We start from the raw sequence: 144,179 nt of genomic DNA, 5'->3' as shown, positions 1-144,179 counted from the left end.
GCTAACACTAGCTAGCTACTTCTAGATTTAAAAAAAAGGGAAATGTAAATCAGAAAAATCGAAAAGTGGTTCGCAATTTGCTTTTATAATTTCTATTTTTATAATAAGGTACTATATCTATCACTATCTATCGCTTTACCACCAGTTCGTCACACTCACGTACAATATAGTGGTAGAGAATTGAAGATGACCCAAACACTTCACACAGCCTGCACTTCCCCTCTGCCTGCAGGTGTCGCTGTTGAAGCATTTGAATCAGAATTTCAATGTGGATTAAAATGTACAAAACACATTACATATAAGTTATTTGTCTCTCACCACACTATAGTTTAATTCAAGGAGACGCTAGTTTAATTGAGCATGTGTGTTTCTCTTCTCAGAACGCGGGGCTCGTGACCGTGACCTCCACTCCTCTGAACTGTGGGCCCAAATTGCGGGTGCTGCTGCAGCGGCCAGGGAATGAGAAGCTGCTGCTGCTGCTGCCTGTCGGCTATGCGACAGAAGATGCGATGGTACCTGACCTGCAACGCAAGAGCCTGGAAGACATCATGGTGTTTATTTGACCTGTCTGGGTGAATCTTCCACAGGTTCATATTCCAGATCCAACAACATTAGTTAAAGTCTTGTCACGGAATGACATTGTTCCTTTGCGGTAATACACTTTTTATTTGTTTTAATTCTGAATATAACAACAGTTCACACCACCTCCTCACACATACACATACTGAATATTTGAGTCTAAGGCCTCCGAAGCTCATCCACAGGAATCTCTGAAGATACCTTGTGCTAAATACTGCCATGCAACTCTGCTTTGAGTTTAATCCCACCACCCCCACTCTCAATCCTGTCAATAGAGGTTCTGAAAACCAGCTCCCCTTGGGAAGTAATGAGCCTAGAGTTATTGTTTTTTAAGTAGGTTAAGTAAATCCAACACATTCGTTCAACCTTAAACCTAAGGCAGGGTATCTGTGCTTCAGTGTATGTTAATGGAACGTGACAGGAAATAAGATAGCTGTTGCATTTCCATCAAGTTCAATTGAATCAAAGGACTCTTCTTGGGAGATTGAAACAAAGTCACTTGAAAAAAAAAAAAAAACTTTGTATTTTATAGTTACTTCAGTTTTATGTCCCAGCGTTGATGTGAGTTTTCTGGAGTATTCAAGTTCTGATTACCTGCTGTAGTACATTTTCATTTTTCATATTAGTTATAATATATACTATAAGAATAACTATTATTATTGTATCATGCATTTATATTTGGATAGAGTATAACTGTTTAATAATAATAATAATAATAATAATAATAATATGAATAATATGAATAATATGAATAATATGAATAATGTATTTCACACTGCAGACTTTTTGAATTGATCTGTACAATGAATGTTTTACCACTAGATGGTGATTTTATTCTTCATCAAAAGGTTGTTGTTGCTTCTGTTTAATAAATAAATGACTATGAGAGTTTAATGTCTAATTTTCTTTGTTAAACAAAGTATCTACAACACTCTATAAATCAATAGATTTCTCAATAAATTAGTAATTAAATTAGTCATAGTTTTTCATCATAATGTTCATAATAGTCACATCGGCCTCCCAGAAAAATACATAAATAAATAACCAATAAAGCAATGAGAGTGGCTTATGCTACTCTTAAAGACTGTATGCTCCAAGACCTGTAGAGGGCACTGCCCTTCAGTATTTTTCTTCTAATAAACCAAGGGCATATCTATCCATCCATGTCGTTTTCAGAAAATACAGGAAAGCTATCCACATCTCCCTGGCTACAGTCTACTCCAATGACTGTTACATACCAGCCAACTTTCTGAAACTCATTGTGTGCATTTCTGTTTAGACCTACCTTCTTCAATGTTTAAAATATTTGTCACCTCTTTTTTGGTTGTGGGAGACATATAGGGGCATGTTAAAATGTATAATAAAACACCTGCAAGTATACAGAAGTATCTGTATAATTGGGAGAAGGTGCAGCATGTGAAAACATTTATTTTAACCTTGAAACTGATCATTTTCTCTATTTGAGATTTTTACCTGCTGATGACATCAGTAATGTAGGTCACCCTGGCTTTGTCAGTGTAATAAAAATACTAACTCATATTATACCTGCAGGGTAAAGTTCAGAACAGAGGATTCCAATAAGACACGGTAATCGTCAGGGAAAAAGTTGAGAAGGACATGTCTTTCCTGAGGTGAATCCAGAGATTTTTTTTTGAGGCCTTGCAAAATTTACAGAACACTGTTCCCCAAAGATATTGGTGACATAACACAGCAGTACAAAAGACAAACACTAAACCTGTTTTTTCCTCCAGAGCCGCTCCTTCTCATCCCTGGCCCCTAAATGGTGGAACGACCTGCCCACCGAAGTCAAAACAGCAGAGTCCTTGACCTCATTGCGGCGCTTACTCAAGACACATCTCTTCTGACAGCACTTGTAATATTAGTCTTCTATCCCTGCTAGATAGCACTTCACAGTTCTTATTATGCTCCTCGCTTCTTGATTGATTTCCTCCTTGCTCTCTTTCCCGTAGCCCTTGACTGTGACCCTACATCTTGACAGCACTTAGCTTTCACCATCCAGGATGTAGGACCTCACTTACTGTACTTGTGTAAATTGTACATTGGAATTTGTAAAATGTATTATTTTGAATTGCTGTTTTAGCTAAATTGAATTTGTAATGATTGATGCCTTGTACTTCACTGTATTTTTGCACTTTGTTTGCACTTATGTTGTAATAAGGGCATCTGCCAAGAAATAATAATAATAATAATAATAATAATAATAATAATAATAGTATAACGTATGAAGTCGTGTCCTACCTAGGGTAAGCAATTGTAATCATGATTGTTATGGAATTTTCATTTTCAATCACGAGTTAGCTCCATCATTGGCATTTCAGCTGGTCATTAATTATTTGTTCATGGATTCATCTGTCACAAATTAATACCAGGTAACTAACTTTTTTTGATAAACCAGAAACAACTGAACATGTTAATTACCTTCTCCAGTGACTGCTGTCTAAGTTAGCAAAGCAGTGAAAATCAATTTGAAATTGACATAGCTCTTAACCGGTACTGTACAGAGGAGAGTACCTGTGCAGAATCAAAGCACAGTCACTGTGTGTTCATAGCAGGGCATACTATTCACCCTGGGCAAGGGCATTTGCTAAGAAATAAATAATACTAAGGCATCTGGGAAGTAGTTTTGTGTTTCAATTTATTTAGGGAAGGGAAAATGACAATGACAATTACATCATGCTAGAATTTGCAATTACAGTATCAAGCTACCAGAGAGCTAAAGGTAGTCTAGACTGGAGGCATTACCAACAACCAGTACAATACATCTTCTTTCTGAAGGGAGCCATTCTACTCAAGATTAATTGATTGATTGATTAATTGAAAGATTGGATTATCAATTGATAGGAAGTCTTCTGAGCACAACCAGCTAACAATATTACTCACAAGTGTATGTTAATCATTATTTTTAATTTTAGAATAGGATGAAAGGAAATTTATTTTTATGTGGATTAGATTAATGTACATTTACTAGTTAGTGTTGAACATTGTAGCAGAGACAACAGTTAGAAATTATTAAATAAACAATTGTGAAACTCAGAGCAAAATACAATATATAATATTGTAAATAAACAAAGACAAAAATAGACAATTTTAAGAGTTAATTTCAATTCCAGATTTTAAAGGATTTAGAACCAATTAAACAAATCTTTATCTTTATTAGTGCAACATAACTCTTGTATGTCTTTGGAGAAGATTTAATCATGTCCCGTGCTTGAACTCAGAAGGCTATCAAATAAAACCATAAAGAGAGTAATTTACACTCTTTAAATAGCACTTAGGTCAAAACACTGTCTCCACTGAGCATACCAGATGCCAGAGAGAAATGTAAAAAGAAAATGAAAAATATTGCATTAAGCCAAAAAACATGAGATAATTGTATTGCACATGAAGAAGGAAAGCAATGTACTTTTATATAGTAAATATAAACTAATCAAGTAAAAAAATATATAGGTCTATATTAATCAATAAGCGAGACCTGTTAACCTGAAAACCTTTCCATAGTGTAGCTATGTTGGTTAGCATGCAAGAAATGCATCAGAAGACACTATATATATTTTAAACAGCAGTGATAGCAAGTCTGACTTGATACCCGAATCCTTACTATGCTACATATTGCTACAGGGCTTAAACAAAACTGATCTGTATTTATCTTTCTAGGCAAGATTGAACTTGTCTGAAGGAACAATAAACTAGACACATCAAGAACTTTCAAATAAATGCTTACAGTTTATAAATGAATACTTTCCCCATGTTAACGCATTTATTTCATTTTAGACATTTGCAGAAACAGTTAAGACATTTTCAGACTCTATATCTTCACTTTATTGTATGTTCCTTGATAAAAAAATTACAATAGGTGGCAGCGTCCTTGTTTGAAACTTCGAACCCTTTGCTGTTTGTCTCACCTCAAACCCCCCCCCCCCCCCGTAAAGGTGATTCAAGCTGATAATAACCCAATGGACCATCTTGTTTTGCATCAAAGCCCTTCAATGCTGTAAGTTCATGAATTACTCCTGTCCCAACACAGTTTGCAGAGGAATTTACTGGACAAAGCCTCTACTGTTGACTCCTTTATCTGTATCATAATGGTGCTCAGAAATCAAGTGTCTTCACAATGTTTACTGGATTAACCCCTTTCTCTAAAAGTCAGCCTTTCGGGCAGAACTTTGAGCCACTGGGAAGGAACACACAAAATCTTATTTTCCTTGGCAATTGGTTGGCTGCAATTATGAGTTTTCTATTATCTCATCCCTACCACACCTCAGATCTTGTGTTACCATGAAACTGTATACGCAGTAGAAGTCAGCTTATAAGGAACAACCAGTCAATCTAAAGCACATGGTATCAAAGCTGCTACCGGTTGTTTTCTTATTATAGGTCATTATTCTAGGAGGTATGCACATTTTTGCTTTTGTAGGCCTTTGCTAACACTGGCTCACTCCTATCTTTAGAAAGGTTCTATGAATTGCAAGAAGACAAGCAATTGTTGTCCATAATAACCTTGTCAATTCATGAATACACAATACAAAGTAGATAGTTTAAAAAAATGAATCAGTTACCCGAAACGTTAACATTAAATAGATGAGAAATCAATTCCAATTAGATTTTATTTCTAATTTTGTTTAACAATAAAACTAACTTTTACTGTGAGAAGGGTTTGTATACCCCCTTGAAGCACTGAATTAATTAAAAGCGTCTTAAGTACCATCCCTGTGGAATTGTATACATCTGTTCATTGTGTCACTTAATTTACTCACTACTTACCACAGGAATGTGTGTGCATTCAACCAGGGTTATTCTGAACATGGTTGTGGTTGTAGTTTACAGTTAGTTTTGTGTATCTTTTCGTAAAGGACTTTTGTCTAACAGCTATTTAGATGCCCAGGGCTTTGCTATTAACATATTATTAATGAGGGTGATTTAATCTTGAAGACGTTTGTTAATTTTTACACATATTATGAAACACTTTAAAACAAATACAAAACAAACAATCAATCAAACAGATATGTATGTCTTTGTGTGTGTGTGTGTGTGTGTGTGTGTGTGTGTGTGTGTGTGTGTGTGTGTGTGTGTCTGGCACACATATCATCTGTTTGTATATTTATGTATGTTAATCCACAAGTGGGCACTATATCGCTTAGTAGACTGTATGTTCCTCTCAGAAATTATTAAAAAAGAATTTGTGTGCTTGTGCAAAAGCTTTTGGAAAAGCATACATACAGAGCCTAAACATAGTAACATTTTTAACTCATATTTAATGCTTTATTGATGTCAAAAGTATTTAAAATTTCACATGAATCTTAAAATGAATTAGTAAATTAAACAATTACAATGCTTTCAGGACTGTTTCCTAATATATCTGATAAATGGCTTCAACATTATTATTCCGCCAAATATTCTGAAGCACTGATATTTAAACCTCCTCAAACTTATAACATCTGATAGCTAAAAACACAATTTTCATCATAATTGACCACTTTTCTGGAAGATAAAAGGGTTATATGTTTGCTTTGGAGGATACTTGCTGTAAAAATAGCATAGGCATTAAAACTGTATTATGTACTAAGTCCATTTAAGGTAAGAATCAATTGTACGTATTTTCTTGATAATGGCACTGTGTTAACGATACACCTCTATGAGATGCAATAGCAGGCAGCACAACACAGGGAAAAACGGCATAAGAAAAACAAAATGAACAGGAAAAAATAAGGGTATTACAACAGCTCTGTTCCTGTCTTAATACAGTTGGATTGTAGCCTTGGATGACAGTGTCACCAGATTTCTGAAACCAAGGGGCCTGTCAACCCTGCTAGGATGAAAATAAAACAAACGTGGAGTGAAAGCCTCCTCCGGGAACTTAACTGCCACCTCCTTGCTCCTCTCATTAATCTTTATCAAGCAATGGCAGGCCTTTAAATCCAGGGATGGTTTATTTTCAGCGTGTTCCATGACCTTTTTAAATTGCAAGGAAATTAGACCATGTGGGATAATGAAGCCAGTCTCTTGTTTATACCCAAGTTCTCCTTTTGTTATCACAAGTAGGTTTTTCCTGTTTCCCCCTCCTCGCAGGTTTATGTTTGCTTGTCACAAGGTGGATGAGAAATTAGTGAGTGTCCCCTCTCGCATCAGCAGATGCCGAGGAAAGGGAAACAGCTGGGGGTGACACAGGCATTGTTTTGTAGGCTACAGAGGGAGGGGCCAAAGAGACCGGACTCTGTCCTAGATGTGTGCTTAACGCTCCTCGCAGTCCGGGAGACGAGTCCTGGCCTTGTGGGTCTCGTTCTGCATGATTCACCTGGCAGGGCACTCATCCAATGTGATCGATGACACAGCAAGGTTTTGTTGGTGCTGTTGTCGCTGGACTTTGTGTGGTCACTCCCTCCCTTGCACGCTCTGGCAGACCCACGAGGAACAAAAGAGATCAGGGCCATATAAATGGAGCCCGGTATGGCTTTGTCTTCATCTGCAGTAGCCATTTACTGTGGTATAAATCAGGGGGAGACAGTCCAGAGTGAGGAGTCCTGAGAGGGAGGGAGAAGAATTAAGGCTTCTGTGGGTGTGAGTGAGTGTGGGGGTGGGGGGTTATCCAATCCAAGGCAGAATTCAGAAAACCAAGCCATGCATGAACTGGGGAGAAGAAAGGGGCAATTGTTGTAGGCTAGATGAATGTCAAAGGTGGTTTATAAAATAGATTCACCCAAGGGACTTTTAAAGAAAAATGGTCAGAGGCCTTGACTGCAATATAATAACACCTGCCATTGTGTAAGAAAACTCCCAAAATGAAAAGCTCTCTGTAATAATGAGCCCCATTTATGGGTCATGCCTTGCTGAAAGCCACTGATCCAATTTATTTTTAATTATGTTTACAGTAGCTTCCATTTATTTCACTTTTTTTTAATATATATACAGTTAGGTCCATAAATATTTGGACAGTGACTTAATTGTCATCATTTTGGCTCTGTACGCAGGGCCGGCCCTGGACGTTCTACCGCCTTAGGCAAAAAACAAATGACACCCCCCCGACGGGTGCTGATGGTGTTCTGTCCGTGGTGCTAGCTCCTATGAGCACCCCTATGGATGTATGGCGCCCCTAGCATTTGCCTATTCCACCTATGCCATGGGCCAGCCCCGTTTGTACACCACCACAATGGATTTGAAAGGAAATAATCTATAAGTTTAGATTTTCATCGTTAATTAGAGGGTAGTTACATCCAAATTGGGTGAATGGTGTAGTCAAAACTCCCCAAGAACAAGCAGGAACTAAAGACCGCTGCAGTGCAGGCCTGGCAGAGCATCACCAGGGAAGAAACCCAGCATCTGGTGATGTCTATGGGTTCCAGACTTCAGGCAGTCATTGACTGCAAAGGATTTGCAACCAAGTATTGAAACTCACAATGTATTAATGATTATGTTAGTTTGTCCAAATCCTTTTGAGTCCCTAAAATTGGGGGGACCACATATAAAAATGGGTGTAATTCCTACACCATTCACCAATTAGGATGTAACTACCATCAAATTTTAGATGAAAGTCAACTAAAGCACATCTTGATTGTTTCCTTGCAAATCCATTGTGGTGGTGTCCAGATCCAAATGATGACAATTGTGTCACTGTCCAAATATTTATGGACCTGACTATATATATATATATTTCTTGGAATCCAAACAAGGTTTTTACAATATGGTATTTAAAGACAAATGATCAGGCTGAAACATGCAACATATGTCAGTTACATAGTGGCAGTCATCAGTGCTGATCATCACACACCATTAAACTGAAATACTGGTACAAAACACATACAGCATGAGAAAAAATTATATTATTATTATTATTATTATTATTATTATTATTATTATTATTATTATTATTATTATTATTAAAGTTGATATGTAGTGTCATTTACAATCATTAAACTCCAGTTCCATATGTCAGGGGATTTAATTATTGACTGTTGATTTACAGTTAATATATTTGGTTTCCTAGCTGATGAATGGTGCTGAACTTCAGAGAAGGAACAGAGTCACAACATTTGAAGAATTATGCAATTCTACAGTATTCGCACAGCTGAGTTCTGCAGGGAATTACACTCCCATCGACAGCATTCAGTGGAGCAAGAACTAAGAGCTGTCTGAGTGACTACAGATGGAAAGGCAGGGCAGTCTGTCAGACACATATTTCATTTTAATATATTACACAATTAAAGATGTTATTGAAATACTTACATGCCTTGTGGAATTAGAAAACTTGTTTTTTAGCTATCCACCCCAATGTCATGCACATCTTTTGTTTGTATGTGTTAAGGGGAAATTAAAATTAGATTATTAAAACACTATTCTATATCATCTTTAGTGTTCTTTAATTTAAACTTCTCACATTATGTTGTTTATTCTTACTGATGCATTTAATGGTTCTTTAGACTTCTATTTACTACATTAATCTAGTACACGCAGATTCAGGGAAGAGCACCCAAGAGGTGAATAAAGAACATGTAATATGCACAATGCTCTGAAGCCAAATGAATAATAATCCTATTATAAAGAGCTATATGCCGCACATTCTGCTAGGAGGAAGCTATTTCAATTGCTGCATTTTTAACTAGAATGGCATAGCAACCTACCAATCAAGAAGAGGAATATCACACACAACAGGATGAAAAATAAATAACAGGAGACATATATTACATAAACAGCAATATGATTAGCAGAGGCCTGAATATCTTTAAAATAAATGTTCCAAGAGTAATTTAAAATATACTTTTCTGATTATTTAAATCCACATTCCCAATCCTCATATTAATCTTTTTATGTTTTCTTCATTTTGCAATACAGGTATTAGAGATTCAGATACGTTATGGTTACTTGAGTCTAAAGAGTATTTTATTGATACTTAAAACAATAGGTTGCTTTTCTTCTTGACAATTTGTAGCAAAACACATTTTAAAACTCAAGTAAGACAATTGCAAGAATCTGTAGGGGTCCATTTGTTTTACTGTGCAACACAATTTTCATTTACAGGCAGACCTAGCTGGATAGCATCACCCTTTGTAAGCAGGTATAATGGAACCTGCCACAAACTCCACTTTCATCATATTAAGTTAAAGAGCACTTATTTTAAAAGATGGAAATCAGACATGACACAATCAGAACATTTGTATTTGTTTAAATTTAGTAGGAGTTTAATGTGATGTGTACTTCAAACCTGTGCTTTGTTTCATGTCAAGATTGTTGATGAAACTTGGCACCAAGTGATCAAGAGCTCCTGTGATTAGATGTTCAATAGATGAACAGGTACAAGAAAAATCAGCTTCAATTACTTTTCCATATTAAAATAGATAGTACATTAAATATAGAAAATATTTCCATTTGGTTTCGATTTCAACTGTTTGTGTGTGTTTAGAAACGGCATTTAATCTAAACATACTGGTAATTTGGAAATTAATGTCAACACAAAAGATTTAGTATTCTGTAACAGAATACATTTTTAAAAGTAGCCCTCTCAGCACTGGTTATGTCCTATTCATTTGTATTCACTTCTTTCTTCTCATTAGCATGTATACACTACATGCAGTATTCAAAACCACAAATTTCAGAGTACGTTCCAACCTAACAAAAATTATTAAAATTTACATAGTGCATTGACATGGCTGCAGGACAGGAAAGAGTTAAACAGCTTGGTCTTAGTGGATTCCTCTGATATGGCTGTATTCCAGCTGTATTGCTATCTTGCCTTCTCATAGGCAATGTCAGGAAGTGCCTCTTCCACTTCCTTAGAGACCAGTGGCCATGGCCTCTTTCACGTCCCTGTTCTCTAAAGGGCATTTAGTCAAGGCTGAACTACTGGCCTTCCAAGAACAAGGACTCAAAAACTCCTGGAAATCATTAAACTTGTTATAATGACCTAGAAATTATATCTGTAGCACTGATTTTCAAAACTGAAAGTTTTCAGTAGCCTCCATTGGTTTGGAGCTGTTTCATTTGTTTTAATACAGTGCATGACCATGAGGTATAGAAGCCTGCTGGATATAATTGTTAAATAACTTTTGTAATAATGAAAATTACAATGATACAAAATTGTAAGCCACAAAACATCAAGAATATCAAAAATGTAATCTACTTTATCGATAATTAGGTGCTCCTTTGAAATTGAACAGCTTGATTTGGTAAAAATCTTGATATTCTAGTTGTAGTTAGTTGTATAATTAATTGGTTTCATAATAATTTCATACAGAAACAAAAATGCAACCAACATTTTATTCTTGCATATACACAAGTATCACAATTATCATTATTATTACATTTAAACAAAAAAGAAACAGCAGTGGGGTTAATAAAACTGTCCAGCTTAATTTATTATAATAAAAGTAATTGCATCTGATTTGACTGACAGTGTCTTAGATTATTTTTTTGTTTTTGTTTGGTAATATATGTCAGTCTGGTAACATTGCATGAAAGTTGTTTTTGAATCTGACAAAATATTGGAATCTTGCAAATTTTGTCAGATATGTAGAAGGTCCTACGTTAAATCCTTTATGTTGTCCTGCCTTTACAATGGGACAAGGGTTGTTATCATCCTAGATACCTGTCACCTTTAGATACAGACTTTTTACATTTATACTATGTAACACTGCTTTACTGTTTTTGTTAGTATCAAAATGCAGTAGATTGCCAATTGAGAGCATCAGACAAAGGACAAATGTTTTGGAGGTACAAAGAGTGTGAAAAACGAGTTGCGTTAACTTGCTCCAGACTCCTGTCAAATGTAATTTCAGGATGTGTCTCAGTGTCTAAAGGCTTTAGACTTCATCAGAGAAATACAAGTTCCTCCATCAATGATTACTTGCAGATTTATCTTCAGACACCCCGCTTCTTGCAAGAGGGCCGGATTTCTTCCAAACGACACTGCAGGAGCTCAGCATATGAATAACAAATGTGCCAGAAGGATCGCACTACTTTGATTCATTGCCAAGGATTTTAGGCAACAATGCTGTTTCGGATACATTTACAAGCTGATATGTTGGGAATGTTTTCTTGTTTAAAGATGACTTTATGGCAAGAGAACAGAGGTTCGATAGGATATCAGCCAGAATACATGCAATGTGATCCTAAGTTTTTAACACTTAATCATGAAATCAGGAGAACATTAAAAGAAATATAGACCCACTACAAGATGGACATCTGTTTTCTTCTGTATTATTAGTGTAAGTGATACTATATGTATATAATCTTCACTGTTTGTAACAGGGAAGCCCCTCCAAACCGTAAGATCTAATAATGGATGAAGTCAGTTAAAATGGTGCCAGGTGGGATGGGCATTTGGTAGCTCCAGATTGTGATGTCTGGGTTTTTATGTTGGATTGAAGATTTGTTTTCAATTGAAAGATGATTTCCATACTATGATTAGAACTGAGGACTCATTGTGTTAATAAACAGTTTAATGTTAACGCATTTAAAGGTTCAAGCCATATGTTGAGCCAAAGAGATGGATGTACTTATTCAAGACTTCACAAGATTCACAATATGTGCAGCAACTAATTTTTGCAATGTAAACAATTCAATTTCTAAAAGACACTTTTTTATTTTATTGTATTTTTCTAAACTGTGAATCACTTTGAATGTTTGCAAATCTTTACTGGGAGTTATGTGCGTAAGTGTTATTGTATATTCTATAGTTAAGCTTAATGTTTTACAGGTTACACTGAATGTTAATATCTGTGATCAGTAGATGACACAGTTTGAAAATCATCTTTGGTGAAAATCTCAATCATAAAATTAGTTTGATAAAATATTACTATTGGTGCTTTGATATGCTACATCTTGTCCCCCGGGTATATTTTAGTCTGGTTTTGTGATTATCATTATCAAAGTAACTGCATTTGCATTTTTTTGTATGCACATTTGAGACCAAACAAACACACTGTTTTCTTACCTACTGAAAACTGAGATTTATTATGGTTGACCTGTTTACACTCAACAAATTGCAGCCATTTTGACATATATTCACTGCTTTTGCCAAAACGGCATTTTTGTTTTCCTTTTTTAATACAATTTCTTTACATGTTATGCACAATCAATTGGCTGGGGTTTGGTCTCCTTTCCTTGATCAAAGTTACAGTTGAGCCAATTTAACCTGTAAACAAATTGTTTGAATTATATTTTTAGTATTTCATAATTTACAGGTCTCCCCCATGAACTTAAATTTCCATAGGATTTTATTTGAAAGACTAAACTCTGGCGGTTTCCTTTTCTGTTCCTACAGGATTACTGTGGTCCTAGATTCATCCACCTGGGAATGTTGGCCTTCTTATGAGAAACAAGTTACTAATTATTACATGAACTAATTTCATTGCTAATTAGGAGAGGTGAGGTTCTTTTAATCAATCCTCCATTTAAAGTGGATTCAAGTTCATAAACAGAAGTGTCACATTTTGTCCCTGTCCAGAGATCTGCGTTACGATTAAGGGAAGTATGTGTGATTTTGTTTTCTTTTAAATTGTTCAAATTGCATAATAATGTGTTAAAAGGAAAACAAAGTGTTGGCAGTTGTGAAATGGGAGTTGGGATCCAAGAACTGGTAGAGAACAATGCCTTTTATCAGAAGCAGATGTGACTAAAATGCGGTCAACCAGATTGAGAATGTGGAGGTGGGGACTTTCTTTCAGTACAGGAAAATGTCTAACACTACCTCCAGAGAGATGCTTGAATTATCCTAATTCTTAAGAAATTTTGTATTTGCACCACAAAATAACATGACCTTCAGAAAAAACATCAACACAGTTGTCTATGATAATAGTGTAGCAACTGGTCAAATGATGGCTATAAACCCCATGTTGAGAAATGATCAAGCAAAGTGTGAATTTACAAAAGTAGGCTTATCTAAGTTCGTTATAAGATCTATTCAAAATGGTCTCAAACTCTTTCAAGGTCAGTTTGGAAATGCAGAGCCCACAATGAAATGCCACATTGAAGCTGGAGTCATTCCAGGGACTTAGACTCTTAGACATAACATTCCTAATTGAAACAGCACCCTTTCATGTTATCAAAACATATTTTTCTGTCCGTCGTTGTGCAGCTATGCTCTACTACTAACCACCTGGCAATGTTTAACTTAACAAATTATTATTTGTGTGAATACTATATACATATTGTAACACTATATTCATCCTGGATAGCCTGTGTGTGACTAGAAACACATACGCAAAAATAGAAGCGTATTAATTATCCCATAAGTATTTGTCCAGATCATAGAAAGTAATAGATTGCAGAACTGTAGACATCTCTTGAAAAGACTCCTGTGAATCAATGGTTATGCTTTATTGAAAGCTTATTCACCGGAAAACAGTGCTGCACTCCCAATGTGGTAGTGCTGTACAAATTAGTGTGAGGGACTCAGACTCCAAGGTACATACACAGCTGTAACATTACATGTTTATTTTATTTATTTGTGTGTGTGTTTTGCTCTTAGTATTGAATATGTTTACAAGTATGTTATAACCACTCAACTGATGCAGTATTAAGCTAACACCAGCACAATGATCTTTTACACTAGATCAAGTGCCTAGGCATCATTAAACAAACATTAGCAAAATCCATAGAAATGCTGTAGCTGTATACCCCCTGCCTTGACCCAAATAACTAGGATCATTCTTCAAAAATATATAATCAATACATTTGTATGCTTTAATTAGTGAATGATATTGTCACAAATTAATGGTATGAACATTATTATTTATTCATGTGTAAATAAAAACCTACACAACCTGCTGAAATAGATTGAATTGCCAGACCAAATGTTCTGACCCCTGCTGTGTAAAGCCTGATTGCACAGTAACCTTTTGCCTGGTTAATGGGAAGCACAGACTCCCCGTTAATGTGCTGACAGAAAGGTGATTGTGAGAGACATTGGAGGACTCGGATATCACCCCTAGTCAGACAGCTAATGTGAAACCCAGCTGAAAGGCCTGAGCTGGTGCAAGGCAGAGCAACTGGAGTAAGTGGAAATGCTGATTTGGCAGCAGTTACTAACTAGGCCATAAGGAATCTCTAAAAATTACAATGCACACTGTTATTAGTAACTAGTTCAGACAGTAGTTAAGCATTGAGATATTATTATTACTACTACTACAACTACTACTACTGCTACTACTACTACTACTACTACTACTACTAATAATAATAATAATTATAATATTCTATAGCTCAATGCACTAATCATAATAATAATAATATTAACAAAATGTTTCCTTTGGATCACTAAGAGTACAGGATATTAAGTATTTTCTGTGAAATAAGCACATGCTGAGACACTGCTGACGTCAGGACAGGTCACCCATGACTGAGCCGTGTTCGGTCATGGCTGGATCAGCGCACTTTGTATGGAATGTTGCTTTCAATCTCCCTTCCCCATTTATTTATGACCTTTGGTGACTCCAAGGAAGATAACCTTTGCTTTCATTTTATTTTAAATTAGTCAAGGGGTCTGCCATGCTTTCTCAGCTGGGTGTATGTAATGTGCACTTAGCGATAAGATATTGATTTGGAAATGGAGTTTAAGACTTTAAGACTGTGAATGTTTAGCACTCAAACATTCAAGAAACTTTTTCGTGGATCATTTTCAGGGTCTGTTTTTTTAATTGACTGTATTAGAGTTTATTTTCTCTGAGCCACTAATGAATGAGCTACTGAAGAGTCACCTCCCTGTATAATTATGTCATCTTTGTTTATGGTATCTATTTTCTTTTTAATTGCAAGTTATATAAGAAAATCAATCTCATGGTAACTACATTTTTTATTGAATTGGTCATCAGTATTTTATTCACATCATTTTAAAATGTCTGTTAATGGAAACCATAATCGTAAGGCAGGTAAGTGTAAAGCAGTCAAAACACACAGATAGGTTCATTTCCATTTTGAGTTTGTTTTGAAAAAGCTGGTGCATTTAATCTCTTCTTTATAGAATGACACATTTTAAATATTGTTGAGTAACTTTGATAAATTACTTAAAACTTTAAACTTAGACCTACCTATGAATTACAAATTACAAACATGTATCATGTCTAATATGTAATTATAACAAGTAGAATGTGGCAATGAAATAAAATGGAACTATGTTCAAGTTTCAAATTAAAAATCATGGGTAGGTTAAAAGTTTTGATTTGGTGTAGGTTGTGATTCTTTTATTTACTTTGCATGCCAAAAACCGAAACGTATCTATGCCAAATTCTGATATTATATAAACATGTGTGGGTATATATATATATATATATATATATATATATATATATATATATATATATATATATAGAGAGAGAGAGAGAGAGAGAGAGAGAGAGAGAGAGAGAGAGAGAGAGAGAGATAGACTGATGTCAGATGCAATTTAACTCAAGTGGCAAATCCATGCCCTCAAAGTGCCATTTTAGGAGGGGTAGCCTTTTCAGCTTGATTCAACCCCACCAAAGATGTCAAAGCACTACAAAAGACATGCTGGTGGGTCAGGAAGGGGCAACAACAAGGTTAGAGAGTTTAGGAGGAAGGAACTAAAGTGGATTAAACTGACATACACATCCTCTTTAATGGCGTTAATGTCGAACCAAATGACAACTTTGAAATAAACTTGAAGGGTATAATCAAGACATCTAAAATATAGTTTTAAGAATCATTTGACAGTGTTTACTATTTAAAGAGCCATAAAGCAGGTAGTGTGGACCTTACAGTCTCCAATCTGGAAGTACTGTATCTTTTATTTTTTAATGTACAGACTGGTCTGAAAGTTCAAGTTTATTTATGTAAAGTATGGAGTCAGGACAGTGCAGTTCATTTGGAGCGAAGAAACTGCTCTGAAGACCTTTGTAAAACAAGCTTATCCTACTGAGATTTCCCATCAGATTTTTTTATTTTTACATCAAATGTCATTTCATTTTAATTGCTAAACTAACCACCCACCCTCTGAATGTATATCATTAATAGTTAGAACCTGTTTGTTGAAGAACAAATATTACTGAACCTCTCCTGAAGAGAGAAGCCATGAAATTAATTTACAATATATAAATACATACATCTTTAGTGGTAAAATCTGCTGGGCAAGGAATGTATCATTGTCTTTTTATGTGCTTTATCTTATATAACATTATGATAATTGTGATATTTGTTTGTATTAGTAGTAATAGTTGTAAAAGTCATAGTAGAACTGGTCATTTTAGCAGTATGGGTAGCTACTTATTAATTTGTTTCTAATTATTTTAAGTGATTTCACTTTAGTTGATTATAATATGAATATTCTCTACTCTTTGTTGTTATCACTGTAATAATTTTAGCAAATACCAAAATATATACACTCACCTAAAGGATTATTAGGAACACCTGTTCAATTTCTCATTAATGCAATTATCTAACCAACCAATCACATGGCAGTTGCTTCAATGCATTTAGGGGTGTGGTCCTGGTCAAGACAATCTGAACTCCAAACTGAATGTCTGAATGGGAAAGAAAGGTGATTTAAGCAATTTTGAGCGTGGCATGGTTGTTGGTGCCAGACGGGCCGGTCTGAGTATTTCACGATCTGCTCAGTTACTGGGATTTTCACGCACAACCATTTCTAGGGTTTACAAAGAATGGTGTGAAAAGGGAAAAACATCCAGTATGCGGCAGTCCTGTGGGCGAAAATGCCTTGTTGATGCTAGAGGTCAGAGGAGAATGGGCTGACTGATTCAAGCTGATAGAAGAGCAACTTTGACTGAAATAACCACTCGTTACAACCGAGGTATGCAGCAAAGCATTTGTGAAGCCACAACACGTACAACCTTGAGGCGGATGGGCTACAACAGCAGAAGACCCCACCGGGTACCACTCATCTCCACTACAAATAGGAAAAAGAGGCTACAATTTGCACAAGCTCACCAAAATTGGACAGTTGAAGACTGGAAAAATGTTGCCTGGTCTGATGAGTCTCGATTTCTGTTGAGACATTCAGATGGTAGAGTCAGAATTTGGGGTAAACAGAATGAGAACATGGATCCATCATGCCTTGTTACCACTGTGCAGGCTGGTGGTGGTGGTGTAATGGTGTGGGGGATGTTTTCTTGGCACACTTTAGGCCCCTTAGTGCCAATTGGGCATCGTTTAAAAGCCACGGCCTACCTGAGCATTGTTTCTGACCATGTCCATCCCTTTATGACCACCATGTACCCATCCTCTGATGGCTACTTCCAGCAGGATAATGCACCATGTCACAAAGGTCGAATCATTTCAAATTGGTTTCTTGAACATGACAATGAGTTCACTGTACTAAACTGGCCCCCACAGTCACCAGATCTCAACCCAATAGAGCATCTTTGGGATGTGGTGGAACGGGAGCTTCGTGCCCTGGATGTGCATCCCACAAATCTCCATCAACTGCAAGATGCTATCCTATCAATATGGGCCAACATTTCTAAAGAATGCTTTCAGCACCTTGTTGAATCAATGCCACGTAGAATTAAGGCAGTTCTGAAGGCGAAAGGGGGTCAAACACAGTATTAGTATGGTGTTCCTAATAATCCTTTAGGTGAGTGTATTTGTAGTCTGGGCCTATATTTGTTTGGAACTTGAACCCACAGATGCAGACATCATTTTGCCAGACTAACATCCTTTTATTGAAACTGTGATAGGTTGTTTTGGCCTAGATATTGGTAATCAAAAGTTGTACTGGATTTATTATAAAAATAACTTTTGATAGTTCCCCAATAGCTACCAGATTTAAATTGCTTTTGATAGTAACAGACTTGGCCTTAAACTGATCCAAGCTCCTGGGGGGGAAATCTTAATATTGTCAAGCTGTCTGATTCCTTTAAATCTTCTCTTGTTGAATAGGGAAATGCCATTGGTCAATCCCACTAGCCAAGGCATATAGAGAAGCTTCCTTCTTTTATTCCTCTGGTGAACCACATAATTGCTCAGACTTATACCAAAATACCTCAGTTAAACATGTTTATCATAAACACAGGCAAATCTAGGCGACTGTGCAATCAATTCATCTTGGTAATATAACAACCGTAGGAGTAATGTTTTGTTGGTAGTATTTTGTTTTTGTATCTCGTGCATTGGGATGAATCTATGGAACTCACTAACCTATAGAAAATGCTCCTAAATCACATAGTGTATGAGCAACAGTCAGCTAAAATAAAACACCATAAAGATTGGCAGTTGGCACCATGTTACTGGCCAGAGAGGGTAAGAAGGGATATCACACAGTCCTCTATATATAGCTGAGCCTACCATCTGGGGGTCAGATGAACACATTATGTAAGTTCCATAATGTATGCATTGTGAATCTTAAATACAAGCACAAGAAAGGCAATTGATTTGTGTAGTAAGAGCAAAGCAGCCAGCTGGAAGACAGATGCCACAATGACTGGCTCTCACTGGAGTCAAGATGTCGAGAGCTGCAGACTGTTTGAAATTCTCTGGGCACTTTCAAACTAACTGATAGAGTAAAACATTTTTGTATAATAAATCCATCACAGCACTTAAATAATAATACAAAAAGGTATTAAGTATTGACATTAAATTACATCTAGGTTAAAACAATATAATAAAAAACTGGTCCTGGTTACAACAAAGAGGAAGTGCCTTTAGCGGTCTCAGCACTGCAGACTGGTTTATAGGTCACATAATCATAATTGTTGATGATGATTACTTTTAATCAGAAGCTGTATATAATGTGTTGGCAAAATCAATCTATCCTTTGGCAGCTTTCTTTCAAAAACACCTACACAGGAAAATTAAATAAATGTATAGCCTTTAACCAATATTCAAAATACATTGTTTTATAAATTCACCATGGGACACTGGAACATATACATATCAACATTTCAAGAAGCATAGACATACTACGAAACAATAGTCTAAATAAGTCTTGATTGAGTAGATTTGATTCACACCATTTTTAAGAGCTTCCTTTACTCAGCACAGGAAGTGCACCAGCTGTGTACGAAGCAGGGAGCTGTTGACAAGCTGAGGGAGCCCAGTGGATAATTTCTGGCAGCCTTTGTCCATCATCACTTTGGCAGTCTGCTGTGACCTCAACAGCGGCATTGTCTTGGTGCCCATTCTAGAGTGGGAGAGTGGTCCGAACTTGAACTAATCATCCACACAGAGACCCTTTCTCTGTGTGTCCTGAGGACTAGTTGGCCTTTTTTACACAAAGGAAAAGCCCAAAATGTATTTGTATCACCCATTGCTGTTGTTTCCATATTTATTTAATTCTTTCAACAAATATGCTCCTTTGTTTTACAGACTACTGTGTCTATCTCAAGTGGAGGCAGAGCAGTATCTTATAAATATGTACCCATACAATTTTTCTTTTCCACAACACATTTACTATTGTTTTTGACTATTGGCTGCTTTTGTATCCTAATTTAGGATTTGCATACTTCACTATGATCCACGTATCCTCCAGTGTCAGTTGGTTGTTACTTTTATTTTGCTGTACATTTATTAAAACTCCCCTGAGCTCCCTGATGAAGGACGGAGATCCCCCATAAACACATCTTACCCTATAGCACAGGGATCCCAGCTGGAACCCAGTGCAAACAGAACAGCAGGCTGGGTCGGCTAGTGCTTGAGTGGTATGGTAAGGCCTTAAACAATGAGAACTGGGGTCAGCATAGGGTGTGGCAGTCCTGTACGTTTCACAGCAATGACACCCTGGCATGTTCAAAGAGGTCTTGTTGAAGATCGTCAACAAGCATTAAAAAAACGTTAAGGAGCACAGCGCCTCAGTGTACATCTGGCATCAAAGCCAATAGAGCACTGAGGGGCACCGCATGTTGAGGGGTGTCAGCACCGACATTGACTTGCATCGGACATGTCAGGAGGGCACACAAACATGACTAATCAAAAGCAAACTCAGAGCCCTGGGAACACAGTTAGTAGTGCCCTATCAACTCAAGACTGAACAAACACTCAATGTCCATCCCCAGCTGGAGATTCTACCATGGCACTGCAAGGCCTGCTGGAGTATCAGCTGCTATGTCTCCCTGTGGATGGAAGCACAGATTTTTTCCGCCTCACCATCCAGTGGCAGCAGGAGTGAGGGAAAGTGGACAGTCAAGAGCCCTGCAAACAAAAAAAACGAAATGCTTATCCAGAAAAGCTTGCAGAAAACCAGAGCCCCAGAATCTGCAGGAAGAAGAATGGAAACACAGTTAACAAAACAATTCCAAACAGATACCTAGAAAGGTGCAGTGCAGTAAGAAAGGGGGTTGTTATGAGAATAAATAAAATGTGGTTTATACAATGTTTTTAATTCATTTTAAGCTTGGAGTAAATACAAAGAATGCTCACAGCGAAAAGGATTCTCCTGCAATTGAGCTGTGGCAAGTCCATGGCCAAGTCCGTCACACCACACAGATCAATAGCTTTGTTATTAGGCTTCAGCATTTCCTGATCGTAAGGTAATGTCTCATACTCCCTTATTTGAGACTATTTTTGACTCGAAGAATACCTATTACTCATCACAGATATATTATTTTGTTACATGACTATATGTATTAAATAATCTGAAATGCAAATTGATTTGTAATTCAATTTTGTTCACAAAACACACAAACATTTACTTATTTAGTTCTTGTTATCTTAGTTTTGTAATATTTTACATTTTGTGATCATGGAAAGTATGTTTATTTTTCTTTCCCGTTTCTCATAGATACAATAGAACACTGTCTTATTTTTCATTTATTTTAAATGGGTATCTCTGAAAATATGTTGGCGCTGTATTTATTTATTTATTGAAAAAGTTTAAAGTCATGTCATATTTATGTTTGGGTTGTGTAACAGAAAAAAACTACAAAGAAAAGCATACGTGTAACTGCTTCATAGCGAGTCAGAAAATGCCTTGACTGATATGATCAGTTGAACTTTATCTCTAACAATACAACCAGCTTGTGAATTATGTTACATCAGTAAAATATGTCTTCCAGTATAGATAGCAATGACATGAAAAATAAACACATATTTTCTTATTTGTATTTTATTTTTCTGAACGAACAAAGTTCCTCTCTGTACAGATGTTTAAAAACCAATTCATTCACTGAATGTCTGAAAAAAGGTTCTGTTTCTACATGTAGTATAGCATTTCCTATGACAGGTTTAGGATTGGCACGGATTGGTACACAATTCCTTTCAAAAACAAAAATGCTTAGTTCTTGACGCTATAATATTGTTGTTTTTCCTTCAACACAAGCAGAGGAAAAGAAAACAAAATCCAATGGATTTGTCAAAGAGGAGATTAGGGCATGTTGTTTCTTGGCTTTAAACAAATGATTCTGTATACTAACTGATCAAAAGGTTACAGTAGGACTAAACAGTGTTCCCACAGACATTATGTAATTCATATTTGCTATGTTTATTTACATAAAGGGTTCTGGAAGCTTACTTTTCCTTTCCCTTTAAAGAAGGATCCCAGTTCAAATAAAATAAGTTTTCAAATGAAAAGTATTTAAATAGTTTACCATTCACAACTGTGTACACTGCTCTACATGCGAGGTCTTTGTCAATGTGAGAAACAGTCACTGGTGTGGGAGATGTGTGACACGTGTGGCCATACTGTGGGGTACAGGAGAAGCCGCACTCTTCCTCTATTTCATCTTTAAACCCCACATGATTATCTTGCTCTTTTGGCTCTCAGCTTCATGAAAGAAGGTCTAAAGCAGTGTTTCTCAAGGCCCAGTCCACAGACCAGCACTGTGGGTTACTGCTGACCAGTCCGTCACACAAGGATGGTGGGAAATGCATCCCCTGGTCTGACGAATGCAAGCACAATGCTTAGCTACATAGCCTATTTAATTAAATCAATGCCATGTTATAAAGATTTGCTCAGCATAATATATATAGGCCTGTGTTACGCTGAAACAGAGTAAAACACTGTAAATCAAAATAAAAAATTCAATACACCATACCATACAATTTTTTGTTTTTTAATTCAAACCATTTGTATAAGAAATGTGATTGTTGTAACTTAGCTTAGGATCATGTGCATTGTGTCTTTTTTGTGTAACAAATATGGTAGCTGCATGCCTGGAATAGCCATTAAGCTTGACAATCTTCCATTGTTTTAGTGAAAACTTAAGCTATCAAAGGAGAAAGAATCTCTCTAGAGGTCCATGGTAGAAAACAGGTTGAGAAACATTGTGGTAGAGCATGTGGCATGTGATTTTAACTTCTAGGAAGCACAAAAAAGTATTTTATTCTAGTACCTTGTGATAACTACTACCCCCTTCCTAGGAGTCTGATATTATGTTACTCTGTTGGCACTCTGGCACTTGGCGCATCAGTGCAGATTAGCCTAAAGAACTTAAGCTCTTTGGTACTTATAGGTGCACATATTCTTTAAGTGCTCCAGTGCTAAGCTCTCAGGTACACTATACAGCTTTTAGGCATTTGGTTCTCTGGCTACCAAAGCAACCCCAGAACCTGGAGACTGTTTTCCCCAGAACCCAAACTAACCCAACCTATCTTGATGGAGGAAGTATAGCAACCAGAACACAACTGACTAGGAAAGTTAATTAATAACCATAGTATAGCCAGCAGAGGCATACTGACCACACTGTGCAGAAGCACTTTGAATAAACTCAAAGCAGTGAATAACACAACGCAGTCAGTGTACATATGGAGATTGCGATGCTTCTGCTCTTTGTCAGAGGAGAATGGAGGAGGAGGAGGAGGATGAAAAGCCACCAGTTCCACAGACTGATTGATATGGATGGGCAAATCGCCCTGGGCCGGGATAATGAGTTAGGTCTCATGGAGGCTCTAGATCTGTTCCCAGCAAAACAAGTGCAGGAGACAAACTTATTGAACTGGCACTTCTGGCAGATTCAAAGCAATTGTATACCCATATTATAATATGAAGAATAATTATTGGCATTATCATTTTGTTGTTTATTGTGGTTGAGATTCATTAAACTGCTAATAGTTCAATTCCAAAACTCTGAATACACTCATCTGACAGCATACACATCAAACTAGCTAAAATACTCAGAGAAACTGTCAGCTATATTTAAGCCTTATTCCAATATCAGAAAATATTTACTACTTTATACAACTCGCAGGTGTGACAGGAATATATAAAGAGGCACACATAACATAATTTACAATACAGTTCTGTGTATTACATAATTTTAAATTTTTTTACAGCAGAATACGAGAGACCACAGTAACCACATGCATTTCATTACAAACCCCCCGTGTGTTTTAAAATGTTTTACCCTGGAATTTCTTTCATCCCAGAATTCTGCTTTTACACTCACCTGTTTCTGGTTGGAATATGATCCAGCAGTTGTGCATGCCAAACATTACAGGCCCCTGAGGTTCAAATATACCTTTAAAAATTGTTATATAACTGTTTGTAAAAGGTTCAAAGTCTTTCCTTACTGGAGGTGTAGCACACAAGGATACTACATTCCAACCTTCAATGTAGTCAATGCAATTAATTGAAGTAATGATTTTAAACCCACCCCACTGCATACATTGAATTATATGTTTATGAGGTGCATGGGCACAATTCTTGAAAAATATGAAACAATATCGATTGATATCGATTGATATCGAGTGATCTAATTTTTTAAAATGCAAATTATTACATGGAAGTCATTAAAATATATATTTATATGGCAAAAGTACTGATTGAAAAGGTTAGGTTTCACCTTAATTGCCTATATGAGGTAATGCTTTGTCAGCAAGAATATAATATGGAAAAATACAGGGTAGCACTGGTGATGAAATTCAGTAACCTAATGGCTCTTTTAAGGTCTAATACCAGTAATTACCCTCCAGAAAATGAATACCGATACCAGTATTGTTACAATAGGTCTGGGTTGACAAGGTTTTTGTTGGAAAGTTTGATATGCAATAGATTTATATTCTTCTCATACTTACATATTTTGAAAGACATTTATAATATAATGCTTGTAAATATTATGGTACACAGACAAAAAATACAAATATAATAAATTCATATGGAAAAATAAATAGGAAAAAAGGCAATTATTACAGACAAAAATTAGACATTTGAAAAGACAACTACTTCTGTTTGTTTTTTATGATCTTATACATGTTTCTGTCAGAGTGATTTATATTTTGAATTCACTTTGTTGCATTTCAGATGAATCACACCCAGTACTGGGGGTAAACCCACGCCACACTCTAGTTAGACAGGACAATTGCCTAGACAGAAAAATGAACTTTACATGTTTAAACAAAAATCCACAGTCAATACGCAGCATGTAGCAATCAATAAAGCATTGTTCAAAAAGGTGTGGAGACAAACAACACCACTGCCCATGAATGCCCATGCTCGTCTGTTTATGTATGTCTGCCCTTGGGCACATGTTAGGTAAGCTGAAAATACAGAAATGGTTCAGTTGTAAAGCATGTGATTGAAAACAAACAGCAATGAAAGGCACATGCATTTTGGAGGGGTTGGGGATATCAAGAGAGGGAGGGAGTGTCTGATTATTATCAGTTGAAATACATTTTCTTTCAAACATTTTAAAAACACGTCTTTTTCAGTCATGTTAACAAAAGCTGGATGAATAATACACAACATTTAAAACAAAATCAGCTCAGTAAAGAATATGTGCAATTTCTCGTGGTAACTCGTTTTGTGTAAGACGACACTTTAATGCCTGTGCAATAAAAAGTCACCTGTTTTTCAAGGGTACTATTCATTTATCGGGAAGGAAATAAAAGGCATTGCTGTACTTTTCTGAGCATCGATATAGTTCATGAGTAATTCGATACCATTAAACATGTTAATGCAGCTGGTAGCTCATTTCTCTCCTGCAACAAAGCTTTCATTTCCGATTGCTGACTAAGGTCCAGTGAAAGACATATCCTTTCTCCAGTTTTTTATTTATATCTCCTGCATTACATTACAGTGCATCAGGAAACACAGCTGAACATTTTTATAGTATCTATAAATAAATCCTTCTCACCTCGTCTTTAATTATCCTAATGAAAAGTATAATAATAATATAGTCCATTTAAATGTAGTATTTCATGTATAAAAGTAACTTGAATATTATATGAAAAAACACCACTTTACTCATAATTAATTGATTTTTTATGATCATGATATGATTTTTTATTTCTCATTTTAAACCATTAATTTTAGATGAATACTTAAATCTGCACATTTGTTTTTCTTGTTTACTGTAACAATACAGATTAACAACATCATTAGCTGCATTTATAGATTAACTAATTGCAAGCAGGAAGTCTCAGAAACCCTCCCTGTACTCACTACTATTTGTCCTTATCCCATGGGAAATATTTCAGCTTTTTTGCAAACAGAGGACAAACAACTTGAGGGACTAGAGACCCTACACAGTTGACTGATAATCTAAGCTATAGCTCTTATACAATTTGACATAGTACACTGCAGTAAAACCAATATAAAAATCATGGTGATGCATGGAGATATATAGCAAACCAATAGAAAACTATAACAGCGCAAAGTAAGTGCAAGGTGGTGTAATTGTATTTGGTTAATTTTTAAAGGAGAAAACACATTAGATAATGATAAATTTGTTTTTATACAGAGTATGATTCAGGATTAATTACAAAGTAGGTGCAGCAAAGACATTATCTAAATATATATTGCATTTTACTAAATATATCTAAACGTTATGTAAGTATATCTGAATGGATTTCTTGTGTTATTAATGATATATTAGGCTTCTGGGGTATGAAGACAGTCAGGGAAGGACATCTGTGTTCACCACACTACACATGTCAAACTCTATAATGATGAACCTTAAGGGCAAACTTTACAAAAAGACTGACATCCTCTTTGTGTCTTGATTATTCTGGTGAATTTTACCCTGTGTACTTGCAAAGATTAATGAAACATAAGTGGGTTTTGTTGTTCACCACTGTTTACTCATTACTAAACTTGACAACCAGTGGCCAAAAGGCCAAATGTAGTTGACCTTACAGCGCTTAGTGTCAGCCCCTGATGGTCGACTAATTGACCTGTTGCAATTGCAGTCTGTCTGTTACGGTTTGCTACTTCAAAGTGGAAGGTCTTTCTAATATGACAATGTAATGGTAAAGGAAGACATGAAAGATATTTATTTTAAATTATTTTATTATATTGTTAAGAGTTGTCAATTCCCATATAAAATGGGCTACATTGATTCCTTTCATATTATGTGCAAATAATAGCATAAAACTTGTGCTGCTGCTTGAAGCGTTCATGGTACAGGTTTCTTGGCCAGGTTTTGTGAATTCAATATTTTAATAAATGAGGAGGTATTGCTGGACTTCATAACCTTGAAAGGATGAGACTTCAGTTCACTCACACATTTAATGAAAAGGAGACAATTCTTTGACAGTCAAAGTCCAATTTGTGACAGAATTGTTCTACAGTAAGTGTAATTATGAAGGAAAATAACAATGTTATCACACACCTGTTCAAGGATAAAACCATTATTACTTGTGAGTATTTGATATTTTATTCTAAACAAAAATATTTGAAAGTGTATTAAACAAAGAATATAGTAATAGATGTGTAGGGATTTTTAATGTGTATTTTCATTTGATTTCTTTATTATTTAAAATGTTTAAATTAAATGTAAGTTACTGTGACAAACTCACTGATTTAGGATTACTGTGCATTATGTTTCAAAGAAAAACAATATTAAAAACTAAATTATATAATACACAACAAAATAATGGCACAGTACATCTGGCTTAGTGAAGACGCTGAATTAATTGGTCCTTGTTCAGGAAAATTGTGTGATATGAATTCACTACACCACACCACAAAATCAAATGGGAGAAAACCAACTATCTGATTTGAATGTGTCTAGCACTGTACTGGGTGAAAATAGAGCTCTCACTTCTTATCAATCACAATGTCTCTAAATGTATGTCTAAACATTAATAAACAGTTTGCAGATATTTCATGTGATACATTGAATTTACAATTGCAGATACCATTTATTTTAGTGCCAAGTTCAAGAGTAACTGATGACCACAGATTCAAACCCTACCCCTAGGCACACCTCCAAGTGCCTGAGCCATACTGGCCAAACAAGTGACGAACCCACTGGGCCTGGGCATGAGCACAGGGGTTGAACACTGTCGAGAATCCAGGGGAGTGACATCACCATCTTACATAATCCATTCTGTTACACTCCCCAACTGCACAGAAACCCTGGTGACTGATCAGATGTTATCAATCTAATTATTGAGCTGAACCCTGGACTTAAGTCAGTGCTCCAGGCACAACTTTAAGCACTCAAGCCACACACCCTAAAGAAACTAAAAAGGTGCTTTAGACATGACTAGCCCTACTCAAAGATAAATCAACGTCTAAGGAAACTTCAATAACTGGAAGCTGGTTAAACCATGGAGAAATACATGTAAGTGTATATATGTGTGAACTTTTACCATGTTTATTTTATAATGGGACTACAAACAACGTTCTGTTTACAACTTTAGACTATATATCATCAGTGTAATTGTTGTTCCAGAGAAAGGGAAACTCCAATGTTAATTATTTTGGGATGATCATGTATTAAATGATAAGGGGAATGCCTCTGTGAACTACAGGACAAATCACATTAACAAGAGAAAGCAATTAAAAATGAAACCCCCGTAATATTGCTTTTAGAAATGCTCTTTAATCAGGGTCAGACATCTGTTAAATAACTTCTTCCTTTGCTTTGTACAAGTACAATCACAGCACAGGAAATGGATTTGGGTGACATTAACCATTTAATAAACTTCTTGCTTTTTAATTCCACTTTTGAGTGGTAGTTAAACGGATTAGAATTTCATGTACATATTTACAGGGCCTTGAGACTTTCCACTGAATTTCATTGGTTTGGTTTTGATGCCCAGCAGTGATTGATAATAGTTCATTTATTTTTTCCAGTTATATTCTGTATTTGCCCTCCACCCCTAGTATTGAAATATAGCTTTCTTCTGAAATAAATGTGAATGACAAGATTACTGCATCTTTTTTGGGCATTGATTGACATCCTTGCAGTTTTTGAGTTTGTGGTGTAATTTGCAGACTTCTTATGACATCATGAAAAAATGGAGAACATAAACCAAATGTGAATGATGTGTATTTATAATCCAGGGATCATTTATATATGCATATAAGGAGGAAATATATTTTGATAGAGAACTGAATTTTGAGGAGGGGGGGGGGGGAATATATTGCGGTCTTTTAAAATTGCTCATATTTTACAAGAACCATATGGAGCACAGACGAAATACATACCATGTTAACTGTACATTACTATACATGTATAAGTAATTGAATGACCCCCAAAGTTCTACTTACTGTAAGCTCATGACATTTGTTTATTTCCAATTCAGTAATGGCTGTTTATTTTTCCTGATAATGAGACTCACAGGCATCTTATTTGTGTCCAATTACATGTCAATGTTGTTTTCAAATCTATAAAGCATGCAACAGTTTAACTAAATGGTTATTATAGGTTGAAATGAGCCTTTGTTCATTTGTCACACAGTAAATGTATTGCTGTTCATGCATCTTTAATCTTAAAATTAACATGAAATGAGAGTATTTTCTCAAGGAGATTCATATAATGCATTTTATTGTGTATAAAAATGAAGAAATCCTAGTAAAATGTGTCATAAATCTCAGTTTACATTGTCTCCACATGAAAATGCTGATTCTTTCTCAGAATGAGCTTCATGGTAGGCCTTACTGAGTGTTACTACAGTTTGTCACCTGATGAAAAGGTAAACAGACAGAATGGGTGGCAAAGCAGCTTCTCAATAGAGCTATTCGTTTTCCCAACAAAGACAGCTTCATTCTAACAGATGTGCTGCTGCATTCCGTCTGGGTAGTAGGCAGTAGTCTGCAAAGACTTGGCACTTATACTCTTAAAATTTGACATGAAACTCAATTATACTACAGAGGCCAATGAAAAGGAAAACCCTCAGCTGTTTGGCTAGTAATACCCCCGCCTGGCATCAGGATCATTTGAAGTTGAGCTCCAGGGTTAAGCAGCGGTGTATAGTTATCCAGTTGTTCAATGCAGACTGCTCTCTTGGCTGCTTTCCAAAGTGGCTGAAACGGGACCTCTTTCTTTTTTTGTGTGTGGCAGTCAAAAGACAGTTTTGAGGAGTGGCGTCGCAGGACAGAGGATCTTTAGTTTGATTTAGACTGCGCTCGCAGTAGTTAGCGCCACATCTGGATCGCGTTGTTTAGACTGCGCTGGACGCCGGCCTCGTTGAGAACTGGTAAGCATCTTGATGTACGCTGTTAGTAATCACTGCTCCTACCTGACTCTGCTTATGCTTTATTTTGTATATATCTTTAAGTGGATTTCAATTGTTACTTGTATTAAGGGAATCGTTCATCGGAAGTGATAATGAAGAATCGCCTACCACCTGCTTGCAAGTAGGATGTATACAAAAAAAAAAAAATGCAATTGCGCACAAATAAAGTTTCCATTTGAAACACTTAAAAAAAAATGAATGCATCGTATCGATTAAAATGTGTTTCGCATGAAAATATACGCATAGACGCAAAAGGCAGTGGGTGAACCGGCAGGGGAGCGCTCGTTAGCACGCCGCGTCCCAGCTGCGGAAACCCAAGTCGCTAAAGTATGTCTAAATTGTTAACACTTCTGCAACATAGATACGGCAGCTTCTTTTTCGTGTCCAGACATGAAGTTCAGATACCATTGAGCTGGTGTCGGTTTAATTTAGCTTGCAGATCATTGCTGTTTGCAGGTGAGTGAGAATGAATACCTCTGAACGGGATATGATGAATGTTCCTCTCGCTGTATTGATGGTGGAGTGGTCACTCGGGCGTCCATATTAACTCAATTATCGCCGCAGACTGAATTTGTCATGTGTCTGTATATGATTTATATGCCACACATAGGGGTCCGAAAAAGTGCATGAACTAAAACTAAACGTGTGTGTTTCACTTCAGACACAATGAGCTCAACCTGCACTCTTCAGAAGGCATTGTATCAAGTTCTCAATGTAACATTTTCTGGGGAAAACACTGCCCTGTTAATAGTGGCTGGTGTTACACTCAGCAACTTAAAGTCTGTATGAAATTAAAATGAATACCTTGAAGGCCTTTGAGATTTGTTGCCTTCATGTAATATCAGTCCCCATTAAATTGCCCATTGAGAATTCATATTAAACGTGTCTCTAATAAAAATGTGTTCTCGCAGTAAATCAGCTAATTCTTAAGATATAGATCAGGCAATCGCATTAAAATGTCTGGCTGCTAGAGTTTTTCTATGATGATAAGAAGAAGGAGTCTTAGGATAAGGAGTGGTAATGATCCTTATCAAGTTTAATTTATTGAAACGTTAAAAGGATTTATGGTGCATGCTGATGCTTCATGACTTGGAGGGAGCCTGCAGGGGATTGCATCCTCTTGTTTACTTTTTTCAATCATTTGTATGAAAGTTATCTGCCCTGGTCCCTTTTTCCTATTTTTCAACATTTTCCAACACATTGTTCCATGTTGTAGCTTTTGCTGACAGATTACATATTTCCATCATAACACATGGAAATTGATGTAGATAAAAATATGATGAACAATAATACAAAAACATAAGCTTAATTGTTGCTATTTCTGCATAGTATTTTTCCAAATATGGATAAAATAACAGTAGGGAAGTTGTAGTTTGCCATCAACGCAGTAATTGTTCTGATGAAGATTCACTACCTGCTTTGATGACTTACTTTTTTTTTTTTTTTACACATTTGATTACACAGTACCTTGCTGTGGTTTAAAATTATTTGCATTCTGGCCACATTTACATCTCATTACATCTGTTTTAAATGAATGGATCCATTCTTTGGATTCGGTTGTTTCTTCAAAGATATTTTTATGGAAACGTCCTTTGTAGTGTGTGTGTGTGTAGGGGCAGAGGAGGATGTTATTTTTCAAAACAAAGAAACAAACTGTAGAAAACCTATGCAATTGTTGCAATAAACATTTACTTTTCCCCTTTCTGTTTCATTATTGGATTATTCCCTGTATTTAGTAGTGAACCTACTGTTCAGTTTGATTTAATGGTGCATAATTAAACAACAGGCCTACTTGCACTGCAGCCTAAGCATTGCTTTTCAGCAGAGGGTTGTTACAATAGTAAATTAACAGTTGGCTTGATTTAACTGAAACAAATACAGTGTAGCAGGTGTTTTGTTTGGCACTTAAATTGTGCTTGAAGCTCTGTGTTACTGTGTAATGTAAGATGCTAGATCCCAGAGAACAGTTGTGACAGGAGCATTTATCATTTGCAGCATTCGGATGTGATTTATGAGGAACTTGGTTTACAGTACAAGACATGCTTTCAGTTCAAAGCTTATGTGGGTTCTGTAGATTTTTCTTCTTCGTTATCAAGTATTTTCTGGTGTGTGCTATATTAATGAATCTCCTTGGAATTGAAAACCAAACAACAAAACGCCTTTCTGCTTAATGAGAGAGTTTCATCCCCAACACCATGGAGAGTAAGTTTTGTAAATCCGTAACATGAATGATCTTATGGACTCCTCCTGGAAACGTTACATATGATCACTAATTTGTTTGCTGTCATGGAAGACTTAAGATTCTGTGTTTTTTGTGCTTTTTCACATATTAAATCGCATATTAACCAGACCTCTTTAAACTTGTTTGCAGGACCAACTGGATTATGTGATTTACCCATCTGATTCCCACAGGCAGAACATTGGTATGTCTGGTACGTAGCCACCTTTTTCATTAATTATAAAGTTCAATGTATCCCTGGATAAGATACATAAATTACAATGAGATCACAGGTTTCAATGCAGCCAAATATGTATTTGTGTTACAGAAAACTTCTAGCAACATGCTACATGTAAAAATTGAGGAATTGTGATAAAGATGGATTTATTTATCATAAATAACACTAATGCTGTGTGGCAGCACTGTAATTGTACATGCAAAACGCTAAAGGTTAACTTAATAGTGAGGGAGAAGCTTTAGTATTGGTAGTGCCAAGCAGGAGTCGGAAGGCATGAATTTGTCTGTGACATCCTGTAAACACGTTTGAGACATTAGGCCTGTATGTTAAAGTGTTGATGAATTATTGAAAACTTGTTTTTGCAATAGTGATCATATATATAGTTTGAGACTGAATCTTCATAAATTCCCAGCTGTATCCTGATTTTTGTCTGGCCTGTTAGGTGGATGTGTAGTTATCTTTACTGGATCATACTGTGCTGTTCTGAGATGGCATGCTAATGTGCAATTCCAAAAATAACAGTTGAAAAACTGTTTGTGAGTTCGAATGTGTTAGTGCTTCGTCCACATTTCGTCCACTGAAGCCAAAATCATCTTCAATAAAATGTAATTCCATCCAAGTTAAATGGCCATAATGTCTCTGAAAGAAAGTCTGGTAGTGGAAAAACCTGAATAAGAAACTGAAAGAGGTCTTGCTAAATATTGTATTTCCTTATACTTTGCTGAAATGTTATTTTTTGCAATAATCTGTTCATTATCATTTTGTTTTGCCCTGCACTTGGAGTATGTTCACATAGTAATCTTTTAAAACTAGGACACAGTATCCACTCCTTTTATTTTCCCTATATATAAAACTGAATTTCTTAACATTTGGTATCTGTGTAGGGATACAGTTGGCTGGGATCACACCTGTATCTCTCTGACACTGTCTAACTAGCACCAGGTTGTTTTCAATAATTAAAGAAAACGTGTCAAAGGAAGGGACCATACTGTGTAACAGTGTATGAAAAGCATGTAAAGCATTTTTAGCATATTTTTCAACCTCAGAAAAATATTATGACAGGATGTAGTTGTGAAGGATAAACCTCCAGAGACATAGCTGATGCAGTTGTGTTTTAAGCATCCCATTGTCCATCTCTGAGGAAGGCTGCATTTCATTACAAATAATCTATAATTTCCTGGACATGAGTTACGAATAAGAGGCCGTACTGGAAAGTTTGTGTTTTGCTTTTTCATGCTTTAATTAATCTTTTAGGCAAACCTTGAAATTGGCTTTTATTTTACTGCTTATATGCCAATAAATGTCAATGATAAGATTTGTGGGATTTGTATCTTATCACTCTATTTAACTGCAAAAGGATAGTAACATAGTAACTGTACTAAAACATCAACATGAATCAAGTTATATATTTAACTGAAAACCAGATGTGACCAATATGTGCTGCCTGTGTAAGCTTTAGGATGAAAAACCTGAAAGCAAAACTATACTAAACTATAGACTGCATACAAAATGGGGAAACTCTGCTTTTTAAATAAAAATAGAAGACAGAAAAATATAGTAACATAGTAAGCATGAAAATTCTAAACTGACCATAGGAGCAGACTGCAGCAAAAATAATAAAACACTGCTGGAATGAGGATGTGCCCTGATACTGTGAGACAAGACACTACTGTGGACAAGACCTGCTAAAAAAAAGCAGAATTAAAAGAAGATGGAGTGAGCAAGAAAGTGATCGCTAAAGAAAGGCATGTTTAAATTTAATCTTGTGGGACTGTCACTCAGCTTTGGATTGACTGAGCTTCCCCCAACAAAAGCAGGATATCTGGTTTCAATATGATTATTTTCAGTTTAAAAAATAATCGGCTTTTTAAACATGGTCAGAATAGCAACAAGGCATTTCATGTCAAAAGAGCAGACATTATAATAAAACAACAGATGCAGGACATGCATTCAATCTTTTTGCAGTAGTCGTGTGGTGATATAAAAAACATGGAACCATTGAAATGCTATAGAAAAAAACTACTTTGGATATTAATATGCACAACTGAATCTCTCCACACTGTTCAAAAGCTGCTGATGGGTCCTGGTTTCAATTAACTATAGATGCCACTGATTAACCCTGTTGTGAATGTTACTGGTTAGAAGTGTACTGACATATCACACAAGAAGACAAACTTGTAAGTGCTGTTAACCATACGCTGCTGCTCATACCCGACATGCCAACAAAAATAAGAGCATACTTAATCATGACTTTTACAATAAGGAGTCTTTTATAAATCGTTAAAGGTTGAACTTTCAAGGGCAGCATCTACATGGAAAAGTCACAACCTTCTTTCTCATTATGTTTTTGTCTACATGCTTCAGGAAATATGCTGCCATGCAGTTACAATTTCAGAAGAGAAATAGGCTTTTTTGTTGTTGTTTTTGTTGTTTGTTGTCTTTAACCTCTTAAACATTTTGAAAACCCAAATATGGATCTGGTTTTGGGAGAGTGTGCTTTATCTTGATGAATGTGCGTGATATATGCACTCCACAAAGTTGAAGAGTCAAATGGCAGTTTGCTTTCTTTATTTTATACATTATCTGATAATCTTCTTAAGCATATGGAACTTAACGTTGAGAACTCGCTCAAGGGACTATCATTTGAGATTTCTAGATGCTCTTTTGTAGTGTAATGCAGACATTTTACATCCAGATTTTGTGCGATTGTGAGTTAATAGATCCGCAATGTGAATACAGTTAATCTTGACTTGCTAGTAAATCATAACAATAATTTTAGAATTCCATATTTCTTTAGGTCATTCATGATTGACCTCTTCTGTTCCAAATGTTTTTCATTCTATTAATCTGTTTGGCTCACAATGTGTTATTTCAGAGGTAATGTGAATACAATTCTCCATTCACAAAACTGGCATGGTGCAACAGTATTATGGTTGTAACCCTTTAGAAGGCCAGGTTAACATATGAAGTATATCAAGACCAATGAATTAAGAATATTACCAAATAATTAGGTATGTTAAAGGTGCAATATTGCATAACACTGGGTCTGAAAAGTGGAGATACAGTTGTGGCAAATTTCAAAATAGAAAGATAAGTAGAAAAGCAGTGTGCATTACTGGTTACTTGTATTCTGAATCTAGGTCCGCTTTCTTTTTATTCTTTTAGCTATGCACACTTGACTTTCTATCTACCTGACAAAAACTTGGATTGGTGTAACATTTTCTACCAGACCATGTATATTATTATTTTTCTTGCAACTTGCTTTTCCAATCATAACTGCCTTTGCTGTCACCCTGGTAGCCTAACTAATAAAATAAACTGCTTTGAATTCCTGTGAAGGTATGTCATGGATTCATCGGAGAGAAGCTGCTTAATCTAATTTTTAGTCAAAATGTCTTCAGAATCCGTACTTGTATTACTTATGGAACATGATGAGCACGTGCATCAGCTAACTGGCATAACCAATCAGAATAGGGGTGCGTTTTTGCAACTACAACACAACAAGGCTAAGCCACCTTTGAACAAGAACTTGTGACTATAACAAAAAACGGACCGTTAGAAATGGCGGAGGTTGAAAATAATGTAGTTGCAGCAATTCTGAGTGTTATTGATGAATGTTATATGATGGTGATGAATGTAATGCTAACAATTGTCACATACGTCAGAAGTTGTATACCAATAAATCATGCAAAATATAGTGTCTATATACAGGCAAACGTGTTCAACTGCATTACAGTGTACACCGACGATTATTTTGAGCAATCAATCAATCACAGATCTGCACACCCAGACTTCTGGTAGATATAGATATAATTGATTTAACTTTGCTGGATTGTATGTCCAAGACCCCACCCAATGAGTCTTTTTACACGACCATGAACCGAGAGTGGAGTATCATACTGGGTTCACTGGCTCAAATCATGTGCGACCGCTGGGTCCAGTGACCACACTGCAAAAACACACAAACATACAACCTGATGAACTGGTCATAGTGCGAATACACACCTAGATTGATGTATCATTGGCATTTCCTTCTTCACTATTTGTTCTTGGTAATAAATGCGAACCGAACCAGCGCCCTGGATAGAACAAATAGCCCAATAAACACAATGGAAGGAAACTGGCAAAACAGGGAAATGATCAAACTTTTATCAGTCCGTCTCCCTGTATTTACCTCCTAGTTACCAAGAATCTCGACATTCTTGGGAGAAACAATATATGCTGCAGTCGATGGGTCTAATAAGACCGAACTGAACCCATTACTGATAATAGCTTGGCTTCCTGGAGCAGGTCATTTCTGAGTGTAGAAGCTCAGCCAGTCCCCTGTTTATTCTGGCAAAGGGAAAAGACCTAAACAAAGCTCCCTGATCTTAGTAATGGCATAGGGACTTTTCTGCCTTCCTGGACAGCTGAGTGGCCCCTGTGGCTTGCCATACAGGAAATCAATTGCAGCTGAATGGGCACAGTTTCCAGTCCAAATATAAACACATCTTTGTATTTCACAACCCTTTCTTTCATCTGTGATGTGTTTTTACTATTAAACTGAAGAAAGCAAAGCTAAAGTATGTCTGTGTAAGACACCAAAGGCTGAGCTGGGTCTCACAGAATGAAACAAAACACCAGTGGGATTCTTTAGACACCAGCCATGGCTTGATTGTGAGATTTGTCAATGTCATGTAATTCAGATAAAGGGTGTTAATCTCACGTCTTCACAGATTATTTTTTTTTAACAGCTTTAGAAGGAATCTTTTAGGTTTTCTGTCTAGCAGGTGATTATTGAAAAACAAAACAAATGGTTCATGTTTCAGTTTTAGCATAAGAATACAGAAGGTATGAACTCTAGTGTAAAGGACTGCTGTCTACTAGTGTTTGCTATCCTGCTGTAGCTCTCCATTTCACATATGAAAAACTTTAAAATGTTTTTTCTTCCCCGTCTTAAGTACTCTTTTGAGATTAATCTTATCTTCAGAAAATGCCACATGGAATTGGGTGTGTTTGGTGTGACCTGTTATTACACGATGATGCATTCCCTTAGGGAAGTGCTTATCAGTGCTTGATACTGCTTTTTAAAGGCCAGCCCGCTTATGACAGTGTGTTGAGTGCTTATGTATAGTGTGCTGTGGAGCACCTGAACGCTGCCGGTTCACATTCAGGCTTCACTGTTGTTCAACATGGGATGGAAATGGAAATAGTTCACATCCATTTAGAGAGAGAATTAGTGATTGTGTTATTTAGTTAAAAGGGCTTTTAAATAATTTTCTGTTCCTGTCTTGGATCTCATTACTCATTACTGAGTTTCACTTAAGGCTGGAGATTTATAGATTTGAGTATGTATGTTCCCTCCTCACACGTGACTGCAAATGAAAATACTTGCAATGTAAATTGCTTTCGTTAACATGGAAAACCATTATACGTTATGCAAAGCTTTGTGTCCAGAGAATGCAAATCAGTAATCAACAATCCACATTTCCTGAAAGAATTGTTGCAGCAGTAAGTTTAACATAAGAGTAATTGTAATGTCTTTAGGAAGGCATCACCCAGCAATCTTGTGAAATTTATATTGCTGTTTCTGTGTACCTGAAATAAATAGTATATTAATTTGATTCCAGCATTAAAACAAATTGCATTATATTACTTTTATGGCTGGTTACCTTTTTTAACACTAGTCTATGATTACTCTAACAAAACTAACATTGGGTCTTTGAAAACAGCCCTTAAAGAATCAAGGTAAAATGCAGGAATTAAAAATAAATAAGTATATATGTTTCGTGTGTGTTTATTATAAACAACTTGGAACAAAAGCATTCACGTTCAGAACAAGGGTTCAGCTCATGAAGTATTGTTGTTTATTTATAATTGGAAAGGAAGTAGAATATTCCAAACCCTCTTATTTTACTTTGTGAAATGAAAGAAGCCTTTGTTTGACTTTAGTGTTTTCCAGTTTTAAAATATGATATAGTAGCAAAAGTTTGTTTGGTGCTTTGTGGGTCTTCACAAAATTATTCTGCTGTCCTTGTGTTGAAAGATGATTCATTGTTCCTCACATATTGATTCTGTTGTATACATTGCTGTTTATTGTGAATGTATACTATAGCCCCTTGAAGTTCACATATTGCATCCATCATGTGGTATTAAAGATAATGGCCCTGAAGGCCACAGAACCATGCTGCTGTTAAGGGTTGTAGGAGGGTTGGTAAGGGGCTGAGGCCTGTGATCTTCAGATATTCGCACCGTGCTTGAGATGCTTAGCAGACTGAGGTTCCTAAGCAGGAAACAGTGATACATAATCGCTCTTTTCATGCAAGCTACTTTTGATATTTTCCCATTTCCAGACAAGATGACATCATTAGATCAGATGCTTTGTTTATTCTCCTTTGGGAGAATCAAGAAACCCAGTAAGGCTTAAGTATGTTGTAGCACTACAGTAGCTAGGAACACCAGATAGTTTATGCTGTGCATTTGATGGATGTTATTCTTTAAGAGATCCTCTTTTTCTTCTATTAATTGCAACATTTATTTATTAATTGGTTGGTTGCTTATACAACCACACATTAAGAACATAATATTGTGGTGTAGGCCTATACTTTTGAAAGTTTTTGATACTAGAAAGTTCTAGAAATTAGATTTACTAGTGTTGTCTTGCATTTGAAGAAATTTCTGGATCTTCTGGTACTTTATCCTCTATCTAATATGATATTGGATTGTTCTTAAGTTCTTTTCTCTATAGGTTTTCATTGTATATTCTTTATTTCAATAATAAGACTCCCAGACTCGTACATATTCAGAAAGTGGGTTTGGCTTTAGCTCCATTGACATATACTTCTCTCTATATGGACATACACCGATCAGCCATAACATTATGACCACTGACAGGTGAAGTGAGTAACACTGATAATCTCGTTATCATGGCACCTGTCAGTGGGTGGGATATATTAGGCAGCAAGTGAACATTTTGTCCTCAAAGTTGATGTGTTAAAAGCAGGAAAAATTGGCAAGCGTAAGGATCTGAGCGACTTTGACAAGGGCCAAAATGGCTAGACGACTGGGTCAGAGCATCTCCAAAACTGCAGCTCTTGTAGGGTGTTCCCGGTCTGCTGTGGACAGTACTTATCAAAAGTGGTCCAAGGAAGGAAAAGCGGTGAACCGGCGACAGGGTCATGGGCGGCCAAGGCTCATTGATGCACATGGGGAGCGAAGGCTGGCCCGTGTGGTCCGATCCAACAGACGAGCTACTGTAGCTCAAATTGCTGAAAAAGTTAATGCTGGTTCTGATAGAAAGGTGTCAGAACACACAGTGCATCGCAGTTTGTTGCGTATGGGGCTGCGTAGCCGCAGACCAGTCAGGGTGCCCATGCTGACCCCTGTCCACTGCTGAAAGCGCCTACAATGGGCATGTGAGCATCAGAACTGGACCACGGAGCAATGGAAGAAGGTGGCCTGGTCTGATGAATCACGAGTTCATGGTGTTTACTTGGCCTCCAAATTCCCCAGATCTCAATCCAATCGAGCATCTGTGGGATGTGCTGGACAAACAAGTCCAATCCATGGAGGCCCCACCTCGCAACCTAAAGGATCTGCTGCTAACGTCTTGGTGCCAGATACCACAGCACACCTTCAGAGGTCTAGTGGAGTCCATGCCTCGACGGGTCAGCGCTGTTTGGGCTGCAAAAGTGGGACCTACACAATATTAGGCAGGTGGTCATAATGTTATGGCTGATCGGTGTATGTATATGTTGGTGTGTGTATAAGTGCTCCTAACACTCATTGATTGGTTGCATATCTAAACTTTGGCAGATCCACATCTTTCCAGGTAAAAGGAGAAGATACAGCCGAGTCCAAGAATTCATTTTCTGACAATATAAAAGTGCATTGCTACAGGGCTGTTGGATCATCTGTTTGCTAGAGAAACAATGTATAGCAGTTTAGTTGTAAAAGCCGCTTACAGTTTTCCTTGACTAAAGGATAAATATGTTTGAAATGAAATGCCATATGCAGGCTGATTCTGCTTTATAAGATTAAGAGTCCAGTTAAGCAGGCTTGAAACAGCCATCCTACATTTCCCCTGGCCCCCTCTACTTTTTTTAAATGTGTTGATGATACAACGAAACTATGACATTCCCTGATGTTTATTTAGTATGATATGTATGTCACTTCTTCTCCCAAGTGTGGCAGTGTTTGATGGCTATGCTGAAGAAGGATGATTTAATTCCTCCAAATTCCTCAGATCTCAATTCAATCAAGCATCTGTGGGATGTGCTGGACAAACAAGTCCAATCCATGGAGGCCCCACCTCGCAATTTACAGGACTTAAAGGATCTGCTGCTAACGTCTTGGTGCCAGATACCACAGCACACCTTCAGAGGTCTAGTGGAGTCCATGCCTCGACGGGTCAGGGCTGTTTTGGTGGCAAAAGGTGGACCTACACAATATTAGGCAGGTGGTCATAATGTTATGGCTGATCAGTGTATGGGTATGACTAAATTAAAGGGAGTTTCCTCAAGCTACTTCAAGAAACCTATATAAATAATAATAATAGATGTGCAAAGAGCTGTTGAAGTGAGTGGAACTGAAGACCAATAGAACTATATGTATGTATTAGAAGTGTTATCATCTTGGGGAAATGCAGAAATATACCTATATCCTTAATTTCTTCCATATCCATTTCTTATGTATGTGTCTGATATTGATTATCTATTTAATCTATCTGATTTTGTGCATGTAGAGAAAAGTGCACATTTCCACCCAAAAATGTTTGCATATTAGTTTCAATTTGGAAAATCTTTCACCTTGATAAATTAATAATTTAATAAATGTGAACAACTCGTCACCCAGATTCATATTTAAATGCTATGGGACTGTATTTTCTTTCCCTCTGACATTTTCCATATGGCTGAAGGAAAATAGGCTATGTAAGATAGAGTGAATCTGGGGCAGAAAAATAGACTCTTCAAAATCTGAAATGAAGGCTTGTAGAAGTTTAATTTCTGTAACTTCTATTTGTCCAAACAATAATGTTTGTGACATGAGTTGGATGTGTTGCTGGACCCCAGATTAAAACCATTTTCATATGTAGCCCAAATGAACAACAAGCCTGCTCCAAAAATGGATTTCTACACTCTTGTGAGCTTAGGAAAGTGACATAAATTTAACAGGGTTTAATGCACAATGGGTTAATGTCGTGAAACTACAGACATGCTCCAAACAAAACCCTTTCCTTAGTTTTAATTTATTCTGTATTAACACGTGTGACAGTGCTCTGATGACATCAAGGAAATAAGTGACCTTGATTAAAGGACATCTGCTATTTTGTATTTGCTTTCCTGTTGCTTTTTTTAAAATATTGGAATACACGTCTACCCCCTCCAAGACGGGATGTTGAGCCTGCCGACAAGTAGCATGAAGTTTACTGAAATGCTCAGGTGCAACTTGCTCATGGGACAGCAATGTCACAGACGACATTCCAGTCAGCCATATGGACTATTCACTGAACAGCCAGGAAAAGAAAAAGTGCAGGAGTTAGATTAGTGTTACTGAAAGAGTAACTTTTTGTAATTTTGTTTTTTAATAAATGCATCTTCCTTTCAATTATAATATTTTGAGTGAATTTAGGTTTCCCGACAAGTTACTCAAGAAGGTTTTTTAAGTGCTAAGTAGGCTGTTTATTAAACACCTTCAAATGACAATACACGTTATTGAGACGCTCAAGACACAGATGTAAGGGAGATGTTTATATGGCTTATTCAATTCAAGAGATCAATTTCAGTTGTAGCAAAATAAGTTATTGGTTCACTTCATTATTTAGGTATATAATACAGGCACCGTGTAAACAAGTGCAAAAGTATGTACCCATCCACAGTAAAGTTTCCATTGTTTGTGATCCTAAAACATTCAAATAGGACTCTGTACACGATAAACCTCACAAATTGTTAGTTATGTTCTTAAAGAAAATCAGAAGATTCTCAACTGCATAAGTATTCAACCCCAAAAGGTTAGTTTGAAAAGTTAATAAATTTAGTGTTCTAGTCTCTGTCACGGTTTAGTCAAAAGTTACTCATTATAGGGAACACCATCATTAAGAAGTGGAATGTGCTTCATCCCACCCAGTCACTACTCCGATCAGGCTGCCCTTACAAACTGAGCAGCCGGGTGAGCAGGAAACTGGTTAGGGATGCCACTCTGAATCCAACAGTTACTTTGTACATTAAAAAAGACCCCTCTTAAATATTGTATGAGGTCTGCGAAAGATTATGTAAATATACTGCAGATGTAGCAGAAGGTTTTGTGATCAGACAACAAATGAAAAGCTTCATAGCTGGCACAAGTCCAACCCAGCACATCGCCCACACAACACCATCTGAACCATGATGAGGGCAGCATCATGTTATGGAGAAACTTATCAGTAGGGACTGGGAAACTTGAGGGGAATATGGGTGATGCAAAGTACAAGCAAATCCTAGAGGAAACCCTGCTTGAGTCAACCATAAATCAATACTGGGTCTTAGGCCTTCAGCAGGACAATATCCCACAGTACAAGGCCAAAGCCACACTGGAATGGTCAAAAATGAAGAAAGTGATTGTCCTTGAGTGGCCCAGTCAAAGTCTATACTTGATCCCAATAGAATATGTATGGAAAGACCTGAAGATTGCAGTCCAGTGATAAACAATCGCCAATGAACTTGTAGGAACTGGAGCAATTTTGTGAAGAACGGGCAAAAATTACACCATCTCACTGTACAAAGTTGGTAGAAACCTATCCAAAAATACCTATTGTAGTAATTGCTTCTAAAGTTGCTTTCACCAAGTCCTGATCTAGGGGGCTGAATACTTACGCAAGCAGTACATTTGAATTGATATCTTCTTCACAGTTTTGGTGACATTCAACCTCCTTAACATATAACCGTTTGATCATATTAAAAAGTCAATTTAAAAAATTGGTTCATGTTATTTGAAATGTCATTGGTCATGGTTGGGGGTTGCTTACTTTTGCAAGGCATGGTCATTATATATATGTCTAAGTAAAGTCATATTCATGCAGTGCTTTTATTGGACAAAGGAATTGTAAGTATATTAACATTTTGCATTAATGTATTCATTTATTGATCATGATTTCACGATTTAGAAAAAGGGGTTTCTCTCGGTTCTATCATGGGTACCACATGCATGTGCTTTCATTATCCCTTAGAGAAAAGCGATGGATTCTTGGAAAATAAATTAACCTTTAATGGAAAATACTTCCTTCTTATGGGAGTTCTAATAGTTCAATGGTTAAATCAATAAATAGGAAGGGTGTGTTTAAGGAAAGACTTCAGGAAGGGTATTGTACTAGGTCATTTCAAGGTAGTGTATCTAGATTACATCATTTGGATTGTTTTCTTAAATTTCATTTTGACTTTCCCTTCCTTCTGAACTATATAACACCAAAATGTGTGTCTATCACTTGTCTCTTTGAGCTTCAGTAGTAAAAAATGCTTAAGATATCCAAAAGCCTGTTTTGGGAGAATACACTTCAGTTTCATTTTGCAACAAAGTTGAAAAGCATTCATTTCAGGCACAAGCACTCTTGAGTTATTGAGATTGGTAGCACGTTGTGAATAATCGATCAACGGGAACAACCTCTTAAAAAAGACTATGTAGAGATCAACAGTTAACTTACGATCAAGTTATGATCAAGGATGCCTTTTGGCCTTTTTTAAACAGCATTTCAGGATTCTACTTCCATTGTATTTCTATACTGCTTAATTAAAAGCAATCACATGAATGTATTTTATATAAATACAACTGTTCGTAACAAAAGAAAAAGGGCAAGTTAGTGGATGGAATTCAGTTTGTGGGCAGCTGTGAATTTTGGTTCTTACCTTTTAGGTAGAAATGTAGGTGAGACAGACAGAGATGACAGCGAGATCTCTGAAGGGAAAGGATGGGATATATTTGAGTATTGTATAAAAACTCATTGGGTTGCTCGCACTCTCGTAAATAAGGTTCATAAAAACAGTTTTGTATTGTTTCATTCCAGCCTCCCTTAGTCTGGAGATAACCTAGATCCCAAAGAGGTCTAGCACATAGAGAGCCAAACTCATGGTAGATTTTTTTTTTTTACTCAAATTTATTCATAGTTTTTTATTTATTTATTTATTTATATTTAGTCTTGTCAAACAGATAAAAAATATGTTCTGTTCCTTGTCCTCATTTGTTCAATGTCATATTTATGTATACCTTTATTTACTCCCCCCAATAAAATGTCTATGTATCTGACAGTTGATGCCTTTGCAGAAAAATAACTCAATGCTTGCTGCAGATTTTCATACAGAGGAATTGAGGACTCCTCTGTGATGTATTCATTTTCATGTCAGTGCCTGTGATTTAACATGTGTTGTACATTTAGGCCTAGTTGAAATTGGCTGCTGATGTCCACATGTTATTGTTAATTTCATTCTTTACCTCAACTAAAGTTCATTACTGGACCACACACAAATGAATGTGTTAAGTGCTACCATAGCATGTTTTTTGGTAAACGGATGTATATACGTCAAGCTGTTTCTGGATAGTTAAATTGGTGATTTATGTTTTATGATGCCCTCTTTACTTAATTTCACTGAAAAAGGGAGGAAGGTATTACCCTTTTTAATTATGCAATTTAATATTGCTGATAATTATATGCAGTTAAACTAGTGTGGCAGCAGCCCACTTTACCACTAAAAGATAGGCCTACACTTGCATGTGATTTAAAATATTTTTTTACAGCTGTGCGGTCTGCTAAACCTGAAACATAGGCCCAAAACAATTGGTTCCCTGAAGAAAGACGTTTATAAAGACATATCTAAGATGCCTTTTAATATACACTCACCTAAAGGATTATTAGGAACACCATACTAATACTGTGTTTGACCCCCTTTCGCCTTCAGAACTGCCTTAATTCTACGTGGCATTGATTCAACAAGGTGCTGAAAGCATTCTTTAGAAATGTTGGCCCATATTGATAGGATAGCATCTTGCAGTTGATGGAGATTTGTGGGATGCACATCCAGGGCACGAAGCTCCCGTTCCACCACATCCCAAAGATGCTCTATTGGGTTGAGATCTGGTGACTGTGGGGGGCCAGTTTAGTACAGTGAACTCATTGTCATGTTCAAGAAACCAATTTGAAATGATTCGACCTTTGTGACATGGTGCATTATCCTGCTGGAAGTAGCCATCAGAGGATGGGTACATGGTGGTCATAAAGGGATGGACATGGTCAGAAACAATGCTCAGGTAGGCCGTGGCTTTTAAACGATGCCCAATTGGCACTAAGGGGCCTAAAGTGTGCCAAGAAAACATCCCCCACACCATTACACCACCACCACCAGCCTGCACAGTGGTAACAAGGCATGATGGATCCATGTTCTCATTCTGTTTACGCCAAATTCTGACTCTACCATCTGAATGTCTCAACAGAAATCGAGACTCATCAGACCAGGCAACATTTTTCCAGTCTTCAACTGTCCAATTTTGGTGAGCTTGTGCAAATTGTAGCCTCTTTTTCCTATTTGTAGTGGAGATGAGTGGTACCCGGTGGGGTCTTCTGCTGTTGTAGCCCATCCGCCTCAAGGTTGTACGTGTTGTGGCTTCACAAATGCTTTGCTGCATACCTCGGTTGTAACGAGTGGTTATTTCAGTCAAAGTTGCTCTTCTATCAGCTTGAATCAGTCGGCCCATTCTCCTCTGACCTCTAGCATCAACAAGGCATTTTCGCCCACAGGACTGCCGCATACTGGATGTTTTTCCCTTTTCACACCATTCTTTGTAAACCCTAGAAATGGTTGTGCGTGAAAATCCCAGTAACTGAGCAGATTGTGAAATACTCAGACCGGCCCGTCTGGCACCAACAACCATGCCACGCTCAAAATTGCTTAAATCACCTTTCTTTCCCATTCAGACATTCAGTTTGAAGTTCAGGAGATTGTCTTGACTGGGACCACACCCCTAAATGCATTGAAGCAACTGCCATGTGATTGGTTGGTTAGATAATTGCATTAATGAGAAATTGAACAGGTGTTCCTAATAATCCTTTAGGTGAGTGTATAAGTGAGTGTAATATGCTCGCTGCTGGAATTGGGTCGGAACACGCCAGCACACCATGGGGGACTGAAAATGTAAACCTGACAATGTTCCTGCGAAGAATTGAGGACAAACAGTTTTTATACCATGTTTTTGATATACATTTGTCTACCTGTCTCTCTCCTGTATTGTACCTTTAATCATAATATAGTTAGCACCAAATAGCCATGTCTGTATTGTACTCCTACTCTGTTTAAACTGGTAGAGAATCGTGTGATTGATTGGTGGCATGGTGCCTATACTCTGATGCTATTGATTCAAGAACCTTAATTCATCCATCATACATCTGAAGGGAACAATCCCAGCAGATCAGGTTGTATTTTTTCTAATTGCTTGTTTGTTAGTAAAATGCTAATTTCTCACATCAGCTCTGACTGCTACTCGCTCGTCATCAGCATCAAAGACTCGCAAACATGAAATGGCAAGATAAGAAAATAGTAGGTATACCTTACCATTTACTAATGCTATAGAAAACTGAATATCCAGCTGTGTTTTGAACCTAACAACATAAACCTTTTAACCTGGGCCTTATGATAAGTGACTGAAATTTTAAATTGAAATTTGAAAATAAACTTAAAGCATACATTCAGTTTTCTACCCTTGCTAAAATTAATTTAAGCTTTTTTTTAAATTTTGTTTCAACCTGAAATTGACTCATTCAGATGTGATTTTTTGTTGTGTTTTTACATTTAATGAAAGATGGGGGGATATCTTCTTTTCTTTTTAAAAATACATGTAGCACATCTTAATTTGGAGTGTGCGATTCTGGCACAGAGACACAAAAACACTATGTAAATTGAGTGTCTTTACACCAACATTTTACAATCAATGTGGCCCCTGAAGGCACTTGTCTAAAGCTGGGGCAGTGAATCAGTGTAAATCAGTGACATGCTTTTTATTGCTCATATGAAAACACAGTCACTTGCAATGTTTAGAGTAAGCAATCCATTACTTCAAATCGTAGGTGTTTTAATTTCATAACTATTTGAAAAACTGTTTTATGCCTTATCACTTACTAAATATCATTACATAGTTAGTCTTTTCTGTGTTTGAACTTTTACAACATAAACACATTTCACCTGGTTGACTTAGCTTGGGAATTTTCCATTAGCTGCTGATTACTGTGGAATTAATTTTTTTTTTTGATAATTCTGTAGTTAATTAACTAAAGGATCAATAGGTTATGAGAGAGCATGTTGTTTCTTATTTGGTCTCCTGGGCTTGTGAATTTCCTGAATACTTTACATTATGTTTTTATGGCCTTATGTTTGAGTATAATCTATGCCTGAGAGAGAATTGTTGATTCTGTCAGAAATATAACTTGACCAGAATAATGGCTGTACCTTTATTCAGTTTTATGACTAACATGAATTTGTCCTTCCATTACTTTGTAGTGCCTATGAATAGAACAGTGATGCCCTCACCCCATTAGACCAAATAAGTTTGAAATCTCAGGTGTATTTTTTCAGATTTAAATTCAAAACCTTTATATTGTGTTCTAAACATTGAACATTCATAATGCTGTCATTGTTTGTTAGATTTGGGAACATTTTTAAAGTTTTGTAATTAATATAATTGATCAATTACTTTTCAATTATGCCATTGTCAAAGATAAACCTAAAATGCAGTTTAATTTTGTTCATAGACCATCAGCATATGCAATATACCTATATCTATATATATATATATCTATATATATCTATATATCTATATATCTATATCTATATCTATATATATATCTATATCTCTTTGTATTTTACCTTTTATGTCATTATAATTATATAAGATAACAACAACTGAACAGAATATTGGACTCCCAAAAACTGCTGTATCTTAGTTTGTTATAATTGATCCCAGGTCTGCTTTATATAAATGAGTATCTAGCTACACTGTTGTGACTGTATGACAACATTCAATTACATCTTTAAATTACAGTTTTGCTCACAAACCTGTAATGAGAAGAGTGTGTACGTGTCATTATGTACTTACGTTAAGTATGTGGCTGTACTGTACTAAATAGAGGACATTTTGATGGAAGATGGATGTTCATTTTTAGGTTTCTGTGTGTGGAATAGTTTAAGGATAGGATTGTGCTGGTATTTAAAAAGACAATCTAAAACCAGTTGACAGGCAAGATGAAAAGTTGTATCAAGTCTTCCATGAAAACAATCATGCATTCATGGTTTTTTTTTTTATATATAAAGGTGTGTGTTTGAAAACTTCATATCAAAATGGAATGCAGTTATATTTTGTAATACCATATTTTCTGCAACACTTAATGGATCTTCAGGTAAAATTGTGTGAAATGTCTCTGTATTGCTTTAAATCACCATGACCTTGACAGTTTTGTGAATTTCTTAATTGAAGTTCAATATCCTTTTTAAATCAAGGAATGAATTTAGCTTGATTACAAATGTATTAATTAACTTGATAGGAATTCATGTAAAATCATTTTTTAATTTCCAAATTTGTGCTATGAATGTTATTGTATGAATAATTGTTCAAGGTTCCTGCTAACGTAGCATAATTGAAACCTGTGTGGCAGTGTGTTACACTTGCGCTTAATGCTTGATGTTCTTCTTGTAGACAGGTTTCACAGTAAAGTGTTTCGTTGCTTGGTGAGCTATTGTAAACGAAGCTAAACAGTGTATTGAATCGTCAATGTCGCCACATTAGTTTCCACATAGGTATCCACTATCAAAGGGGAAAGAACAATGTGGGGGGAGTGCTTTATTAGAGAAGGAGTTGTAAAGAGAGCAGGTGGTTTTAATTGCCACTCTTTTGCTGGCTAGGTTTAGCCACATAATCCACAGGGTTAGAAGAATTGAATAAATCCCGAGCTTTAGCTGTAATAACAGAGTGTCACAGTTTACCACATCTCGCTAATTTGTTCAGAATGAAATCCTTGTGTAGATTATTCGATGCACGAGAGATCTCGGCATGCAAGGAAACTTTGCCCACCACAACTATGTTGCTGAAGCCGACTTAGTTAATTTGATTCCATTGAATTTCTTGTTGCCTTGACAATGTCTATGCTGGATTGTGTTTTGTCCTAGAGGACAGAATATGGCCATTACGTCCTTCATAAGGATAATCTTATAAAGATGTATAACAGACTTGTACAGGTAGGCCCCCAATCCTGCAGTTCTGTTTATTTCAATCGTTAAGATAGAAAGTCAGTTTCAAACCCTGAATAAATAAGTGAACCAATCATGCCTGCCACAATCTATGGACCTCTTTCTCTGCCTGCTTACAACCTGAAAATAATGCTTAATTGGAGTATAGGCATTATTATCATGTTTCAATACACATCTCTTCCAAAGACCAAAACAATATTTTGAATTCCATGGTATGACTGCCTGGAAAGATAATGATGATAAATATAAATGCAAAATATATATATATATATATATATATATTTATTAAACCATATATATGGCCCTTCTGTCAACCAAAATCCAGGGATATTCTCACTTTAAGATATTGATTTTGTTAATAATTTGTGCAGTTTAAGATATAGACTAGGTCAAATATTCAAGCTCGGTGATAAATATTTGCTATGATACAACCCCTTTTGGAGGAGATGGTATAGTACATTTTTATTTTTATAATTAGGATATTTTGAATGTCAGGAGCCCGATATGCATTGGCACTTAGGTCTTCCCTCTTAAGACCAGAGGTCAGTGTAGGCATGTATGGTATGCAGTACTACGTGTATTGGGTGTCTTAAACGTGCAACTCGGTCCAGATATATCACTGACCTTACACAAGTTTCCATCTCTAAGATATATATTTAAATATGCATCCATTTATCATGATGTTTGCATTACCACTGTTTGTAGGACACAAACTAAGTGCTGCAGTTTTCAACACACAGTCTGGTGCCTAGCATAATGCAAGATTCATTGTCTGAAAATGAAATGTAAACTTAGTTAAGGACTTAACAAGATTTCGAGTGAAGTGGCTAAAAAAGGCTTCCAGTTCAGTTCTCTAAGGTGATGAAAACTACAGTTTTGTTTGTACAGAATCCATAGCACTCCTCGCATTAATATAATATGTATTTAGTGGGGGTTCTTTGCACAAGATACAGAATGCATGTTTGACTGCTGGACAAAAGCACCAATGCTTTTTGTTGACTGCCTCAGATGTATAGATTGAAAATATTGGGACATTGAAAATGCTGGGATGTCATAGTCAGGGAAATCCTGAAAATATCCTTACATTTAGTTATACAGTGCCCACTGTAATGCTATTAACATGTTCATAACATTGATTAATGGCATATAGTTTATATAGGTCATTTTTCATATGATGCATATATATTTCAGGTTGATATAAACAAAAGTATGCCAACAATACTTGTCCTAGCAGCCTGCCTTCTTGTCATTAAGTGATAATTTTGCAAATATCTTGAAGCATGAATCATTTCACATCTGGAAAATTATGGCAAAAATAAAGACAGGCATTTAACTTTATTCTGTTGAGCTGAAGTTTTGAGCACTAGAGGATTGGGTATACATGGCTTTCTTTTTTGTTTGCTGGGATCTTGACAAGCCAGGGATATATTTGATAGTCTGGGGTATATGAATGAGATAGACACTGTGTGGTCTGTTTAGTGAACTGGCCATCCAGTAAATGGTTACCTGGTTGGAAAGGTCTTATTGAAGACATTTCTATCCTCTCTAATGTTCTGTTATGGAGAGTGTTATTGTCTGCATGGTCTCCCAGTAAGTTCAGCTAGCAAGCTTGGTAGCTCCATTGCTCTCTAATACACTTTTTATTATAGATGTATTATTTGTGTACTGAAATAAATGAATGTAATAAGTTATATTTGTTAATTAATTTATTTTAATGCAATTAACAGAAAATCTGTCCCCCCCCACCAATGTTTGGAGGGCTCTACATTGGGGGAAATGGTTTTGCAATGATATTGGGGATCTTTTGGCGTTGAGTACCTGGACCACAGCCCTCACAGGAGTAGGCAAAGCTATTTCCGGAACTGCTGATTCATTCCTCAGTGCCTCTCGCATTACTTAGACACGACACTCCAACCAAATCACTGCCCTGACTGTATCAAAATCAAGTTCATGAACTTGAGCAGTTGCAGTGATGAGGACAAGATCGCGGCCTGGAGAACGAGCATGAGAAAAACAGTCCCTCATTTGCTGTAGGCATAAAAGGGAACTCGCAAATGTAAGTAGGGGCTCCCCTGGTCTGAATTCAGTACTGTACATAATTTATAAGTTATACCATGTGACTGGTTTTAGATACTCATTTATGTCTAGACTCAACTCTTGTCTTCAGGATTTTGAACAAATCATTTTATTTTATTTTTCTAAACCTCTAAAATAGCTCATGTTTTAGTTCATTTTGTTGCATATTAAGGAGCAGAATACACTGTGTCTATTACCTCCCAAACAAGTTGAAGAAAGTCTTCCAAAAAAAGTAAACAAAGTCAAAACTGAATGACATCATTTATGTTTTTACCATCTTTGACATTTAGTAAAGCCCTTCAGATTACACACACACTACTTAGGCTAACTGGGGAGCTCTTCCTTTTTTATTTTAGCTGCCGACCTTCATTTTGATAGACCAATATCTGTAGAGAGGCTCTAAGTTTTTATTTGCTATTAAAAGAAAGCTGTCAGTGTTCCCTCTGATGACCCAACGTTTGGGAAAAGAAGAAGCACTTTTTTTTTGTGTGGCTTTTTTGTAGTTTTCATTCTCCTCTTTTTCCAGATGATTAAGTAGCCTCTTGTCTTGATCAGGGAGTGGGTAATCTTACCCTCAGGGCTGTCAGTCAATTGGTAATACCCGTGTGAAGGATATAACTGAAAGAGCTGGCATCTGGCCTAATGCCACAACATTAGGCCATCCATTAAGGGAACTGCAGGATATGCCTGCATGGTGGCATTTTTTCCTGTCTCTAAATTATGGGGGCCAAAAAGTTCAATTTGAAAACCTATAGCATTTTTAGGGCTGCAGAGCCAGTTAATATTGTGGTGTGTGCATTTCACGATCATGAATGAACCCTATTTTCCCACAAGCCATTAAGTATGCCAGCAAACTGATTCGCTTTCAAGCACAGATGGTGAGACAGCAAGTGCCAAAATGTTGCGTTGTCAGCAAGGAGAAGCGGTCCCTGAAATTTGAAGGCCTTTTCTTCCATAATATTTGTGCTGGTTGCTGTGTGAACCACATGGTAAAACAACAGAATGTAGGGCTTGGATTAAATAAAAATTGTGACCCTCCCGCTAATCAGAAAGTACTCAACTGTACTCAGTATTTGTTTTTTGTAAGACTTCTATTTTTTTTATACTTACATTTAACTGCACATTTGTAGTTAGCGGGTCAGTCAAAGTTTTATTTAATCTGGCCCTGCTGAAGGAGGAGAAATGTGTGTATGAAACATAGTGAAGTAACTGGAGTAATCCGAGGAGTTTCACTTATTTTCTGTTCATACAATTAATTGTTGTTTGGTTAAATGCATCTTAAGAATTAAAGTGTGAAAGTTTGAAAATTGTATACCACTAAATAAATCTTCAGTGGTGTGCTTATTGTTTTAAATGTAGTCTCTGTGAGGTGAGAGCTTAACTGACAGTGATACTGTATCTGTTCATTTTTCAGTCACCCTAAAAATGCCCATCTTGCTTATTGGACTGTGGACTGATGGAAATCTTTTTCATGTATGTCACTGTCATGGAACTTTAAAAATGTGAAACGCAATATAAGCAAGTTGTCTTTCATTTTGTTTGAGAAATACAGAAGAGAAGATGTGAAAGATTGGTTTCATTATGGTGTCAAACATTATGACAATATTGGGGGGCAAAGAAACATGGTGAAAGAAGCCTGGTTTACTCTGCTTTTTTCCAGGTTGGCTCTGCAATTCTTACATGACGGGTCTAGTTTGTGGTCGGCTTCTCGAATAAATTTATTGTGGAAAGCCACTGAGCAACATCACCTATTTTTCCCATGACTATGAAGGATGCAGTTGTCATGTGGAGGTGTGAAAGATTCATTAGTTTGCACCCTGGGTACATCTAAATAGAGGCTCTCCACTGCTAGAATTATTCCACAGTCCAGGCTTCTATTTATAGTGTGATAAAATCAAATGTTTCATATCTTGTTCCATAAATGTACGAATAATCGCAATCTGCTGTATTTTGATTGTTAGCATATCAGTTTCTGTGTATGAAGCCTGTGAAGTGGAATGAAGTTGTATCTCTGAGGGATTCACAGTTAACATTTATTTTACATGTAGTGCATCAAGTGCAGTGCATAAACAGGAAATGCATTTCAGATTATAGTGCCTGTTATATACAGACAGATTCACATATTGAAGTTAAGTTGCTATTTTAAAGTGGCAGCCAATGTAACTTGGTAGCCTAGTGAAAAAAACAGCTCCTTTATTTCTAAATTTTAAGGACCAAGAAATCTCAGAGGTTGAAGAATCAATTAAATATTATGTTGTATTCACAATTGCAGTTATGTCCTACTTAAAATTAAGGGCTACAATGTTCCATGTTTAGCAAAAAATCTTATTTCTGTGCAGATTTTTCCTCAGCCTTTTACATAAACATCAAAATATCAGCTGTATTTTAGAATACGACTGTAACTGAACAATTATGTAATAGTCCAATGACAAAAAAAATTTCTCAATTCCCTTAACTGTTTACATCTTGTATGCTGCTTGTGGAGTATTTAATGCTCTGAGGTTGAATTATTAGTTTTATATGTGCTAGGGTATGCAAGGGTAACTTCAGATGTTCACTTTGGAATATGGCTAGATATGTCCCCATCTTCTATAATGAGACTAACTACATAATTTTCACATCAGATTATTCAAACAGTGATGAAACCACTAAATTTACAAGCTCATTCTTTACATACTAATACTTTCACAACACACTCTGTCTGGACATGTAGTTTCTAAGTGTTCACCTTTTAAACAACACCACAATCATACAAGATTTAATTTTCCTTTTTTTATTTGCCTTTTACTGTTTTGTGGGAAGCAGGATAAATTAATCGGCATCATTTACTTTTCAATTAAGTAATGAGTTCTCTCCTCTTTGGACTATATTGCATTCATTGCATGATTTTAATATCATAAAATCAATTTTATGGGAAATGTATTTATAAAAGGGTATATGGAAGTAACCAGATTATTTTTTTCTTTCCCAATTTGAAAAATATACCTACTTTTTCCAACAGCAGACTGATTTTCACAGATTCTCTTTAGGGCATTGATAAGTAAAACATATGTGCATGATTTATTGTGCAGGTCTGATAGTGATTAAGAAACATTGTGAGTCAGGCTCATAGCCCCAGGACAGAAGCATGTGAAAATGAACATCAAGAAAAATCTCAAGACGAAAGACTAAACCAAAGTCCAGAAATCAAGTCAAAGTGGCAGAATACCTTGGTCTTCCTTGATGTACCGCAATATATGTTAGAGAATTACAATGAATAAGTGCAGCCAGATTGCCGGAGTGAGATAACGTCAAATATACGGTAAAGACGGATGGTGTGTGGGGAAGTACCAAAACCTTCTGGCCAGGAAATTTTAGAATACTTTATCAGAATGTGTATTACATGTTTGCAAGAGACAGCTTCTTATCTTTCTCGGTTGTTTTGAAATACATACCTCATCATTTGAATATGATAAAAAATATATGTACTTTACCAAAACTTTGTTAGCCTGGCCCATCTATGGCCTAGAACTATGAAGAATGTAAGGACACAAATGAATACAAGCAAACTAATAGGCAATATTGTGTTATCAATCTAGAAGATACAATTATATTAATCAAACTTCTGCCAGTTTGTGTTAATTGTGTAACTGTTATAGGTGTTGCAAAACTATATATCCATCCATCCATATTGAATAACGATTGTTTGGGAAAACAAACCCAGTAAACTGAGAGAGAGAAGACTAACCCCGGCCTGCTTTAACTAGTACATCACACAATGACACAATGCACAAAAACCTCTGGGTACACATTGTTTTCCATTTTGCTCCAGGTGTAATACAAAACCTTATTTGGAAGAGTGGGGAAAGTCCCAACTTGCAAGTAAAGTGGTCATGGAACACTTAAACCTTTTCATACCCCAGCAATAAAATGAAACCATTTTAATGGTAATTGCATGAGACTAGTTTTTTTATAAGTAATCTTGCATCATTTATGTTCATTTGGAGAAAGGCTGAGATTGGGATCAGTAGGAACTAATTCATTCAGATTTGTCTTTTCTATTGCTTGTGTGATGGCTTTTTAAAGATAATCGTTCACAGCTTGAGAGAGACTTGAGATCAACTACTCTGATTTGTTCCTTGGTGTAGTAAGTGTGAAGCCTAGCACATAGATTGGCAGGTGGGAACATTGTCTCTTCAAATATCTGCAAGGCTTTATCATGCTTATATTCTTGGTTATCTTTTTCAGTAATGGGACAGTGTGTGTACACTTATTTATCTGTTCATCCAAGTTTGAACTGTAATTATAGTTTCCGGAGTTGTATATGGAGGTGAAAATACAGGGTTTTATTCTGTGTTGTATCATGCTATCATTATACACATTATAGTGTGATTCACAATGATTACCATCTTGTTCATGTTTTCAAGTATAGCACTTTATGACTTGGATTTCTCTTCAGTGTATGGATTTTACTTTAGTTGTAAGCTAAGATGTGCATGTTTTTCTTTGTTTTTTTTGTGTGTGGGTGGGAGGGGTTACATGAACTTACATGAAGTTTTTCTTTATTTTGTTTATGTATTACTGTTTGGTTACATATCCATACAAAATTCATTATATCCATTGTTTATAATGAAAGTTTATCTTTGACGATGTATGGTAATATATGCATCTTATACCATATAATTTAAATCTCTTCCTCCTGTATTACTTTTTGTAAAAGCATCAAGATGCATAAATGTATTAACTAATTATATAATTATAAAATTACCTTTTAGTTGTGTTAATTACAAATTTACAATGTAAATAAAAATTAAATGTAAATCTATATATTTTTCCCCTAGACCTAAACTAGGGCCAGATTAAATCAAAACTTTGACCCACATGCTAATAGAAAACTACAGAACTGTACTCAGTTGCGGCTTAATTTTCAGTTAGATGCCACTTTCTTCTAATCAGAAATGTAACCGCTATGATGTACAGGTTTGTAGTTTGCTATTAGCGGGTGGGTCAAAGTTTTGATTTAATCCGGCCCCTAATCTTTGACCTACCTGTAAATGGTAAATTACAAACTTGTACCCAATTGTGCTTTTAATTTATTTTAAGAGACCAATTTTGACTACTTTTAAATTTAATGGTATGGTTTAATCATTTGCAATTTTCAGGTAAATTTGGTCCAGGCCTATTTCCTAAAACATGGGATGCTACCATTTCTGTATTTACGGAGACCATAATACTGTGGATGTATTATCCTTGTTAATAGACAACCAACCTACAGAGTCTCAGTGCTCAGTTTATATACGGAAATCAATTTGCATATTACATTTTAAACAGAGAAGTCATACAAATGTGCAATAGGCTTAACTCTCAATTTTATATTCAGTCGTCGTCTGAAACCCTGGCATACAAATGTATTTGAGAATCTAATTTAAGGCCTTAATCTACATAAGGCTTGATGTTTATGCAGTTTGAAGTTTGTGATTTTCAATTGATTAAGCCTGTGTTCTCTTTATCAGTCTGTTTTACCCTCTGAAACTTCCAGACATAACAGGTGTCTAGGTCTTGCCTATTATAAAGACACAATCATATGTTTTACTTTGTCCTGTCATGGGGGGTTGTTGTCAGACATCCATTTACTTTATTTTGCAGATTCATAATTTAATATATATAAGACCTGCCAAGCAAGCAGGATTACCACACAGAAGAAAAGTTATAGTAGCCCATTAATGTACTGCATATTTATGAGTATAAATTCAATTATGTTCGGTGTTTGAGAAGTTGTTGTAAAAGTTTCTTAGAGAAGTAAGTTATTTATAGTTCTGTGGACATTGTTAAACTGTGTGCAGTATGTTAATTTTGTAATTGATTAATATCAACATAATTAACTCAGTGAAGCTTTATCGAACACAATACAAATGATGAATATTATTCTTCACAACAACAAAATACTTTATAGGGTTAAACATTTGTGCTGTTACTAACCAGCATATTCTTTTTAATTATGAACAATTTGTGTTGTCATTTCATTGCATTGACACTTTTCAACTAGCTTTGTCTGGACTCATTCTGTAGTTTAATTTAAATAATTTTAAGATAATTATAGTGAATTCACTTTTGTTCCAAAAATACCAGACCTACATCCCATTGCGGAGCTGCTTCCAGAATGTTGTTGCTGACCAACAGTCCAGGATAGTTAATGAGGGCTTGTTTAAATCGCATGTATTTCAGGAAAGTGCCTCAAATGCTTAACAGCACTTCTTTATAATACAGAATTTGGATTGACTGAGTAAATGCACAATAATAACATGCGGTAAAAGATGATGGTGCACGGATTGTTTTCATAAAGTGTTAATTATCTCAAATGTATTAAGTGTATTAATGATTTTGTAACTCCAATAATGATTCACGCTCATGCTTTTAATAAAAAGTATTATAGAGTGTTGGGGGCGTATGTTACGTTATAGTGCAAGCTGTATGTGATAAGTCCTGTTGGAGACTAATTCCTCTTGTATATCGGCATAGCAATATGCCATTTGCAACAGGAGTGCCAGGGCACCTTGCAAGTAATTGTGGGAGGGTCCCTGCTAAATTTAAGTCCCTATCATGCATTACTGTGTACATTTCATTTGATTATGTGGGTTTCACATAGGGTGAACCCATGGGGAAAGGTGATTATCAGATGGGGGGGTTGGACCTGCTCAGTAGTCGCACAGAGTACAGTGATTATAAGGGAAGGCCGAGAGGTCTTGCCTCAGTAGTGCCCTGTGTGAGAGTGGAGCTGCCTCCCTGTTTGAGTGTTCCTGTAATCCTACATGTGGCAATAAAGCGCCCTTGAGACACACCTGAGTGTGTGTTGCATCTGTTTTAAAACAGATTTTGTTACTGTATATTGTTCTGTAAGCAGGGCTCTATGCTTACTTTCTTCCTTAGGAGCACTGTGCCCCCAAATTGAAAAATGTCCAAAATTTAGGGGCACACTAAAAAAACTAAGAAAAGCAATTAGTTGCACATCATAAATGTTCAACACATTTAAATACAGTGCTGTACAGTGGAGCCTTGTGGGGGGCAGTGGCTCAAAACAAAAAAGGGGCAATTCGTTCCGGGGGGCAGCTAGCGAAGTGCGGATGTATGTGGGGTGGGGGGGGGGTGTGTGGGGGGTGGGCTGCAGTCGGGTCATATAGGACACTTCGGGGGAACAGCAGCACCGTTGCAAACTCAAAACGAAACTCAAACGTTTTCCATTAGTTTTTCTGTTTTATATATATACTTATATTAAATTCCAAATATGTATGGCACTAGTTTGATCATATAGTATAATGCGCCACGGCTGTGCAACGCACTTCCACAGGCTCTGAAGAGCACCCTACACATTTAAAGAAATGTCTGAGTACTGTGTGCCGTTTAAACGGATCCAATGCGCAATATCCTTGACAGCCAACTTTTCAGATCCAGAGGCAGCGGCCTGCACCAGCTGAGCATCTCCATCCTGTCATCGTGGCTCCAGTGCGTCTCTTCAGTGCTCTGTGTCTTTGTCGTGCTCACCATGTGAGTTCTGCATTGCACATGTTGCTGCAAACTGACTTCAGTGTAAATTCAGTGTAAAGTGCACCTATACTTTCCACGGGTGTAGCTACTGCCTCCGCCATCTCTCAAGGTTTAGTTTTAGTAGCTGCGCCCCAGGTAGACCCAACTAATCATCTATTCATTAATTTTAAGATTTAAGTAGATTTTAATTTAGTAGATTTAAGTTGTTGCTGTCACTGAGTACTATTGTATCTGTAAGTGTGTTTTAATGAAGAGGCGGCTGACGCCAGCCGAGCAGGTGATTGGATATCGTGTCAAATGAGCCGCTGCAACACTGGGTCATAAATGTCATTCACGGGACTTGTAGTTTTCATTGCCTTCTCAGTTAATTGCGACAATCCACAACCGAACTACATTTCCCACATTTGCTACTGTAATAACGATTAATGTAAAATATCGTTATAATCATGTCAATGTATTATTTCCTTATAGAGTTCAGAAATTGTATTCGCACTGTGCACCCAAATTGTATTTCACATTCGCACATTTTTTTTTTTATTCGCAAATGCGAGTAAGATGCTCGCACTATAGAGCCCTGTTAAATAAATAACTAGAAGATGGTATTTCTTGTCTTTCCAGTAATTTTACTTTGTATAAAATGTGGTCTAGACATAATTAGCTCTTGCGAATTTTGCAGTATATGAATGTAAATGAATACATAAACACCAACATATCACTTATATTACTTACAGTTGATTTCTGTCCAAGCTTTTATACAAGGAAACCAAATACTATCCCATGATCCCTCAGGGACCTCCTGCAGCAGGCGAAGAACTTCATACAGTTGCCTTGATTGCAGAAAGTTCAGAAACGGGGGGGCTGAACCAGAAACAGCCTTTCCGGTAGTGGAAACAAGGCAGAAGTGTAGTATGTTCAGCCATTACTGTACCTACGTCAGAAGCTGCATCATTTGAGGCCTACACAGAAAATTAAAAATCCCTGATTCAGCTGCGTTATAGACCAGCCCTCCAGAGTTGAGATCTTACCATTTATTATGCCCTTTTGTACTCACAAAGGACAAATGGCTTTATTGATAAACTAAACTGGGTGTAAGCATGACCAGTGGCAAAATCTTTGGTAGGACTAGGTGGTCACATTCCTGTAATGTAATTACCAAACATTTTGCCATTTGGCTGATGTAGTTATCATTGAAGCGATATATGCTCTGAATTATTCCTTCTAAGCTGAAGTCATAGAAGCAAATTGGAGTGAACGAAGGAAATTATTACATTTCGTCAGCATCATTGAGCAAACACACGCTGAATGGCTGCAGATATGATTTTAACCTGAAAGAACTATGTTGTCCTTATCTTTAAATAGGTAAAAGATAAGTAACATTTTTTCACAGTCAAATATGCTGAATTAACAAAAAAGGTCTTTGTGGCATGCAGAGCAGCATACAGTCTCAATGTTTCAAGGTATGTCCAGAGTTTTCAAAACCTTAAATGTGAGAAGTTCTGTTGAAGCAGAGTTGTGAAAGAGGAAGCATTCTTGTCCTTTGCTGGGACTAATCCAGCCTGAAACAGTATCTTGTGGTTGTGTTAAGGTGTCCTTTTGCTGGAATGCAGTGGCTGCACTATAGAATCCTTTCCTTTCTTTGTGTCCCTCAGGTTTCACTAAGCTGGTCTCCATTGAGATGCCAGATAAAGACCTGGAGAGAACAGAGTCCGTAATCGGGAATGAAGGTTAGTATTGTCTTACAACTGGGGAGAGATCCTTTCTCTTCCTCATCACCAAATCCCCTCCTTCTGTGTCCTTACTGAAACAAACTTGTTTCTGGTTGGAAAGCACCTTCTAGGTATGAATATTTCTTGGATCGCAGAATGTTCTTCTCAGCAAAATGTCAAGCACTTACGACATTTACCTTTACTAGAGTTGTCTTAGTATATTTGATTTCAATCTAAATAGAACTACAAATTGGCAATGTTGATTAAGACCAAAATGAGCTGTGTACTAAAGTCTGCTGTGACAGCGATCGATTTGGGATGATTGATTTAGAATGTGTGGTGTGTTGACCAAGAGGTTCATTGCTGTGACAGGTGCATCGATGTGTGGCACCTGATTGTAATTAAAAAGAATCCTACTTAATGGAAACAGATGGCTAATCTACACAATTGTTGCTTTGTTTTTTGGTATTTTACTAAGTTTAACAACATGTGTCTTCAAACAGAGGGCTTAAAAGACAGTGGTGAAGGCTGTAGGGATTATTTCCTCCATACATGCAAAGGCAATGCAGCTTCTATAATAATAATAATAATATTAGAATAGTATATGGAGAAAGAGAGAAAATACATTTATTTGGGTGAGTGTTTTATGATCCTTTGCATTTCTTGCAAAGACTCCCTTATATAAAAAGGTTTTGCCAAAGCAGTTAAACTTAATTATTGGTCAGGTTAGTTCAGAAAACTCTGGATACAGTAGCTCAGTAGTTTCCCACAGTCTATTCTTTACCTTCAGGATAGCTAGTGCAATTAGACTGCTGAAAGAATTATGACATGCAAGCTCCGCAGTACACGCCGAATCCTGGATGTTTCATTGTTGCGAGTTCACAGGTCCTCAGTGAGGCGGCCTTTACAAGCGAGGTAAACATTAAGGACAGAGACGCACCATGAGCCGGTGGGAAAGTAGGTCACAGCAAGGGTTAGAGCAGGCGCAGCACAAACATAAAAGTAATTTATTTAACTGTCAGAAAGAACCCGTTGCTGGAACAGCAGCTGTTACTTTTATTTTAACCCAGTGGCTACAGACTCTAATGCCTTTGTATAATTATGCTGAAGCCCCTGGGTATCCAACATCTAGAGCAGTTAATGTAAGGACTGCTGTAGTCCCAACTGTAATGGCCATGGCCCTAATTGACAGTTTTGCTGAGCTTTACTTCATGGTGGTATATGAGCGAAAATGTTCAACTGAGTTTCCACTGAATGATGCATTTTGGTGATAATGAAGAGTATTATTATTATTAGTGTTGTGTAGTAGTAGTACAATAAGTAGTAGAGACTCTTTGTTGGTTAAAGCCTCAGTCTTATGCATGAAGACCTAAATTAGAAAGTAATGAACTTGGTAGGATGTCATCCACGTAATGTAATAATAATATTTGGTTTTGCAGCTTTTGTTCCATCAGGCAGAGTTGTGTTTCTGGATTAGTCATTGTAAGGAAAATGTAACCATTCCATCCTGGCCAAAACAGCACAGATTGTTGATTCAATTAAAGCATATTTGCTAGATGTTCTCAACACTAATGCAATAAATATCTACAACAATCTATAACACCATTTAATGGAATTTATCAAAAAGTGTTGCAATTTCAAATTGCTACAAATTACAATTGTAATTATTGTGATTTCACGTATATTGTTAATATTTTACATCACACTATTTATTTCTTAGTAGATGCTCTTAACCCGGGTGACTTTGTTTTTTAAATGTATACCCATTGCAAGTAACATAGTACAGATAGAGCATTACAAATACACAGCTTTAGTTTGTACTGTACTGTAATATTTATGTATTTATATAATATGATTAAAAATATGATTGTGTGATTGTTATACATCCAGTGATGTATAATTCCCATTTGAACCTAAGTTCATATGTTGATTTTTTCAGATTTCAATGAAAGTTCTACTCTCAAGCACTGCATCCTTTTTATTCTGAGTTGAATTAATTCTCAGATATAGACCTTTACTTGCCTCCAGGATACCAGCAAGGAAAACGGGAATGTCAATGAGTGGGCTTTTACAATGAAACCTCTGGTTCCTTTATCAAGACTTATCAATGGTAGTCACTGCCTCTAAAGTATAATTATGCTATACCAATCTGATGATGTCATTCATGGCCATAAAGCAATTGTATATACATCAAAGTCTGTGTATGTTTTCCCTCTTCTGTCTGTTGTTTTAACCATGTCCGGTTCCAGTAAATGAGGGCTGGGCTGTAGGTATAAAGGTCAACCATCTGACTAAGTCAAGTTCAGTGTGAACAGGAGGGTGAGGTTAAAGAGCTATCATACATACTGTATTGTGAATCAGTTTTGCTTTGTTAGTTTTTGTCTTCATCTGCATTGTAAATACTTAGAGTGCAAAAGTGCAGGTTTATTTGTAAAATTCAAACAGATAGCAACTGCATCTTATTTGTCCTACGTTTTTCAGATTTTTTTTGTTTCTATTGTGACCATGTATCACATTAGGTAGATTATTAGCTATGTGATGTGGAAAGTTTCCTGTACATGTTTTGTATTATTTGTATGAAACGGTTTGAGTTAAGAGAGACTCTGTGTGGTCAAAGTCTAAAACAACAAATCTTCATACCTGCTCTTACTGACCTTCTGCTATGAGAAGTATTTTCTCTTTTCTCCAACAATTTGTTTCTTGGCTGCTCCATGTTGTCTGTTGCACATCGTATTCAATCCAAGTTAGCCTATTTTAAAAGGCCTTAAAATGGCCTAAGATCAATATTACAAATGATCAAACAGTACAATAGCTCCCTCACTGCGTCTGTCCTCCTTTTGATCCACTGCAAAATGGATAATCATCTTGTTTACTGTTCTCAAACCCAGAACAAATTTTAGCTGCACTCCTCACTGAGGAAATATGTTTGTCCCAGAGGAGGTGAAACACAGAGAGGGATGTTCTATTTTTTCTGGCATTGAAGGCAGTGTACATCTGTTGTTAAGCTGTAATATTTGTGTAACTTTTTTACCCCCTTTTTATTTTTTGTGTGCTTCACTGTCTTTAACTAAGTGGCAGTGCACAGCTCCTGCCATTAAGGATTAGCATCATTTAGCATTTTAAAAGTAATTTGTTTCTGCTGAGTACTACAATCAGAATCTAATCATTTGCATACAGACTGAATCCAAAGCCAAACTTCTATAAAATTGTATCACACAGTTTTTTTTTCAATTTAAATTTAAAATGGACAAAATGAAAAGACTTAGATGTCGTTTATATATAGCACGATCTTTGTTCTCAGATCTATAGTGATAATGCACAACAATCATATCATGAGAATATTGTTTAAAAAGTGGTTGAGAGATTAGAATTTGATTTACACATGTTTAGTGAAAATAGTGTTTGGCTCATTTGTAAGCCTTTTGTTTTAGGCCGTGGGTGCTTATTTGATAATGACTTGGATTTGACTGTTTCAACAAAACAAAATTCGACAGATTTTTGGTTTGTGAATGTGGCAAAATAGATTTGAACAATTGAATATGTGTAAACAGTGACATACTTCTTATCCGCACCATGGCCATTGTGCTTCCAGATTACAACAGATGTGACTGGAACAATAAGCTCTCTAAATACAAGGAAATGACTTATAAATAACTTCATGTGCAGCTTGTTGTGGAATTCCGATATGGATAATACATTTAAGGCAATCATAATGTGTGAGGCTTTATTGTAATGCTGTTTTATTAACATGGGACCTCAAAGGGAGCTTGTTCAACTCTGCTGCCAAGTCAGAATACTTTTGTAAACAAATATTTGGGTTTTATATCCTAGGATTTAGTAAGTAATGGTGACTGTGGAAATCGGGCTGAATTTTTTTTATTTGTTTATTAAAAAAACAAAAACAACACCTGAATACCATAAAAAGGGGGGGTTGGGAATGCATCAACTGACTATCATATGTGTTTCATCATGTTGTGCAAAAGTGAAGACCGACTGCTTGATTTGAATTTTGTTTCAGGGTTGGTTTGTTTTTTGAATTGCAAAACATTTGTACATCTTGCTTGGAGGGAAGTCTCTGCAAAATTAAATGGTCCGGGTAAATACTCTGGCCTTGGAAGCTTGATTTCTCAATTAGCATTTCCAATGCAAAATATTTGTGCTTGGCCAATTTGTATGGAGAAATGGGTTTCGTTATACACAGTTTCAGTAGCATGGTAAGACCTCCCTGTACTGTAAATGGAGTTAGATCATCAGATTAATTTAACTAACGTTAACTTGATATGATTCTATGATATTGAAATTCACCTTCAGTTTTCAGATCACTTTGTTTTTGTCCGTTGAAGCATCTGAAAGTGTTTTAAAACTGAAACAGCCATTCACTAGTCCACCTTTCTTCTCCATTACGATCACATCTGTGGTTCTACGATTGCACAGAATGCTCAAAATAGAGAGACGTGATTTAATTACATTTAAAAAAAAAAGTGTTATTCATTTTACATTAATGCGTTAATGCTGACATCCCTTTTTCTTGTTACATGTACTTTGAGGAAAGCCTTCCCTCAAGTCATAGTGAAAGATTTTCCAGAAGGAACACTCCAATTTTATGTGTTTACAAGGAAGAAAGAGGAAGTCTGTTTTCCATATGAATGTGATAACATCAGGGTCACTAGTTAGATTAGAATCACAACTGGCTGCCACACCTTGTACAGAGCCAAGACTATGCTGCCCAGAGGGGCAGTTACCATCTCAGGCCCAGAAGGAGGGTCATGTGACAATTTTTCTATTGTCATTTTGTTTAAATATAGTAGATATAGGCATAATGGAAATTATCAAGTTGTATGCATATTATGTATTGAAATAAATTTGTGTTCTTAGACTGGAGGAAACCAACAACTTAAATATTTTTTAATTTTAATAATTACGAGAAAAATGTATGGGAATTTATTAAATGAAGAGTCTTACTGTGCTTTCTTGTTTGGGTTTTCAATTCACTCAAGACACTGAGTACCTTTTTAATTGTAATAAAGGTGCTCTAATCCAACAAAAATATGAAAGTAAATGAGGGTAAAGTCCAACTTTAAGACAATCTTTACCCATCTCTTTTAAGGGGACTTTATCTACTAGCTACGCTGGCCTAGCCATGTCCACGGATACATTTAAGTCATTGCTCCATGCTGATCTACAGATAATTCAGCCCAGTTCATCTCACCATAAAATAATAACCCAAACAGTGACAGGATGTGTTACAGATATTGTGTTACTCCTCATCATTATTCAGTTCAGAATGATTAACAGGCATGAATAGCCCTTTTCTGTCTGAACACTTCCATGTACCATGTTCCGCTCTCTCTCTTATGTTTTTGTAAAACCTTTTAAGAGTTAAATGTCAATATAGGTCAAAATGTACTTTCTGGAAATATATTTCCAGTTTACAATTTGGGTCAGCGTTCTGCTGGCTGTAATAGTCAGATTTTAAGTTTAGTTCCACATTAATGATATGAGTTTTTTTTTTTTTAGATCCACAAAATAGTTTTAAGGCACTTGAACAGATAAATGTTCTCCATAGGATATTTTTAAATGCCTGTTTCCCAGCACTTGATTTAAAAAGTAAACTTTTAATCAAGCTAAGCAGAAAATGTACTTTTGAGTGTTGAGTGAAAGGAAAGTAATGAATATGTGGATTTGTGTTCGTATATTTTTAGATTTTTTTTATTATTATTTTTTTGATAAAATGTTTTGATTACATTATGATTAATTATTCACAATCAAAACTGTTATTGACCTAATTGATTTGTCAGTGGCTTTTTAAAACAGAAATCTGGGCTAACACTGATTTTATTAAATTAAACTTTCATTAAACCAATTCATTAAACAATCACGTTTTAGCATGAACTAGGAATAATATATATATATAATGCAATGGCATTATGCTTTAGTCCTCTTATGACAACTCTTCATTGTTTTAATCATGTCACCTCTGTTCTTGCTCTGCTGGTTGGTCTGCTGATTAATACTTCAATGTATGACAATAGGTTGTAAGATTGAAGCATAATCTGAAGTTATTAATATACAAATGTAGTCGAACAATGGATTAATTTTACTGTTGGTTTATGTTAGCTTTCAGTCATGTTTTTGTTGTTGCTATCAAACCTAGGCAAAACATATTCAAAATACTTTTCAGTTGTTTTGAAACCTCTAAACAGTGAAATACTTAATTAAAAAAAAATCCTGTTTTTTCCCTTCCTGCTGCTTTTTTTTTTTTTTAATTCTAATTTTAATGTCTGCTAAGTCTATTCAATGCAGGTTTCCTCCAGGCCACCTGTTTCACCAGGCTGTGTCCTTTCCCGAGCAGCATGCGCGAGGTCACTGTTCTTTCCTTGTCTGTGTTAGTCCATGAGAATGCACCCCTCGACATTGTTAAATGTATTTATAGAGAATGATTAAATTAAGATCAACTGAAAACATTTGGATGGAAGTTTTACATTTATTCTACATAAAAGAAATCCTGAAACCCTTAAACATATTGGTCATCTGTAGTTGCAAAAGCTGTTGTTTCAGACAATGCAGAATGCAGGTTTCATTCCCATTTAGAAATGCATTCTCTAATGGGCTTCTGATGTTCTGCATCTTGTCTGATTTTGGTAGAAATATGATTTTTGACTTTAAATGTCCACCTAGTCACTCAAACGATCAAACTCATACCTGAAGGTGCAATGTCCTCAACTAATTGTATAATGATTTTTATTCTGCTCTGAAACAGGATGTATTCATGCAGAATAAAACTAAATTAGAAAAGTGTCCCCTGACATTTTCTGTTTAACACTCCAAAGCATAGAATTGTAAAATAATTAAAATGTACACTGTTTAAAAAGAAGAAAAAAAAAGGAAAAGTACTGGCAGCAGGCGTGTCAACATATTACCATGACATTTATGGACAATTAACATAGATGCAACCCATTAAAGAAAGAGAGAACCCAATAAATTATGGTAATTTAATTGAATCCAAATAAACTTAATTACCATCTTAATATGGTATATTCCTTTATTAAATGGGTAAATGGAGATAGGCTAGACCAATATATTTGACTGATTTGATATTTTTACAATACTGGTTTACGTTTAACATTTCTGTGCCCAGATAGTTAGATGAGGAATAACTGTGAAATATCACTGTTAGTTTATATCCTGATTTTTCTATGGCATTTCACTTGTTTTCTGGGTTTTGGAAAAAAGTATTTAAAAATAAATGTATAAATAATTTAAAAGTCCAGGAATCAGCCTATATATTATTGATATTACTTCCTTGTAAACTGTTGGCACATTTCTTATCACTGGGATAAGGAGCTCTCTAGGGGAGCTACTGTTTGTCTGTTTTTGTTTTATCTTATTAATGAAATGGCCTGAATCCTTTTTCATTCCTGTATAAAGATGACACTGACTAATATTACACAGGAGGAACACTACTAAAAATAAACATCATGGTTTCCAGGCCACCAGATGGCTGGGGTATGCAATGGAGGTTTTCATCACAGACTGGGCAGTGTACATTGCGCCATGCTGGTAGAGTTGTACTAGGTGTTAATAATCAATGGCAATCTACCACAGAGGTGCGGTGGGGGTGGTGCATCTTGTGAAAAGGAGGTATACCAGCTTTCAGTGTGAAACTTGACACCTTTTTATGTATCAGTTGATCAGTTTTATTTGGACAGACGACCTTCATGTCGAGTTGCCATCGGGTGCTTTCACAAATGTAATGTCATGCTGTACATATAACTTTAAATATATGGTTATTCTTTCATGAAAGCAGTGCTGGTGTTATTTAGAATTGTTGTTTACTTATTCCAAATTAAAGTTATTTTTAATAGGTTTTGAAATATTTCTCAGAACATGTCTACTTAATTAATAGGCTACACCTTTGTTTTATGCATTTAAAAAAATGTCAATTAACAGCATCATGTTACAGATTAGTCTGCCGCCATTGTTTGAGACCATAGTTTTATCTATTTTATATTGTGCTTCTTTTGATTTTGACAAACCTTTGCTGAAAAATGTTGAAAACCGCTTCCGAAATCAATGCAAAAATGCTTCTCTCATGGGTTTACAAAGTGCTCGGTAATTAAAGTCCTACTTGCACTACTGTTTCCTTCACAAGCCTTTTCTCTTTGTTGTAACAAATTGTCTTTACACAGCAAACACTCCAAAGCTATTTTAAGCTAGTTTTGCTCAGAATAAACGTTCCCATGTTAAATGAGCCTTAATTACTGCTGTTGCCTGCTATTACAAATGTCTCTTATCTTTAAGTCCTTATCAGCTGATTAGTCCTTGTTTATAAAGAGTTTAGGAATTTCCTTTTAAGTTTCTGTTTATAACCTTTTCATTTAGGGAAATCCGGATTCTGTTGTTAATTTACATCTCTGAGAGTGGAATACATAAGTCGCTTACTACACGGTGACTTCAGTCACAATCGAGTGGTGTAATAGTACTCTGTGTTCAAATATGTGTAAGTAAGTTATCTGAGCTGCCATTTCTTTTCTTATTCTTAGCATTCTTATCAAACTTTTATAATTTGTGATTGGAGTCACTACTGTTAGGTTAACGAATCGGACTCTAGAGCTATTCATCTTATAAGCTTGAATTAAGAGGAGATTCATCATTTCTTTACAGAGCCATTTCACAGACTACAGTAATTATATGTATATTGATAATTTGAATTGTAAAACAGGAATTGAATTTCATAGCTCCAGTACTATTATAAAGTTAACATATGAACATTTTTTCTGGTTCTGTGTTTAGGAGGAGGTTGTCTAAAGATTTGTCCCAATTCCGACAACAAACACTTTTATAAGATTTTAGAAAAGAAAGAAACACAATTGATAAACTAAATAGATAACAATGTTACATTATTATATTTAGAATAATACTTTTACATAATTTGAAGGAGGGTACAGCAATGGTAGTGAAACATAACTGAAAAACTTGGGGGGGGATGTCTAACAAAATGTGTATTTCCAAGAACTGTAATAATCAAGCTGAATTGCAATATCATCTTGATTTTCTTAACTAGACCTCTCAAACTCTTTACCTGTCATCTTTAACAGTTCAGTGAAGAGGATTGCCAATGACCCAGAATAATGCTCTTGATAAACATGGCTGCTGCTTTCTCCCTTAATGGATTTGGTGCTAGAATGTCCTACTTTTTGAGTTTTATTACCTGTGGGATGTCATGTTCTGAAATCCTTGTTTTTTTTATTTTAATACTTTTCTAATTGGTGCTTGGATGTTGTCTTTCAAATCCAAGCTGCCCTACATTAGCGACACAGTTCAGCTTCTAAAACTTTAGAATTCAATAACAAGGGAATGTGGTAGAGCTGATTAAATATAGACTACAAGTTGAACTGAATTAGTATTACTTATTTTGAGAGATCTCTTAAACTTGGGTACTGTTTCTGTCCTTGCAGTCCTGCCATCTTGCCTGGAGTCCAAACAAAGGTCAGTCAAGTTCTGCTCTGGAGGGTCACTCTGTACCACGGTTTAAGAAATGTTGGTTTAATGGATATCTCTACAAAAAGATATTTAATGCAAGATGTTGAGCATCACAGATTGTGTATGGAAATTAAGAATGGCCATTAACCATTTTGGACGTCTCTTTGGCATGAAAGATGTTTATTTAGATAATCCAATTACACCCACCGCCCCTTCTGTCAATCCCAATTTGATATCACCAGTTATTAAACTCGGCTCACTGTTACCATTCTTCTTTGGGAGGGATGAGAGAAAGCACATGTCCTCTGATCTGTGCACTATCAAAGTCATCCTCTGTTTCTTACACTGCAAATCCAGAAGGCCCATTGCCCACAGACTGAACTGGCATGCACCTGAAAAGCCACAGGGGTCGTTTGACTACAGAGATCCAAGTTATCTCCAGCTTGCTTTCACCTTCTCTCCCTTGGTACCACTTGGTGTTCAATTGTGCACTGCATTCTGGGAACGCCAAGCCAAACCTGGCAGTGGTACAGGCAGGGTTCAAGATCTGCTCACTCTCGCTTGTAATGGTATAGCATGCACTTCGGCCCGAGACTTGGACCACTGTTATTTGGAAAGTCCTGATAGAATTCTTTAAAATTAATGAGACGTTCTGTATTTAATGAAGTTAGTTTTTCTCTAATGCTTGAGCACGTTTGTCCAAACAGAATTCACTTTTTCAAAACAGTTAACACACATCCCCAAACTGAAACACATTGGCCAAAATTACATGTTTAATTTGCAAAATGCACCACGACTCTCAAAGCATTAAATACTTGACATAAAATCAACTACCTCCTTCAAAAAACACAACTTATTATCTAATGAAAAGGTCTTTCAATCAGTTGTTACACAATGGCCCAATACATACTAAATAGAACTATCAATATACCCCAACATGGTTAACCTTTTTTATATGTCTGTGCCATTTGTTGATACTATAGTTATATTGTGCCATATGTACCATAAAAGGCAAGTAAACATTATCACAGCATGGACTGTATTCTTTTTTCCTAAAATGATTTTACCAAAGATGACCAATGCAGAAAGAATGTCACCAAAGATCATGAATATCCAGAAACAAAAGAAAGGCTTTATTTGACCTTTTAAATTTTTTCATTTACAAATTCAATGTTGTTGTATATGCAGTGAATACAAATAATACACCAAGCTAAGAAAAATAAAGCAATGTCAAAAAAGGCAACACAAATACAGTAAACAGCACATTTGGTCCATTCGTTCTAGTCAATCAGGCCACATGTTTTCATCAACATCGCACTGGATGTTTTCCCTCACAGTGCAGCGAGGAAAGAATTTTCTTGCATGGTGCATCCACGCTTGGCAGTCCTCTGCAGTGATTGCCAGACAACCGGCATTCATTGCGTCTAGGAGAGACATCTGGCCATGTGGACGGTAATCTTTCCACCTCCACGCAGAGAAGAATTCCTCGATTGGGTTGAGAAAAGGAGAATACGGAGGAAGAACCTGCATCATCATTCGTGGGTGGGCTGCAAACCACTCAGTAACCAGCCGGGATTGATGGAAAGCAACATTGTCCCATATGATGGTGAACGGGACATGTCATGTCCTCACCAGCCCTCTCTATTCTGGTGGTATCACTCTATGGTACTATGTGTCAAGAAATGTGAGGAAATGTTCTATATTGTGGGCCAATTTTAGGGATGTGGCAAAGAACCCCATCGCTGGAGATGGCAGCACACATGGTGATGTTTGCACCTTTTTGCCCTGGCACATTTACGGTGGTCCTCATACCAATGAGGTTCCACCCTCGTCTCCTTACTTTGGAAAGGTTGAAGCTGCCTTCATCCAGATAAATGAATGCAAACAGCAACTCAGAAGTGAGCTCTTTAATGCATGAATAAGGACTGATTGCTGATTTAATAATTGTGCAAAGATATTTTGCCCATGTGCAGTAGAGGTTAACATTCATGGCAGTAATTTGTATCAGCTGTGACCAAATGTTTTAATTTTGTTTGACATGATTTTCTCAACTGAGTTTTGCGTTTTCTGTAGAGAGTTGTGTTTACTGTTTTGCAAAAATGTGCTTAGCATTTGCATTGTGAGTAAAAGCAATGAAGAATGATTTACTGTTTTGCAAAAAAAAATACTGTTGTGCTCATTAGGTTATAATGGAGATCAAGTGGACCCCAGTTTCATTAAAAGTGTCTTGGCAATCAAGAAAAACAGTAATGTGTAAACTTATAGTGAGGAGGAGTTCACATCCTCTGAGGAGTTCACATCCTCTGACTTAACCTCACAATCCAATGCATGGTATCATACAGCATTCAACAGAACTCAGGTGGACACAGATGACTTTTTCAAGTTTATTCTTCTTTAAGCAGACTGACCTGGACATGTTCTCTTTACTTACAATGAAAAGGTAATTCTGTTGTCCAATAGACCTTAAGCCCACACCATTATAATTTCCTTTTCTTTGTCTGGCTGTGCCTGAATAAGCACTTTGATTGATACACAAAAGCAAACGCTTAAAACACAATTGACAGCCACTCCAAAAAAAAGAAAAGCCTCTTTACATTCCTAAAACTCTGGAAAATTACCTTAACTTTAGTGCACAATAAATAAAACAGCTTTCCTTGGATAATCCTGACTCATAGAGATGTCATTATCCTGCCAGTAGGAGGTAAGACGTGTGAAAGAGCAGTCATTGTGGAGTCGGAAGAATCTCTGAGTTCTCGCAGCCCAGCAGCCGAGGTTATTGGTCAGGCTTGGAATCGGCTAAGTGGCTGATGCCTAACCTCAAGAATCTGTAACAAGGCATGTTTGATGTAGCGTATCTCGAGATGATGTCACCATCCACCAATGAGCTGGCAAGGATTCTAATCTAATTCAGAATGCGATGGACTTTATACAAAAGTGCCAAGCAATGTTTATTTTAATCTGAGCGGGTTATTCCCACTAATAAGAACATCAAATAGAAACTGAATTTAAATAGTTAGATAAAAGTGTTTTACTTACCAGTCTCCTTTTTGTTATTTATTTATTTTGCTTATTCCATGCTTTTGTATTCAACTTTGAAGCAGAATATAGTCCAGTTTGTTTTGAAATCTTATAAAGCATTTTTTTTTTTTTTTTGGTGGAATACCAGTCTTGTATGTGTGATTATAATTCACTATAGTGTAAAGCACTACATTTAAAATTCTACAAGGCACCTTCTGGAAACACAGATGACTTACAACATAAAAACTACCATCCCAATAGTACCTGGGTTTACTCATGATTCTCTTTAATATACATGTACAGCAGTAGGTCAAAAGTTAAAAATATCTTCTTTCAGATTAGATTTAAAGGCTCAGTTATTTAAGTCATTTGGTTTACAGTGGTGACGTGGTAAAGATGTAGTCTAGTTTTAAAGATTTAGTAAAAATGCTGAGTATCCTTGATTTTAACCCTTTTACTTTAAGTACTTTAACTGTGTGGACAAATGTAGTATATTCAGCAGGGAAAAAAAAATCAGGTGACATAAATTATGAAATCTGATCTAATCATTACTTATTTTTAGCTGTTCCTGGAATGACAACCTAACCAGCAAATAATGACCAGAAAGTGACAACTGACAAAGTTTAAAATCAGTCAAGTACACAAACATGCGTCTTACTGTGACAAGTAATGGTAACAATGTGTTCAGTTGGCAAATCTCATGAATAGCATATTTCTCCATAAGGGCCCTTTCTAGGTTTTCAGTCAGTCTCTTAATTGGCCTTACGTTTGAATGAATAAATACAAGTTTTACAAATGTGAATATATTTTCAAAAGGAATCCTAGCCCTGCAGTGGTGCTAAAATGTACTTTCAGTAATTTACACTTTAAAGTTTAATTTAATGTCACACATTAGAAAAGCATTTATGGTTTTTATTTGTGACATTCATCCACCTCAATTAAGCTATTGTTGCCATTATTTTAGTGATTTTGTGCAGTAAGAATTTCAAACCTGTGGATTAAAAAATATAGACCTGTACTATTAATAATCGTATATCCATCGTAGCACTAAGTATCTGGTTGCAAATACCTGTTCATTATTTTAAAAAGAAGAGTGTACAATTCTAAATGTGGAACTTAAAGACTGGTTTATCTGTCTGTTGAAAGCCTCTTATTAGCCATATGTACCCTCCTGTCTGCTCCGTCAATGTATGAGGTAGTTTCTCTAAGATTAGTTTCTGCTTGCTCGTTCCAGGGTTTAGTGAAGTAGGATGGATATTGCAATGCGTCCATACATCCATATTAATTTATAAATACTTGTGTATCTTCCAATTGCTAGGTAATGGAAAAGGGCACTTGGATGTGGTTTAGTCCTGCTGTATGTTAGCTATGTTTCCTCGATTTGACCAATTTCAAAAAAATAACTGGTTCACATATTTTTGCAAAAGGCCTGAGGAAGACCATGATGTGGTTGCTTTTATGGTATCTAAGTTTCTATTCTTAAAATGGTAAAAAACAGTTTCCATGTTATGTGCTTGACAAATGTAGTTGAATCCGACATATTAAATCTTAGTTTATTGTAGCTGACAGATATGATTTTGCTGGTCATGTGATCGTACATTTTACTTCATAGTGGGAACTGTTTTCACCCTCAGCATTCTGTTCTTGCCAACAATAGCCATTGGACATGTAGAGAATAAAGTTTTATTTAGGCATTGTAAATATGCCAATATTTGTTTTGGAAGAATTTCAGAGCTCCTCGACTGAGTGTCTTATTATGAATTCCCTGAAGTCTAGAGTGGGCAATGGGAAAGCTTGGCTCTAATTTTATATCATGGGAAATCTGCTGTTGAGAACTTGAGAAAAATATGCCTGACAGTTCAAAGAAACGAGTTTACATTCCCACCCACCTTGAAACAAATATAAGACATATTTGTAATTTTTTTCATATTACTTCATCTTCTGGTTGTGTGTTTAAATACTGTCTTTAAAACCAGGCAATAAACCACTTGTAGCATTTGCTTAATTAGAAATGGAGAGGGAGGAATAGCAGGATACTGGGGATAACAAGCAGGAGGAAATTCCAGCCTCCCTCCAACGCCAACTTTAAATGTGACTCTTGGGTTTATCTAAATATAAAATCTTCATAAGACACATTCCATGATTTGAGTTTGTATGAGCAACATTTATTTAAATCGGTTCAGATTTTATGTTTTAAAACACGTGGGAAATAATGTTTATATGTTTAAGTGGAAACATCTAGGGTAGGCCTTCATCCAGCAGTGGATTGATATATGGGCTGACATACATGTGTGTATGTGTTACTTATACATTTTAAATTAATTGTAACTAATGTTATAACATAGTCAGGATATTGCAACACAATGTCTCATCCAAAAGTCATGATAGATTATAAACATATATTGATTAAAACAATGCAGCCACTCCTTGTTGGTTTCCTCTGTGTTTGCAAAGCTGATAATTAATTATCTTGCAGGAGGGTTAATCACTGTAATTGTCTCTTCTTGCAAATTAATTTGATGGCAATAAACATGCCATCTCGTGTCAAACTTAAATCACCTCGGTCGCATTTCCAGCAGTGCAAGATGAAAAGACTTGCTGGGAGACCATTGTAATCAGTTACCAATAAATAGAGGCTATTGAGCTTGTTTTAGATTTTTAATATGGCATTTCATACAATGTACATTTTCATATTCTGACACCTGTTCTTGTTTTTTTTGTTTTTTTAATAATTAAACAACTTTTAATATTATATTTTATATTTATTGTAATACCAAAATTGTAATACTGAATTTTAAATACTCTCCTATTAATGACTTGTACATGATTTCATGTTAAAAAGTATGAACAATTGCACCATGTCTTTTAACTAAATTCAACCTGCTTAAACACTAGTTGGATCATGATTGAAAATTGTACAAGTCAGCAGGAAATTAATCTTTTTGAGTGACTAAATACTGTAGAAAGTGGTGTGATCTGCATGCCTCAATTAAGGACACGTACCTGAGGGAGAGGAAGGATTGAGTTCTTACTCCTGAATCAGGCAGGCTGATTGAGTGCTCATACTCTGAGTCAAATCTGTCCTTGTCTGATTCATAACACTTCGCACGCAACAAGTGGAAAATATAATGTAGCAATCACCGATTTTATTTAATGTCTTCAATTACTATGTTTTATTAATATTTCTGAGCTGCCCATTACTAGATGCATGGCCATTGGCACAGGCATTGCCATTGAGCAACAACTGGAGGACCCCAATCATCTGAATAGTGATTTTTGTTTATTCCAAATTGGGGCTATTTAATTAGGGAAATGAGAAGTCATTCTACATTTTAGAATAAATAATAACAAATACGTCACACTGTGTGACTTGTTCAGTTGGTTTCACATTCCTCTAACGATTGTTGATATTCCATGAACATATGATAATGGGACGTGTACAGGAAGCTTACAATTCCAGGAAGAGTTACTCAGGAATTGCATAATAGCTTAAATTAGAGACTTTCCTGTTGGCCTTTTATAACAGTTGCTGCTGGAACTATCGGTAAGATCCAGTCCAGTGGTATCCCTGCATGTGCACATTACTATACACAGTGATGACTGAAATAAGTCACGTATTCTACACACAGGAAATCTGACTGCTAAGAAGGGTTTCTCGATGCTGTCATTTCTAATTTCAGAATATTGCATTGTGTTTCATCAATTCGGATGTCACTCAACATTACTACATTTAACATCAACTTCAAAATCTCTCATTCCTATTTGCAATTTATGTAATTTAAAATGAGATGGAGTGGTTTTGTTTTTTCCCTCTTTCTGTTTCAGGTATATTAGATTTGACGCATCCTTGTTGCCATGGTAGATCCTACAAGTTTTAAACATATTCATGTTTAATGTTACTTTTTATTTTATAAGACAAAGGCAGAAGAATGCATTCCTTGTGGTTTAGTATTGCTATGAGCTGCTTAAGGGTTCTAGTTTCATATTTGTCTTCATTCCCTAGTTTTAAAAAGTGTGAATACTTTTATACAATATATATATATACAGACATACAGCTTATGTAGCTCCCAAATCAAATTGTCATGGGTCTGAAATTAAACGCATTGTGTATATAGTGCACTAAACTAGTGCTCTATACACACTTAATTTGTAAGCCCACTATGAAAGGTCACCTTGTGCAAAACGGAGCAATTGAAAAAATATCTAAAATATTCCTATGAAAGTCAATAAGTTAAATACAACTCACTTTATGCATATTTTTATATGTGCTCAGGATTGACAGGAAGTCATTTTATTGTAGCTGAGAATGTAAAAACAAGCAATGCTGTGCCCTTCAGCTTGTCTCCCTACTGTGATCTCGTACACTAAAGCAGCCTATTGCCTGGCAATTTAAATAAAGTGTCACCACTTAAGTGAAAAAGAGGTGCTATGGAGTGTGGAAGAGGCTATGCGATGAACATTGTTTTCCACCTATATAAGTCTGCTGCCTGCAGTGCTGGCAGCCTTCCAGTCCTGTTATCAGCAGAAACTGCAGGCTGTGTCTCAATCCAAAGTTGAGCTGATGGCCCTTGGCTCAGTTAATCTTCTGACGAAAACTCCGCACCAGTAATTAGTTATGATGTGCTCAGTAGATGCTGTATCACTCACTCATTGCTCCTGGATCGCCGATCTGATCACATTAATATGTGGACTTTGGCAGACAGAGCGTCTTCCTAGCTGTCATTCTTTGAGTGCCTGAGAAAATCAGAGAGCAATTAGCATGCTTGTGTGGGAAAGCCGAGAATGGACTGCTACACCAAGATGGAATTAAACCTTAAAAGAAAGACGTCTTGAATTACCTCTTCACAATCACAGGTTTCTCTTGAAGGATACAGCTTTCAGTGTGAGTATTATTCATTTGTAAATGTATCTTCTGTCTTTACCACCCAGATATAAGTATATTTTTAATGTGGACATTTCTGAAAGACAATAACTGTTTGTTTCAAACGTCCGTTAAAAATAGATCTTATGGAATGTTGTTCCTAGATTAACATTTATTACCTGGGTAGATTATAGGCTAATTGCAGTATGCATGTTCAAATTGCAGTGACCTCAAATTATGTTGTCAAAAGTTTCAACTTAGTGTGAAGTTAATGGCAACCTTCATCTCACATATAATTTGAAACTGGAAGGTAGACTGTTATTTCTTAATGTTAGAGTACTTGAGTGAAAATATGTAACCCCTTTAGAATTAATATACTTTGACTTTGAAGGAGAACTGCCTGAAGTGTAATGTGTTAGCTAAGAAATTGTATTAGTTTTTTTTTTTTTAACTGTACAACATGGCAGAACAGTAGCTTTATTGACATAATGTTGTAAACCACTATGACATTTTTATCTCTGAGTGTTGAAAGCTAAACTGCAAATGTATCTTGCAATGTGCAAGAATTTATCAGGAAATAAATGTATGCCCCACAAAAAAAGTAAAATATTTGTGTTCAGATGTGATACTGCAAAATCTGCCAGTATCTCTACATTGATTGTGGTGCTTTTAATTGACATGTTTGCGTTTGTATGGCGTTATTCAGCTTGTTTGTATTGCTCTTATAAAATAGCTTCTCCTCAAAACAAAGTATTGCTTTTCTTTGAAGCTGCTATTTTTTCATTGTTTTGTAGAGAAGAGAGGTCTGAAGCTTTTTCCCCAGTTGAAATTGCTGTGACCAACTCTGTGGTAGTGGATAATAGAGGAAAACATGAGGCTCTGAGACAATTTATTGTGCTTTAACCCTCACTGTGCTGAAGTGATAATCCTACTTCCATGCAGTTTTTCGGCTCCCTTTATTACCTTGCTTTGTGGATGCTTATACATGTTTTAAACTGCGTAAGACTTGCTTAGAGAGATTCACTCAATCATAGAATCATTAGGGTAAATCACCTGCCTTGTTACCTGCAAATCTAAAAAGAGTTTAATGGCCTTTTGACCTAATGGTCTACATTCTTATTTATTTTGTACAAAGATAATGCAAGATTTCCGAATACTGTACAGAGAAACATACTTTGAGAATAAACCTGTACATTTTTTTTTTTTTTTTTTTTTTACTCCATGATGTACTTGCAGAGTGAAGTAGCTGAATGTGCACACTAATTGAGGAGATAATTCAAGAACAAAATGCTCATCTTAAGAATTAGTGGACATTTCTCCATCACTTATATACACATTGAATATTACTATATTTTCTAGTTGTTCACCTCAGAAAGACATTTTCACAGGAGCTTTGTTTTCATTGTTCTCTGCTGGAAAAATATTCTGCTTTTAATCTGTATGAAAAATGGTTTCCTGAACAGCTTTATCATCTAAAATCTCAGGTTTTTCCTGTGCTGGTGTGCTCATGTACTTTCCCAGTGTCTGGCAATGACTTGCATCTGGTGAATAAATAAGAAAGTGAGTGCAACGGAGTGATTCATTTACATTGGTTTCTGCCAGTTTCAAGTGTGGATTCATTTTGCAGAAGAGATTGAGGTTATATCAGCTGTCTTTTTTTTATTTCTTCACTGTGGTAAGTTCCTGTTTGTTCAGGCTGCTGTCAACGGCCACCTTTTATGATAGGAGCTTTAATTGCTCTTTTGGAATTTTGGCTGCTTGCTCTCATTCAGGGCAGCGTTGTGCCGCTTGTTTCAGTGATGCGGTGGAGCTGTCTGAGTGGTTCTGTATGTGGGGGTGTTAGCTGCTGAGATAGCCGTACTTGTCAAAAAATAACAGCGAGGCCATTCTATTCATGTACTGTGAGGTGTCAGAATATGAGGTAGCCACCAGGTGGACATAGCAGGAATTACTGAATATCTTTTTTTCTCTTACAATTTCTATTTTGTTTTGTTTTGTTCCTAAGACTTTTATAATAGTATTTTACTTGTTGCTGTCAAATAGAGGTAATACTAAATAATCGGACAGTGACAATCATGGACCATAATGAAGGGTACTAATCAAGTTACCTTTCGCGTTATCACAGGGTCGATATTATCAAAGACAAGACAGATTAACTCATTGTTATTTTGCTATAGAGAAACAAGTGAAAGTGTTGATTGTGTAAATCTGAGTGAATTACAGGAACCAAGCTGCCGAAGCCGGGGGAAACCACTAACAGATACTTCTTTATTGGAATCCAATCTTTTTACCTGCTTGCTTTACTTTTGTTAGGCAACCTTCAGTATAAATTGAAAAATGCAGTATAACCAAAATGTGTGTATATATTGAAACTTACATTTGATTGAACGGACTATCAAACTATTGCACTTGACAGCCTACAGTAAAAATGAAAAGGCTAACCAAAAAAGCACTTAATTGGACATTTTTATTAAAACAACCTACATTTGTTTCTTAGTCAACTTAATTTCCCACACTCATTATGTGAAACAAATTACTATCAATCATTAACGGTGTTCTAGCTGCTAATAATCACACTAGTAGAAGTGTGATTGCTGCAATAATGGAAGTGATCCATCTTAAATGTGGGCTGTACCTGAGTAAATAGGTCTTTTAAATGGATATTAAAAGATGTCCATATATCTCTCCTGGGGGTCCTATTGATTTGGTCCAACAATCGACCTCTTAGGGCACAGCTGGAAAAACTGGAGCTCATCACACTGACTCTGAAGGTGATAGTCTTCACACCAGAGCAGCTATCTCAGCCTGGCTGTGGCAATAATTATTGGCTTGTGATGGCTGGAGAATACTGCAACCCCGCCTCCACTTCTGTGTTAAAATACCCATGAACAGCATTTAAAGGAGGTGGAACTGAAAAACGCAACATTCGGCCCAGAATTAACACTACAATGCAGATTAGTTGTACTATGCATTACAGAAAAGGGAAATCAAAGGTTGTTGTTTTTTTCTTAACTAAGAGATCTGAAAATTAAACTTTTCAGCAAGATTCTCACCTTCTTTTTTTTCTTTTTTTTCTTAAAAGCGAAGTATTTCCGTAAAACAACAAACCATGATGAAGTATGGCAGGAAAAATAGTAATATTGTTGAAGTGGTTACAGTTTCTCTGTTTGCTCTTCCTCTTGGTAGAAAAAGTGCTACAGCGTTTATTTATGCCGCGCTTTGTGCCTTTTCTTCTCTGGCTGTAGGGCTAGTGCAATGCCTCTGTTGCCCCAGCAACTGCAGCACTACGGCCTGGTCATCCTGGCAACGCCTCCGTCCTTTGAAGGCCCATTGTGCGCTGTCCAAACCCAGGCCTCGCAGCTTTGCCATTATTATGCAGTGGCATATGGAGCCGAGTGATTAAAAATGCACAGGCAGAAGAGGGTGAAGGGTATGTGGTCTTTTTTAAGTTAGCCTACGTATTTTATTAGATCACATGAAAATGCAATTAAAAAATAGTTGATACTAAAGATATTTAAAAACAGCCTAAATCTTATAACATTTTATCATTTCATGTATCAGGTTGTTCATTTTCAACTCAAAACAATATCGTCTACTTTTATTTGTAAGTGAATTCAATTTAAGTAAAATAGAGTAGGGGAAGGGAAAGTGATGCACATTCTCTGTGAAGGACAATGTAAATAAACTGTGTTGGTTTTAGTGTGTTTAGAGCTTAATATACTTCTTTCTGCTTCTACTCATATTTTCTTGTACGTGTATGCAATCATACAGTGGTCAGTAGGGTGTAGGAATGCCTGACAAAGATAAATGTATGATGAGGTGAGAAGGTTGTAGACATGAGACCCATACATAAACATGGGTCCATCAATAGTCCACCAAAGCAGTAAATAAGCACTATGTGGAGTGTGATCCAAAACTTTTACAAGGACTTCTAAACTGCCACCATAAGATATTACAGCAGATATCATGAGGAACTGACCCCATATTGGATGTCGATCTTTTTAGTTTTTGCTTCCAGTCAGCTTGAAGCCTCAAGCAGGGGAGCTTTAATTCTTCACTGTTATTTAAATAGTTTAAAATACAATTCATGGTGCGTATGTCTGTTTTTTGCCATTTGTGATCTCTGGTTTTGGAAAGAGATGCATATGGTATGAGGGAGAGGTCCTCATTAATGCATAAGAACCCCATTGAACTTGCATAGGATACCCCAGGAGCATGTTTTCCATTTTATTATACATTTTATAGTTTTACTGTTTTTCATCATTTGTAATTAGAACATTTTATCCTTTCATTTGGTAAATATGTAAAACAGTACACATAATTTTTTTCTCCACCAAGGAGATTTATTAATAAATGTGCACTTGAATATGTTTTTAAATGATAGTCGAATTACTTTTAAAATAATTTTAACCAAACAAAATAAACAAACATACTGAGCCCTAACATTAAAACATCAGCAACAGTTTGCTTCTGCTGGTTCTTGGCTTTAATAACTTGTTTTTATGACATGTTACCTATTTTTATTTTGCCATTTGATATCCAATTGTTAATAACACAGAGGAAGTGATTGCAGTTAGGGTACCCAGAGAGATGTTCATCTCTAAAGGGAACATTGTGACTAATCGCTGCAATTAACACAGCCGGACTTATTGAAGTGGGCCCGAGCCCACAGCCTGCCAGGTCAGCGTTCGGCCGTGGAAAACAGCAGTGAAAGTGCTGCTTTGTTCGGTATTGAAAAGTCTTTTCTAGCCCCAAGTATGCCTGCACAGACTGAGAGGAACTTTTTTCCCTAACTTGTAGGTTCCTAGCAATTAGGCTGGGAAAGAGGGTGGGGCAAAAGGAAAGTGAAGAGTGCTTAGGGGAGGAGGATTAGGCTATTGAGCTTCAGAATGTGCAACAGGTTGGATCTGCTGAAACAACCCCTTTAGAAGAGTGGCGGAGAGCTCGTCCCCCGGGAGGCTGCTTCAGCTCCATGCCCTGCCGACTGTAGCGTGCAGAGGGGAAAAGGAACAAGCAGGGGGTTTTATTTCCCCCAGCACAACTGCTGTGTGTGTGTGTGTTTGAGTGTTCGTATTTCTCTGTGGTTGAGGACGTTTTGAGCAACTTGGAAAAGGAAATGCATCTGCTGCAGAGAATGTAAGGAAGCAGGACAGATTGAAAGCTGGATAATTGTGGAAGACTTGCTCTTGGGATCTGACTGCAATTGGATGTATAAACTCCCTGGACTGCTTCATTCTTCTTTTGCTAAGGGAACATGCCAACTGGTAAGACAAATGTGAATCTAACTTTCATGCAGGGAATTAGCTTGAAGGATTGTTTTTGTTTTGTTTTTTGTTTTAACCTTATTAGGGAAACATTTATCTGCAATTTGTAATGTTCCTTTTATTTTTAGTGAATTTCGGGATTGGATATGACGAGCTTTATTTTCATGGATACTTTTTTATCAATGTTCTGAGGTGGGGTTTCAACACTGTGTCATCTTATCTATTTGGTGGTCTCGTCATCTTTAATACATTTTGGAAGAACCTCTGAAAGCTGTGAAGTACATTCCCATATCATTTGCTACTATTTGTGTCAAATTCTTTCTCTTGGCATTGCCTGATTTTTAGGAGCTGAATGTTAAAATGCCATCTAGTGACTGTGACCCAAATTAGTACCCCTAGGGGGGCATAATTACAGTTTAGTGCTGGTAGTAATGCTGTCTTTCTCAAAACATCTGCTGTGGGCTCAGCTGGGAGCTGCTGGGCTGGGTTAAATAAAACGCAACCTTTTTAATTGTTTGCAAGACATTTTTATTAGTGCAGATAGTCTTTCCTCATCTGTGTTTTTCATTTTTCTTGTATCAGGCAGCAATATCCCATAACCTAGTAAACCAGAGAGGAACTATTTAGGGAACGGCTTTGGTGTCTCCAAACTACTTTGGGAAGTGTAATCTAATCACTGCCGCACAACGGCAGTCGGGAGGTTGTATACATTATAGCCAGTTCCAAATGAAGATGTCCTTTTTTGATCATATCCTTAGATAGATACTTTTATTTTTAAATAAAGCAAAGAATTCTTGACAACCGGAAATACCGAAATTAAAATAATTCTAGAGCTCTAAAATTCTAGAGCACTGCCAAAATTGTTTAGCCCAAAACTAGTATTTTTGTGTGTGTCGCATACTAGACTGAAGTGTAAATCATGTGGACAGCTGACTTGAGTCTTTTTATTTGCATTTTTTTTTTTCCAAAATTGTTTAAAGGGGTAATACATTTCTAAAGAATGAACTTCACTTAAAGAGTAAAATTAGGAGAGGACTTCTAACATGTTACTATTTATAATGGTTTGTATTTGGTTGTTTTGAATTTTGAAATTAACCTGATTTTGCAACCACAGAACCGGTTTTAGAAAGCAAAGCAAGAGCTGTACTTCTCGTAATGAAGATAATATTTTGTTGAGTCAGATTCCTGGAAGCTGGTTAGTTTGCATGAAATAGAAACCTTTTGCTCCTGATTGCATCCTATGTTTTGTAAGGAACTCATTTAGCTTTGGCTGTATTTTTTAACATACATTTTTGCCAAAAATATTGATCTTCATGCAATGACTTCTGCTCTCTGAACTCATAAAGAGTTCAAAGGAATACCTTTTTCCCCAACATCTGCTCTTCAGCTAGAATGTATTACCTCTCCAGTGAAGGCTTAAGGTGCATAGTTGACTTTTAACTACAAAAGTAGACTTTCTGTATTCATTTCATAATTCTTTTCATTGTGTATCATGGAAGGATTATCAAGCCAGTAGCCATCTATTTTAGCCTAAAGGAAAACTAGCAATATGAACAATTTATATGTACTTGCTAAGAATAAGCTGTGTTATCTTTCTTACATCTATCGTGTGAAAGCTAGTGGTCTAAATGAGTCTACTTTGTTTTGCAGGATGCCCCAGGCCTTATATTAAAACAAAACAAAACAAACACCCATAAAACATCACCAGAATTAGGACAAAGGAGCTGGAAGTTCTTCATTTTTCAACGGGATAGAAATGTTTTTGGTATCTTAGTTGTTAAACCTCTCTTCTGCTGGGTTTTATAGCAACAAAAGTTTATCTAGTCCTTTGGTTTGTCCATTGCAAACAGTCTGCAATTCTTTGGGAAGGCTCATTTGGGAACTGCCAATGCAGCTCTTGAGAAGCTTGAAAAACCCTTGTCTTTATTTTCTTTTTTTTTTCTTTTTTGAGAAAAAGGTTTTGTTCCTTGTGTAACTACTATATAGCAGTAGGCCCTTCAGGAGAGTGATGGGTATTTGCAATGTGAGGAACACGGGGAGCTGATCAATTGCTTTGTTTGCTAATTCCAATACGGACACATTCAGTACATAGTGCGTTTGTGCAGCAGGTTGAAGTTTGAATTCGCTGTATAAAAAGAGACCATGCTCTTTAATGATATTATTGTTTGCGATGGGTGAAAGGAAATTCCCTGTTTTGTAGAGGCTTTTTTTAATGCAGACCTTGGTGCTTTGGTTAGTGTTCACCTAAGTTTTCGGTGCATTTATAACAAGGACATTGCTGAGCTCAGAATAGATCCAGGAACATTTAGATTCTCTTTTCACAGAGCAAACAAATCATCACTTTAGTTGAACAAAATGCAGATGGTAAACACTTTAATAGAAAAAGAATCTATTGTATTTGCCTCCACTCAGTATTTAATATATGATAATATTTGTTTTAATATGTATGTTCACTAGCCCTGAACTATAGAAATGCATTTCTGCGGCTTGTATTTTTGTTTGTTTTGTTACAAATGGACATGGTTAAAGGAGTGGTTCCCTCAAATTTCCAGAATATATTTTGGTAAATCTATCCATTGTCATTAATTAACGTCAATGCAGATATAAAATCCTGTCTCATGAACAAATAATTGTGCAAACTGGAAGTGTTTTTTGTCTTAGATTTTTTGGGGTTATTGCAATGTCTTTGCAGTGTAGATCACTGCACCTTGAAGGAGCATTTTTTCACATTCTGCCCACCATAGTTTTCAAACTCAGCCTGTGCAGTGTGAAGAAGTATGGGAAATGCTGCGAAAGTGTGCACTGCACTTTGTTTGATGTCCTGGAGCCTTGTGCAGGGTAGAATAGGGGTTGCAGGGTGTTGCTCAGTGAAGTGTGTGCGTTAAACTTACCCACAGCAGTGGCTATTGTACTTGGCTGAATGGAATGATGTCATGTTTTAGTCTGAGAGTCTCTCAGCAGCAGCACTCAAGACGGGGGTCTCTCACTCTGTGTGTGTCTCTTTCTCTTTCTTTCTCTCTCTTTCTCACTCTCTCTGTACTTTTGGAAAGAGAGAGAATATGAATATGTTGAAATATAATTTTTAAAGGTATTGTGGCATGAAGTAACGCTGGACTGGGGAACTGGAGCAATGCGAAACTTGCAAATCAGGTTTCTGTCTGACCATTGTGTTTTAAGGGTTTTAATAGCTAAAAGCTGACTCATGTAGTATTTTAGAGAAAAAAAGCAGTGTCGGCAACTGGAGCCCCTTGGATTTAACTGCCTCCTAATTTGTGGCCTCTATGTTTGAAACTGCCCTTCTGGAATGCCCCTTTAAGGCAAAGAATGGACTTTTCTCCTTGTGGTCGAACAGGTAGGCTTTGTCTGGCAACATCTGTAAGATACAAAATAACTGCCATTGACTAGAAACGTGTGTGTGGTAGCCTATGGGCCACTACAGTACTGGCATTGTGTCTTCATTGTCATTGGTAAATGACTGTGAATTACAGAGAATCTAGACTGTTTTCATTGGTGAAAGCTTGATATTGAGAGGAAAGCTTTTAATACGATTTATTTTGTCAGCCTTTGTAAATGTCAAACTCCTTCTGAAAGGAAGGTTAGAAACCAGAATCATGTTTCCCTTCTACGAAGTATACTCAAGAACTCCACGTTTCTTGAGTAAGTCTCTCTAGTATTTTCGGTTAACTTTTTGAGGATGTCCAGTATATAATTCTTTTTGAATTTGATTAGGTTTCAGAAATATCAAGATTTGTATGATTTTGATTTTGTGTTTAGTTTTTATACTTTGAGTTACCTAAAAAGGTAAACCTAAGGTTTGTTTTATTGTACATAAATTGAATCTAAAATAGAATACAAATATAACACTATTTCAACATATTAGGCTTCCTCATAATGATGTGTTTGTTTTCCAATACAAACTGTCAGCGCTGGGAACTCCAACAGAAATAAATGTTTAGTTCAATACCTACAGTCGACTGCTGAACAGTGAATAAGCTTAGCTGTAACTACGTTAGGAATGCACAAACTTTTTAACGGTTTAATACACCTAACACAGTCCACAAATGCATGTAAACTACACTATATAAAACCTATACTGGACTGGTAAGATGTAGTTTTTTTTTTTTATACAGTAACTTATGGTTCTGTCAAATTAAGTTCAACAGAGGAAGTCTAGTAGTATCCAAATTGAATGTTAAACCCTCTTGTGTAACATTTCAATTTCCATTAGTGTCCCACAGGCTTAGCTTTCTTTTGATCTTAATACTGATATCATATGCTTCAGCCCTGCTGTATTCCTGTTAAACAGCTCCATATTAGTAGAACATGCCACAGAAGCATTTATTAATGGGTGCAAAGACAGATGGGTAATTTATTTGTGTTCTATTGTACGTAGATGTCAATGTGAGGAACAAAAAACAAGCTAATCCAAAAATGGTAACATCTAATAACATCAAAGCCTCTTATATGGATGTCTGTGTGTCAACAGTCACACCCAGACCTCTTGTTTTTCAAGAAGAGAAACTAATGGGGTTCTGTATCTGAAACAATGTTTTTTAATGTCATGGTTGTGGTTTCTATTTTATATGCCAGAAATTACAGGTAAAATGTCCAATAGTGCTGTAATGTTCATTTGTTAGTGATCTAATGACATGGAAGCATTATTTTGATTCATGAATTGACACAGTGTTTTCATTTGGAAGAAATAAGTGGAAGGTGTTGAAACCATTTGACATGATTGAGTAAATCTCAGAAGTCTTTGTCCAGTGAACTGTATTCGTTTACCGTCTGGCTTCCTGAGAACATGAAGAAAGAAATAGCTGATTTATTTGTAACCCTCTTGCCATCCCTCTTTCTTGATGATACATAGGTTAAAACTAATAAACACATGACAAGAAAAGCTTACACATTATTTTTCCTTGTATGTTTTTACTGTCAAACTCATACGAGGTGTCATCTGGTCTGTAGTGTTCGGTTATATGACTCCTGAGAGGACCAGTGTAAACAGAGGAAATCTGAATGTTTAAGCTTTTTCTTTTAGCGTTTAAAGTTACATTTTCAGAGTTTGTTTTTCACTTTCCTGTTCTGTAGTTTTGAATAAAATGTTACTAATAATAAAATATGTGGGGGTAGTTTGGAGAAGTTCGCCATGTTAGGTCAGATAAAGTTTACCTAAATCTTATACCTGAAAGATGTTTCTCTAAAGATAGCTGCTTAAACTAGTGGTTGACTTGTTATTTCAGAGGGAGTGTTGGACAAGTTTGGTAACACCTAAGAATAAAGCCTTTGTTTTACACATACTGTTTGACTTTGGGTGTGGACAAACAAATCAACTTCTCTTAATACTGACCAAACAAAGCAAGGAAAAAATATATAAAACAAACAATTTGATCTACATAGCAGTAACGACGTTAAACCATAAGCGAAGGTGACAACTTAAACAAGAAATTTTGAATTGTATTTGATTGTTTTTGTGTAATTGGTTTCTTATTTGTTCTTGTACAAAAGTTCTTTGTCTGTTCTTTGGTTTTATTCATGTCCAGTTTGCCCACAGACTGTGTTACAAGGTAGGGTTCTTGTAACTAACTAATCAATGCCATTTTAAAGCCCATAAAAACTGCAATGCAGCAATAAAGCAATGAAGCAATGAAAGTGGGTAAATGCACCATGTGAGAGGCCTAACTGGTTTCCACAAGTGTTTGAACTTGTTACTGAAAGGTGAAATGGACTGATAGAACTTCAATAAAACCATTAGTTAAAGTAGCCTTATCTTTGGCTAGATAATCTTGACGTGTTCAAGACTTAACATATTGTTTACTTATACAACTTAAAATGTACTTGATCAAATTCTCATTTTCTTTCTTATATATATATATAATTTTTTTTTTTTTTTTTTTTTTCACTGGCATTTCTTTTAATTTGTTAATGTAGGAACTGATATTACTATGCTGAAGTGTCTAGTAACTGTATGATCCTGGCACTTTTGCTGTTCTGTTCGTCTGGCTTTTGGAGTAGTTAACTTAAAATGTTTTTTTTTTTTTTTTTTTTTTTTTTTTTTTATATCACTGTTTTATAGTTATCTTTTTTTGATGCATGTGATGAAAGTAGGTCAGCCATAGAAAGTAAACATTGGTTTGCTGCCAAACCCTGAGACCCTGTGCAGTTTCAGAGGATTAGTCAGTACTTAGGTTGGCAGAATGGATTTTCGTTTCCCTTCCAAGTTTCTTTCTTGAATACCTTTTTCTGTCTTGACCAAGTCACAGGGTAAATTGGTAGAGGGTGTATTTGAAACAACCCAACAAAAGGGGTTTGTGCTTTTTTTGTTTGTCACTTTGTTAATTTAGTGGATATATTCTCCTGAAGGGCTAGCTTTATCCTGAAAGTCTTTTCTGTTTTAGTGACAACAACTATTATGGTAGATTATGGTAACTTTCAATTAATTCTTACTACTTGTATTATTATTATTATTATTATTATTATTATTATTGTGATAATACTAAATGGTAATGGGAGGTTTAATTACTCACAATTCTGTTCTATATAGTTCTTATTGTGTGTGTGTGTGTGTGTGTGTGTGTGTGTGTATATATATATACACTCACCTAAAGGATTATTAGGAACACCTGTTCAATTTCTCATTAATGCAATTATCTAACCAACCAATCACATGGCAGTTGCTTCAATGCATTTAGGGGTGTGGTCCTGGTCAAGACAATCTCCTGAACTCCAAACTGAATGTCTGAATGGGAAAGAAAGGTGATTTAAGCAATTTTGAGCGTGGCATGGTTGTTGGTGCCAGACGGGCCGGTCTGAGTATTTCACAATCTGCTCAGTTACTGGGATTTTCACGCACAACCATTTCTAGGGTTTACAAAGAATGGTGTGAAAAGGGAAAAACATCCAGTATGCGGCAGTCCTGTGGGCGAAAATGCCTTGTTGATGCTAGAGGTCAGAGGAGAATGGGCCGACTGATTCAAGCTGATAGAAGAGCAACTTTGACTGAAATAACCACTCGTTACAACCGAGGTATGCAGCAAAGCATTTGTGAAGCCACAACACGTACAACCTTGAGGCGGATGGGCTACAACAGCAGAAGACCCCACCGGGTACCACTCATCTCCACTACAAATAGGAAAAAGAGGCTACAATTTGCACAAGCTCACCAAAATTGGACCGTTGAAGATTGGAAAAATGTTGCCTGGTCTGATGAGTCTCGATTTCTGTTGAGACATTCAGATGGTAGAGTCAGAATTTTGCGTAAACAGAATGAGAACATGGATCCATCATGCCTTGTTACCACTGTGCAGGCTGGTGGTGGTGGTGGTGTAATGGTGTGGGGGATGTTTTCTTGGCACACTTTAGGCCTCTTAGTGCCAATTGGGCATCGTTTAAATGCCACGGCCTACCTGAGCATTGTTTCTGACCATGTCCATCCCTTTATGACCACCATGTACCCATCCTCTGATGGCTACTTCCAGCAGGATAATGCACCATGTCACAAAGGTGGAATCATTTCAAATTGGTTTCTTGAACATGACAATGAGTTCACTGTACTAAACTGGCCCCCACAGTCACCAGATCTCAACCCAATAGAGCATCTTTGGGATGTGGTGGAACGGGAGCTTCGTGCCCTGGATGTGCATCCCACAAATCTCCATCAACTGCAAGATGCTATCCTATCAATATGGGCCAACATTTCTAAAGAATGCTTTCAGCACCTTGTTGAATCAATGCCACGTAGAATTAAGGCAGTTCTGAAGGCGAAAGGGGGTCAAACACAGTATTAGTATGGTGTTCCTAATAATCCTTTAGGTGAGTGTATATATATATATATATATATATACACACACACACACACACACAATAAGAACTATATGGAACAGAATTGTGTGTAATTAAACCTCCCATTACCATTTTGTATTATCACAACAACAACAACAACAATAATAATAATGTAATATTACAATATACATAATTATATAATTATAATAATATAAATTATACAGCTCTGGAAAAAAGAAAAAAATCTTCAATCAGCATCTCTACATGTATGGCAGCCATTTCCTTCCATTCATATTTTTATTTGGAATTTGGGAGAAATGTTGTCAGTAGTTTATAGAATAAAATGTAAATGTTAATTTTACCCAAACACATACCTATAAATGGTAAACCAGAGAAACTGATAATTTTGCAGTGGTCTCTTAATTTTTTTCAGAGCTGTATATATGGACCCTTAGTGGCTTACTTCCCAACCATCTTCTGATCAATATGTCCATATTTCTCTATACTACTCAAATTTTCAAAGAAGGGGCATAGTTTTGCAACCACCGGATCCACCAGCCCATCTGTGAATGAGCACCAGCTCACCTGTTGCTGCTGGTGGGGATTGTTTGGGAGAATACTTCCCTGAACAAGAAGCCCCTTTCATGAATGTACTCTTTATTCCTTTGCGAATTAAATTATGTTTCTAATGGTGTTTTGAATTAAAATTTCACAGCAACCACAGATACGTTGAAGGCACAGGCTTTCATTACAGAAACCAGCTCAGCTTGCAGGATCCCCAAACAGTCTCTTACACACAACCTTATGACAGCACCAGTTTTCAGGGCTTGGCTAGTCTACACCCTCTTTGCTAGAGCTTGGTTACTAGCCAAAATCTGGCTACAAAAAGACATTCAGTCATTTGATCAGCAAAGCCCACCACATTATAAAAGTCCTCTGGTTATGAAAAACTCTTGTTCTCCCTTTTGGTATCGTCCATATTTGTGAAATGAGTCAGAGATTATATTTGGATATAATGGACAACTTTGTGATCTAGTGTTAGAGACTCCCCCAGAAACCCAAGTGTAGCTGACATGCAGCTCTGTCCGTTCCCATCTCAATAATGAACAAGTTTGATTCATTAGTAGTAGTTTTATGCCACTGGATGTGATTTTAAACCACTATAATATTGTTTGGTGTATTGCTTCAGTTGTCATTGTTAGATAGTAGTTCATGCAGTTGAATGTAGTATTACTACATCAGAGACAGAGAGAGCACTCCTGGTCACAATCGGCAAATGACATGATCTGGGATCGAACTGGTGAACCTCATAGGGCTAAGTCTGCACTTTTACCAACTGTACCAATTTCTCTAACTGCTTGCCTTTTGCTATCTTCAGTATAATATACATTTTTGAATTTTATCTAATTATACGAATATCATGATTTGTACCCTTTAAAAACTTACATAAACTAAAATGCAGATTTGGTTTAGCTGAAGGATAATGTACATGAATGACATGTAATAAGTGCTCTGTGGCAATTACTTTGTGAAGGAACTGACTTTCTTTTCACATGGTATTAAAGCCCGCATGCTGACCATTTTTTGGCCTTGCTCTGTGCTTTGCAGACGATTACCACCTCCCTCCAGATGCCCTGCCACCTCTGCCTGAGATACCAGACAGCCGGACTGCGCTGAGTGCTGTCCCACTGGGCCGGTTCCGTCCAGAGAATCGTGCAGCGTTTCGCTACTGCAGCGTCCGCAGCATGGATAGCACAGACAGCGAGCGGCCGGTGAGCTACAGCTCCACCTCCTCCTCAGCCTCTTCCAGGGACAGTCGCTGCTCGTTGGGCAGCCGCACCATGCTGGTCTCCAACAACCACCTGGGCATGGGCTCATCTCCTCAAGACAGGGACACTGGTGCCATTCGTCTGGAGCTGGTCCCCGCCCGCCAGCTGGGCTGTAGAGAGGAGCAGGGCCATCAGGCTGACCGGGAGAAGAGGGCCGAGAGCAAGGGGGCTGGCAAACACAGTGCCCAGCAGATACCCGCTGTGGAGGAGGCCGGCCCCAAGCTCCTGTATGTGGACAGGGTAGTCCAAGAAATCCTAGACACGGAGAGGACCTATGTACAGGACTTAAAGAGCATCGTTCAGGTGAGGGCAAAATGTAATGTGTTGATTTGATATAATCTTGGCTTAAATGAACATGTCCATATGTTCATTTCTGAAGGTTTATAGGAAAGTGCTGTCTGCATTGTATTCTGATTGTATTCTTGTGTTGATGGTTATTTTATATCCTTACCTGCTGGTTTAGGATTTTTCTTATTTTCTTTGTGCTATCACACATACAATCTGTCCAGTAATATAAATTGATTTGTTTATATTTAACAGTGCATTTCAGAGCCTTAAAGGTGCAAATCTTATTAAAACATACAGCTCTTGAAAAAATTTTGAGACTACTGCAAATTTTTCTTCAGTCAGCATCTCTACATGTATGGTAGCCATTCCCTTCCATTCATATTTTTATTTGGAATTTGGGAGAAATGTTGCCGGGAATTTATAGAATAAACAAAAATGTTCATTTTACCCCCCAAACATACCTATAAATAGTAAAACCAGAGAAACTCATAGTTTTGCAGTGGTCTCTTCATTTTTTCCAGAGCTGTAGTTTTGTCCTCATTTTGTTGGTGTAGTCAACTGTTTTCTCCATTTAAGTTGAGCAAAATCTCAACTGTAGTTTTAGAGGTCGGAGTTTCAATCAGATTTTCTTTTTCTAGCACCATCGTATCGAAATCAAATTAGTATTTTACACTTTACAAATATATTGCAGCCTTGATTCCATTACAACAAAAGTCTCCCCTCTGGACCAACCCCTCCGCCATGTTGTGTTCATGATCATTGTCTTGTTCTGTCCTTCTATGGAAAATACTGGGTACTCTTTTCAAGAAGGATGTTCTCTCATATTTAAAGCTTTTTTTTCCCTCTTCTCACATTTTAGTAGCTCCGAAAGAGTTTGTTTTCAAAGCGGGTTATCACACCTGGTGTGTATTAATCCCTTGTGGCACTTACTTTATCATCCATTATTTAGAGTGTAACAAGAGCACTTTGAGTGTCAGATGACTGTATAAACTGACACCGTTTATGTTTTGCTTGAGTCCTGAACCTGTTGTATATTTATTACATAGTGTTCTGCAGAGGAATTCACAGCTTCCTCTTATACATTGAACAAGATTCAGTCTGTAGTACAATGAATGGCTTATGCCCAAATGCCAGTGCTTTTGTGCTATAGAGAGCTTTTAGCTTCTTTGCAGAATTTATTTTTTGGAAACATACTTTTCAGTATTCAGTTTACTTTGTATAACTTGTGGAATAATCCCATAAAATATTTCCTGTAACAATCTTTAAACATAGTCCTGAAAAGCTTATTTAGGTATTTATTTAGGATTGTCAATTAATACATTTGTGAGAAGAAGCTTGATAGTCTACGATAATGTGAACAATTTATGTTCAGTGTACAGCACCACATAAACATGCTGTACAAGCAATACACTTCAGTGCTCTTAAACTTTCACCCTATAGCGTCCTGCTGCATCCCTCGCATCTCTGTGCCCTCTTCCCTTATTTTTTTATTTTCTTCCCATTGACAGTTCTGCCTCCACAGTTCAAATAATTCCTTTAGACAGGCCACAGCCAACAGGAAGCCTGGGTCCTTTCTGGGGGAAGTCCAGGTGGACTGAGTGGAGGGTTCCTGAGAAATGCTTAGTTTCCTTTCAGACCCTGCCACAGATACTGATAAATCGGACGTCTTCCCTGCAGAAAAGAAAGAGGGGAAAAAAGTCACTCATAAGAAGGAAACAGATTGAAAACTCATAAAAGGCTCATTTAAAGCAAAGCCCACCAAAAGCTTGTTTTTATAGATGGGTCTCTTGTACAGGAAATATGCTCTGCCTCAAATTTCAGTATTCAGTGCGACCTCTTGTCTCAGTCTAAAAGAACCAGTGAGTGGTTAAACTCTTTGGTACAGATTTCAGCTTATGTAAATGACAAAACAAAACATATTCTGTATTTGTATTGTTGTAACTCTCTGAATGGTATCATTGGGCGTACCTTTAGAGAACAAAACTCTGGGGTATAAGGGCCCAGCTATGTATATGGTGGTGGTCTGGGAAACTACATTGAACTCCAAATTAAATGTATAATGACAAATTAGGCAGGTTTACATTAGAATTCCATACTATAAAGTGTTGGGAATACAATAGAAAAATGTCCATTGGAAAAAAAAAAAAAAAATCTACTCTAAAGGAGATAATCAGCCCATGAGCAATTTTTTCCAAGGAAAAAAGAGCAAAATGTACATACATATTCTTGTCGTCTTATGCTGTGTGGTTCATTACCAGTTTTATTTCTATACTACCAGTTTTATACTACCAGTTTTATTTCTATACTACAACTGAAATTTAAAACTCAATATACAACTTACTTAAATGTATTTTTAACACCAGAGAAGAATGACAGTCTGGAGATCAGTCCCTGGTAGCCAGCACTACTGGCAACCTTATAGCCACTTTACCAAAAGGCTGAAACGACCACCCAGGCTGCTTATCTGCTGCTACTGGAACTGTAGCCCAAAGCATGCTGGGAGTTAGTGTAGAGAAATGTCAATGGACAGACTTTCCATTAATTTTCCAAAACTTAATGTATCCCTTATAATCTCCTAATGATGCTGTGTTTGTTTTTACTACTAAACACAAATAACTAATAAGGAATGTTTGTTATACACAGAGCTGCAGAATACTGAAAAACATTTGTCGCTCTCTCCTAAGTGATGGGTGTTTTTTATTAAAGAAAAATTAAGACTACTTGAAGGCTAGTTATTTATGGGTCAAACTTTATCAAATACCCAGAGAGGATCCAATACCCTGTATATCATGGGATTAAGTAAGGGCCCAGCCATAAATGTTAACAATTTATCATAACCAAACCCAAATAAAGAGTCTTCACAGAATTATTGGAACAGGATACGTGTTTGACATCATTCCATAAGAGTATTGTATATAAAACATAATATATTGTAATCTAATATCAATAAATAACACAGATGGTGTCATGCCATCACTGGGATACAGATCAGTTTCAGTCCTACTACACTCAAACAACCTGACCAAGAGCACACTGAGAGAATCGCGTTCAGTAACAAAGGGGGTACATCTGTCTCCATTTGACCTCATTGTAAAAGGCAAAGGTCAATAGCTGGCTGAGTGACCAGACCCAGCTTTGCCAAGTCCATGAGACCTTTGTCATCTAGCTATAGTCCCCAGTGTATCAATGCCCATTAAGCTCTTCAAATCTTGGAATTGTAAGATTTAGGAGATCCCTCACTGGGATTGAGGGTATTGTCAATGTACAGTTTATACCACCCTTATATCTAACTATAAAAGGAAGTAGGAGAAATATTTTTTATGGAGCATGAAAGCACATTTTGACATTATCAGAAAAATTAAATGAGTTTGTGTATAATTAAGTATTGTTCAAAGTGTAGCTTAATTCTTAAACAGCTGGTATAGTTTATATGATCTTAGTTTTCCCTGTGAATTTTTTGCACCTGATACTTCAAGTTAGCTTTTCACAAAACAGTTCAATAAAAAAAAAAAAAAAAAAAAAAAAAAAAAAAGGCAAACAAGGATTAGAAGATTTTCAGGAGATCAGTATATTAGATCTCCATTGAGTAGCGCCCTTGATTGCTGACACTCAGAAGGAAAGATATTATGGGCAAGAGGTGTTACTGTTGCAGTCAGTCACCATATTCCAGTTCTAGCTAGTTTGTTTCAGTACAGTCTGATTTAAAAGAAACGCCACTGATCCGAAACAACATTGTTTTAGTAATGGCAAATAATCCAGCATTTAACTGGTCGAAGAAAACAGACATGCTATAGCAGCTCAGACACTTTGAAGCTCTTTTCACCAGAGTACTGGATACTTTAAAAGAGAAATTCGGGAGGGAAGCAGTCCAGAGCATTACACTTCAGAGGAAAGGTGGATGTTTGCTGTTGATCTTAAAATAATAGTAATGAAAAAATAATCCGAAGGGACAAGGGTCCAAGACACATTCAGGAAATAATTAAATGTTCCTAATGGATATCATATATATAATTTTAAATTTAAACCTTAAGTCTATATTTATTAATTATTCGGTAAACATCTTAGATTAATACAAACATACCTTTATTTTATACAAGGTCACTAAAGCTCCATTCAAACTGTCACATGGTTTCACGACATTAGAGCAAAACATGCGTCACCACGCATCCAATCACAACACGGACAACAGCACAGTGCCATTACCAAGATTATTACAGCGCTGACAAAAACGGAGCATGCCGTATACAGCAGGGTGTCATCACCATGCCGAATATTTCTGCGCAGACCAAAATGGTACCTGCCATATACTGCACAGTACCATCACCGTGCCAGCAATAACAGCACCTGTCCTATCAAGAGCATCCCCACCACAGTGCATTAACTCTATGAAAGCCCCATGACTGTATTTACTCTTTATTATCGTATAATAACAATAATGATAAATTGCTGTTGAGTTGGTGTCATGTTAGATGCAATTTGTGTGTCTTATTTAATAGCAGTTGCTTTAAACCTGCCTACTGAAAGTAATTGTCAAAATCAACTAGGATGGTCAGAGCCAGTACAATAAGCGTTAAAAGCGTAGTCTTTGAGTTTGCATATATTAAATAACACAGGCTATAGTTTTCTCTTATTTGGGAAAGGCATATTTTCCAAACAAGGACTCAATTAAGGGCAAATGTATTGTTCATTGCTTTTTAATCTCAAGAAACAAACTGTCTAACATGACACAAACTCGACAGGTATTGATGATGATGATTATTCAATAATAAAGAGTAAATACAGTTGTTGTCTTAGTAGTGTTAATGATGCTTTTTACAGGAGAGGTGCTGTTATTGTATGTATTGCATTGTTATTGTACTGTCCTGTATGTGGCATGTGCTGTTTTTTGTCTTTGTTATAATATTTGGTGCAGGGATGGCACAGTACTACATATGGCATGTGCTCTTTTTGTCTGTGCTGTAATAGGATGAGCGGTGATGTCATCATGGTCTTTGTTTTGCTGTAATGTCATGATACTGTGTAACACTAAGCAGACAAAAAGGCATACAAAAGAAAAAGGAAGAGAAGGAAAATATTCTGCATGGTGTTTATTGGAATAATCTATTGCTTACAGCAAGATCATTTTGTTTTAAAAGAGTTGCATGTACATACATGTTTAATACAAATTATCTAATTATTTGTGGTTAAGTTAGCCAATGGCAATTCATTCCTGCATTATGAAAGCCATTGGGATGATGGCCACAGTACTGATTAAAAGTGGTTCACTAAATAAAATAAAAAAACATCATGAAGGCAGAATGCATTGGCTTAGTCATTAATATGCTGCTTTCTTTGGACGTATTTTAAATGCAAGAATTTAAAGTTGTAGTTCTTGCCACTTGCAGAATTTTGTTTTGGTTCTAATTGCCAAGCTGCTTTGTTGACTGGAAGCGGATATGTCACAGTGTAGTTTGATGCTATAGGAAGTGGTGAACTTTGATGGTCTTTCTCACCCTAACATTTTTCTTATGTTCTAGAAAATTATACACTATCAAATGTAACACTAAGCCAAGGTCCTACATTAATTAAAATGCTTCCAGAGATGTTAAACCATAAGCAGAATGCTGAAATAAGCTTGAAAGCTCTTGCATTACTTTACATTATAAGGTACAGTAAACCAAGGAAATATCGCATACAGTATTACATATTGTGACTTCACAATATGTCAAATAAAATTGAGATCTACTAGCTGTCAGAAAGCAGATTGTGTGGAACAGTATAAATGGTAATAAAGCTTAAGTATCATTACTAGGAAATGAAAACTGTGCAAAACAAACAGAAGGAGAAAAGGAGAAAAATGACAGCTTATTTATTCTTCTTATCTAAAGAAGTAACAAATTGTTACATTCAACTAAACATCCCAATTGTGACCTATCCACACAAGTATGGAATAAAACTACTCCTCAAACCATTGTAATTCGACAATCACAGCCCCAGACATTTCTCAAAAAGTCACTTATCTGGAAACCTTTTTTGGTCTTGAACCTTTCCCTGTAGTTACAAGGTTCTGCAATTTGTCAAAAAATAAAAAATGCAGTCTAATCCAATGTTAACATTACCCTATAACCATTATCCTGACGTTAGGTTTTGTGTACGGTCATATTTTCATAATTTTTAATTGTACATCCTGTCAGGGAACACAAGGCATATATACAGATCTATTTTTGTAGTCTGAAAATGAACTGGATCTGCAAAATATAAAAAAATATAATATAAAAATAAATAGACATGGAGAGAAAAATGAAATTTTCCCAGTGCACAAAACACAGATGATCATGGAAGAATGCCACTTCTTGAAGAGCTTTAATGGAAATATTTAAATTGTATAAACTGGTAAACCTATTATCTTCAGCCATTACATTTAAATCCATTGATAAGTGGACATTCCATAACCATATTGTCCATCCTCCCAAGATTCCAGCTCCTAATTACATCCAACTCTCAACTGCCAGCTAATGGCAAACTATAACTATATATGAGTAGAAGAAAATAGCATCTTAAATAAAATGAAGCCGCCCCCGAATTCAGGTTTGTAGTTTTCTATTAGCGGTTGAGTCAGTTTTAATCCCATCCTTAGTCTTTGTTGCAATCACATTTGATTAAAAATGTGTTGTGATTGTCTGATATTCGAAGAAAATTGTAGTTAGCATTTTACCACTCCCCTTATAGAGATGCAGAACAATTATTTCACAGATGACAGTATGTGCCATGAGGCTAGAATAATTTATATATTTTTTAAGGTTAAAACTGAATTATTGTGTCATCAGTGGGAACCATTGTCACTTTTTTATTATTTCAGTTAATTGATTATCTGCAGAGAATCAAAATCTAGGGTTAAATGCAATGATTTTTAATTTGTAGGTAATCAGTTGCAAACTGCCCTGTCTCTTTAAAATCTATACTTCAACTGGAATCTTCTAAAATGCTTTATGAATCAAAACCATCTGTCTAGAAATACATTACAAAGAGAACTCTCTTAAGGATCCTGTGTGCAGTTCAACCTGTATTGAAGAGTAAAGATTGCAAGCTTTTATCAGTAATATAGTCAGTGAAAGTGTCACATTTTACACATTTGATTATTCTTTAATCAGGCATACAAGATGCTGAGGGATTTGTTAACCTGACTCGAGTCCACTTGATAGTAATACTTTCAGAAGTCTTTAAAACTATAGGCAAAACACTGTGTACAGCTATACTGAGTTCAGAGCACTTTCCTTGATAATGTTGTCCTGATGGTTTTAACAAAACCAAGTCCTTTTCCCACAAAAACCTCTGCATTATGTATGGATTATGTCCTGAACTAGAGCAGCAGCCTAAATTCTGGCACTGTTTCAAATTGCATATTCATATTTGACTAAGAACCTGTTCTCAAGTTTCATTTAATTATTGATGAGAAATATCCTACGTAAAAATGTTTAGGCGTTGTGCCAGTATAAGAGATCTTGTTCTTGCTGGTTCGTAAAATATGTAGTACTACATAATTAAGAAACGCTATCACACCCAACCTTTCATAAAGCCAAAGGCGATTTCAGTGAACATGAATAAATGCATTTAAACTGGGTGCTCTGCAGATTATATGTGTACAGAGTGCAGCCACATCAGAATGGCAAGCATGGTTTTCTGTCTGAAAGTTCAGTGTGTCAATCATGCTACTCCACCGTAACATGAATCAGGATGAAGTAATCAAATGGCTAATAATAGAATGTCTTGTTTTTGAAAGACAGTTATGGCTCTTCTACAATTATCAACATTACAGCTTACTTTTGTGGACTGGGATTTATGGTTGCGATGCTGTCCTTACATTTGTGTAAATCAACCATATACCTTTAAGCTGAGTTGTTAAATACATAACAAGGAATATCACAAGTGTTGCAAAGTGAACTGTTCATTGCACTCTCAGTATTTCAAAGTCATTCACGTAACTTTGGTTTGTTTAAAATAAATAAGTAAACCCTACATAAGGAAAGAAGTGAGAACAGATGTATAAACTGTCAAATATATTTTCTTCTGCCCTTCTTTTTAGGTATATGTATGCATGTATGTATGTATGTATGACACTACTTTACACAAATTTGTGTTTTAATTTTATTAAATATTTAATAAATAATATATATATATATATATTATTTATTTATTTATTAAATATCAAATAGATTGCTTTAATCACATATACCTTATACACCTATATACAATAAAATAATCACTTATACCATCCCAATTTGGAATCTTAAATCAGCAAGCTAACTTATCCTAAACCAATCAACTCTGCACCTAGGATTGCCTTGCTGCTGCAAAAATAAAAAATAAACATTATACAGGAAAACAGACAGCCATACACAGAAATCATCAAGAAAAGTATACAGATGAACATTGTTGTTGATACTGTATTGACTTTTGAAAACCTTTGAGTGCTTTCACCCTCACTTCTTACTGGTAAAGTAAATATCTGTATATTATTGTTTTAGTTTTATACTTGTCACTACTTAGTTTGTTTAGTTCTTACTACTTTGAATAGTTCTCTACTAGGGTGAGTAGAGCCAGGGACATGTTTTAAGTGTCAGTGCATCAACTTTCTAATTATTACTTGATTTCTTAGCAGACACCCATATCTGGGGTGACTTACAATTGTTACAATTGTTTTTTTTACATTTACCCTTTTATACAGCTGGGCATTTACTGGAGCAATCTACAACAGCAGTGCCCCCACCTGGGATTGAACTCACAACTTGTGTTCCAGAGTCTGGAACCCTAACCACTACTCCACACTATTGCCCCAAGTCCTTAGACTGGACCAGGACAAAGGTAGTGTAGATGAAATGGAGGGATTAGAATACAGTAAGAGCTAATGACTGACCAAAATCCTAAAAGAGAAACCAGAAAAGCCTGTGTCATGCTGGGAATAGTTACAGGATAGGCACCATGTCTGCATATCTAGTTGTCTGCTTAAATATTGGTCTCTACCCTGCTGTGGTTTCCCATTTCCATATGTTTATAAAACTGTGCTTTGCAAGGTTATATCAGTCTTTCAGTTGACACATTTTATGTTTTTTTTAATTCTTCTTATTCTTATAAGACCTTTTTAAGACCGAACATTCTCCTGTTTTTTTCAGAGGAGAGGTTACACTTCTCACTACAATCTGAGAACTCCTTGTTCTGTTTCTAAAAAGCTGTAATATCTATTGAAATAGAAGTGTGTGCACACTCAAACATACTCCCAGAGACGAGTTTGTTTGGCAGATCTTTTCACAGGTTGTTGTGATGCATCGAAAACCCTAGCTGACAGGAATTCACCATTGAGACTTGTCTGTTTGTTATTGCTTGGTTTGTTGACATGTTGCATCTTGAATTTCTCCGAAAGACACAGTATGTATCAGCACTCTAGATATTGATGTTATCTGCCTGAAACCATTCACTAATCCTGTCTGTCAACAAGCAAGCAACCTTGCAAATTACTCCCTTCTCTGACCTGGTTAGTACTTAAGCTGTTGCTTGCACTATGGTCATCTACTCGCTATACTATTATTTGCCTACCAAGCATTAGGAAGAATGAACATTAGCAAGAACAAGAATCTATTATTGTCTGAATTTGGAAATACTCCTCCATTTTCTGAAATTTGTCAAGCCCCTACACAACTGTTGGACCTCAGTGGTCTGTTTGTTTATAGTTCGGCTCCGTATGGCATCCTCCAGGAAAGTCTGCCCTTCAAAAGGTTTGTTTTCTTAAGACTTGCTAGATCATTTGCTTTGTAACATTTTTGAGAGCTAAATTACTTGCAACACATGGTAAAGTTTTAAAGTCAAAATCATATCTTTCCCTTCCGGTCTTTGACTAGATGCAAAATTAAAAAGTTTACAAAACATCAGAGTAAAGCCACACATTTGTATTTGTTTTTAAATGTTATATACAATTCCTTATTTCATATTTTTATTTTGTTATGAAGCACGTGGTCAGAGTAAACTGTGGGAATATTTACAGACTGTAAACTTTAACTTTTTATTTGAGCAGGTATGCCAAATATGTATAAATTCTTCAAAAACTGAGATTTAATTCGATCTTCAAATAAAAAAAAAACATGTTGAAAAAAATGGGTCTGTGAATAATGAAGCTTTTTCTGCATTTTAAAATCTGTGCTGAAAGTCTCAAAACCACAATTGTGGTTTTGTAGGCTTCCTTAAATAGTGATATAGAACTCTAGTGTGTCCGGTATCTCTAGAAAATAAACATGGTTTATATATGCTTATTTTTGTAAGTGAAAGGAACTCCTGATTTGTTGGGCCTAAACTCTTGAATACATTGCTAGACGTTGGAGGTGGAAACCGAGTTTCTGAATTTCAACTGTTTTTCAATTATCTGTTTAGTTATTTTTAAAACTTTTTTTTTACTGTCTTTTATAATAACAAATATAAAATATTTGTTGGGTGAAAAATGTAGTATGCTGTACGGATTCAATTATTCGAGATGTCCTCAAACTGGAAAAGTTTATTTGAGTTTGCACGCCTGTCTAATAATATATGATTGTGGGTTCCTCCTGAAGAGTGAGGAATACAAATGGAAATGAGACATCTCTATTGCGCTGCAAAAGCAAGTGAGAATTTGTTTTTTATGTGCCTGAAAAGGAACTAATAAATGGTATTTAAAAAGTGATAAGAGGTGTGTGCATTAAAGTGTGATAATATGGGTGCTGACAGCTAAAGGAAAAGCCCACATTTGCTCACAGTTCACCAACTACTAGATTGTTTCCTTACATCTACACAAACTGGCCAGCTTCAGACGTTAACAGGAGGGCTTTGAGCTGGAGTATTATACTTTATTCCTTGTAACAGTAGGGGTTCACAGCCATATTTCAATTTTTTTTTTACGAAGGAACAGCGCAGAGGTCAACTCAGTGTTCAAACATCTGGCAAACCCTCCTAGTATTTAAAGCCGTCTGCTTCCATGCCTGGTATCATATTAAAATATCTGAAAGCTTTTCAAAGGGAAGCTCTTATGTCAACATATTTCAAAGTACATTTGAATTTTTTTGTTATATTTCCTTTGTTACAATGGAAATGTCATGCAAGTTGTTTACCCAGTATTTATTTATTTATGGATGAAGATGAATCAAAACATTGACAAAAATGTTTCATGTATTTGGCAGAGGGACAAAGGACTTTATAATTGCAGCTAATGTACATCCAGCCTGAGATGCCATTCAGTTATAAATACTGGAAAACATTGAAATTTGAGGATTAGGTCTCTGCCAGCTGTGCGATTATTATTTCCGTTGTTACATTTGATTCATTCGATGGGTAGCTTTCTGACACTTTTTACACTTTCCTTTCCCTCCCCCTGTAGGATTACCTTGATTGTATCTCCAATCAATCCCGTCTGACATTGGAGGTAGAGGAGAGAGCATCTCTCTTTGGCAACATCAGAGACATCTATCACTTCAACAGGTAAACAATGCTGGTTTTCTGTAGAATACTGAATTAAATGCATGCATTCAATCCATAAACGGATGTATCATCCATAAAGTATGTCCACAGTTTGTTTCATGCAACTGCACCTTATTCTAAGTAGGTATATGCTTAGCTTTTTAGGTCTTGCCTCCAGTTGTGCTTAATTGTCACATGGCTTTCATGTCTGAGTTTGAAGTGTTGGTCTCAGATGACTCCTTTCATAACTGTGAAAACCTCAATGAAATCTCACCTGTCATAATTTCTCCAGGCTGATGAGCCTCTCTATATTCTGTCTCTCTGTTGCTGTTTTTGTAGCTTTTTGTAGTGACTCAAATAGGGAACCGATATCAAGATGAGGTCGCATTTGTCCATTGTCCTCCTTAGACTTGAATTAATTACATCTGGTTATATATCCAGGCATTGCTTTCACACTTTTTTTGTCTGGGTTAAACGACATAAAGCATGTCTCTTTAGTGCTTTATCACTAATCCAATATTTATAATTTTGCATATCTACTCTTGGTCTTGGTTTTAAGCAAATGAAATCAAAAGAAAAACATTCTATTAATATTCAGAACTTCTTCACTTAATTAGCATCAAAACAAGACCCATGTATTAATCTGATTTAGTGTTGTCATTTAAGTCTTCTGTCCATTTTAAGTTTGAGACCACCAGCATTTATTTTACTTAGCCACCCAGTCATCTTTGCCATTGTCAGGCATTACAGCCCCCCCACACACAGTGCTGTCTACCACCTGTTCACTGTTGAGTCTTAAAGAAATCAAATTTAAAATGATCAAGCTATGTTGAAATTCCCTACCCTTCTTGCCTTGTGTTATAAACATCCATCACAGTATTTTTTTCATATAAAAATCCACAAAGTTAACTTTAAAGTGGAAAATGAACGGTTGGTCATCATTACAGTTTAATAAACAAAGGCTGTAGAAATGTATCTGTAATAAGAAAGCCCATCTTGCTAATAGTAAAGGGGACATCTAAGGTGTAAAGTTGCCATCAGTTGGTACAATGTATGTGTGTGTAAAATATTTTAAACTCATGGTTCTATTCTAACATCTTTATCATATCTATTGTGTCAATGAGGGAAAAAAATACTCTCCTCAGCAGAACTGATATAGGAGTTGTTACCATGGGAGAAAAACCTTCATAAATAAACTTCTGCAATCATCAGGATTTCAGATAAAGTGGATTTTCACATTGTGTAATTTATTGAATGGCTGATTGAATTACTGTAGAGTTTAAATCATGACACATTATGCTATACTAGAACAAAGTACATTGAACCATTGTGACTCTTCCTTAATGTGGTGGCCTTTCCGCATTGTGTTTTTTCCTGACTGTGCCGCTAATTTTGTACACATTCCAGTACAGGAAATTGTAATTTAGGGCACATTGTAAAACTGCGCAACACAATGTGTCTCTCAGAAAAACTGAATTGTGTGGGTATGCCAGTCTGCTTTCAGAATCCAAAGTGGAGGGGTCACAGTCCCCAAGCTTGTGCATGGAGTTCAGCAAAACATGTGCAGTGCGTGCTGACAGATGAAAAGAATAATTGAGCGTGGATGTTAGTCACAGACAAAACTGGAATCGTCAGTAATGGCTTTAATTTAATCTTATAGTTTGATCTTTAGCAAAAGCTGAGTAGTACACTTACTAAATTTTCAGCATGTCATGTTCTATTATCCTGGACAAGTTTCTACCAGTCACAAAGGATACTGAAATTACAGCTAAATTGCAGTTCTTTCCAAAACGAAAAAGATTCTTATTTAAATAAATGGTGAGGAATCCAAGTTCAATTCCTCCATTATTCCCACATCTGTAAATAAAGAGCCATTTTCAATTTTTGGGATTGTTAGTTTATGGTAGTAAGTGTATGGGCTTCCTCAACTCTAGGTTGTCATTTAGGGGATGGCAGAATCATATTTAGAACTGGCTAAACTTTATTACTGACCTACTGACTCAGCTGGAGTTCTGAATTACAGTGTTTCAGTTCCTCTCGGTGAAAGATGCTACAGAAATGTAATTTACTCATTCCTTCCGTATGTGCTTATTTTCATGTCACTAGATAGGATCACACAACTTTATTTTATACTTGAATATGTATACTTTATATTTTAACAAGGAAAGGATGTTTGCATTTAAAAAAATAAACAAACTCCGAATTATTAAATGGGAGGGGGCAATTCTATTTATTTGGATTTGAAGTAATCCACAAAATCATTCCCACCATTTACTATCATGGCTATAAATCCATACTCAGTTTCTCTATCTTTGCAGTGCAATTTGTGCAACAACTGAATTACCACAACATACCAGAATTCTAGGTGCCATGACACAAAGTTACCTTTATTGAAGAACTCAGCCATCCAAAAAAACATGTTTCTTTAACCTGTTTCTTGTTTTGGTCTGTCTTACAGTGAGTTGCTTCAGGACTTGGAGAATTGCAATGCAGACCCCGTGGCCATAGCAGAGTGCTTTGTTGCAAAGGTAAGGGTTATACTCGGTTTGGTTCTCCTCTGAGCTTGTGATTAACTTTGCCTGCCTCTTGCCTGTCAGAGCATGTTCAGCCTGCCTTCCCTGAACTTAACAGCTGGTTTTTAAACAAAGAATCCTCATAGAACAATAAATATACAGCTCAGCTACTGTACAATAGCTCCTCAATTAAATTACCGCTTAAGAAATAATATTTTTGCATTCAATTAAATGCAGTTACAACAGGGATACAACAGGATTTGTACTGCTTTTTGTTTTGCTGAGATGATACCCTTATTATTTAAATATCTGTGTAATTGCAAACAACTGTTATTGCAAAGTTGAACATTGATATTTAACTTAAAGTACAGTGTGAGAAGCTCAATCATTAATGTCTCAAACTACTGCAAGTAACTCGCATTTTGAAGTATCATCATATTGTTATACACAAAATAATGTATTTCCTGGTTGAATGCAGTGCTACAGAGGGGCAAAAAAAAAATAAAAAAAATGTCTTCCTAATAAAATAAAATAAATAGTAGAATGTTTCTTTCAGCATATTTTAACAAATTGATTCTGATGTTCCCTATCCCTGTTAAATGTACCTGTAGAACATGACCTCATTTTTCAGTTCACGTTTCTGTGTTAAACACTGATCCCCTATAGCAGGGAGGGAGTAAACTGATTAACCTGGAATGCACTTTATCAGTCTGTCTGCCCAGTGTGTCCAGTTTAATTAATTTCCAGGAACAAGATTGAGACATTGTAGCTCAGCTATAATCAGAGATTATAATGTTGGCTGTCTGCTTGCTTATGTGGGGTAGGTCTCATGCAGATCAGTCTTTTTTTTCTTTTTGGTTGCAGGATACCTGCTGTGATAACATCTGTAGATGTGATGCCAAGGGTAGAAGGCATAAATATTTTTTTTGGCAGGCAGTTCAAAATGATCTTAAAACAGCTGTAAATCTTTATATGATTATCCAGGAGCTTCTCCCACTAAACTGGTAATTGGATTTTTGTCTACAGCTATATCATTATATGGAAATATATTGACTAAGCAGCATATACTTTTATAGCGTGCATGTTTTGCGAAGGGGAATTCTGCTTATAATTTGAAATACTCAGTTAATCACTTGCACCCCATATATGAATGGAAAGCATGAATATGTTCTAATCTCATTACCACCCCCACCCCCCAATTATCTCTAAAACCTGGCTAAACCTGGTTATTTTGGTGAGATATTGCCATTCTTGTCAACCCAGGAAACTGAAGCTCAGTTCTGTTATTCTGGAACTAACTTCTCTCTGTGTTATTGAGATGCATCACCCAGTGTCCCAGTCCAATTATAATTGGCAGCCGGTACTAGCCTGCCTGTGTGTGTATTTGCAGTGTTCTTATTTTTGGTCTGTGCCATGGTTTGTGCATGGTGTTTGAAATATGTGTAGATTATTTTTGGTTGGTTGCATTTCATTTCTTATATGTTTTCTTATTCTGTTTTTCTTATGTTTTGCTTTGCTTGATTTTTAACTGGACATCTGTTACAACATGTTTTTCCCATGCTTTGTACATGGAGCTGCTTTTTAATTGTGCATTTTAATGTTTGTATGTATTTATTTTTAATTACTAGTCATTGGTGCAGAACCTTCCTAAAAATAATCGGTTTAGCACTTTGTTTTTCTGCAACTCAAAATCTCAAACTCGACTCTATAGAAAGTACAATGTTGCCGGCAGTCCTTGATAAGGAAAACGATCTGTAATGTGAATGTACATCTGATGGGGCTATACTTAACTTTCCTTTAAGTTAAGAAAGTAATTAAGAATGGTTCCTTTCACTAAAACCCACAAGTTCAACACTAAGCTATTATAAAACTATTTTTAGTTTAATCAGCAATGAGAGAGGAGGGAAAAGCACTCGGAAGCCAACTTAATAAGTTACTGAAATTCCATGTACCAGTTTCTGGCCTCTCCCTGTAGTTTGTGGTATGTTTGATGTTCAGGGAGGGCTGATGACTTCACAGGCAACTGGGTTTCTATCTGCCTGTGTAGATACCACATGGGCAGTGCACAGGGTTAACATAAATATGACATGGTCTTTAAATAAAGGAAATTTAAATGGTGTCCTTACTGTATCTATTTGTATTTTCAGTATAATTCTTAAGAGTAACTGTAGTGGTTATGGTTAATCTGCTTGATCTTTACATTAAGGAGAAGATGGCAAAGGGTTTCAGTATAGTCTTGAAATCCTGAAAAGCTGCTCATTTCCTACTGTAGTGATGCACAAGGAAGAGCACTCATGGAGGTCTTTAAGTATTTTCTCTGTTTATTTGAAATTCTGATTTGGCATGCTGTAGGAATTCCCAGTTTAGTTATATTGAGAACAAAAATCTCTACATGTGAATGTTTATTCTGCCCTCTGAATCCTAAAATAGCATCCCTGATATTTCAGGTAGTGTGTAAGCTGAGGCAGGAGAAAGCACTGGTTTAAATCTTTGCTGGTTCTTGCAATCCTTGGCTGTGGATATAGGGGATCATCTCACTGGAATCCTCTATAATCCCACAGGGCATTTTACATTGAAAAGTTTTTATTTTACAGATTGTTGTTTCTAGTCTTAATTTGTATTAGGGAGACTTACTAAAAAACAAAATACAAAGCATACACCTCCAGAATACAAATGTGTTTTTATTTGCTCTGCCCAAGACATGTTCTGCAGTTACATGCCTGTTTACAGGTAAAAATAACCATCACCTGCTTAGGCAGGTCATTATTTACTGTAACGTCTACTGCTTTCACTTGACGGTCTTTCTCAGCTCTTAGTTATAGGTGCTCGTACACTCTTAAACTTAGTGTCTCTGTAAGAAGTGTGATCTGACTAACAGGTGTTGAATTGAGAGAATACTGGGTGTGCACCTTTTAAATAAAAACAAAAAACATATACAAAAATCTGTCAACATGGTAACTGGCAAAGTGAGGCTTTCTCTATTTGTTCAGCAAGTATAAAAATGACTGACAGAAAACCATTATAAGGGGTAATTACTTTTGATTTATGAAAGGCAGATGTTTTTTACTCTTTTCATGTGAAATAGAGCAGGATATTGAAAGAATAAACATGTCTGGGGAATGGGCTGAAGCTACTACTATTGCATTGATGAATTCAGTTGCCAGCATGCATGGCTTGACCTTAAATTGCTAACTAGCCCTAAAGTTTCTGTGGCAAAGTGTGTCTGATGCTCATTTTGACTCGTTTGGATTGCTTGGCACTTTGGATCAGGTGCTCGGAAGTGTACCTAAGATCCGCATCTGAAAGGGATGTGACCACACATGCTATTCCTGCCAAACTATCTCATTTTATAAAATATGAAAAACATCCAACCCCGAAGTCAATTTTCTTTTCTTTTCTTTTTTACTTTAATATTGAAGCATATCTAATTCTGATGTTTTCTGCTGGTTTAGTGAGTAGATGTTGGTTTAGTTGTTTATCCTCTGTAGTTATGCCCTTGGCAATTTGTATATCACCTACAGTCTTGTTGACGAAAGCAAGGCACATTTCTCAAAGTAAGAAATGTAAAAGCACCCAGGCCATATATCTTGTGAAGCTCTGACAGTCACTCAGATACTCAGAAAGTCGACATAAATAAGCATTTAAAGAACAGTAAAACGCTATACCTAAGCAACTTTTTCTTTTGTTTTCTAGAGTGAAGAATTCCACATATACACTCAGTATTGTACGAACTACCCAAGGTAAGAATTATAATGGTTTTTGAGCATAATAAAGGAATTTGAACATGTACTTCATAACTTTATATTCTTGACATTGTGTTGGAAATAACTTTGACCTCATTATATCACATTTATCAATTACCAGTTAGCACAAGTAAATTGAAGGCTCTGATGAAATTTCGGTTTTCATTTCATGACTAAATTAATTATTTCCTAAGAGGGCTTTTAAGACCGAGCCCTGTGAGACATGTGAGTTTTATAACACACATTCCATGTCTTTGCAGTAGGTAAGACATGAGCTTGAAGCAGTCAAACAGTCTCCAAGCACCTGTCTCTTGTTTCTTACAGACATTAATTTTCATTATTTTATGCAAAGGGTTATGGTCTCCCTGACATTATAAAAACGCACTATAATTATCTCTTTTGATTGTAAAAGTTTGACCTTCGCATCAATAAGTCGGGTGATAACTTGGATATTTTAAAACAAATAAAACTGAAAAATGAGGCACAATAAAAATGTTTGACTTATGCATTACATTGCCAACCCTGCAACTAAATGTGTATTTGATTTGTTGAATAGAAACTTTCCAACACAAGTCATTGTTTCATTTTATATTTCATATACTAATTATGCTGTCTATTAAATATGTTTTTACTTTATAAAAACAAAATGAATTTCTTGTAAAAACTGCTGTGAGGGGGGAAAAAAAAAGAAAAGGTTTTCCACGGTATATGGATGAACTCTCCTACCAGTTCATAGGATACATTGCTGCCTGTGTGCCTACAGAGGATGTGACCCCAGGCTAGGTTATATGATTCCTGCAGTCTAGTCAGTTGACATCTCTGAGAGGCACAAGTGTCAGTCACATCACTGCAGGCGCCTCTCCCCCTCCCACACACCCTCACTCTTACCCTGGGATGATATCATGAAACCCCCTGAATAGTATATGAAGAAGGCACTTACAAAAGGCTTTCAGTAGCCTAGGTTATGTTGCTTGCAGAACAAAGGATGCCCTGTCCAGAGCTGATCAAGCATTCACAGTGGAATTTGGAGAGTTTTACTGCACATTAGGCCGAAACACAAGCAATTATGTACAGTACTGCTCCCCAAAAATAAATTATATAAAATATTAGGTGCTAAAGGTTTTCTTTTTTATATTCATTCAATAAAAAAAAACTTGTGTAATGAGTTTTTGTTTCCAGCAGCTTGGTTTTCATAGGTTATTAAAGAAACCAAACCTACCAGATATTTGTTTAGCATTTTGGAGACATTCCTAAAACAGTGACATGACCTTTTTTGTTTTGTTTCGGCAGCCTTTGCTATTTACTTACTTTTCTTTCCAAATGTTCTACTCTAATATGAAACTAGTGTGGTAGAAACTGTATTAGATCAACAAAGACTTTAAACGTTTGATGTTCATGTTCCTGGTAAAGAAAGGGTGTCATGACCTTCCTTACCGTGGTGTAATGTACCATTGTGTGTGTGGTGCTCACTGTGGTGTTTTCAGATCAGTGGCTGTGCTGACAGAGTGCATGAGGAACAAAGTGCTGGCCAAGTTCTTCCGGGAGCGACAGGAGTCTCTGCAACACTCCCTGCCACTGGGCTCCTACCTGCTCAAGCCCGTCCAGAGGATCCTGAAGTACCACCTTCTCCTGCATGTCAGTACACTCCCCAGGACAGCAGTCACCCTCCGCAACACACCCTCACACAGAAGTATTATAATTAAGGATTGAGATCATTCATTATTACATAGTGAACTTTTATTTGAATGTGGACTATAAAGGTTTTCAGCTGAAGTTTGAGGTAGAATTGATGTAATTATCTGCTTTATTGTTGTTGTTGTAATTTACTTCTTAGCAGATTACTCAGGGTGACTTAGTTGTCACAAAATATACACATTTCACTCAAGAATACAGGATAGACAATATCAATACAATACACCCTATTTGTCATAATTGAAGTAAATTAATGAAGACGAAGTACCAAAGTAAAAGCAGACATGTTAATCACAGGTCAATGCAGGCATAATTATCAAGATTGTCATTGTTAATGTATCCATATACACTGTTAATACAAAAATATGATTGTAGGTACGTTATTGTGCAGATTCAGACTCCTGAATCTTATGTTTTTCAACTGCCATAAAGCTTTGCAAAAGCAGCTGTTGGCAACTCATTTTATTACCTCACATAAAGGGAATAACAGGACAGCCCACAAAATAACCTTTTTTTTTTTATTATTACCAGTTAAAATGTATAGAAATAAAACTATCGCTATTATATTATACAACACAATTGTTGAGTATGCTCAATGCTCACTTAAACACATTGAGAAGTAATATCTCCCAGTGCACCCTGTACGAATGTAAGGCTAAGCTAAAACTATATTTATTTGAATTTAAAGTGAAATATCAATCACTTTCACACTTTCAAATGTTTTCTTTTATTCAGTATCTTTTCAAGGTGAGCACTATCAAGTAGAAAAAATAGTTTCTTTGCAAAGTCAGGTTACAGTGCCACTTAGTACCAGTTAGGATCCATCTCTTATGGAAATTGTGACGGTTAAAAAAAAACTTCCTCTGCTTGTGAAATTTCTTGGTAAACTGCCAAATATGCATAACGTAACAAAACAAAAATCTCAGTCTAGGTAGAAGTTAGAAGTCATACGTACAATTATATTATTTTTACATGATTTACACTGTTGTGTCACTGCAGGAGATCGCAAATCACTTGGACAAGGACACAGAGGCGTATGAGGTGGTGCTGGATGCCATAGACACCATGCAGAGGGTGGCATGGCACATCAATGACATGAAGAGGAAGCACGAGCATGCTGTGAGGTTACAGGTCAGCACTCCCGAACTGCATTAGACACAACATAGTGCATCAGTCCACGGGGGGAGCAGGGCAAATAGGTGCAGAAATTAACATGTTATTGCTATTTTTCAGGAGATCCAGAGTTTGCTGACCAATTGGAAAGGTCCGGACCTGATCAGCTATGGAGAGCTGGTCCTGGAGGGCACATTCCGCATCCAGCGTGCCAAGAATGAACGCACTTTGTTTCTCTTCGATAAACTACTGCTTGTTACAAAGAAAAGAGAAGAATCCTATACGTACAAAGCCCACATCTTGGTAAGGATTGAGGGAATAAATGTGGTTAGACTTAATCTACCATTTTGTGTTTTCTTTCCACACCTTTAAATGCCTTCTTTGTTATAGGAAAATGGATATGGAGACATTGAGGAGAGATTTTAAGTTTTTTGTGCATTAATTATATGAAAGGATTAAATGTGATTTATAGGAGGAACTCGGACGTGCCAATTCAGGTTAATGTATGTTTTTCTTTTTTGGCAGTGTTGCAATCTGATGTTGGTGGAAGTCATACCAAAGGAGCCTCTGAGCTTTAGTGTTTTCCATTACAAGAACCCCAAACTTCAACACACCGTGCAGGTACGCCAGCAGTCATGTTCTTCATTCCTGTAATCATAAATGTTTGACTTTTTACGGTTGCCTTTAAAAAAGAAAAAAGAAAAAAAGTCCAGCCAAACAAATGTCCAAATAGAGAGTGCCAGCAACTTGACATGGGGACAAACAAATGTAACTCAAGATATCCAGCCACCCGTTAAATAAGCAAACACAGCTGAACCTCCACAAGTCATTGATGAATGGCCTCCTAGAGTGAACTCTACCCTAGTTAAACTTTTATAATTTTCTCTAATGGTCTTTGTTATGTATCTGACTAATTAAATGAAAGCAAAGAGCAGGCTGACACAATCAGACCACATGAAAATTACCACAGCCACAGGGTTAAGGGGTTTCTTCATAGAAAACAGTGCAGTTTAAGGAATATGCCTTATGAAGTTTAATTGTGGTCAGAATATTAGTTGTACTTTCAGATTTTAGCTTTTCAGGAGAGAAATTTGGATAATACATTACCTTATTCTGCAGGGGAAACATCTGGGGATTTAAAAGTTCAATCCAAATGTTTCATGGATGAGAAAAGTTACAATTTACAATAATTTCTGTATCATATTATAATTTAATATTTATTTATTTATTATTTTTTTCTCTAAAGGCCAAATCGCAGCAGGACAAACGACTCTGGATCCTTCACTTAAAAAGACTCATACTTGAAAACCACCCAGCAAAAATCCCAGCCAAGGTCAGATCATGTTCAGTAGAATTCTGTTACAGCTATTATGTATTGTATTGCTGTTCTCAACAGATTACTGGTTTGACTGCTTGGGTTCCTGTTGCACAGTGTGATGAAGAGATAGATCTATGAATTGTTTGATTAAAAAAAAAAGAAAAGTTCAAAACCACATTCAGGTTCTTTGGAGACATTTTGTCAAAAAGTACAGTGGTCAAGCGCCACCTGTTGATGCAAGATTTGTTTCCTTCAGTCTGTTTAAGCAGCCATGTTTGTCAATAAAAACAAGAAAAGAACTGCAACTTTCTAATATACAAAATATAGAATAAAAATGAGTCAAAATTGTTTTTTAATTTTGTGAAAGTTTGTAATCAAGGCGTTGCGGTTTATAATCGTCCCAAAACCAAAAACAAAGCTTTGAACATACAGGGAATGTTGTAATTCTCATTGCTGTAAAAGTAACCCTTTGAGCTTTTATATATTTTTTTTAATTTAATTTTATTATTCTTTTTTAATTGCAGGCTAAGCAAGCCATTTTGGAAATGGATGCTGTGCGTAAGTACCATTTGCAGTTTTAATAATGTTACCTGCCTAGTGTGAGACCAAACCTAAAATGTTGACACACTGGCAGATTAAGAAATTGTAGCCTATCAAGTTTGATGTTATAAATTCTAACAATAAATTAAACTGTGATAGGGTACAGATTCATACTTTGCTTTTTGTGTGTAAGTCAAAGTTTTAATTTGGTCTTGCCCTTGGTTTAAAAGATTTTTTGCATTACTTTGGAGGAACATAAATAAACTGGACATCCTGATTTTTGTATTTATTCTTCAGAACCTTTCATTTGCACATGCAAAGAATTTAAGCCTTTTATCCTTTTAAATTATTATACACTCCATGGGAACCATGTTTCTTCAAACCTTATCTTCTACAAGATTGCAAAACAATATTGAAACTAGAAAATATGAAACATGAAAGACACCAAAAATACAAACATATAGTGAGTAACAGGAAAGGCTTTGGTATGGCACTGTTGTGTATTCTTAAAGAACTGTAATATACATTATCACATTCACCACCATTATGCATTGGAAATGTGAAGACATTTCTTAACACTTTTAAGACTAAGAGAACTTTCTTGCTAGATTGGATTGTGAGAAGAACAGAGACCAGTATTATTGTTAAAAGTAAGATAAGTTATTCATTTGTGTTATGTATTCCCTACAGATCATCCTGGTTTTCATTATAGCCCAGAGGGTGAAAAGAAAACTGTTTCACACTCAAAAGAAAGCACGACTCCTCGCAGGGTGAGAAGAAAATCAGGTGAGCTGTAATAAATTAGACGGATGAAGTACAAGCAAAACTGGACTCTTTTTATGTTATACCAAAGGAAACTGAACAATCAGGTAACAAGAAGTTACATGCTGGTTTTGTTTTCCTCATTGTTTTACAACAAAAACAGAGCACTTTTTGCACTCCCCTTTTTGGCAGAGGGGAAAGTACTTACTGAAGACCAGTTGTTTACATGTTTAAATTGTGATGGTATCCCTTGGAGTTTGTAAAGGAAAAAAAAAAGTGTTTTAAAACTCAGACTAATAAGAGCAACACACAAAATGTACTTCTATTAATATATCATTAAACAATAATAATTGTGAATTCATAATATCCCATGTTTAGATTTGTATATCAGCCTTTAAGTAATCTGTACTTAAGCCTGTCTCTCTTTTTGTTAGAACCTTCTGCAAGATTGCTAAGAAGTTCAAAACAAAATGGTAAGTCTCATACGTGTCTTTACCTGTTAAATGCTGACCTTGGATATTTATTTTGGCTGATTTAAATAGTTTAACTGTCTTTTTTAATCCGTCATCTTTTCTTTCTTCTTTTTTATTTTTTATATCTCATACAGAAATGAATCCGGATGTGCAAAAGGTAAGATTTAAAATGATGGCACTGTTAGAGGGGATAGGAGGTTAGACTTTGTCTTGACCTTATTGTTTGATTACTTCATAGCCACAGTCTCAAAAGGCTTAAACTGTCTGCGACTGACATAAAAATAATAAACACAGGAAATTCCCATTTACAGTGTCACGTCAAATCAAACTGTATAGACTGTGATGGAAGAAATGTTTTTAGGACATGTAAATTCCTACATGTGGAGGACAATGTTAGTTCAGCACAATGTTAGTTAAATGATTCTGAGCAGTACTGGCTACACCTGAACTATAACTATCAATATACACTCACCTAAAGGATTATTAGGAACACCATACTAATACTGTGTTTGACCCCCTTTCGCCTTCAGAACTGCCTTAATTCTACGTGGCATTGATTCAACAAGGTGCTGAAAGTATTCTTTAGAAATGTTGGCCCATATTGATAAGATAGCATCTTGCAGTTGATGGAGATTTGTGGGATGCACATCCAGGGCACGAAGCTCCCGTTCCACCACATCCCAAAGATGCTCTATTGGGTTGAGATCTGGTGACTGTGGGGGCCAGTTTAGTACAGTGAACTCATTGTCATGTTCAAGAAACCAATTTGAAATGATTCGACCTTTGTGACATGGTGCATTATCCTGCTGGAAGTAGCCATCAGAGGATGGGTACATGGTGGTCATAAAGGGATGGACATGGTCAGAAACAATGCTCAGGTAGGCCGTGGCATTTAAACGATGCCCAATTGGCACTAAGGGGCCTAAAGTGTGCCAAGAAAACATCCCCCACACCATTACACCACCACCACCAGCCTGCACAGTGGTAACAAGGCATGATGAATCCATGTTCTCATTCTGTTTACGCCAAATTCTGACAGAAATCGAGACTCATCAGACCAGGCAACATTTTTCCAGTCTTCAACTGTCCAATTTTGGTGAGCTTGTGCAAATTGTAGCCTCTTTTTCCTATTTGTAGTGGAGATGAGTGGTACCCGGTGGGGTCTTCTGCTGTTGTAGCCCATCCGCCTCAAGGTTGTACGTGTTGTGGCTTCACAAATGCTTTGCTGCATACCTCGGTTGTAACGAGTGGTTATTTCAGTCAAAGTTGCTCTTCTATCAGCTTGAATCAGTCGGCCCATTCTCCTCTGACCTCTAGCATCAACAAGGCATTTTCGCCCATAGGACTGCCGCATACTGGATGTTTTTCCCTTTTCACACCATTCTTTGTAAACCCTAGAAATGGTTGTGCGTGAAAATCCCAGTAACTGAGCAGATTGTGAAATACTCAGACCGGCCCGTCTGGCACCAACAACCATGCCACGCTCAAAATTGCTTAAATCACCTTTCTTTCCCATTCAGACATTCAGTTTGGAGTTCAGGAGATTGTCTTGACCAGGACCACACCCCTAAATGCATTGAAGCAACTGCCATGTGATTGGTTGGTTAGATAATTGCATTAATGACAAATTGAACAGGTGTTCCTAATAATCCTTTAGGTGAGTGTATACAGAAAGAAAGTACAAACATTTGAATTATATCTGTCTTCATATTTTCTTTCCCTTAACAGAGAATCAGTATGGAAGGGTCTCTCCTGTCTCAGGCAGCCCAAATAGGCTCCATTGAGGGTCTGCGTAGTCCCAATGGCAGGGCCAAGGCTTTGGGTCACAGGGACCTTGGCAGTCAATCCCAAGAGTCCCTGGACCCGACTGACCCGAGTGATGCTGAGGAGAGTCTGCACCTGCAGGCAGGGGAGCAAGCTGATGCCGATGATGAAGATGAGATTGAGCTGGTGAGCCCTGGTGCTGAAGGAGGCAAAGATTTTAACACCCCACCCCCACCTTATTATCTTCCTATCATAGAATAGTGCACAAGCAGTAGATCACATGCAGATTGTTCAAATGATTGTCATTAGTTTGTTAGTAAATTATTTTTTAAATCTCTCTTCTGATGTTTAATATAAATTGGTGCAAAGCATACTCCACATACTTGTATTGATAGACACAAAAGACCAATGAGGGGTTAGACCTGATCAAGTCCCTGCTTGTTTGTTTTAATGTAAAAATAAATTTATGACCTAAGATTCTGGGAAAATAAAATAATTAATGGTGAAACAATTTTAAAGAGAGCAAGACATCAGGTCTCTGAAACCAAATGGGTAAAATAAGAAATTCGATTGGTCTTGTTTCCTTTAATTTATGTAATTTACACCATGTATCTGCAGTGTGGAAGGTTGAATTTTGAATATGGAATATCAAGGAAGTATGAAAAACTGCCAAGAAATAAATGAAAGGATTTAATTTTAGGTTGAGTCACATAACATGGCTGTTTATAATTAATTAACTGCTATGTTCTCTTCTCCACTTAAGGGCATAGGGCTGAACTTCAAAGTTCTCACAAAAGGTGCCCGAAAAAGACTCAACAGCCAGGCTTCGGAAAATGTTGAAAAACGCCGAAGTCTTAACGTCAGCTCACAAGATTCCGAGGTGTGTGTTAGCACTAAACTGAGAGATAAAAGATATTAGTTGGCATGTTAAATTATTATATATTTTTTTATATATATAATATTCTGATATATACTGTATTTATCACACACACACACTCTTTTAATAGGGAATGACTTTTTCCAGTACATTCATTGCATCAAACCAAAAATATAGTGGTTTTATGGTTTAATTTATTTTTGTTTCTACAGGCTGCTAAAGAAAGATTGCCAAATGATGCGAGCCACTTAGGGTTACACAAGTTAACTCGCCAGACTGCTAGACAACCTGACGTTTCCAGAAACTCCGACCTGAACACTCTTCTCGGTGGCGATCACAACCTCAGAAACATCTGGACAGATCACCAGATCAGACAGGCATTGTTTCCAAGCCGACAGCCCACCCTACAGGCTGAAGAGGAGGAGGACATCTATCAGATGTTTGTGCCAACAGTCTCAGCTCCCAATGAAAGGGTTTCCAGAATAAAGGAAGGATTTCGAGGATCTGGGAGACCTTGCAGCTGGCATGTCGAGCAGCTTCAGCAAGAGTCGCCAAAGGCCAGGGCAAAGGTCATCCGAAGAGCAAGCAGTGTTGGGGAGAAAAATTCTGGTTATAAAGCTCCAATTTCAAGGGATATCAACAAAATAATTGACCAGTCCAATAGCCTGCAAATAGAAACTTCCAGCAACATTTCTGGTTCTGATTCAGCTGAGCAGCTCACAATTGATGACATAGAAAATGTTTATGACAATATCAGCTATGAAGACTTGAAATCAATGGGACTCATTCGCAGAGACCATGAATGTAGTCATAGCTCTCAAGGAACAGCTGAAGAGAGAACTAATTTAAGCATGCAGACTAAAGTAAGGCTGACAAGTCATACTGTGACAGAAGGGAATGACCTTTCTCATCAAACAGCAGACACCAAGTCATCCTATTCTCAGGATGCTGTCTCTTTTGGTACTTGTGAGCTTAAGATTGTTGAGGAGAACATTTATGACACAATAGGTTTCTCGGAAAACTCAGAACACTGTAAGAGTGATAGAGAAGCAGGGAAAAGGGACACCTTGCCAGCTTTTGAAACAGATTTTGGTGGCTGTGACAGTCTATGCAGGTTCATTTCAGAAGAAAGTCTGCCGTTCAGTGAAGAGGATGCATCAGACCACCGCATACCGGTAGAACCCGATTACTCAGGTTGGGTTGATAGCTCCTCCAACTCTGACTCATTTTCCCACAGGTCCACAGCAGACAAGATGTCAGAACAAGTTGATGAGATATGGAATGACCTAGAGAACTACATTAAAAAAAATGAGAAGAAGCAAGACCGTCTTCCTGCTGCTTTCCCTGTGAACAGGCAAGTCGTCAGGGAAAAGGTTCCTGTGGAAAGTTTTCCTGAACTACAGAGAGCAGAAGCCAGTGATGAAACTGAGAAGTCATCATCTTTCTCCATTCCAGAAACCCCTAGTACTGTAAAGACTGTAAGAAGCAAATTAGCGAGGCTCAGCAGTGGGAGTTTCAGATCTGAGGAAGGGGATTCCCACAGGGACAGGTCAGTACTGAGCCTAAGCAGGAACTTCTTCTCCTGCGAAGTGGACACCCTTGACAACTCCCAGGCCTCTGCAAACAGTATCCTTTCGAACTCCAGTTCAGAAACTGCAGAATTTCCGGGGGATATTGTGGATAAAACAAAGAACAGAGTGTTTTTAATGGCAAGGCAGTACAGCCAAAAGATCAAGAAAGCCAACCAACTGCTCAAGATGAGAAGCCCAGAACAAGACCATGCAACCAGCAGACAGAGATCGAAGACAAAAGATCTTGCAGCAATTTTGGAAGAGAAGAAACAAGGAGGTGCTGCCATAGGTAAGTTCCCTCCACCTTGCTTTTTGAACAGTATTTGTGAAAGCCGCATCCCCTAAATGAGTCACATATTTGTACATATGTTTTGTAAAATGACTGTATAATATGGAAGTGTATTGCTGCCACCTGGAAAAAAAAAAAAAAAAAAAAAACACATTTATGGCATGCAAAAAAAAAAGTGTCCGCAATACCATACATATCACTTTCGCCACTGAATACGTGTGGATACTTTCATTTTAAATGCTTGAACATTGAGCTTGTACTGTTGTGAAAAGGACAGCTCTATCTGACAAAGTAAACAAGATACTGTTTTTGCTTGTTCACCTCCTAGGGGTGTCCAAGACTTAAGTTTAGATATACACCGATCAGCCATAACATTATGACCACCTGCCTAATATTGTGTAGGTCCCAAAACAGCCCTGACCTGTCAAGGCATGGACTCCACTAGACCTCTGAAGGGTGCTGTGGTATCTGGCACCAAGACGTTAGCAGCAGATCCTTTAAGTCCTGTAAGTTGCGAGGTGGAGCCTCCACTGATCAGACTTGTTTGTCCAGCACATCCCACAGATGCTCAATTGGACTGAGATCTGGGGAATTTGGAGGCCAAGTAAACAACTTGAACTCGTGATTCATCAGACCAGGCCACCTTCTTCCATTGCTCCGTGGTCCAGTTCTGACGCTCACGTGCCCATTGTAGGTGCTTTCGGCAGTGGACAGGGGTCAGCATGGGCACCCTGACTGGTCTGCGGCTACGCAGCCCCATACGCAACAAACTGCGATGCACTGTGTGTTCTGACACCTTTCTATCAGAACCAGCATTCACTTTTTCAGCAATTTGAGCTACAGTAGCTCATCTGTTGGATCGGACAACACGGGCCAGCCTTCGCTCCCCACGTGCATCAATGAGCCTTGGCCGCCCATGACCCTGTCGCCGGTTCACTGCTTTTCCTTCCTTGGACCACTTTTGATAGGTACTGACCACTGCAGACCGGGAACACCCCACAAGAGCTGCAGTTTTGGAGATGCTCTGACCCAGTCATCTAGCCATCACAATTTGGCCCTTGTCAGCGTCGCTCAGATCCTTACGCTTGCCCATTTTTCCTGCTTCTAACACATCAACTTTGAGGACAAAATGTTCACTTGCTGCCTAATATATCCCACCCACTGACAGGTGCCATGATAATGAGATTATCAGTGTTATTCACTTCACCTGTCAGTGGTCAGAATGTTATGGCTGATCGGTGTATCTATCAGTTTCCATCCCATCTTCAGTCATTTTAAATCTGCTTCAATGTTAAGTTTTGAATTAAATAACTTCTCTTGATTTTTCAGGTGCAAGGATAGCAGAGTACTCTCAGCTATATGAGCAGATCATGTTCAGAGAGACCCCACCCAGTACCCAGAAGACACCACAAAGTCCTGCAGATGAATCGTTGGGAGAGCAGCACTCGCCATCAAAGCAAACCCCGTCACAGCGCTCTTGTCAGTCTGATTCTGATAGGCATTGTCTCAGTGAGGATTGGCTGAATTCCACCTACAGTAACGGGGAGTTGGCTGACTTTGTCTCCTGGCCAGATAAAGCAGACCTCAAAGGGGAGGATCGGACAGCTGCTGCACAGTGGAAGCTGACCCCAGCCTGCTCTGTTCCTGCTCTGAAAACTGTCCCCCCAACACACACTCCGACTCAAAGGTGGAGCGCCTTCGTCAGTCAGCCGAACAAGGAGAATTTCAACCAGGAGCACATCTACAACTCTTTAGGTAGACGGCCATCATCGGCCAAGCCACTTCCTTACAACAGATGCCAGTCTTCGTCTTCCGTCATGATGAACAACAAAAGTGCAGAAAGCACAGGTAGCCAGTATATGAGAGAAAGGAAATTGGTTTCCTCTGGCAGAAATTCAGTAGCAGAGATGAACTACGGAGGTCCGGGATCATGTCATAATAACGAGCATGCAGTCCCCCCCCCAGGGCAGCAACAAAGTGTCCCAGAGCAGAAGGCAGAAAGCCTGTCAGACATGATCCTTCAGGACTCCCAGCAGGTGCTGGTGGTGAACAGGAACTCCCTGATGAATGCTCACATTGCCACCCAGAACTACTTTGCCAATTTTAAGGATACTGGGGAAGACGACGATGAGGACTATGTGGAAATTAAATCTGACGATGAAGAGCAGGACTCGGATCAAAACCCACAACGTGCGGGCTTCACACCCTGTGTCAAGGACCATTGCAACAGGGGTCTGACACAGTCCCTCAGCATGCCCTGCTCTCCGGTGAAGAGCTGTCACCGCAACTTGAGCCCAGTCGTCTCATTGGCTAACTTTACTGATCAAGACAAACTCAATGATTACCTCTGGAGCGTACCCTCTGCAAATCAACAAAATATTGTACAGTCCTTGAGAGAGAAATTCCAGTGTCTCAGTTCCAGCAGTTTTGCTTGAGTTTTGTTTTATTACTGGGATCCTTAACTGCTTGTGCAATCGGGCATAATGCACATTTGTGTGGTGCTCTGCCACCACAGAGAGTACTGTAATCCTTTCAGATAGCATCTTATTTAAGGTCTCACAATAACTTAAACTTGCTTTGAACTTTTATGAAAATAATGCTTACGTTTCTATATTTAAGAAAAATGAATACAGATCAAAGATAATGCTTGTTCATGGTTTACACAATACAGATACCATATTGGAAATGTTCAGACATGCCAGGTATTGGCTCTGACTTTAACTTTGGGCTAAGATTAGAGGAATTAGACTGTTTCTGTTTGGCAGTTTTCACAAATATATATTCCTTTTCAAGATGACCTGCATTTAGAGGTTTCCAGATAATATAGGTTAGAGAAACTGCATTAAAACCACTTATAATGCACCATGTCATCTGGCCTGCGCAGTGCAAATATCATCCATTTACACTGTGATTACTAACAAGACCCTTCCTAATAATGTTAAAACAATGGCCATAATAAAAAAATTATATGTAAAAGATTTTTTTCTGTCCAAAAATGTTGATTAGAAAAATGCATCAAAATGAATGAAAGGTAGTTTTGCCTAGAATTACATGGTTGTAACAGAAAAGAGACTTGAAAAATATTCTGTTGTATGAGTTTAAAGTTGAAAATAGTGAAATCTCTCAATTCCAGGTTTAGGGGTCACTGTTAAAAAACAAGATTTACATAAATAAAATAAAAATAAAACATTAAAAATGTGTGTTGGATAAAATCCCAAGTAATTAAACAAAGCTCCTCATTAATATTCTGGTTGTATATGGTGGGTTAAGTCTAAAATCAATAGAAACTGTGTTGATGAATAGATTAGTGATTTTACAAGTAAATCAACATAAATCACATTTTTGTTCTTTTAATACATCCTGCTTGGCAGAATAAAGCAATATATGTTACACTCCAGACCTACTGATTTTAGAAAATGCATTTAAATGAACATGGGTGTGGTATTAAAATGCTTATAAAGATTAATGAATAGCTTAAAACTGTTAGATATGAACTGTATAATTGAGCAGATGTATCTATAGCACAGTATTTTAGCTTATCAGCAGTTAATGGTAAGTAAAATATACAACAACATATATGTATCTTTCTATTCCTAATAATTATTTGCGGAAAAGTAGTTTCCTGTTATCGAGATGTCCAAGAATATCTTGAAAATAATATGTTAAAAATAAGTTTTTATGTATGAAGTACAATTCTTCTTTTGGATTTAGCTCAAATATCAACTTCTTGTTTAATTAAGGGAACATGCTTTATAACGATGGATTTGTAAAGAATTTGTGTACGTTATTACAAAGACTCCATAAGCAACAATTGTAACTATTTATTTCAAAACAGTTTGTGTGTAAAATTCTTGTTAACAAACTGAATACACTATAAAAGTTCATACTCTCTAGAAACTTCAAGTATTTTTATTTTCAACTTCAATAGGGGACCACATAAGACTTGAGTAGACATACTGGTAAATGAGTACTATTTATGCTGTAGATATTCAAAAACTGTTTAATCTGTTACCTTGTTCATTGTCTTCTGTTACATATGTTTTTTAATGTTAGATTGTTTTTTTTCTAAATTAATTGGAAACCCCTGAAATAACAGTGAATAAGTACAATATTCATCATACCAAAAACTCAAATAATGAAATTGTATTTTTAATGGAAATGCTTAGATAGGTCAATTATTTAGCTCTGGGTATAATATATGAAACCTGAAAACAGTGCACATGCATCAAAATGCAATAATGAATAAGAAATCAAATGTTAGGAACCTTTCAATGGCAAGAGATGATCCTTGTCATGGCATGCTGTTAGGATTGTAGTGCTTGATAAAACCAAATGGTTCTTGTTAAAATAATGTTTTATGCAAATAATGCTTTCCACTATTAATCCATTTCAAAACCGTGCATCATATATTTAAATTTGGTATAAAATTGAGATTGCCATAAAACAATATCATAAGTTGATTCGTTAAGAGATACAGGCTAAGTATTGGTGAGACACATCAGCCTACTATTCTCTCATGGCATAAAAATTGAGGGGGGGAAAAGGGAAATAACAATTGTATATTACAACATCGTTTCACAGTCATACTATGTGTAACTCCCAAGAATGTAAATGTATGACATATTTACTGTAGTTTTTTTTTTTTTTTGTCTGTATAGAGATTTTTTGAATGAGTTTAGATACATTACTGAATCTGTGACATTGTATAAAAGTTCAATTTTACATTTTTCTTTTAGGGACATAACATTTCCTATTTATTTGTAAAAAAATAATAATAATAATAATAAAGCACCCTTTTGGTATGACTACCTATAAAAATGAGTTCAGCATCCAGTTGTAAATTGAATTCAAACATATTTATTTTAAAGATTCTGTTTTTGGGGGAAATTTGGGCAAATGCTGTTATTGTATGTTTCCTATATCTACTGTGAATGTTAAATAAAAAATAAAAAAAATGAAATTAGGTTTAAAGCACTGTACAATTGTTTATCCTGTCAATGAAAATTAAGCCACCAAAAAATATGAAAATGCACAACATCCAGGAAGAAATGTGAATGCACCTGACATCAAGAACACTAATGAAGTACTTATGTTTTTTTGTTTTGTTGGATTTCTTCCCCTTCAGTTCACAGGCAGGATTATAAATGTTTTGTCCACTAATATAATATGGACTAAGTTGCACTTTTTTATTTGATCCCCATTTGTTTTGTACACATTTGAGTTTAATGTAATGTAATATAGTTTTGCTATGCTTTAAATTTTAAGGGTCAACTATGTCAGCTAAAGATCGTGTTGTTTTTTAACTGTATAGTTTTCAATGCTTATAAAATGTAATTAATGGAAGCAACAAAAAAATCTAAGCATAATAAAGTGATGTGTTAAGAATACTAGTTTGTTCTCATTTTAAGGAAAATGTATTGTGGTATGTTTTTAAGCACTTGTAAGAATGCAATTTAGATAAATATTCTAGACCACTATTGCAGACTTTTATCTTACAATTGTCTTAAAATTGTCTTACAATTTGTCTTAAATCATATAATAACAGTTTGACCCAAACCATCTCTGTAATGCCACATTACCATTCTGACGTGTCAGTGCATCAGTACAGTCTGATAAGGACCAAACTATATATCAATGGACCTAAATGCTTGTATTCCTGGTACTGAAGCAATGTCCTGACATAGGCGATGGAATATAGCTGACCATAGACATACACTAGGCAGCCTATCGTAAGATTGTATCAAAGACCGGACATTCCACCAATTTAACATTGAAACTTTCGTCCATGCATTATGGGATTTCAAGGAGTTCCCATGGAAATCTTGTTTTGCTGTCTTTATATTATAGAAAATCATAGATGTATAGAGTGAGCATTTTGCCCAGCCATGTTAATTCCTTACATCTTAATGGCAACCTGTTTTTCATTTGAACATGATTTTTATTTACGGTGATTTACTTTGTGTGCAATCGCTAAAACGGCACCTGGCTAATATAGAAAGTTTCCATATCGACAGTATAGTGAATACATGACACTGTTTTATGGTGTGTGCCAGTAAACATCAGGTCATGACATCAGTACATACTCTTTGTACATCCAAGATAAGTTAGATTGCTCATAAAATCTAAATGAAGCCCTGCAGAATGATCTGCTATGTTGGCATTGTGGCATTATGAAGATGTTTGTTAACACTGTATTATTAGTTAATTAATATTTTGCTGCTGTGGTTGTATTTAATCATTATTTTTATTGTAACCACAGAATTACCCTCAAGTAAAAGTGTGGCTGGTATAAATAGAAAGGAGTTCTCCATTTTAACACAAACATCAGTCATGCTGCCACTTACAAAAATAGGAAAATATTGGATGAAGTATTCTACTAGTACAAAAAATATTCACTAATGTGACAGATTACTATGATTGGGCAGTATGAATTGATAATTGGAACAAATTGCAAATGGAGATAATTTTATTATTCTGAGTAAAACTATTTTAAAATTACCGTTCAAACCTTTGCGGTGACTTGTCAAGGTGAAATGTCCTTGTTTTCCATTAAAACATACATGAAATTAGTTTGAATAGAAAATATAGCAAAATGAATAGGAAATAATAGTCATTGACAAGGTTAGAAATAATTATTTTTAAATAAAATAATAATTGTGTCCTTCAGACTTTGCTTTCATCAAAGAATCCTCCATTTGCAACAATTACAGCCTTGCAGACCTTTGGCATTCTAATTGTCAATTTGTTGAGGTAATCTGAAGAGATTTCACCACATGCTTCCTGAAGCACCTCCCACAAGTTGGATTGATGGGCACTTCTTACATATCATACGGTCAAGCTGCTCCCACAACGGCTCAACAGGGTTGAGATCCGGTGACTGTGCTGCCACTCCATTATAGACAGAATACCAGCTGACTGCTTCTTCCCTAAATAGTTCTGGCATAGTTTGAAGCTGTGCTTTGGCTCATTGTCCTGTTGTAGGAGGAAACTGGCTCCAATCAAGCGCCATCTACAGGGTATGGCGTGGTGTTGCAAAATGGAGTGATAGCCTTCTTTCTTCAAGATCCCTTTACCCTGTACAACTCTCCCACTTTACCACCACCAAAGCACCCCCAGACCATCACATTGCCTCCACCGTGCTTGACAGATGGGTCAAGCACTCCTCCAGCATCTTTCATTTGGTCTGCGTCTCACGAATGTCCTTCTTTGTGATCTGAACACCTCACTTTTTCCAGTCTTCTTCTGTCCAGTGTCTGTGTTCTTTAGCCCATCTTAATATTTTATTTTTATTGGCCAGTCTGAGAGATGGCTTTTTCTTTGCAACTCTGCCTAGAAGGCCAGCATCCCGGAGTCGCATCTTCATGTTGATGTTGAGACTGGTGTTTTGTGGGCACTATTTAATGAAGCTGCCAGTTGAGGACCTGTGAGGCGTCTGTTTCTCACACTAGACACTCTAATGCAGTGGTTCCCAAACCGGTCCTGGGGGACCCCCTACCCTGCTGGTTTTTGTTCCAACTGAGCTCTCAATTACTTAATTGAACCCTTAATTGAACTAATAATTTCCTAAATCAGAGACTTTTAATTATTGTAAACTGTAAGGGTTTTATGTTAATTATAGAATTATATTAAAAAACGTATTGAAGAAACAACTATTTTCTTACACAATTTAAAAAGTAAAATCTAAGCAGATTGTTACTTCAATTAAGGTTCAATTAAGTAATTGAGAGCTCTGTTGGAACAAAAACCAGCAGGGTAGGGGGTCCCCCAGGACCAGTTTGGGAACCACTGCTCTGATGTATTTGTCCTCTTGCTCAGTTGTGCACCGGGGCCTCCCACTCCTCTTTCTATTCTGGTTAGAGCCAGTCTGCGCTGTTCTGTGAAGGGAGTAGTACACAGCGTTGTACGAGATCTTCAGTTTCTTGACAATTTCTCACATGGAATAGCCTTAATTTCTCAGAACAAGAATAGACTGACGAGTTTCAGAAGAAAGTTATTTGTTTCTGGCCATTTGAGCCTGTAATCGAACCCACAATTGCTGATGCTCCAGATACTCAACTAGTCTAAAGAAGGCCAGTTTTATTGCTTCTTTAGCAGCACAACAGTTTCCAGCTGTGCTAACAAAATTGCAAAAGGGTTTTCTAATGATCAATTAGCCTTTTAAAATTATAAACATGGATTAGCAAACGCAACGTGCCATTGGAACACAGGACTGATGGTTGCTGATAATGGGGCTCTGTACGCCTATATAGATATTCCATTACAAATCAGGCTTTTGCAGCTAAAATAGTCATTTACAACATTATCAATGTAGACTGCATTTCTGATCAATTTGATGTTATTTTAATGGACAAAAAATTTGCTTTTCTTTCGAAAACAAGGACATTTTTAAGTGACCCCAAACTTTTGAATGGTAGTATGTGTGTGTGTGTGTGTGTGTGTGTATATACATATATATCCTACTGGAAGTAACCATCAGAGGATGGGTACATGGTGGTCATAAAGGGATGGACATGGTCAGAAACAATGCTCAGGTAGGCCGTGGCATTTAAACGATGCCCAATTGGCACTAAGGGGCCTAAAGTGTGCCAAGAAAACATCCCCCACACCATTACACCACCACCACCAGCCTGCACAGTGGTAACAAGGCATGATGGATCCATGTTCTCATTCTGTTTATGCCAAATGCTGACTCTACCATCTGAATGTCTCAACAGAAATCGAGACTCATCAGACCAGGCAACATTTTTCCAGTCTTCAACTGTCCAATTTTGGTGAGCTTGTGCAAATTGTAGCCCGTTTTTCCTATTTGTAGTGGAGATGAGAGGTACCCGGTGGGGTCTTCTGCTGTTGTAGCCCATCTGCCTCAAGGTTGTACGTGTTGTGGCTTCACAAATGCTTTGCTGCATACCTCGGTTGTAACGAGTGGTTATTTCAGTCAAAGTTGCTTTTCTATCAGCTTGAATCAGTCGGCCCATTCTCCTCTGACCTCTAGCATCAACAAGGCATTTTCGCCCACAGGACTGCCGCATACTGGATGTTTTTCCCTTTTCACACAATTCTTTGTAAACCCTAGAAATGGTTGTGCGTGAAAATCCCAGTAACTGAGCAGATTGTGAAATACTCAGACCGGCCCGTCTGGCACCAACAACCATGCCACGCTCAAAATTGCTTAAATCACCTTTCTTTCCCATTCAGACATTCAGTTTGGAGTTCAGGAGATTGTCTTGACCAGGACCACACCCCTAAATGCATTGAAGCAACTGCCATGTGATTGGTTGGTTAGATAATTGCATTAATGAGAAATTGAACAGGTGTTCCTAATAATCCTTTAGGTGAGTGTACACATATATATAAAACCTAAAAATAGTGTTACTTTTATCTTGACTCCTTGAAGGTGGCATGACTCAAAACTATGTAATAAAGCTGTTACTCTTTGACAAAGAGTTTCCTTAACAGGTAACTCCACAGCTTTGCGCCACCCTTGATGGGAAAAAAAAAAAAAAAAAAAATCAGACAACTTAATTCAGCATTATCTGCTTTCAGGACAGATGATGGCAGGCTCTTTAAGCAGTGTGATGGGTGCCATTGTAATATATTTCAGATCTAGTTTTGTGTATGTTTTGAAGTGGCTCTATGGTAATGGACTGGCAAAAAGCTACAAAGCACTCTGATTTTCCAGTAAGTTATATCTGGGAGTGTTTCGAGCTATTAAAATGGATTACGGTAGCTTTTTTGAAACATTTTGAAACCTTTGTATAATGCTTTGAGGTAGATTTTTTTTTATTAGAACTTCATTTTGAAAGTACCTTTTTAAAACTTCAACCTACATTTATAGTCATTCCTTTTTCCATTCTCAGTGTTTTGTGTTTTCACACTAATAAGACGTATAAAACAGTTTTAATCTCAAAAATGTGAAGTTGTCAGCTACCAGACTAAACTATAGCATACTACAGCAAATACTTATCAAACAAGTTTGGACTATTCTGTTAAAATGATATGGCAAAACAATATATTGCCTACAACTGTGTAAACAAGCACATGAAAACCAGGTATTGGAAAGAATCAAAGGGACAAGATGCACTGATGTAGATGATGAGGAACATGTAGTTTAGGCTTCTGCTCCATGTGCTGGCACACAGACATTCACTTCACCATAACGAAATGCTTTAAGATGGCAGTAAAAGCGGCCCAGCGTCCTCACACAGGTAACGCACATGTCCACTGACTGGCCCGTCCAGATGTGATGGCATTTTACAAGATGGGAAGGCAGGAGTGGGGTGCGGAAGGGATGGTAATGTGTTGCTGTTCCGCAGGACCTTTATTCTTGATATTCCCAGCATCTCCCAAAAACGTGTGAGATGGGAATAGCTAAAAAGATTCCAAATGAAAAGTTGTATTTGTCTGTGGCTTCCTCATTACAGTCACTCAGTGGGTCTGACATGTACCAGTAGAGAGCCCAGTGACTCGGAGCAGTGCAATAAAGACCGAGCAAAGTTACTGCTACCCACAGATCCACCAGAATGCAAAGGACTTCAGATTTAGCTTGTATGGAGCGCCGTTTGTGCCAAAAGTGTTCGTCCGTCAATTTGTGCCCCGTTTCCACTGGCGGAGCGTCCGGACGCGCCTGTTCACAGCCGGTTAACTGGCCGCTGCTGGACGCGCCGTGACGTCCGTCCACTGAGGACACGAGTCTCTATCAGAGCAGTGAGTTTGACTGAGACACAGGAGGACAGCAGACACACTGTGTGGGAGATATAATCTCAAGTGCGTGTGCGATCACGAAGAAATTGCAGTTTTATTAGCAGCCTGGAGTGAAATCACGTACAGAGACAATGACTGATACAGTTCATATCAGCGCATTAAACACTGTGATTCACAGACTAGTGACAATAAACTGAAGGATAATAATGGTGTTAATATTGTATGACAGCTGGCCGTGTTCAGGCTGTGTGTTGAATGTGTGCAGGACAATCCAGACACAGTCAGTGTGAAGGAACACGATTCATTAACGTGTCCATTTACAAGATCAATGCATGAATACATTAATACAGCAGATCTGGGTTTCCCTCTAAAACATTAAGGGCTGGTTTAATAAATGCGTCCATGAACGATACGTGCACACTTCAGTTCAATTAAAGCTGCTATATTGTATCTGGATGATTAATGTTAAACGTGTGTATTTTGTTTCAACTGTAACTTGTCCTGGTTAAGGATCTGATAAGTGCATTATAAATAATACGACAAAAAGTGTTGTTTGCAGTTACAAATTGTGAATCTGGATGCACCAGGCACCCAGTACTAGTATCAGCATTCATGTACCCAGGTTATGGAGCGCCGTTTGTGCCAAAAGTGTTCGTCCGTCAATCTGGTAGTTCATTCGGAAATTCCTCAATTTGGCCATACAGTAGTAATAGACACATAGACAAACAGACCAACTTCCATGCAAACTTCCAGATGAACAGACCAACTGTCAATCATGCTCTGTGCCAAACCCACTTCAGTCCTTCTAGCCAATCGGAGCAGACGCGCCTATTTTAACCAATAAAACTGCAGGCTCACCTAATACTGTTTCACCCAATAATATTGCAGTTTACTAGAAAGGGCGATACTATCGCTCACATTGTTTGTTTTTGTACTTGATTATAAAATCAGAAACCCGCCCAGCTGTAACATCGCACCTGCAGTCTTTACTCGTGAGAGAGAAGGACGAGCATCAATGGATTATATTTATTTCAAAATAGAGGATCCCTGATCGCAGGGCTGCGCAGCCTCCTCTCAGTGGGGCTGAGGTGGGCTTGACATTATATTGGGGGGCTTCTCCTTACACCTTGTTGGCACACATGTATTTATTTATTTAACTGTGTGCACTACATGTGTTCATACAGAAAGATTTTGGTTTTAAACTTTACCCATTGCAAATCATTGCAATATTAGCTAATTACTTTAAGTCGGATAATGTACTGTATGTTTTTAAATATGTGCACACGAAAATAAATTAAACAATACATGCTAAAGCCAAATAAACACACTAACAATAAACACCTTGCCTAGCCAATCGAACACGTATATCCATGTAAATACAATTAAACATAAAAATACATCCAATCTGACAGTCTGTTAAAATGCCAAAAGCGTCGTCTCTTATACCAAACGAATTAACAATTAATACAAAAACACCAAGAACTTCAACCTTATCATGTGTCATAGATTATGCTAATTGCAATTTAGATGTGGTTGTTTCATGGTTTGGGTTAATGCTGTCTTTTTGTTCTCTTTTAGAATTACGTGTCCCGGTTTTAATTTACTGGCTTGTGTTTTATTTTCACTATTTACACTATGTATTTGTTTTATATTTTGATTCACTGGAAAGTGTTTACCTTTTTTTTGATAATGTTTTGGTAAATGGCAACAGCTGCATCCAACCAGCTGTTTACAGCTCTGTACTAGTCTGGTGTTTCTTTAATTAGGACTGATACTGTACCTGTGCAACATAGTGATTAAACACTTATTTACTCGAGGCAAAGCTGTGGTTAAGCCGTGTCTATTCTAACAATTAATCTTCTCATAAACGAGCCTATGTTAATGGTGATTTTAATTTCCATTCGGTTACACGGAGACGCCATTATCGCCCTTTCTAGTAAACTGCAATATTATTGGGTGAAACAGTATTAGGTGAGCCTGCAGTTTTATTGGTTAAAATAGGCGCGTCTGCTCCGATTGGCTAGAAGGACTGAAGTGGGTTTGGCACAGAGCATGATTGACAGTTGGTCTGTTTGTCTGGAAGTTTCTGTTCATCTGGAAGTTTGCATGGAAGTTGGTCTGTTTGTCTATGTGTCTATTACTACTGTATGGCCAAATTGAGGAATTTCCGAATGAACTACCAAATTGACGGACGAACACTTTTGGCACAAACGGCGCTCCATAACCTGGGTACATGAATGCTGATACTAGTACTGGGTGCCTGGTGCATCCAGATTCACAATGATTCTCAGCAGCCATTACAGCCATCAACACCTTCAAGGGAAAAGAAGAATCAAACATAAATTCATAAATGATTGTCCATGCATTCACAAACATAATTGAGAGTGAAAGTGTTAAAATGGCAATGGGCCAGACACATAGCAGGACGAACAGACCAAAGGACAAAAGAACCTATGGGATGGATCTCAAGAGATGAAAGACCTGGAAGATGAACACACAAAAGATGTGAAATAAGCTTTGCAGGCATGACACTGGACATCAAAACAAGTGGAAACATCTTGGGGTTCTTCCTGCAGTGGATCGATAAAGGCTGCTGCTGATCAGCATGATTATTTTTAAAATGTATAAATTTTATGTTGATATAATTTATAATCGTTCATCATTAATACAAATAATAAATTATCAGCAGCAAGCATTTAGATATCCTTTTTGTACTTAAGCTATGGGAAAAGCCATCTGTAAGCATTTTGATAAATATATACCTATAATAGCGACAGTATGCGATTTAAAGAAAGAAAAAACTAAATGCACCCCACAGAACTGTTTTGACAACTTTTTGATCACTGTGGTTTAGTAAATTTAAATAAGTGAATTAAAATAAGTACTGTAGCTGCAGAAGTCTACTAACATTTTACTTTATGCAAAGCTCAAATGACTGTACTTGTTTTAGCTCTAAATAATTGATACAATTCGAAATTATTACGTATAGCTTAATGTTGTAAGAATTGGATCAGTGAAAATCATTAGATCATTAGAACCCAGCCATGCAGCCACACATTTACATATGGACAGCCATTCCCCGTGATACGTAATCCCCCGTTATTCGCCAAATGGAAATGTTCTTCTGTGTAAATACACTCCAGATACCTAAACTTAGATTGCATAAACAAACTTTGATGAGTAGGTTTGATCTCTTACTACATAAAGGTATGTACATTACCTATATAGTGTTTGTTTGGTGATCAAAACGTTGACCTACCTGCAAGTCTCCCAATCACAGTTTTATTTATTGTCAGTAAGTTATCAGTAAATCCATCCTTGCAACTGCATTTTAATATACACCGATCAGCCATAACATTATGACCACCTGCCTAATATTGTGTAGGTCCCCCTTTTGTCACTAAAACAGCCCTGACCCATCGAGGCATGGACTCCCCTAGACCTCTGAAGGTGTGCTGTGGTATCTGGCACCAAAACGTTAGCAGCAGATCCTTTAAGTCCTGTAAGTTGCGAGGTGGGGCCTCCATGGATCGGACTTGTTTGTCCAGCACATCCCACAGATGCTCGATTCGATTGAGATCTGGGGAATTTGGAGGCCAAGTCAACACCTTGAACTCATGATTCATCAGACCAGGCCACCTTCTTCCATTGCTCCGTGGTCCAGTTCTGATGCTCACATGCCCATTGTAGGCGCTTTCAGCAGTGGACAGGGGTCAGCATGGGCACCCTGACTGGTCTGCGGCTACGCAGCCCCATACGCAACAAACTGCGATGCACTGTGTGTTCTGACACCTTTCTATCAGAACCAGCATTCACTTTTTCAGCAATTTGAGCTACAGTAGCTCATCTGTTGGATCGGACAACACAGGCCAGCCTTCGCTCCCCACGTGCATTAATGAGCCTTGGCCGCCCATGACCCTGTCGCCGGTTCACCGCTTTTCCTTCCTTGGAGCACTTTTGATAGGTACTGTCCACAGCAGACCAGGAACACCCCACAAGAGCTGCAGTTTTGGAGATACTCTGACCCAGTCGTCTAGCCATCACAATTTGGCCCTTGTCAAAGTCGCTCAGATCCTTACGCTGCCCATTTTTCCTGCATCTAACACATCAACTTTGAGGACAAAATGTTCACTTGCTGCCTAATATATCCCACCCACTGCCATGATAATGAGATTATCAGTGTTTTTCACTTCACCTGTCAGTGCTCATAATGTTATGGCTGATCGGTGTAGATATTAAATGTGTTTATGTAAATATTGTTGGTCTTGTCAAAAACATACAAAATACTTAGTTTAATCATGACCATGCCAACCCACAAGGTGGCAGCTTGCATACACTTCCTAATCTAGTAGTGGCCCAATACACAAGGAATGAAAGTATGTTCAAGTATCAAACACTGCAACCTGATAACTGGAAGCACTGATCTGTGATCTATATGTACAGTACTGTGCAAATGTTTTAGGCAGGTGTGAAAAAATGATGTAAAGTAAGAAAAAAATAGACATGTTAATAGATTATATTTATCAATTAACTAAATGCAAAGTGAGTGAACAGAAGAAAAATCTACATCAAATCCATATTTGGTGTGACCACCCTTTGCCTTCAAAACAGCATCAATTCTTCTAGGTACACTTGCACACGGTTTTTGAAGGAACTCGGCAGGCAGGTTGGCCCAAACATCTTGGAGAACTAACCACAGTTCTTGTGTGGATTTAGGCAGCCTCAGTTGCTTCTCTCTCTTCATGTAATCCCAGACAGACTCGATGATGTTGAGATCAGGGCTCTGTGGGGGCCATACCATCACTTCCAGGACTCCTTGTTCTTCTTTACGCTGAAGATAATTCTTAATGACTGTCGCTGTATGTTTGGGGTCGTTGTCATGCTGCTGAATAAATTTGGGGCCAATCAGATGCCTCCCTGATTGTATTGCATGATGGATAAGTATCTGCCTGTACTTCTCAAATCCCCAACTCCATTTGCAGAAATGCAGCCCCAAACTTGCAAGGAACCTCCACCATGCTTCACTGTTGCCTGCAGACACTCATTCGTGTACCGCTCTCCAGCCCTTCGTCGAACAAACTGCCTTCTGCCAAACGGTAATCACACCAAATATGGATTTGATGTAGATGTTTCTTCTATTCACTCGCTTTGCATTTAGTTAATTGATAAATATAATCTATTAACGTCTATTTTTGAAAGCATTCTTACTTTACAGCATTTTTTCACACCTGCCTAAAACTCTTGCACAGTACTGTATTTATCTATCTCTAATGAAGATGGAGCACATGATAACCTTCTAGAATTACACATATTAAGAAAATGTGATACCAAGAAAGCATAAAAGTAATTTAGCAATGCAGTTCAGATTTTGTTAAATTATTATTATTATTATTATTATTATTATTATTATTATTATTATTATTATTATTATTATTATTATTATTTAGTTCTTTAAAAAACAACATTAGGGCCCATGTGAGGCTTAGAAATGCTCCAGGCATTGGGTAAAGAAAAAAGTTTCCTGCTCTTTGCAAAACCGACTAGTTGTTTGCATGAATTATCAAAACAATATCAGAGACAGTGTTAGAACAACCCTATAGAGGACGGTGGTCAATAAAAAGAAACCAAATTAAAACCAATTAGGCCCTATGCTTTTTAATAACTTACACAGCTGTTCAGCAAGTTACTATTGTACTCATACTTAAATCAAAAACTAGCATAATAATAATGCTATTAGAAAACCCAACTCAACAACAGGCTCGAAAAACAAGATCAACCCAACAGACATCACATTTGGATATCTGGGATTTCCCATGGGACAGAACACAACTACCTTTCCACTGCCTGGGTTTGGTGCTGATAATGACAATAACCATAAATGGGGATAATTTGCCAGCAGAGGGAGACAAAACAAAGCTTACTATACGAAAAGCTACTTAACTGTATTATTATTATTATTATTTTTTTTTTTATTATTATTTTTTTTTTTATTTCTTGGCAGACGCCCTTATCTAGGGCGACTTACAACATAAGTGCAAAAATACAGAGAAGTACAAGGCATCAATCATTACAAGTTCAACTTAGCTAAAACATAACAATTCAAAATACATTGTACAGATTCCAATTTACAATTTACACAAGTACAGTAAGTGAGGTCCTACATCCTGGACGGTGAAAGCTAAGTGCTGTCAAGATGTAGGGTCACAGACGAGGGCTACGGGAAAGGGAGCAAGGAGGAAAACAATCAAGAACGCGAGGAGCATAATAAGCTGAAGTGCTATCTAGCAGGGATAGAGGACTAATATTACAAGTGCTGTCGGAAGAGATGCGTCTTGAGTAAGCGCCGGAATGAGGTCAAGGACTCTGCTGTTTTGACTTCAGTGGGCAGGTCGTTCCACCACTTAGGGGTCAGGGATGCGAAGGAGCGACTCTGGAGGAGGGAGAGTGGAGAGGAGGCAGAGTTAGCCTTCTGGCACTGGAGGAGCGCAGTGGTCTGGAGGGGATGTATGGAGAGACGAGTGACTGAAGGTAGCTTTGTGCAGTGTGGTCAAGACAGCGGTAGGTGAAGGTCAGTGTCTTGAACTGAATGCGTGCCGGTATCGGGAGCCAGTGGAGGGAGCGGAGCAGTGGAGTAGCGTGTGCGAATCGTGGCAGAGAGAATATCAGACGAGCTGCAGAGTTCTGGTTGAGCTGGAGGGGGCGGGTAGTGGATGCAGGCAGGCCGGCCAGGAGGGAGTTGCAGTAGTCCAGGCGGGAGAGGACCAGTGACTGGACGAGTAGCTGAGTTGAGTAGTCGGTGAGGTGATCCAAGGGGATTGAGATGGGGAGGTCAGCAGTAGTCGGAGAGGAAGGGACGTATCCGGCGTATGTTGCTCAGGAAGAATCTGCAGGTACGCGTCAGCATGGTGATGTTCTGGGAGAAGGAGAGTGCAGGATCGAGGGTGACTCCTAGATTTTTAGCGGAAGAAGAAGGAGAGAGTGTGGTGGATTCCAAGGGGATCGAGATGGGGAGGTCAGCAGAAGGTGAGGAAGAGTGGGGGAAAAAGAGGAGATCTGATTTGGAGAGGTTAAGCTTGAGGTGGTGCGAGTGCATCCAGGCGGAAATGGCAGACAAGCAGGAAGAGATGCGTGAGGGGATGAGAGGGTCAGAAGAGGGAAAAGACAGGAAGATCTGGGCATCATCAGCATAGAAGTGGTAGGAGAAGCCATGGGAAGCGATGAGGGGGCCCAGGGAGCGAGTGTAGAGAGAGAACAGGAGCGGACCCAGGACGGAGCCTTGGGGAACGCCTGTGAGGAGAGGTTGGGGGGTGGATGAGGACCCTCGCCATGTCACATTGGTAGGACTGGTCGCTGAGGTAGGAGGAGAACCAGGTGAGAGTAGTCCCAGAGATCCCAAGGTCAGCGAGGCAGGAGAGGAAGATGGAGTGATCAACGGTATCAAATGCTGCAGAGAGGTCAAGGAGGATGAGGACTGAGGAGAGGGAGGCCGCCCGAGCACAGCTGAGGGAGTCAGTGACTGCCAGGAGAGCCGTCTCAAGAGTCTTGGAGAGGAAGGGAAGTAGGGAGACAGGGCGGTAGTTCTGAGGAGAGGTGGCATCAAGGGTTGGTTTCTTGAGGAGTGGGTTGACAGCAGCTTGAAACAGCCAGAGAGGAGTGAGGAGTTGAGGAGGGAGGAGATGAAGGAGAGAAGATCAGGAGCGGTTGTTTAGAAGAGACGAGAAGGGAGAGGGTCCAGGTCGCATGTTGTGGGTTTGTGACTTAGGAGGAGAGCAGAAACTTCAGCATCTGAGAGAGGTGAGAATGAAGAAAAGGAAGCTAGGTCGGTGGGAGGTTTCGGTGTGATGGGAGATGAGGGTGGAGTATTGAAGAGCCTGCGGATGTCTGCAATCTTGGAGGAGAAGAAGGAGACAAAATCATCAGCAGTGAGAGATGAGGGAGGAGGGGGAGGGGGGGCAAGGAGGGAGGAGAAGGTGGAGAAGAGCTTGCGAGGGTTGTTGATAGTGGATTCGAAGAGAGATTGGAAGTAAGACTTCTTGGCTGAGGTGAGAGAGGACGAGAATGTGGACAGTAGAGAGCGGTAGAGTTCGAGGGCAGTTGGGAGTTTGGTCCTTTTCCATTCTTCTTCCAGTATTCTTCACCTTTGTAGTGGGATACTTTACTTTTTTATTTTTCTTTATATTGCTTATATTGTTAATGTTGTCATGTTGTTAATTTCCTTTTGTTTGTAAAGCAATCATTAGTTTATACTTTTACTACTTTGTTTATTAGTGGGATATACAGATATTGCCTTTTATGTTATTTAAATCACAAACAGTATAAAGGTTGTGTGTTTTGGACTTGTAAACACAGGTACTTGGTTGAGGGCTTAAACAAAGGCTTTGATTATAACATTTGCTGCCTGGAGTGTGTTGTCCAGAAGTGATATCCTTTTGACTAGTGCCACATAATTTTCAACAAATCACAAACAAACTACAATAGTAGTTGTAGTGCCATAATAATTAAGGTGCAGTTATATTTTCTTTGAATACCAAAGCAATACATTTTCTGTACACTACTTATCAAAGTATTTATCCACACTGGGCAGGTCCACTATCGTTTCCCTGTAGATGGAAAAGAGATTGACACAATAATAGATTTTCATGTCTCTGGTCCAGTGTTAGTCAGGTTCCACAGCTCTCCCTTCAATACAAGTCCCTGTGTGGCAAGCCAGATTATTATTTAGAGATATCTGCAAATCATTTAGAGATCTTTCAAGCACCTTATTTAGATCTCTAAATGGTTTTGCAGATATTTCTAAATCATTTAAAGATATATGACATAATAAGTGATTAAGGCCAGTCACGCCCTGCTCATGACACAAACACCTTTTTTGCAACAACACCCTCTTTAAAATGCTGGTTAATCAGGTTTATCCGGTTTCTTTTGGTTTGGTAGTATCATAGCTTTAGTCGTGTGAAACTAAAACCTACTTTGTTTGTTATTATGGAAGGTCGCACATAAAAATAAATGAAATTTATATAAAAACACACACACAATACTGTTAAACACATTCAGGAATTACAAATGCATGGATGTTATGAGCATCAACAATTTAGACAAAGCCTCCACTGTTGTTTTCTACTATTTCCATCATTCAGATGAGACGTAAAACCAAGGTCCTGACTCTGGTCATTCAAAATCCCAGGGCATTTCTCAAAAAGAGTAGGGGTATTAACCCAGTGTCCTGGCAAAATTTCCAACTATGGCCCTAGTTTATCAATCAATCTATCTATACAAATAATTGTCCACAATATAATTGTCATTAATCTCTCTCTGCTCAGCTCCCTACTGAGTAGCTGATGTGTTGTGAGCGTACTGGCACACTTTGGCTGCTGTCGCATCATACAGGTGGTGGGTGGTGGAGGTGGGACCCCCACATGTAAAGCTCTTTGGGTGTCTAAGATAAAAAGCGCTATATAAGTGTAATGATGATTATAATAACATCTTTGACTGTTATTAATATAGATTAGTTTGGGAAACCAAGATTATGATTTTACAATTTTTAATTTGCATTGATAAGAATCTTCAAAAATGTGCCTAATTGGAAAAATAAAAAACAATTGCAGTGAGTTTAAATGGTAATTGAATAAATCGATGCATAAAAGAAACACAGAGAGACCTAAACATTATGTCAAAGACTCCCTATCAAAAAGCATTTAATTGATCAAACACGGACAATATCCTCCTGGTGTTCTGTGCACCGATGGGTATAATCTATTTTGCATAACTTGCTATTTATCTTTGGATCATACTTGAAAGTCAACAACAGACCAACATTTATCATCAAAACAACACAGAAAATTAAAAGACTGAGATTAACAGCTATGAGATGACATTCTCCAATCAACAAGTTAAGGTGAAAGAAAGTTATTAATACAGATGAGATATTATTTTAGATTAACAGGCTAACCCTATCTCTAACCCTATCCCTTGGAAAATATTGATAATCCCAAACTAAGTGCATTTCTGAAAACGTGATAAAGGCGAGAGCGATTCTTACAGCAGATCAACTGAGAAGGGTATATCTACCCCAAATTGTTGATTTGCACAAGACAAAATTGTATAACTGGTTAAGATGTCTGACAACCTGAGACACTACACCAGGGGTAGTCAATTATATTTCATACATTTATTTGACAAAGTACAAAAATAAAACGTTTAAATAGATGTAAATATAAGTATTAAATCGCTTTTAGACCACTTTTAATTGTTTTAATTTGTTAAAGATTATTGTTAAAGATCATTCTCCTGTAAGATTGCACTTATACAACATTTTGTCATACTCTTGCCTTTGCATTACTAGCACTTGTATTGTTTATTTTGATTTCCCCTATACTCCCTCTCCCTTAGTTCTAAACTTTGACTTAACTTCTCCGCACTTATCAGCTTTTACAATCTAGGATGTAAGACCTTATATATTGCTTACTGTCTCTCCTATACACTTGTGTAAATTCTCATTTTTTAAAATGTATTATGCCTGAACTGCACTGTATTCTTGCACTTTGTATTGCTCTGATATTTTGTGAGTTGCCCTGGACAAGGGGGTCTGCTAAGAAATAAATAATAATAATAATAATAATAATAAGATGCTGCCACCACAGTGCTTTACGGAAGCTTTACTTTGGGCAATGTGCTGTGTTTGGTTTGCGCCAAACATAACACTTTGCATTTAGGCTAAAAAGTTCAATTTTAGTTTTGTTAGACCACAATTTGTTTTTCCCACATGGCGACAGTGTTTTTTGGCAGAATTCAAACTGGATTGAAAGTGAGCTTTCTTGATTACTATACAGACCATATTTGTGGAGAGCTTGGGATGTCACATGCACACTTTGACCAGTCTTGGCCATAGAAGCCTCTATCTCTAACAAAGTTGCCATTGGCCTCATGGTAGCCTCTCTGATCAGTCTCCTTCTTGCTCTGTCATCCAGTTCGAAGGGACGGCCTGACCTAGGCAGGGTCTTGGTGGTGCCATACACCTTCCACTTCTTAATTGTCTTGACCATGGTACGGGTATATTCAAGGTCTTTAATATTTGTCTTTATATCCATTACCCTGCTCTGTACCAGCTTTGTCCTGGAGTTACTTTGAAAGCTCCTTGGTGCTCATGGTTGAGTCTTTGATTTGAAAAGCACTGTTCAGCCGATTGATCATACAGGAACTGCTGAATGTATCCTGAAATCATTGTGAATCACTAAATTAAAGGCAAGTGGAGGCTACCGAACTTGGTGTGATTTTGAAGGCGATTGCTTACACCCGAGCTAATTTAGCATTCCTATTACCAAGTATTTTGAAGTATTTTTTCACTTGCAAGTTGTGGGGTAAGATGTGTCAACAAATGATGATGATGATGATGATGATGATGATGATAATAATAATACTACTATTTTGTGACTGCTATATGCTATATATATACACTCACCTAAAGGATTATTAGGAACACCTGTTCAATTTCTCATTAATGCAATTATCTAACCAACCAATCACATGGCAGTTGCTTCAATGCATTTAGGGGTGTGGTCCTGGTCAAGACAATCTCCTGAACTCCAAACTGAATGTCTGAATGGGAACGAAAGGTGATTTAAGCAATTTTGAGCGTGGCATGGTTGTTGGTGCCAGACGGGCCGGTCTGAGTATTTCACAATCTGCTCAGTTACTGGGATTTTCACGCACAACCATTTCTAGGGTTTACAAAGAATGGTGTGAAAAGGGAAAAACATCCAGTATGCGGCAGTCCTGTGGGCGAAAATGCCTTGTTGATGCTAGAGGTCAGAGGAGAATGGGCCGACTGATTCAAGCTGATAGAAGAGCAACTTTGACTGAAATAACCACTCGTTACAACCGAGGTATGCAGCAAAGCATTTGTGAAGCCACAACACGTACAACCTTGAGGCGGATGGGCTACAACAGCAGAAGACCCCAC

The 144,179-nt window shown here is 37.0% G+C and overlaps 2 protein-coding genes across 3 annotated transcripts in view; both read left to right on the top strand.

Annotated features, from left to right (window-relative positions):
* The window catches only part of iyd (iodotyrosine deiodinase), an 11,299-nt gene extending 9,826 nt beyond the window's left edge, over positions 1-1,473 (top strand). Inside the window, exon 5 of the mRNA XM_066699848.1 lies at positions 381-1,473. Within this exon, the coding sequence (XP_066555945.1) occupies positions 381-563 (183 nt within the window). The 3' untranslated portion in view covers positions 564-1,473. The remainder of the gene's footprint in view (positions 1-380) is intronic.
* A 27,994-nt stretch (positions 1,474-29,467) lies between these two features.
* On the top strand, positions 29,468-126,906 carry LOC136746933 (pleckstrin homology domain-containing family G member 1). 2 transcript variants are annotated; one of them, XM_066699827.1, is made up of 20 exons: positions 29,468-29,856; positions 32,267-32,327; positions 60,832-60,906; positions 92,902-93,425; positions 104,785-104,885; positions 107,323-107,392; positions 111,071-111,117; positions 112,605-112,755; positions 113,812-113,943; positions 114,046-114,228; positions 114,451-114,546; positions 115,172-115,258; positions 115,768-115,801; positions 116,474-116,569; positions 116,980-117,018; positions 117,153-117,175; positions 118,747-118,968; positions 119,546-119,662; positions 119,872-121,519; positions 122,849-126,906. In XM_066699827.1, the coding sequence occupies exons 2-20, from the start codon at positions 32,321-32,323 to the stop codon at positions 123,952-123,954; spliced, it is 4,758 nt and encodes a 1,585-aa protein (XP_066555924.1). In that variant the 5' UTR covers positions 29,468-29,856; positions 32,267-32,320; the 3' UTR covers positions 123,955-126,906. The 2 variants fall into 2 exon arrangements, with proteins under 2 accessions (XP_066555924.1, XP_066555932.1); XM_066699835.1 differs by lacking the exons at positions 29,468-29,856; positions 32,267-32,327; positions 60,832-60,906 and adding an exon at positions 83,146-83,514.
* Positions 126,907-144,179: the final 17,273 nt, after the last annotated feature.

Source organism: Amia ocellicauda, chromosome 1 (genome assembly GCF_036373705.1).
Source record: "Amia ocellicauda isolate fAmiCal2 chromosome 1, fAmiCal2.hap1, whole genome shotgun sequence".
Taxonomy (NCBI): domain Eukaryota; kingdom Metazoa; phylum Chordata; class Actinopteri; order Amiiformes; family Amiidae; genus Amia; species Amia ocellicauda.
Note: the sequence above shows the minus strand (reverse complement) of the source record. Positions and strands in the feature narration are given on the sequence as shown.

Excerpts from the sequence above, each read along its gene's own strand:
- LOC136746933 (XM_066699827.1), top strand. Across the intron at positions 93,426-104,784 it reads ACTTAAAGAGCATCGTTCAG|GATTACCTTGATTGTATCTC; the intron begins GTGAGGGCAAAA and ends CTCCCCCTGTAG. Across the intron at positions 115,259-115,767 it reads CAGCAAAAATCCCAGCCAAG|GCTAAGCAAGCCATTTTGGA; the intron begins GTCAGATCATGT and ends TTTTAATTGCAG.